General features: G+C 38.9%; 3 protein-coding genes across 3 annotated transcripts in view; 2 read left to right on the top strand and 1 right to left on the bottom strand.

Moving 5' to 3' along the window:
- Positions 1–52,999: 52,999 nt before the first annotated feature.
- On the top strand, positions 53,000–119,044 carry asic4b (acid-sensing (proton-gated) ion channel family member 4b). The gene is made up of 10 exons (XM_073851542.1): positions 53,000–54,149; positions 102,372–102,516; positions 105,477–105,604; positions 105,864–106,017; positions 106,304–106,357; positions 108,686–108,839; positions 109,355–109,446; positions 116,140–116,219; positions 116,332–116,511; positions 116,595–119,044. The coding sequence occupies exons 1-10, from the start codon at positions 53,562–53,564 to the stop codon at positions 116,694–116,696; spliced, it is 1,677 nt and encodes a 558-aa protein (XP_073707643.1). The 5' UTR covers positions 53,000–53,561; the 3' UTR covers positions 116,697–119,044.
- Positions 119,045–122,950: 3,906 nt separating this feature from the next.
- On the bottom strand, positions 122,951–135,729 carry chpfb (chondroitin polymerizing factor b). The gene is made up of 4 exons (XM_073851963.1): positions 135,262–135,729; positions 132,156–132,723; positions 126,643–126,825; positions 122,951–124,335 (listed from the first exon to the last, which is right to left on the bottom strand). The coding sequence occupies exons 1-4, from the start codon at positions 135,561–135,563 to the stop codon at positions 123,073–123,075; spliced, it is 2,316 nt and encodes a 771-aa protein (XP_073708064.1). The 5' UTR covers positions 135,564–135,729; the 3' UTR covers positions 122,951–123,072.
- A 6,087-nt stretch (positions 135,730–141,816) lies between these two features.
- The window catches only part of wnt6a (wingless-type MMTV integration site family, member 6a), a 4,752-nt gene continuing 2,389 nt past the window's right edge, over positions 141,817–144,179 (top strand). The window contains exons 1-3 of the mRNA XM_073851846.1: positions 141,817–142,162; positions 142,569–142,789; positions 144,094–144,179. The exon at positions 144,094–144,179 is cut by the window's right edge and continues 254 nt beyond it. Of these exons, the coding sequence (XP_073707947.1) occupies positions 142,086–142,162; positions 142,569–142,789; positions 144,094–144,179 (384 nt within the window). The 5' untranslated portion in view covers positions 141,817–142,085. The remainder of the gene's footprint in view (positions 142,163–142,568; positions 142,790–144,093) is intronic.

Here is a 144,179-nt window from a genome sequence, read left to right on the forward strand (position 1 = left end):
TACTCTCACTCTCCACAGACGCAGCACATAATTCCAGTTTGGAAATAGAGTTCTGTGTTCTTTTTCAAAGCCTTTTCATGTCAGATTATAAAAACAAATAATAGCCTAGTGGTGGTGGCATGTTTTTTGAGAGAAAAACATGGACAAAAGAGAGAGTGGCTTTAAGTGCATAATCACTTAAACCTTTGAGTATGTTACACAGCCAAATCGAACCAGGGTGAATCATGCTTGTGCGGAGGGTATTGAAAACCACAAACTAATCGATAACAAACAGATGTATAATTTGAACAAGCAAGCACAATTCCGATATTTGAAAATACATTTTAGTTAGTAAAAGGAAATTATAGATAACACTAAATTGTGTATGTGTGAAATCAAAATGTATTTCCACAAACACTTTTGACTTCACAGAACTGTAACTAAGCATCTAAAATATAATTTGATTAATGTTGAAATAGCTTATAGTGCGCATACACAAACACACACAGTTGTTCTACAGGCAACACACAATCAACAATTTCTTCTCTTCTGTGTCAGTCTTCAATTCGCATTCATAAGAGTACAGTGTCTTGCAAAAGTATTCATACCTCTTCCTTTTTTCACGTTTTATGATGCTGCCTTATGTTAAACTGCTTTAAACTACTTTTTTCCCCACATCAATCTACACTCCATACACCATATTGACAAAGAAAAGAACAGAATTGTCACAACTTCATAAATGTATTAAAAATAAAGAAACTTAAATGAGTACATTGCATTTGTACATTTTATTCTTTTCCTTACCCCTTCACCTCTCAAGCTCAGGTTGGATGGGGCAGATGCACATTTTTAGGTTTCTCCAGAAATTTTTGATTGGGTTCAAGCCCAAACTCTGGCTGGGCCACTCAAGGACATTCACAGAGTTGTCTGTAAGCCACTTTTGCTGTTATGTGTCATTATCCTGTTGAATGAAGAACCTTCTGTCCAGTCTGAGGTTCTGAGTGCTCTGGACTGGGTTTTCATTAAAGCTCGCTCAATATTTTGGTGCACTGAGGTTTTCTTTTACTCTGACAAGTCCTTCAGTCCCTGGAACTGAAAAACAGCCCCACAGCATGAGGCTGCTGCCAGCACACTTTACTTTTGGGATGGTACTCTGCAGGTAATGAGCAGTGCCTGGTGTCCTTTAAACATGATGCTTGGAATCAAGGTTCATCAGACCAGAGAATCTTGCAAATTCCAAGTGTTGTGTTTTCATGTGTCTTTACTGCGGATAAAGTGTTGCAGTGATGTTTGTCCTTCTGTAAGTTTCTCCTATCTGCATATATGATAATGAGGCTCAACTAGAGTGACTATCTGCTTCTTAGTCACCACTCTAACGAAAAAGCCCTTCTCCATCAATTGCTCAGTTTGGCCTGGAGGCCAGGAGGCCTGGTTGTTTCAAACTTCTTCCATTAAGAGTAACAGAGACTACGTCTTCTGTGAACCTTCAATGCAGCAATTTTTTTTTAATTCTTTCCCAGATGTGTGGCTTGATGCAATCCTGTTTCTGAGCTCTACAGGCAGTTTTTTGACACCAGGGCTTGTTTTTTTTCTCTAATTTCTTTTATTAAAGGGGTCATCGGATGCAAAACTAACTTTTACATGTTGTTTGAACATTAATGATAAAAATCCACCCAGTGATATTTGTTTAATCTTCAAAAGTAATATCCACTTTTTAAAATCAGGTCATTCTCAGCTTCTTGTCGGTGTGACGAAACACAGTTGATCGTCATGAGCGTCTTACCTTAGACCTGCCCTCACCAAGCTGAAACTGTCCGAATACGATCGCTATTGTGTCGACTCAGGTACAGGGCCTCTAATTGTGCTCTGTTGTTGGATGTAATAATGAACATGCAGTCATCATTTACTCCCGACATCAGCCTCTTAAGAGGCAGAGGAAAACATTACTTTCATTTTTAAAAGGAAAGCGCCAATCCCGATCTACATATGCATCTATGTTCATGTATAAGGTTTTTTATGCATCTTTGCAAATGGCCTTTCTTAATAATGTGCTTGTTGGCAAGTTTCGCAGTTTACTATTGAGAATTTTTTAACCAAAGTATATTATAGACTTTTCATTAAGACCCTAAAGAATCATATGAACTTGTGGAAAATGGGCATCCGATGACCCCTTTAAGACCTGTGTGCCTTTCCAAATCATACCCTTTCAAGTAAATTTACCACAGGTTAACTTCTCTCAAAGTGTAGTAACATCTACAAGCAATATAAATGCTCCTGAGCTAAATTTAAACTGTACCAGATAAGCGTATGAATACTTATGCAATGGAATCATTTAAGTTTTTATTTTAATCAATTTGCAAAGATGTTAAAACTTTTTTTTTTTGCTTTGTCATTAGGTTTAAAAGAGTAATTTAAAGCAGTTCAACATAATGCAGCAACATAACAAAATGTGAAAAAAGGGGTATGAATATTTTCGCAAGGCATTTTGCAAGGAATTTCATCAAAAATAGTTTAATTTGAGTTTTCAAAAATGAATGAAGGTCTTAGGGGTTTAGAATGACATGAGGGTGAGTAATAATTAATGACAGAATTTTTATTTCTGAGCAGAGCAAACTACTCCTTTAAAAGTTAGTCAAGCAAACTCGTGTAGAATGCTGAATACTGAAATGAAATGTAGATTTTATCACTAAAAAAATTGCAAATTAGGTTTTATTATCTGACCAATAAAAGGTTGGGAAAGAAAAAAATGGAACAGGAACCATGGATTTTCAAAGGTGTGAAGCATGAATGTGAGACTGAAAAAGTGCCTGAAGCTGAAGACAATTTTAGATAAGAAATGTTTCTTAACTCTTAGAGGAGGTCTTGTTTTCTACTGTAATTTATATTATAGACGATTTCATTATAAGTCAAACAAAAATGCATTAAACAGACATATTTGGAACATATTGGAAGATACATGCTTTTGAAACAAGAATCTTTGAAACTCTGTGATGACATGTAATGTGATGTCCTAATTACTACATCATATAATACCAGGGAGATGCTAATAAAAGGGATAAATAATTATCGTCTTTATGCATTATACAAAAGATCTTGATCTTAAACATTGTTGAGCTTGGAATGCACAATAGGTATCTGTAAGCTTGGATACTGTATGTAACATTAACATTCTTCCCTAGGAACCAAAAATGATCTGCAACCCAGTTAAGTTTTGGTGTATCAGCATTCTTCATCTTCATCTTTTTTTTTTCATATAAACTAAGTTCACACAAGCGAACGTCCGAAGCTTGTGAATTTATTAGCATTTAGCTTAGTACAGTCCTATTTTGATGAGATAGCTTTTTCTCTCCTTCTTTAAGCACATTTCTCCACATACTCACTTAATCTGACAGCTTCAGGGTGTGAAGTTGGGAGGAGAAGCTCTCCTTATCAGGATATTTACAATCTCCTTCTCTTTGATTAGAGATCTGAAGATGTCAGGCGTGATTATCTTCTGTTCAGTGTAAATAACTTGCTTAAACGCACCCCTCTAGTTCCATCAGTGGTCCCTGTCAAAGTTCTGAGTTGTAAGGATTTTAGTTTCCATGGCTCAGTCTGAATTTTAATTAGAGTCTCCCAGCTTTGTACTTCTTAGGGTGAGTTCAATTCATCTACTTATGTTCTGATAATAGAAAGTAAATCCGCCATGAGAGGAAATAAGTGAAATGAATAAGGTCTGAAAAAAAATGTGGGTGGCCATGCCATGTAACAGTATGTATACTAAAGTATACAGTATTATATATATTAAAAATATATTAAAATATTCCTGTACTTTTGATACAATAAACACGGCCGTGCTGAGCATAAGAGAGCACATCTTTCAAAAACATTATCTATATTCAATTTTACCAACCCCAAACATTTTGAACTTCCTAATTATTGTATACACTGTAACCGATTTTTGTAATTTGAACAGTAATTTACTGTAATATCTAGGGATGGGAATCGAAAACCGGTTCTTGTTGAGAACCGGTTCCCAGTGTTTCAATTCCATCGAATCGTTTGCAAAATTTGCAAACGATTCCCTTAACGATTCCAGTGGGCACGAATGACGTCATCACGCGCATTGCGTAACTTACGCACGTTGCGTAGCTTACGCTCAGTCAATAAGCATTGGCGCCTAAGCGGAACAAACGCTCAAAAGTCTGGTTGTATTTCACCAAAAAAGACGAAAATAGGGCAACTTGCAATACTTGCAGCGTAGATATTTCCTCAAAGGGAGGAAATACCACTAACATGCTAAAACATTTGCGCACACAGCATGCAATAACAATAAAAGAATGTTGCGTTTTCGATCCGCTCCGGACTAACAGTTCTCAACCCAGCAGCGGCAGCAGCAGCAACAACGTTAGCATGTCCTCGGCTAATAAAGCTGCAGGACTCATTCATTCCCATTATATATTTTCTAGGGAGATGACAAAGATTCTCAGCCCTAAGTACAAAGCCCCAAACAGAGACAGTTTAACTATGCTAATCAACAATTTGTTGTCCGTTTTCTTCCATATGAGAATCGATAAGGGAATCGATAAAGAATCGAATCGTTAAGCAGAATCGAAAATGGAATTGGAATCGTAAAAATCTTATCAATTCCCATCCCTAGTAATATCTACAGTAAGATACTGTAAAATGTATATACAGTATTTTACTGTAAACTGCAAAGGGTTATGGGAAAATATATGATCACTATTGTAATTCTCCACTACTGTAAATCCGTTTACAGTAAACTACTGTAAATTTACAGTAGTGAACTTGCCCGTGAAAAATTGACCAATGGCAAGGGAGATTTTTTTCCCTCCTGTTATGAGGAAGTGGCGGTAAAAAGGACAAAAGAGAAACGTTGCATCAATAACGTGACAAAAAGGTTAGTATATTATTTCTGTTTTATGATAAACTTAACAATTTTAAGATGTTTTCACTTGTTAACAGAAAACTTAACAATATTCATCGTGTTTTGCATGCCGGTAGACTTTTTTTTTTTGACTGACGGCCGGGGCGCCGCCATAACGGAGAAAACATGGACTGGTGAGTAACTTAAGGTGACCTATATTAGTCGAAATAAACTTTATTTAACATTAAACTGAGAAACACGTTTGTATATTCTGCTGCCCTTTAATGCAAGTTAGCTCGTCTGTCGAGCCCTTAGTCAAGCTTTACAGCGAACTGAGGTCAAATACTGAGGTAAAGTGAGTTAGGCAACACCACTGTTTCTGTGGACATTTTAAACAGTATTTTCAAGCCCTTCTGTTGTTTGTTATTTTCAAGTTTCTGGTCTGGATGTAGTCTGTAACGTCGGAGGTGTATTTTGGATCCTTTTCTTGTGAATGACTGCCAAAGTATCGATGATAACATGAACTGGTAAGCTAATAATGTCAGTAAGCCGAAGTTAACAAACTTAACGTTAGTCACAGAGCAGCATAATATCTTTTCAACGCTGTCTCTTTATAGCTAACTTCAGCAATGTAACTCTCTTCAAACGATGTTTAAGTAAGAAATGTGTGTATCAATGTCGAATGTAACTTTATGGACAGTCCCTCTAAATTCAGTGAGAGACGTGACATAAACAGCGCGTTAACATGAAACACTGAGGTAAAACTGAACACCGCTGTTAAGTGCATCTTTTGTGTTTTATTTTCAAGTTTGTGGTCTCGTGGTCATGTCTGCATCGGAGGTGTATTGGAGTTTTTTTCTGGCGATTGCCGTCGTCGCGGTGCAAACAACAGGTGAGCTTTGCTTTCATCAACTTAGCCGTGGCCTAATGGTTAGAGAGACGGATATGTAACCCAAAGGTTACAGGTTCGAGTCTCAGGTCCGGCAGGGATTGAATGTACAGCGCTCTCTCCACCCTCAATACCACGACTGAGGTGAGTCCCTTGAGCAAGGCAGCGATCCCCCAACTGCTCCCCGGGCGCCGCAACAATGGCCGCCCACTGCTCCGGGTGTGTGTTCACGGTGTGTGTGTGTTCACTACTGTGTTTGTGCACTTGGATGGGTTAAATGCAGAGCACAAATTCCTTGTATGGGTCACCATACATGGCCTCACGTCACCTCCTTTCCTAATGTTAACGTTACTAAATTAGCCCCAGGCTGCTGTTCTCCACTGACTCGCAGAACGGGTTATTTTTTTTGAAAGAAAGTAACGTGCTAGAAATGTATTAATATAGCAAGTTTTGCTAATAAATATTATAAATATTTGTTTTGTAAAAAATGTAAATTGTATCACTGTACAGTAGTTGTCTTTTCTGATTATAAACTATAGTAACACTAAAAGAGTGTTGTGACACTGTCTGTTACAGGAGATTTCTCCAAGCACAAACTGGATGCTGACCAACAGGGGCAGAATCATCATACAGCCAGCTGTCCATTTTACAGACATGCAGAATCAGGTAACCCAAAACATATTTTGTTTTACATTGCATTTACATTCATGCATTTTTCAGATGCTTTTATCCTAAGCTGGTTTTATTGTATTTGAAGTACACATTAGTACGGTATTTATTTCCTGGGAATGTTTTTTTATTACCATGTCTTGTCACATCAAGTTTCCATGCACATTAAAATTATTTGTATTAAACCAGTATTTAAACAGCAAAATGCAGCTGCTTCAGGTATCTTTAACTTACTGTTACCTTTAAATTCATAATAGCAATTAGGGCTGGGCGATATGACGATATTATCGTATATAGATGATATCTTGGAAGTATTGCGATGTCGATGTCAACATCAGGGTTCAGACTACTATCGAAATTATCGAGGGAAAAAAAGATAAATGATAAACCTATTAAGTAGTTGCCAAAACATTTTACATAGCCCCATAGTTACTATACAGGTCTTTTTACATGCAAGAATAAAATATTTTTTTTATAGTAGGATGGTTGGGTATCAAAAAGCTATTTTTGGAAAGCTGTTTTGGAAATCATATGGCTAAGGTCAGGAATCAAATTACTTGTTATAAAATAAAATTTTGATTGTGTTTCTTTATTTCTGTATGCTCATTTAAAGGGGTAGTTCACCCAAAAATGAAAATGTTTATCTGCTTACCCCCAGGGCATCCAAGATGTAGGTGACTTTGTTTCCTCAGCAGAACACAAACAAAGATTTTTAACAAAAACCGGTGCAGTCTGTAAGTGATTTAATGGAAGTGAATGGGCACCAAACCTTTGAAAGTAACAAAAAACACACACAGACAAATCCAAATTACACCCTGCGGCTCGTGACGATACATTGATGTCCTAAGACATGAAACGATAGTTTTTTTTTTGAGAAACTGAACAGTATTTATATCATTTTTTACCTTTGATGCACAGCCACATCCATCTGTCCTGAGCACAAACTCTTCATCCGGCTTGTTACACGTGCGAGATTTTGGGTATAGCGGGTATTCAAAACAGTAATTACTTGCTATATGCTGATTGTTCAAACCGATTTAAAGGTAAAAGATTACGTTTGCTTGCGCAAACTGATCCAGAATTGTTTTTTATCACTGATTTCCCCTTCTGGCATTTGTGTAAACTACACCAGAGCACGTACACGTTTAACGAGCCGGATGAAGAGATCGTGATCATGACAGATCGACGTGGCTGTGCATCAAAGGTAAAAAATGATAGAAATGCTGTTCAGTTTCTCACAAAAAACGATCGTTTCGTGTCTTAGGACATCAATGATTCGTCACGAGTCGCAGGATGTAATTTGGATTTGTCTGTGCATGTTTTATGTTACTTTCAAAGGTTTGGTGCCAATCCACTTCCATTAAATCACTAACAGACCGGTTTTCGTTAAAAATCTTTGTTTGTGTTCTACTGAGGAAACAAAGTCACCTACATCTTGGATGCCCTGGGGGTAAGTAGATAAACATCAAATTTTTATTTTTGGGTGAACTATCCCTTTAATGTTATTTGAAAAGATTCAGCTGCAAGAAGACGAAAATAGAACACACTTCTGCGCTTGCACGCTGTTTTCTGTGCTGTGCATGTCAAACTAAAAACCGCCTTTCATATTCACGAACACTGGACTGAGCTCTCTTTCTCGCATTCTTACACATTCGAATGGACAAATACACACAGAATTATATCAAAATATCCCATAATTAAAATCGGTTATGTCTTAAGTGAACATAAAAAGTTGAGAAAGAAAACAAGGGTGTATTATTGGATTTGTGTATTGACATCAGCTGCTCCCGCCTGTCATTAATGTTATTCAAAAAACAAAAAAGAAAATTCCTCACTTATCTTGACTAAATTACTTTTGTAACCTCAGTCTATATTTTATTTGCCTGTTGTTATTATAGTAGCACTGACTACTATAATAGCAACGTGCCTCTGTTTATGCGATTATTTCGGAGATGCGTTTACATCATTTATCCGAATAGGTCTTTTATTTTAATCTTCAGTTCAATAAAACTTAAACAGAAAAAAAGAAATAGTAGCACTGCACATGTTTCTGAATATTTATTTAAATAGACTGTATAATGATGAAAAACATGATAGTTATACCAAATTCCTTCACAGCATACAGCGCACATAGTGCCCTATTTTAAAATATTTTAAAACAGTGTATACTGTATAATTATATATAATTACGCTGAGATAGAGCACTATACATTTTTAATTAATTTGCAACAAAACTATTTGTCTGTTCTTGCAAACAGATACAGACAAATAGGCCTATAGTGCTTTCAGCTCACCCCTCAACATGCGTGTCTCTGCACACAGCAGTGTTTCATCACTAAATGAATGTCATTCACTGGCCCATTTATAAAAGTTTCAATAAAAAGTTTCTTCAGTTTTTTTATTTCTACAGCATTCATATGTAGTATATACTGTTATTGTTGTTTTTAAATGCATACAGCATCAAGTTTGACAAAAACATTTTTACTGTATGATTTTATTTTATTTACACTACCAGACAAAGCTTTTGAACTGTAAGATTTTAAATGCTTTTAAACTAGGTCTCTTCTGCTCACTAAGCCTACATTTATTTGATCCAAAGTCCAGCAAAAACAGTACACTTTTGAACCATTTTTATTATTTAAAATAACTTTTCTTTTTGAATGTATTTAAAAATGTAATTTATTCCTGTCATCAAAGCTAAATTTTTAGCATCATTACTGCAGTCACATGATCCTTCAGAAATTATTATAATTATCTGATTTTCTGCCCAAAAACTATTATCATGATGTTGCTGAAAGTACAATGATGCTAAAAACTGCTGAGTAGATTTTTTTCAGGTTTCTTTGATGAATAGCATTTATCCAGCTGCCAGTAAGTTACTGTAAAATTTACAGCAAACTTTTTACAGTGCAGCTGTTTCCACCAGACCTCTTGCCACAGTATAAAATCAAGCAACTAGCCATACAGTATGAATTTAGAAACATTTGTGAAAAAAAAAAGACTTCTGAAGAGCTTAGTGCCCACACGGAAAGAACCTATATAAACATATATGTTTTAATATAGGTTTTGATATAGGTTTTTAATATATGTGACATATATAAAATTGGCCGTTTTCCTATATTATATGTACATATATGCACATATATGTGCATATATGTACATATAATATAGGAAAACGGCCAATTTTATATATGCGTACCTATATGCATGCATATATGCTTACCTATATATTAGTAAAATTATTAAGGAAAGGAGGTGAAGTATGGTGATCCATAATAGCCATTGCTGCGGCGCCCGGGGATCCGTTGGGGTTATGGTGCCTTGCTCAAGGGTCTCACCTCAGTCGTGGTATTGAGGGTGAAGAGAGTGTTGGTTATTCACTCCCCCCACCTACAATCCCTGCCGGACCTGAGACCCGAACCTGCAACCTTTGGGTTACAAGTCCGACTCTCTAACCATTAGGCCACGCCTGCCCCCACATTAAAACCCATAACTGCTAGACAACAAAAAAAAAAGCACAGTGAAATGCTCAGATAAATGTGGGATGATGATGATGATGATGATGATTACTTGAATGTATGTTCTGTGGATTTTTTTTTTCTTGCTACATTTAGACTTTAATGACCTTTCAGTCATATTCATCTAGAAACTGCTTTAAGACAATACAGAAAACATTGCATTTTGCATTGCATTTGGTGGATGTAACAGTGAATGTGTGGATGTGTATGAGCTGTAATGTGATTCTGGAAGTGACTTGAAATTGGAAAAAAGACTTGATTGACAAAATAAAAAAAAACAACAAACCATTTTGTTATACATTTCCTTCTTTTCCACTATTTTCATACAAGAAAGAATTGACCTTGTAAATGTTTCAGGAAAACGTGTAGACATCATAGCTTTCCATCTCCCCTCACTTATTTGCCATAGTTGAATTCCGTAACATGCAAATTACATGTGATACCAATTTCACGTGTTCGCACATAAGTTTTCTGCATTTTTTTTAGGTAGTTCTTAGTTATTGCCTTGATAATAGAATATATGAGCTAGCCATCATGTATGACAGTTGCCAAAGTGAGATATGAGCTAAAATCACCAAATCCTGCCATGAGCTATATAGGAGACATATCTTGTATGTTCATATAGGGCTTATATGTGGATATAAAGAAGCAATACAGGAGACCTATATGGCCAGTATATGCACATATATGCACATCAATTTTGCCTATATGTGGCATATATACGCATATATGCAGCATATATATTATCATATATGTGCATATATACTGCATATAGGTTTCATATATGCGCATATATCATCATATAGGTTCTTTCCATGTGGGTGAATTCAGCTATGCTACGATGATAGGATGCCACCTTTGCAATAAGTCAGTTTCTGAATTTTCATCCCTCCTAGACTATCCACAGTCAACGGTAAGTGGTATTATTGGAAAGTGTAAGTGTTTATAAACAGGAGCAACTCAGCCGTGAAGCTGAAAACCACATAAAGTCACAGAGAGGGGTCAACAAGTGCTGAGGAGCATGGTGCATAAAAGTTGACAACGCTCTGCCGATTCCATAGCTGAAGAGTTTTAAACTGGCATTGATATCAGCACAAAATATGTGTGGCAGGAGCTTATGGCTGCATGCAAGCCTCACATCTCCAAATACAATGGCAAGCATTGGATGGAGTGGAGTAAAGCACTGGACTCTGGAGCTCTATTCTGTGGAGCAACAAATCACGCTTCTCTGTTTGGCAGTCTGATGGGTGAGGGTGGGTTTGGCAGATACCAATAGAACTTTACCTGCCTGACTGCATTGTGTTGACTGTAAAGTTTGGTGGAGGTGGGAATTGAATTGTATGGGGCTGTTTTTCAGGGATTGGGCTTAGGCATTAAAGTTTAATGCTACAGCATACCAAGACATATTGGACAATGCGATGCTTCCAACTTTGTGACAACAGTTTGGGAACTGTCCTTTTCTATTCTAGCATGACTGTGCCCCAGGGCACAAAGCAAAATCCATAAGGACATGGCTGGATGAGTTTGGAAGAACTTGACTGGCCACAAAGAGCCCTGACCTCAACCCCATCGAACACCTTTGGGATGAACTGGAACAGGCCTTCTTGTCCAACATCAGTGTCTGACCTCAGAAATGCTCTTGTGGAAAGCCTTCCCAGAGGAGTGGAAGCGTTATAGCTTCAAAGTCCCTGTTGGTGTAATGGTCACGTGTCCCAATAATTTTGTCCATATAAAGTTGAAGGAATAGTTCAAATCATTCTAAACCTGTATGACTTTTTCTTTCTTTTGTAAACAAAAGAAGATGTTTTCTATTTTGTTTTAAGAATCTGGTATTGAAGAACTTGAATAGCCGGTACAAAGCCTAAACCTGAACTCAATTGAACACCTTTGGGATGAATTAGAACACCAGCCCTGTGCCAGGTGTTTTTGTCCAACACAAGTGTCTGACCTCACTGATGCGCTTGTGTCTGAAAGGATATAAGAAAAGCAAAAATGTATTTGAAAGCCTTCCCAGAAGAGTGAAAGCGATACCAAATAGAGAACCAACTCACTATTAATGGATCAGTTCCATTCCAGAATAAATTTTTTCTGTTAATTTTACATCTTTCTTTCTTCAGTTAAGTTTTTTGAAGAAAACATTCCTGAATTTTTCTCCATATCACTTCAATGGTGGCCAATGGTTTGAACTTTCAAATTGCAGTTTCACAGGACTGTAGGCGAAAGTATCAACAGTTTACAAAGCAAACGTGCAAAGATAGTCAAACTTCCTTTACAAAAAAAGGTTAAAATAATGATGTTGGACGATTTTGAAGTTGGAGGAGAAAACAAGATGAAAAGGAGTTTTTCGCCCTACCCTACCTTTTTGAACAGTGAGGTACTGTGAAGTACACAGACAAAGAAATAACCACACGTGACTTTTCTGATGTTTGTGGGTAAAAAGTATATAAAATTCTATATTTTTTAAGAAAATTACAGATTGTTTCTCTAGATAAGACCCTTATTCCTCGGTTGGAATTGTGAAGAGCCCTTTGAAGCTGCATTGAAACTGCAGTTTGGAAGTTTAAACCGTTGGGAACCATAAAAGTCATGTAGAAAAATCCTGGAATGTTATCCTTAAAAAACGTAATTTTTTTTTCGCAATTAAGAAAGAAAGACATGCACATCTTGGATGATATGGGGGTGATTAAACTATCAGAAAATCTTTAGTCTGTAAGTGAACTAATACTTTAATGCCTGTGGTTTTGAAATGAAAATGGGTGTGGTGTTTGAGTATCCATATTTTGGCCATGTAGTGTATTAGAATAATTTAAAAAAAATCACTGGACCACAAAACCAGTCCTAAGTAGCTTGGGTATATTTGAAAAATTATAGATATTTCTTTTATGCCAAAAATCATCATGATAAATATATCAAAACTTAATTTTTGATTAGTATATGCATTGCAAGAACTTCATTCAGACAACTTTAAAGGCAATTTTCTCAATATTTAGATTTTTTTGCACCCTCAGAGTCCAGATTTTCAAATAGTTGTATCTCCCAAATATTGTCCTATTCTAACAAACCATACATCAATGGAAAGCTTATTTATTCAGCTTTCAGATGATGCATAAATCTCAGTTTCAAAAAATTGACCCTGGTTTTGTGGTCCAGGGCCACAAATAATTTAAGCTCTTGCTGAAACATTGTATACAGTACTAAAATAAATTTGAGCAGTAATATAAACATTCATAATGAACTTGATAACCCTTGTGCTGCCAAAACAGCTTTGGTGCATCGAAGCATGGACCCCATAAGACCTCTGAACTTGGCCTGTGGTATCTGTGGTATCTAGCATGAAGACATTAGCCTTTTAGTCCTGGAAGTACAGTAATGAGGTGGGACCTACACTGATTGGATTTATTGGTCCAGCAAAATCTGGGGAATTAGAAAGCAGCACCTTGAACTCTTTATCATGTTCCTCAAACCATTCCTGAACCATTTTTTTGTGGTGTGGCAGGGTGCATTATCTTATTGAAAGAGACCACTGCCATCAAGGGGTGTAACATATTCTGCAACAATCTTCAGGTAGGTGGTACATGTCAAAGTAACATCCAAATGAATGCCATGACCCAAGGTTTCCCAGCAGAACATTGTCCAGAGCATAACACCGCCTCGTTGACCTGCCGTCTTAGTACATCCTGCTTCCATCTCTTCCCCAGGTAAACGATGCACACTCATCAAGCAAAATTCATCAGACCCAGCAAACGTCTTCCATTGCTCCATGGTCCCGCTCATTGTATGCATCATCATCGCCCTCTAAATGTAGCTGTGCAGCAACATACTCAGCAAACCATGATGCATTCAGGCAGCTTTTTATCATGACCAGTATAACATTTTACAGCAATTTAAGCTACAACAGCTATTTTGTGTGATCAGACCAGATGGACTAGTGTTCACTTACCTTGCGCATTAGTGAGCCTTGGGCACCCATTAACTGATGTCGGTTCACCGGTTGTCCTTTCTTGCACCACTTTTGGTAAGTATTAACTTCCGCATTTCAAAAACACTTGTCGCAAGACTTGACGTTTTGAAGATGCTATGACTAATAGTTATCACTATTAATCCAAGATCTTTTTGCTTGCCCATTTTTCCTGCTTCCAACACATTAAATTCAAGAGCTGACTGTTCACTTACTGCCTAATATATCCCACCATTTGACAGGTGCCATTGTAATGATATCAGTGTTATGCTGCCAGAGGTTTTAATGTCGTAGCTGATCAGTGTTACACAGAAACACACAAAACTCCTGTCACATCAACCCGTATACATTATCTTTGCTATGATTTGTACTTGAAAGAAAAACGTTAGTTTTTCAAATATGTGATATGCAACTGCTTTGGACATTTTCTCTCATTAATTGGAGTTTTATGTTAATAAGACAATGTGTTATCTGAGGACATTTCTGCAACAGTGAACACATTAGTGAGGCTTTTATATTGTCCCACTGGCAGTTTGTTTATCCATCAGCTCTAATCCTATATTCAGTGGTTCATTCTATGATTAGCAGAAACATCATACCCATGCCTCTGTCTGGAGTAGCATTTTGATTTAGGTCACTGGCATCATTTGCTTTGTATGTCTAACCTACATCAATTTTTAATGCCATTGTGATGAGCCAGTGGGCTTTAATTGGTTAAAATACCGCTGTAATTGAATCTAATGAGCCATGTTATAACACTTTTGGCACTTCTTTGCCAGTTTTCCCTAAGCATGGCACTTACATGTATGCATTTAAATATGCATGTATGCCTGCATCTTAACTGTTGTGGGTCCATGAATTTAACAGGATAAATGAATACTGTATGCACACTCCCTAGAGACAAATCTTAAGGCATCACTTTTGTGTTTAACTCTTCATTAGAGAAATTAAAGCATCTAATAAAGTACTTCAGCAGCAACCCTTAGGAAACTAGCGGGAGGTAAGAACAAAGGGCTTGTCTTGACTGTTTCATAACACAAGCTTTAAAAGATTTAAAATGGAGCATTAACTGTAATTCCTGCCTCACCCACTCACTGGCCTTCCTAATGGCTCAGTTGGAGGTAGATGGCGAAATATAAATTGTGTCCGTCTGTCTGCTGACGAGAAAATAATGTGTTTTTAAAGTGGTGACAGCACTTAAAGAGAGAGATGGAGAGAGTGAGTGAGCAGTGCTGCGTAAGGGCCTAACTTACACAGCATTGTCTGCTTTTCTACAGCAGGCAGGACCGCCGTAGGTTAAACTGGCTCATCTAATAGCTTGCATAACAAAGATTCGCAAATTAGTGACATTCCTTCTACTGTTTTAAACCTATGCCTATGGTTTATGAAATATTAAATAATCTCCCAATTTAAAAAGCTAACCTATCAATAATACACTCATTAGTACTAAATATACCCAACATGAGCATTGTGTTATTTCCATTTGAATGAGCAATGGATGTAAATTGGTATAATGTGAAAGATTGGTGCGATGCTTCGTATTCATGCACACATATCAACCAATTAGCCTCTAGACTTATCTTGCGTTATAGACTTATCTGACTGTTGCAGTCAGACTCAACAGCAATCCGTGTTAGCAAAAAACCCAGAGAATCTGTACTCTGAATGCATTTTAACAACGCACTCCACAGACTTGGCATCTTCAGCATAATCTTCTACCCTAAAGTTCTGTTCCACCACACTAAAATCCTCTTAATGTACACTTAAAGCATTATTGAGGAGCAGAGGAATAATTTTTAAAATTCTGAAACATCTACTCTTATTTAAAGACGGTCTCTCTGCTAATCATGTGATCTTGCCCATCAGAAAACCTTTTAAGCAAAAGGTTTTTTTTTTTTTTTGAAAATCCTGTTAAATTAAATTTTGAGTGCAGCCAGCATTCGGAAAGGTTTGCAGTCCTCCTCATATGTTCCTTTATTGGTGAGAGAGATGAAGATGGGATAGATGCAAGAAGGATATTATGCAAAATAAACAAATTTACATCCCTAATCAAATTTTTCATAAATGAGCATGCATGATGTGGAAAGCTGGTGGAATGAGAACAAATGTCTTCTCGTACGATCTGGGAGAACAGGTCGGGATGTTTAATTAATCCTCTTAGATTGAGATTCATACAATCTGTTTTTTCATGCCTCACCTGTCTTTGTACGCTCTAAGCTTTTAAACAAACCAAATGCTTTTAACAGACACAAGTCTGCTGACAGATTTGTGGAGGAAGTGCCTGCTTTTAGCTTAGATTAAAACATATGGATGTGAAAATAAAACTTTACATCAGTTTTGTTAGTTTTAACTTTTAGCCATCTGCCGCCTGTGACGTCAGTTCACAAAAAGTAAAAAGCAATGCAACTTTACAAAATGAGTTCTGTGTCTTTTAGAAGTGGTCCATTGAACACCAACAGTTTTTTTTTAAACAGTTTTAACAGTTAAAAAAACTTATGAACTTTTCAGATGAAATACATATCACAAATGCTGATGTTCAGATAAAAACCTCAAAATTATTAAGAGCAGAACTAATAAATAACTCTTTTATCATATGCATATGCACTCCATACATACAATTCACTGTATCTGATGTGAAAACTACAATTATGATTACAGGGACAGATTATTGATTAATAAAGACTTATTTATGCATGGTAATTGTTATTTTATGGGGTCAAAAAATAATTAATAAACTAGTACTTTATGTCACATAACCAGCTCCGTATGTATGGCTTTTCTAAAATTGTAAACTTGCTTCCTAGCCCACCTGGTACAGCTTTATACCAGAGAGCTCAAGTACAGGTATCACAAGTCACGATACTCGATAAAAGAGGTCAAAGACTTGTAGAAACATGGTTGGTTCAATAAATGTGTTTTAATCCCACCTTTACACCATATTTACATTTGTTTAAGAGGTCATTGGATGGAAAATTCACTTTTACATGTTGTTTAAACATAAATATGTTGACAGTGTGTGTACAAATCCACACTATAATGATAAAAATCCACCCAGTGCTTTTTTTAAAATCCAGTATCTCACAAAAGTGAGTACACCCCTCACATTTCAGCAACCATTTTAGTATATCTTCTCAAGGGACAATACTATAGAAATTAAAAATATAACCATGCAAAGCTACATGTCCTATTCATCATGTTTATGTTTTTGTCTGCTTGACAAGACCATACAAACCTGTGTATCTTGTATTAGAGCAGTTAAAATTTGGTGCTTCAAGTACAAATATCTCATACTGACCACTGGATGTTCAACATGCCACCACATGGCAAAGAACTCTCTGAGGATTTGAGAATTAGAATTGTTGCTCTCCACAAAATGGCCAAGGCTATTAGAGGTTCAGTAACACCTTGAAACCGAGTTACACTACAGTGGTCAGGGTCATACAGAGGTTTTCCAAGATGGGTTCCATTTGGAACAGGGCTTGCAAGGGTCGATCAACGACACTGAGTACTCGTTCTGTGCGTCAGGTGCAGAACCTGGCTTCAAAAAACAGATGCATTAGTGCTGCCAGCATTGTCAGTGCCCTTCTGAAGCTGGCTCACAAAAAAACCTGCAAACAGTTTGCTGAAGACAACCTGTCTAAGAGCATGAATTACTGGAACCATGTCCTGTGGTCTAATAAGACTAAGAAAAATTAGTTTGGCTCAAATGGTGTCCAGCATGTGTGGTGATGCCTTGGTGAGAAGTACCAAGAAAATTGTGTCTTGCCTACAGCATGGTGGTGGTAGCATCATGGTCTGGGGCTGCATGAGTGCTGCATTCCATTATGTGGAAGCTTAAGGTGAAGGGGTGGCCAAGTATGTCACCAGACCTGAACCCTATTAAGCACCTGTGGGGCATCCTCAAGAGGAAGGTGAAGAAGCACCATGAGTGAGTTGTAAACGGTCTGCCATTGTTTCGATGCTGGAGCAGGAGTAGTCAAGAATGTCTCCTAAGTGACTGAGGGTTTTTGTTGTTTGAGGCAATAATGAACATAACAGTCGTTATTTAATCCCGACATCTGAGCTGCTGAAGAGTGAAGATTACTTTCATTTTTGAAGATCATGCACCCCACATTCTACCTAATTGTGTCTATATTTGCGCAAATCATTTCTGATCCAGCTTCACCTACAAGAAGTGAGTATAAGTTTTTTTTTTAATGAATCTTTCCAAATCGCCTTTCCTAATAATGTGCTAGCTAGCAAGCTCTGCAGCTACAGTTTCAGAGAGAACTGATTGTCACCCTACGGCAAAGAGGGCTGGGGTGAGCATCCTAAAGAATCATATCAACCAATTACTCCTTTAACTGTCACACCCCCAGACTTTTATGTTGGTTTCTCCCATTTTCCCCCGCAGTTCTGAGTGTTTTGGTTTCTCCCTCATTGTTGTCACCTGGATGTTGTAATCAGTCTGTCTATTTAAGGTGTGTGTTTTCCCCTGTATTCTTGTCGGCCTTTAATGTTACCACTCCGTGTTCCTGTGTCTGCCTGTTTCCCTTTGGATTTATTAAATGTGCGTCTTTTATTTACGTCGTTGTTCGTGTGTTCCTGTGTTCCTGCCTGATCTGTGACAGAAAGACCGACCAGTACAGTTTATTTTCTTGGCGTGTTCACCTCCGTTTTGTTTCCCGTTCGTTTTTCCCAGTCTTTTTGTTTCCGTAGTGTTTTCCCCATGGAGTCCTTCCTCCGTCCAGAATTCATCCTCCTCCGGCTGAAGCAGGGGGATTTACCGCTCGAGGGTTACACTTTGATGTTCCAGCTCGTAGCTCATACCACCAGCTACCCGGACGACACGCTCTGTATGTTCTATGATGCAAGCCTCAACGCATCATGCAGAGCGCCGTCGTCCGAGGACGGCCCTTGAGCGGACTTCGCCGCATTTGTGGAGTGGACACTGGCGAGAAACAAACCCTCGTTTCCCACCCGTTTCCAGGAGAACCTTGTCAGTGCCACTCCAGACCCAGAGCCCAGCCAGCCACCCCGACCTGCGGATTATGAGCCCATCGTAGACGGGAAGCCCGAGCCCGGAGCGACAGAGTTATGGAGCGCCGATGGGGTCAAAACTTCCGACCAGGTGCGAGAGCCGGCTACTACATCAGCGACGGTGGAGTGCTTCATGGAGCAAGAGAGGGCTGTAGAGAGCCCCGTCCACTGCACCGCCACTGGGGGTGAGCAAGAGCACAACTCTGGGGACTTAATTGACTGTTTCACGGAAATACCCATCTGCCTGGATTTCCCACCCACCCTCCCTCTTCTGCCTAAGCCTGAATCTCCGCTGGTTCCGCCCAGCCATCCAGAGTCACCGCTGGTTCAGCCCAGCCTTCATGAATCCCCGCTGTCATCTGTCAGTCCCCTTGCTCACCCTCAGCCCACCATCTGTGCGGTGGGTTCGCCGCGGGTCTGCCAGTCTCCATCGGTGTCATGGCTGGAGGATCCCTCACCATCGCTTCCAGCCTCAGAGTCTTGGACTCCGCCTCGGCCCTCCGACCCTGCGGCTCCACCCCGGCTCTCTGCTCCCTCGTCTTCGCCGTCGCCCGTCGGTCCACCAGCTCCACCGGGCTCCATCGTCCCTCCGGCTCCGCCCTGGTCAGTCGTCGCCCCACCTTCGCCTCTGGGCTATACTCCTCCGGCTGTGCCTCGTCGCTCCATCCCACCGGCTCGGTGGACCTCCTCCCTCCCGCGGGCACAGCCTCGGCCCTCTGTCGCTCCGGCTCCGCCGCGGACCTCCGGATCTCCATCTCCGCCTTGGTCGCCAGAGCCTTGGGTTCCGCCTTGGCCCTCCGGATCCGCGGTGTCACCCAAGATCTTCGGCTTTCCGTCTCCGCCTTGGGCTCTCCCACCACCTGCTCCGCCTCCGTCGGTCGGACCCATGGAGTCATCAGCCTCTCCTCCACCATGGCTCCTCCCTCCATCGGCTCCACCGTGGGATTACATCTTGGCTGCGGCCTGGGTCTCACCTGGCTCCTCCTGCTCCAGCCCCTTCCTGTCACCTCCTTGGCTCCTCCCTCCGTCATCACCTCCATGGACTATTCAGTCACCACCCTGGACTCCATCTTTTGCCCTCCTCCCGGGAGTCCGTCCTCTGCCGAAACCCCCTCCTGAGACTGTTTGCTGTTTCCCATTTGTCGGCGCGAGGACACGCCTTCGGGGAGGGGGAGGTAATGTCACACCCCCGGACTTTTATGTTGGTTTCTCCCATTTTCCCCCGCAGTTCTGAGTGTTTTGGTTTCTCCCTCATTGTTGTCACCTGGATGTTGTAATCAGTCTGTCTATTTAAGGTGTGTGTTTTCCCCTGTATTCTTGTCGGTCTTTAATGTTACCACTCCGTGTTCCTGTGTCTGCCTGTTTCCCTTTGGATTTATTAAATGTACGTCTTTTATTTACGTCGTTGTTCGTGTGTTCCTGCCTGATCTGTGACATTAACAACATTGGTTAGCTTTAGGATGAGGTTTTAGGATTTGTTATTTTGTAAGATGTGAACTATCATGCTTCATTGCTGAACTGCTTTGATACGTACAACAGACAGCATAATAAAATGTTGCCACATTTATGTTCATCTGTTTCGGATCAACTTGAATGTGCTTTTAGCGCCACTTACTGAATTTCATTTGGCAAAAATATTGGCGCAGGCATTTCCGATGAGTCTTAGATGTACATGTTAAAATCAGTGCTATACCAGCACATAGGGAACAGAGAGCTATGAACAGATTTCTCCCACTGTAGTGTCTCACTGGCTGTCTTAAATCTCAGATTAATTTAAAATTTCTCCTCTGTATGTTTAAAACCATTGCTTTCTACTGTCCTTTGCCAACCCCTAACTGTGAAAATAAATGCTCTCATACTTACAAGGATCAAATCCTCAAATACTAAATCACTTTAGAATAGTGCTGCCTTCTTGTGGAGCAATTTACTACCTAATGTTTGACATTCACACTGAGCCAAGAGCTTAGAATTGATCATTTTGGCCATGGTAGAACTTTAAAACTTTTTTATTTCGGAATGGGGCCAGTATCAAAATGATAGTGGTTTGTCCTGTCATCTTCTCATTGATTGGCTGTGTTTTGCTTACAAGTCATGCATCTTGCCTACACTACTGATGGTGTTTCCCTTTGCAATTTATCCCTTGATTATGCTGCCATGTTGGTTTGGGAGAATGCAGAATTTCCTTCATCATTACCTAACTGTGTGTCAGTATCTTATACTAATTGTCCTCCCTTTCAAAGCTCCAGAGAATATCAGAGTATCTCATTTACTAGACCTACCCTGGCTAGCTTTGCCCTGACTGGACACAATCTACCTTGGGATCTTTCTGACCTTTGGTATAATTTGAGCAGCGTCTATTCCAGGCCACATGCAGATGCTCCCAATCTACCTTCAGCCTGTCTTCTAGTTCCTCAGGAGACCTGACCTTTAACCTCACTATCATTCGATGTGTGATCATGCTTACCCTGTGCATTAAATATGATTACTTATATTTTTTAATGACATTAACGACTTGCATTTTGGCTTAGCCAAAGCATAGTTGGGTTCATCCTTTCTTCTTTCTTCTATGAAAAAGAGGTTGCATTTTGCATGGTACCCCATTATTGCTTGTATCATCAGTTTTTTGGCAATCCTGCAGTAGCAATAATATTATATATTTGTGGGTTTGTGTCAAAGTATGTGGACAGTTTTCATATAACTTAGCAGTCTGTTCTTTCTCGCTACTGTTTCAGACTAAAAATAATTAGGGAGATGTTGGCAAAACCCTGCCAGACCTCACAGAGCGGAAAAGGTAGAAATCAATACTCTCATACCAAAAAAAAAAAAGCCCCTCTCTGTGAACTGAAATCAATTGCAGCTTTTAAGTCTTCTCAGTTTCCTGTGGAGTTTATTTATTTATTTTTATTTATTATTATTTTTTTGTTGCAGTTTAAGAAATGTTTGGCAAGTACAATTGTATTTTGGAGGAGTGAAGTGAGATAGATACTGACAACAGGACAAGAATGTTCAACCCCATCTTACTAAAGAAAAGTCACTATTTATTGTGCACAATTATGCATGAATACTTTATATGTTATTCATACGAAAATGTAAGATTTTTTTTTTATGAAAGCATTAAGTATGAATCTTCATCTCTAAAGCCATGGTAGAAAATAAATGATGTCATATAATTGAATACAGTGGTTGGGTCACACTGAAGATCTGCCACTTAAATGCTTCATAGAGATTGCTGTTACATTCAGTGTTCATTTTTATTTTTTAATGAAAAAACAGTGAAAATCACTCATACAGTGTCTCCCTCATTCACTTGCTGTCTTTTTACAGCTGGTCTTTCCAGACACTTTGTCCTTTTTGTACCACCTAGCTTTTCTTCGTTTAAACTGCCATAGATGGTTATCACTAAATAATGGAGTGTTCTGATAAAATCGACTGAAATCATTTGTCCTAACAATAAGGAACCTGCCCAAAAGATGTTCCCTCACCTCAAACATTGGGTCAAAAGAGTTGTTTTTCCAATTTTTAGCTCATTTACATTATCAGCTTTTTAGTGATTATTGCAATTAACAATTTTTGAACAGATTGAAAAATGGCTTGCCTGTAATGTGACAAGAAACATTTATCACAGTTGTATTGCAAATACATTTATTAAAATAAATACTGTCTGGAAGCTGACATGACTGGATAAACAAAGAAAACACATACATATGGCGATGATGTGATCTTAGTGATGAACTTTTACCTGTCGTGTTACAGTAGGTGACCGTTCAAAAGTAGACTTGAAGAACCACTCTTGAGAGCGTTCTGTTATGCATGCAAAGCATATTTTTAATGATGCATAATGAACCACCATTCAATCAGGGAGAAAAGCTTTCTATTTTGAATGCTGTGTTGGCTGAAAATAATGCTGACGACGAGCAAACTGACCCTAAGTATTCAATAACATCCCCAAATATACAAGAACTCACGTGTAGGCTAGAAATCTAACTGAATTGTTTCTTCATTCTAAAAGAGAGAAACACTCCACTGGTTTACACAATGGTCAGTTCTGTATAACCAAAAAAAAAAAAAAAACCTTACAAATCGCTGGATTTCGTTCCTGTACTAATCAACACATTATTAATCAAAACCTTATCACTTTTAATTAACATAATTTCCTTCTGATCTGCATATTGTGTTTTTTTGTTGTTGTTGTTATCTCTGTGTTTTTTGTGAAACTCTCCCATTGAGCAGTGCTGCAGGGCTTCTTGTGTTTCTTTGTAATTAGCTGCTGGTGTTTGGCCTTCATCCCCCCTGCAATCATAATCACTAATTAAACGCCCGTGTTCATTGCGCAATTTGCTGCTTATTGTGACATGATTAGGTTCTTTTTTTAAATTGAATTCTCAAATTTATTAGGGTTGCAATGCACCAAGGTCATTTTAAGGTAGTTTCCCTACCAAACTTCCTAAAGAAAGTGAAAAAGACCTTCAATGATGTTGCTTGACGTGAATCAGTATATCATGAGTCGTATATAATGTCATTAATTACTCACCCTCATGTCATTCCAAACCTGTAAGACCTTCGGTCATCTTTGGAATACAAATTAAGATGTTTTTGATGAAATCTGAGAGCTTTCTGATCCTGCATAGACAGCAGCGCAAAAAGTTCAAGGCCCAGAAAGGTAGTAAGACATTGTTAAAATAGTCCATGTGACATTAGTGGACTGTTTTAACAAGGTCTTTACCTCAGATTTCATCAAAAATATCTTAATTTGTGCTGGGAAGATGAACACAGGTCTTATGGGTTTGGAACAGCATTAGGGTGAGTATTTAATGACAGAATTTAAATTTTTGGGTGAACTAGCCCTTAATCACACAAATTATCAAATGTCTAAAACAAATAAATAGAATTTCTAAAATCTCTAAATAGTTAGAAGTTACATTATTTCCCTTTTGTGCATAATGATGAAAGATGATTTCAAACAAAAACTCTTTTAAAGACTAAAAAGCAATGTATTTTCATACATTTACACTTGTACTCTGGCAACTTAAGAGACTATGAAGTTTCTAAGAACAAAGTGAATAGTCAATGCTCACTGGCTTTTATACTCCACTCTGGGAATTTCTAGAGGGTGTGCATTTCAGTGAAATGGAATAATTTTGACAATAAGAAAGCACTGGCTCCCTATAGCCAGCGCACTGACTACTGAACTAGGAAACCCTCAACCTCTGTAGTACTCAGTTTCAGAGCAGGAATCAAATCCCCAAAAGACCTTGTAGCAGATGTTGTTAAAGAAAACACCTGATAGTGAGCTCACTAAGTATTTGCCTTGGGTCTAGTGTACAACTTGTGATTGGATTAGGAGCATTTCCCACCAGTATCTTCACTGGCTTTTTGAATGTTTGTGAAGGCGTGGAGGAACGGCAGCCAAGCAAGGAAAGCAAAATGATGATAAGGGATTTTCGGGTGAGCAAAAGCACTGAGGTGAACAAACTTAACTCTTGAGAAGTGTCCTCAAAAACCTGGCATTTACCCCTTTCAAAATAGGCCTTCTGATGCTAAGAAATCTGAAGTCTGCAAACAAAATTAGTACAAAATCTTTGTGTTTTAACAATAAAAGCCTAAAGCTTTCTGTTTGGCCTTGTGAAAAGGAACACATATTCATATGCACACAAATTCCCCTTTTATGTCTTGGCATGTTGCCTTTGCCCATAGGCATAATTTATGAAGGTAATTGCAAGTTATTAAGTGTTTTAACAACCTCTAATTTGCTTGAAGCTCGAAGCTATGTCTTGTCATCTTGGGTTAAGATCAGTTTTATTCATGAGAAAATTAATTGAATCTACAGTTGCATTGATATGGATGGTCTGGCTGTGCCCATATTTGTGTAACATTTCATGGCAAATGTCAATATAGATCAGTTTGCATCGCAGGCACAAAATGTCAAATTATCATATGTTTGGTGTTTCAGAGGCTTTCAGTAGACAAAAGATTCCTCCTCTAGACACAGTTTGCAGTAACAGGAGAAAATGGTAAATCAGATATCATAATAGTGGGGGCAGCAAATGATCGAGAGCTATTACACATCCATTTCTGTGTACCCTTGCGTATGTGTACGTACAGGTGTATATGATTCTGCACGCCAGCCTTCAGGCACCCAAGAGTGTCCATCAGTCATCAGGGCGTTGAGATGATGCTGTTTGTGTGTTTCTGTGACAGAAAATCGATGGCTTTCTCCCCACAGTGACTGTTTAACAGTCAGTGCAGCATGCTGTGAAAACTGGGTGTCTGTTTTAGTCAATGACCCAACACTGAAGCCCAGCAACTGAGTAAGGAAACGCAGATAGAGAGAAGAGGTCAAACACGTTAGATCAAGAGTATGCGAATCTATCTTCCTTCCTTGCTGTCTTTTCTCAGACATTTTATTCCATTATTGGCTAAAGCAAAACCACTTCACCCGCGTCTTCTCCCAAAACACCTTACTTAAAGGAGACGTTCACTTCCAGAACAAAAATTTACAGATAATTTACTCATCCCCTTGTCATCCAAGATGTTCATTTCTTTCTTTCTTCAGTCATAAAGAAATTATGTTTTATAGTGGACTTCTATGGTGCCCGAGTTTAAACTTTCAAAATGCAGTTTAAATGCAGCTTCAAAGGGCTCTAAATGATCCCAGCCAAGGAAGAACAGTTTTATCTAGAGAAACAATTGGTTATTTTCTAAAAAAAAAAAAGAACAATTTATTAACTTTTTAACCTCAAATGCTCATCTTGTCTTGGTCTGTGTCTATTCCGGTTCATGACAGTTAGAATAGGTTGAAAAAATCCTATCTCATTTTCTTCTCCAACTTCAAAATCATCCTACATTGCAGTTTTACCTATTTTTTTTTTTTTTTGTAAAGGCCATTTGATCTTCTTTGCATGTTCACTTTGTAAACACTGCTTCTGCAGTGATGTAGGATGATTTTTGGAAGTTGGAGAAGAAAATGAGATGGGAGCTTTTCGAAATACCCTAACTGTCTTGAACCAGTATACAGAGTTGATGCAGAGCTAGACAAGATGAACATTTGAGGTTAAAAACTATATAAATTGTCAGTTTTTTATTTTATTTTAAATAACCGATCGTTTCGCTTGATAAGACTCTTCTTCCTTGGCTGGAATCGTTTAGAGCCCAGAGAAATCCTGAAATGTTTTCCTCAAAAAAACATAAATTCTTTACAACTAAAGAAAGAAAGACAACATCTTGGATGACAAGGGGGTGAGTAAATTATCTTAATTTTTAAGACATCATTTTATGATGTGGAACCGGTCCAAAACATTTTTAGCAATGTATTATCCATTAAAACATCAATAATGATTGAGACACAACTGAAGTACACTATATGTTTAGTTTGCTAATGGCTACATGTCTGAATTTTTCAAGTTTCACTTTTCAAACTGACAGCCTGATATAAAATGTAGCACAAAGTGTTTTAAGTACAAAACAGCCATGAACGTGTTTAGCTTTTTCTGGTCAACAAAATGCAACACTGCGTTTTCTTTACACTGTGCTCTCTTCCTTTTTTCGATCTGTCCCTCAAACACTTTTTGATCTTAATAATAGGTCAAGACTAGAGCTGTGTTTTTCTGCAAAATGATTTTAGGGTACAACCGAGACATGTTTGAGAAGACGTTTAGCAGTGACAGATATATTGTTGTTTTGAGCCGTTGAAAACACAGCACTCTGTGTGCTTGATTTAGCATTTGTTTGATTTTCTTGCTTCTGTAACCATTGTAGAACTAGTGGACCAGCACTATAACTGTTTATTGTCTGTGCGTTTCACAACTGCTATGATTGGTTTGGCTTCATAGGTGTTTGACGGAGATGAAGTGCTTAAGCTCGTGTTATGTAATGTCCGCATTGTGTCTCTGAACCCAGTGTCAAAGCCATTACCAGAGAGGACGCTGGGAGTGTCTGAAGGCTTGCAACCAGAATCTCTCCACTTAGAGGTCACAAATCTGGAAACAGTCTTTTTGTGCATATGCTTCCCTCACCATGACCATAGACTGACTTCATGTCAGTGAAATCAGAGCAGGCAGATGACTCACTTAATAGCTTAGAATTTACAGCACGAGGTGCCTGCAGAAGTGCAGACGGACTGCTAGTGTGGAAGGATTGCCAGAAGATGTAAGAAGTTGCACCTGGGTGCTTGTTAGTGTGCAGGTGTGTGTCAGTATGTTCTCCATTGCCCTCTATTGCATGAGTCCTGGTAATGCTCAGAACAGATTTATTTGAAAAACAGATTTATCAGGAAGCTGTTTAGTATTAATGCAAGAGCTACATATTTAGACAAGCTTATTTGCATGATTTGCTATGTAGTTAGGCCTATACTGTATGATCAGAACATTACCTGAGTAAGGTTACATCAGCTGTTTTGGAGAGTGAAGTCCACACTAGAGGCTTACCAGCTACCGTAGCTTTACTTCATTGGACTATTAGTTCAATAATGAAAATTTCTTCATTAATTACTCACCCTCATCTTGTTTTAAACCCATAAAACCTTTTTTCATCTTTGGAACACAAACTAAGACATTTTTGATGAAATCCAACAGCTTAGGACAGCGTTAAAATAGTCCATGTGACAAGTTCAAGCTATGAGAATACTTTCATTTTTGGGTAAACTAACCCTTTATGTCAGAATATAGCTTGTAGATCATACGCTCTCCATAAAGTAATTAGTAGTCACAAAATGTGTTGCTTTCACTTGATGATTAAATAGCAACCTTTGCATACATGAGTAGAAGTTGTGTTAAAATAATGTGAATTTAATTTTATCGTTGATTCTAATTTTTTTATTGAGCGATTGAGGTGTTCTGTTGTTGGATGTAATAATGAACATAGCAGTCGTCATTTACTCCATCTAGCATCTGAGCCGCTGAAGAGGCAGAGCACAACGTTACTTTTGTTTTTAAAAGGAAAGCGTTGATCCTGATCTACATATGTGTCTATGTTCATGTAAATCATTCATGATGTAGCTTCACCCGCATCTTTGCAAATGGCCTTTCTTAATAATGCATTTAAAGGGCCCATGCAATAAAATGAGCTGATATTTTGCAGAGCTGATTTTGACAAGGTAAAAGGGTGTTTTTTTTACACTACAACTGAGAATTTTTAACCAAAGTATATTAGAAACTTTTCATTAAGACCCTAAAGAATCATATAAACTTGTGGAAAATGGGCATCCGATGACCCCTTTAAAATGTAAATGTATGTCTAAATGATTAATGTCTAGTTGTCATTAAAACCAACATATTTCCTTCATTTTATTTTTGTATAATAAAATAAGATTTATATTTAATGTGAACTTTTCTTTTTATAATGTTCACCTTAAAACTGTTTGGGATTTTTTTTTTTACCATGCCATTTAATTTTGCTACTTTTTAAAGGCCTTATATACTTTATATTTTTACCCTTGACTTTTAATTTTAAAATATGAAATCATAAAAATGTTAATTATTGCATTTTAAAACTGTCCTAAACAAAGACTAAGATAGGCATGGCCTATTTAAATATTTAATGTGTCAAAAATATTTTTACACAAATTACCACTGTCCTTCAGGCCTCATTTCCATCATGTCCAACAATTATGCCACTACTAGTTTTATCAAAAGTTAGTGCACTTGGCTATCAAGGACAAAAAAGTGTCAGCAAAGAGCATGCTTAAGATGCAATGTGCTGTCAAACACAATAAATAATTTAAACTCTGTTGGAAATGTTCGTGACAGAATTCTCCTTTATATAGCTATGCAGTTTGACATTGTTAGTGGACAAATTAATGTAACGTGAGACTGTGAAAGTATTTTCTTTCTAAAAGTCTACAAAAGTGGCCATAGTTGAAACACCCAAATAAATGCAAACACAATGAGGTAAAACTGCAGAGATGTTTGCAGTGTACACTGTAGTTCTGAAGGAATTACCTCCATTTTCAATGTGAAATGTCCAGTGTGTGTTGCTAATTGTGTGTTCAGAGTTATCCAAAACAGACTGTAAATCTAAAAAATTTTTTTCATTATTTGATGTCACAAACGAGTGTGGATGGAGAAGTGGTGGAATCCAGGGAAATGCAGGGAAACCTGGGGAGTGAGCAGTAGTGATGGGTCGTTCTTAAACGATTCGTTCATTTTGAACGAACCTTTATTGTGACTCGGGAAGAACGAGTCGTCTCGGGGAGTGATTCGTTCAGTCGCGCATGCGCAATTGCGAACGAAAGACTCAAACCCGAAGACTCGAGAGATGAACTAATCAATTCTGTTTCCGGCTCAGGCAGCATAGGTAAAGCGTATGGGGCTGTCACGTGATGAATGAAACCCGAGGACTCGAGAGATGAACTAATCAATTCTGTTTCTGGCTCAGGCAGCATAAGTTAAGCTTATGGGGCTGTCACGTGATGAACGAATGACTCAAACCCGGACAGATAGAGGTGAGGGAGCTAATCATAGACTGAAGACCCAGGTAAACAATGAATTAATCTTTTCTGTTTCTAATAGCATTATAGTTTTGTCTTGTTTGTAGTGTGATCAACGTTTGTAAAAGCAGTAATGTTATGGAAGTAACACGTAGCTTTTTAATTATATTTTGGTAAAATGAATGAAATGACTCTAAAAAAGATTTGTTCATTTTGCTGAACGAGACTCTGAGTCGGTAAAATGATCCAAACTTCCCATCACTAATGAGCAGACACAGACTTAAAAAGGCTGAAACAGGGGTGTGGTTGCAAACGAGGGGGAAATACAAATATGGGCAAGACTGAACCAAATGAACATGAACCAAAAGGGGGAACAAACGGAATAAACCAAGAAAACTAGAAACACAGGGGGAAAAACAGGAGAACAGAACAGACAAGACTAAATCCTGACAGATGTATGCATTGTGGCAGTTTGGAAATGAATTGTCAGGTAAGTGGAACTTCTCTATGCTCCGTTGCTTTAAACCCCACTCTAAACCTAATCGATAGTGTTAGCAAACGTGAGGTGAAACGCATTTGCTAAAGCAACCATGCCATTTTAGCTTGTTTCTTCAACTCTTTCAGCCTTTTCATCATGTTTCATGTGACTCCCGGGTGCTCAGTATGGCAATTGCAGCACTGTACCAGGTGAGCTACTGAGCAAGTTTACCTCAGCAGAAAAGTTAAACATAAGGAGCAGGTTCCCTATCAGTCGGTCTCTTCGATGTCTCGTCGAGACCGACGAATTGGGATATCGCCTGGATAGACCAATCTACTTCGTGTGTATACAAACGAGCCAATGAATATTGGCATGCATGATTGCAGCCAGCTGCGGCTGATCACAGCGTGAGCATATAATACGCAGCAGGTGCATGCATCATCAAGCTTTCGCTTCGGAGCTGGACCATTCTCTGTGGGACGAGTCAGAAGCAACACTCACCTCCTTTTCTTCTCTTTTGTGTTGGCGGCACGGCGCTTCAGCGGCGTGGTCTTCCGTGTCGAGTGGAAGCACACAGCTGGTTTTCACCATCCACCTTCTGTGTTGCTGCGGCCATTTCCCCTGTGCGCCTCAGCACTAAAAGAGCAAATTCCTATAAGAGCAATTTCCTTAAAAGAGTGAATTTCTAAAGGAGCTCCGCGGGTTGAGCGTCTTTTTAAAGACGAGGTGTCATGCCTTTCTCCCCGTGCGTTTCTGGGTGCGGCCGTTTCCTGGCACCGGGTGATGGCCACGCACACTGCCTCACGTGTCTGGGCTTACAACACGCTGAGGTAGCGTTCGTGGATGAGTCATGTCCCCATTGTGGGAATATGACCATCGCGGAGTTGCGGACCAGACTCCGTTTCCTGCAAAGGGGCGGGGTTCCAGTCCCTGCCCGGTCTGACGGTGACGGTGAGGAACTCCCCGCCCATTCCATCGGCGGGGGCTCCTCCTTCCACCGACGCTCCGTCGTCACCGGGGCTCTCAGAGGAGCAGGTTGGACCTCCCTTAGGGGTACCGCCCGCTACTTTTGGGGCCCCCCTCGACGGACAGATGTCGGTCGCAGCATCGGGGGGAGAGCCAGACCTCTCTGAGGAGGAGGACGGCACACTGTCGTCCAGGGTATGTGAGCGGAGCGGAGTGCGAGCGGAGCGCGGAGTGGAGCGGTGTGATTTTGAATGGAGGGAGGAGCGGATTTTTGAAAAGTCGGAGCGTCGTGGTTTTCACTCGCTCCAAGTGCGCTCCACCATCGCTCCATCATAAGTACAATTCATGCCAACGGTCCGTAATATAACTGCATAATAAGCAGGCATTCACATGTTAAACATTTAGCTTGATAGAGATGGATCACTCAAATCAGAAATAATGTGAATGGACATGAGCGGTAAATTATAGTTCACAAGGATTTAGTTTGTTCCTTCTAGATACTGAATATATTCAGGTGAAAGCCTCATTTAAACATGTGCAGCACTTATTCACACGCAATCGCTGTGACAATAATGCATTAAAACAAATGTAATGGTATCCGATTTCGAATTATCAGAAATCTGTAAGAAATGCAGCGATCCATATGTAAAATAACTGACGAAAATGTAGTTATTTTCATTACAAACCTTGCACTGCATAAAGCAGTAGTTATACTCTTTTAATGCTGACAATGTTATTAGCTTGGTATGTGGTAGGTACAAAGTTTGCACACTATTCCAAACTCTCCTGTTGTTTTAATATGTGTTATGAACAGGACCGTTATATTTAAAACATAAGGCTATTTCTGAAGGTTTTGACGCGGAGCGAAGGCGGAGCGGTGTTTCTGACATCAGTGAGCGAGGAGTGGAGCGGGAGCGGAAAATTGTGAACCCGGAGTGGAGCTGGAGAGGAGCGATTATTAAATGCACTGAGCGCGGAGGGGAAATTGTTGCCGCTCCACTCCGCTCACATACTCTGCTGTCGTCCACTGGGCGATCAGCGGTGCCCGATACTGACCCGGAGATGATGGCTATGCTTGCCCGGGCCGCCGAGAGGGTAGGGCTTGAATGGAATCCTCCATCACGTCCCGACCCCTCCCGGCTGGACGACTGGTATCTCGGGGTGGCCCGCGCTGTTCTCAGCGCCCCACCCCAGTGCCATTCTTCCCGGAGGTGCATGAAGAACTCACCTGAACGTGGACGGCACCTTTCACTGCCCGAAACCGCTCGAGTGGGACTTCCTCCCTAACCACCCTCGATGGCGGACCAGCGCGGGGATACACGGCAGTCCCGCCGGTGGAGCGTGCGGTTGCGATGCAACTGTGTCCGGGCGCCGCTTCCACTTGGCGGGGCAACAATCCGTCGCTCCCGTCCCGGGCCTGTAGGCACTCGTCGGCTCTGATCGGCAGTGCCTATGCGGCCTGCGGCTCCGCTGGTTCCGCCCTTCACGCTATGGCGTTGCTACAGGTGCATCAGGCCCAGGCACTGAAAGACCTGTACGAGGGTGGTCACGACCCAGAAGTTCTTCGTGAACTTCGTATCGCCACGGACCTCGCGCTACGTGCGACGAAGGTGACCGCGCGGTCTCTGGGTCGTGCCATGTCCACCATGGTGGTCCAGGAACGCCATCTCTGGCTGTGTCTGGCGGATATGAGGGACTGCGATAAAACCAGGTTCCTCGACGCTCCGGTGTCCCAGACCGGCCTCTTCGGCGACGCTGTGGAGAACTTTGCCCAGCAGTTTTCCGCAGCCAAGAAGCAGACTGAGGCCATCAGTCACATCCTGCCCCGGCGTACAGCTGCTGCCTCCACCCGTCCGCCGGCGGCACCCCAGTCTGCTCGTCGCCGAGGGCGGCCCCCGGCTTCCGCCTCCGCTCCACAGCAGCCACCGCAGCAGCCTTCACAACGGCGCCGTGGAGCCGGTCGCCGGGCAGCCGTCCAGCCCGTCCAGGCCCCCACAAAGACCAGTGGGAAGCGTAAAAGCAAGAGACCCTGAGACGGGCGACCCAGAGATGGAGGATGCTGCTCTTCGGGAGATGGTGACCGCACCACTCCCTCCCCCGGAGGAGGGCCGGGCGGAGAATCTTTTGTTTGTTTTTTCCCCGCCACCGACCGTCAGGTCTCTATCTCTGGGTCCCCAAGCGGGACTGCAGGGAGTGCGCAGGCCACCCCTGCGCCTCACCCGTCCTCCCCCCTCGCCAGCGAGCGACGATGGGCGGTTCGAGAGCACGGCAAGACGGACTACTCACGCACCATCGGCTCATGCGCAGGTAAGCGTCTCACACACACAACATACAGACGCTCTGACCCCGCCCCGGTCCGGCAACGAGACTGTGAGGCAGGGTCCCTGCCCCCCTCTTCGCTGCACCCCTGCGGGTACGACGGTGGTCCCCCTTGTGCCGCTTGTTCATTTTCTGGGAGCCTGGAAAGAGCTTCCCAGCCCATCTTGCTGGCTCCTTCGGACCATCACTTTCGGCTATGCGATTCAGTTCGCCCGGCGCCCTCCCAAGTTCAGAGGTATCCACTTCACCTCTGTCAGGGCCGCAGATGCTCCCATCTTGCGTGCAGAGATCGCTTCCTTGCTAGCGAAGGAAGCGATACAGCCGGTCCCTCCAACCGATATGAGGACAGGGTTTTACAGCCCGTACTTCATAGTACCCAAGAAAAGCGGCGGGCTTCGACCGATCTTGGATCTGCGCGTCTTGAACCGGGCCCTTCACAGGCTACCGTTCAAAATGCTCACTCAGAAACACATTTTCAGATGTGTCCGTCCCCAAGATTGGTTTGCAGCGATCGACCTTTAAGGACGCGTACTTTCATGTCTCAATCCTTCCGCGCCACAGACCGTTTCTGCGGTTCGCGTTCGAAGGCAGGGCATATCAGTACACGGTCCTGCCCTTCGGGCTGTCCCTCTCCCCCCGTGTCTTCACGAAGGTCGCGGAGGCGGCCCTTGTTCCCCTCAGAGAACAGGGCATTCGCATTCTCAACTACCTCGACGACTGGCTCATCCTAGCACAGTCTCGAGTTCAGTTATGCGAACACAAGGACCTGGTGCTCGCACACCTCAGCCAGTTGGGTCTTCGGGTCAACTGGGAAAAGAGCAAACTCTCTCCAACACAGAGAATCTCTTTTCTCGGTATGGAACTGGACTCGGTCAGCCAGACAGCACGCCTCACGCAGGAACGTGCTCAGTCAGTGTTGAACTGCCTAGACACGTTCAAGAGCAGGACAGCGGTCCCACTGAAACAATTTCAGAGGCTCCTGGGGCATATGGCAGCAGCAGCGGCGGTTACACCGCTGGGGCTGCTCCATATGAGACCGCTTCAACACTGGCTTCATGGCCGAGTCCCGAGGAGTGCGTGGCTTCGCGGCTCTCACCGGGTTCAAATAACACCGGCTTGCCGCCAGACCTTCACCCCGTGGTCAGACCTCTCATTTCTACGGGCAGGAGTACCCATGGAACAGGTCTCCAGGCATGCTGTGCTACACACATATGCCTCCGCCACCGGGTGGGGAGCCACGTACGACGGACAGGCAGTTTCAGGGGTTTGGACGGGCCCCCAGCTGACTTGGCACATCAACTGCCTCGAGTTGCTTGCAGTACGTCTCGCCCTGCTCCGCCTCAAGGGGCACCTACGTGGCAAACACGTGCTGGTCCGTACGGACAATAATGCGACCGTTGCGTACATCAACCGGCAAGCGGTCTACGCTCCCGTCGCATGTCGCAACTCGCCCGTCATCTCCTCTTGTGGAGTCAGAAGCATCTGAGGTCGCTTCGTGCCATTCACATTCCCGGGTTGCTCAACCGTGCGGCCGACGAGCTCTCACGAGCTGCGCTTCCCGGAGAGTGGAGACTCCACCCCCAGTCGGTTCAGCTGATTTGGAGACGCTTCGGCGAGGCTCAAGTAGATCTGTTCGCCTCCCCGGAGACAGCCCACTGCCAGCTCTTTTTCTCCCTGACCGAGGGCACACTCGGCACGGACGCACTGGCATGCAGCTGGCCGCGGGGCCTCCGCAAATATGCGTTTCCCCCAGTGAGCCTTCTCGCACAGACATTGTGCAAGATCAGGGAGGACGAGGAGCAGGTCCTTCTGGTAGCCCCTTACTGGCCCACTCGGACCTGGTTCCCCGAACTCATGCTCCTCGCGACAGCCCCTCCCTGGCAAATCCCTCTGAGGAAGGATCTTCTGACTCAGAGACGGGGCACCTTATGGCACCCGCGTCCAGACCTCTGGAAATTACATGTCTGGTCCCTGGACGGGACGCGGAGGTTCTAAGTGACCTACCCCAAGGGGTAGTTGACACTATTACTTCGGCGCGAGCGCAGTCTACTAGACATGCCTACGCCCTTAAATGGAACCTGTTCGTTGATTGGTGTTCCTCCCGGGGAGAGGACCCCTGAAGATGCCCGATCAGAGCCGTGCTCTCCTTTTTGCAGCAAGGGTTGGAGCGTAGGCTGTCCCCCTCAACCCTTAAAGTCTATGTGGCTGCTATAGCTGCCAACCACGACCTCATAGAAGGAAGGTCGGTAGGGAAGCACGACCTGGTCACCAGGTTTCTTAGGGGAGCCAGGAGGTTGAATCCCACTAGGCCCCCTTCCGTGCCCTCTTGGGACCTGTCGCTAGTGCTCACAGCACTGCAGCAGGCTCCCTTTGAGCCTTTGCAGTCAGTTGAGCTGAAGTTTCTCTCAATGAAAACTCTGCTCCTGCTTGCATTGGCTTCCATCAAGAGGGTAGGAGACCTGCACGCATTTTCGGTCGATGATTCGTGCCTAGAGTTTGGCCCGGCGGATTCCCAGGTAACACTGAGGCCCCGGCCTGGTTATGTGCCCAAGGTTCCCACGACTCCCTTCCGGGACCAAGTGGTGAGCCTGCAAGCGCTGCCCTCGGAGGAGGCAGACCCAGCCCTGGCTTTGCTTTGTCCCGTCCGAGCACTAAGATGCTACGTTGACCGGACACAAAGCTTCAGGACCTCAGACCAGCTCTTTGTGTGTCATGGAGGCAGGCAGAAGGGGAATGCCGTCTCCAAGCAGAGGATGGCCCACTGGTTAGTGGATGCCATTACCCTGGCCTATCAGGTTCAGGGTGTGCCCTGCCCCCTCAGGCTGAGAGCACACTCGACTAGGAGTGTTGCATCCTCCTGGGCACTGGCTCGCGGCGCCTCACTAAATGACATTTGTAGAGCGGCGGGCTGGGCGACCCCTAACACGTTCACGAGGTTCTATAGCCTTCGTGTAGACACAGTCTCCTCCTGTGTTCTCACCTCAAACGGGTAGGCACAGAGAGGCCTTGGGTCGGCTTGCTATACTGCTCCAGAGTAACCTAAGAGTAGCTCTGTCGAGCTCCTCCGCTGAGCTTGACAGCTGACGTAGCGGAACGTCAGGCGTCAGGCCCTCACTCGATGAATCCTTCAGAACCGGTAGAGGGCTAGGCTCTACGTAGAGACTTAATTGCATCTCTTACAAAGTCCACATTGCGCCCCAGAGGCTATGTGTTTCCCCGGTAGTACTTCTACCAGTATATGAGGGTTTAATCACCTCCAATTTTCCATATAAACCTAATTGAGTATATATGTGTATGGCTCCGAACCTCCTGTCGGAACGACGTGAGCTCCGCATATTCCCAGTGCTCCAGTTTCACTGAAATGGATGGTGCTGAGTTATACAGTGACTGGCTCTCCTTGATGCGAGCCCCTGGCCAAAGCCAGTAACGGGACCCAGGGGGGCCCGCTCAGGACACTGGAAGGGACAGCAGCCACGGCGCTTTATTAGGGATCCCAATTCGTCGGTCTCGACGAGACGTCGAAGAGACCGACTGATAGGGAACGTCTCGGTTACGTATTGTAACCCTCGTTCCCTGAAGGAGGGAACGGAGACATCTCGTCCCGTCGCCGCGGCTCCTGTACCACCGCTGTACGGCCGGGCCTGTCCCAGCTCCTCAGCGAAACCTTGATGATGCATGCACCTGCTGCGTATTATATGCTCACGCTGTGATCAGCCGCAGCTGGCTGCAATCATGCATGCCAATATTCATTGGCTCGTTTGTATACACACGAAGTAGATTGGTCTATCCAGGCGATATCCCAATTCGTCGGTCTCGACGAGACGTCTCCGTTCCCTCCTTCAGGGAACGAGGGTTACAATACGTAACCGAGACGTTATGTAATGCAAATGTCAAAATGTATTCGATTATAAATAAAGCACTGTGGCAAAACCGTTTTTAGATCATACTCAAAGGAACAGTATAGAAATGGTCTTTTACTTCCAGAACAAAAAATTACAGATAATGTACTCACCCCCTTGTCATCCAAGATGTTCATGTCTTTCTTTCTTCAGTCGTAAAGAAATTATGTTTTTTGAGGCAAACATTTCAGGATTTGTCTCCGTATAGTGGACTTCTATGGTGCCCCGAGTTTAAACTTCCAAAATGCAGATTAAATGCAGCCTAAAACAATCCCAAAATGCAGCTGTAAATGATCCCAGCCAAGGAAAAAGGGTCAGAGAAGGTCAAACACCTTTAACAAAAAAGGTAAAACAGCGATGTAGGATGATTTTGAAATTGAGGGAGAAAATGAGATGGGAATTTTTCGACATACCCTAACTGTCCTGAAATGGAGGAAAAAAAAAAAAAACAGTACAAGCAGAGCAAGACAAGATAAGCATTTAAGGTTAAAAAATATATATTTTTCATGGCCTGGGATCATTTACAACCGCATTTGAGATCGTTTTAAGCTGCATTTAAACTGCATTTTGGAAGTACAATCTTGGGGCACCATAGAAGTTTACTATAATTTCTTTATGACTAAAGAAAGAAAGACATGAACCTCTTGGATGACAATTGGGTAAGTACATTATCTGTACATTTTTGTTCTGGAAGTGAACTTCTCCATTAATTTATAATCTGCCCTGTAATCATAACTTGAATTAAAATGAATAAAAAATTGTTAGTGTTTTACAGCCTCTAGTGTTCACTTCAACTGGTAACTGAAGTGAATTTTAGGTACATGTGTGTTTCAACAGTATTATTATTCATAGGTCTACTGAAACTCAAACAACTTCATTTGAATTTTAGTTTATTCATCTAAGAATGCCCTTGATGACAATAAATATTGGCATTTATTTTAATTATACCTTAAAAGTGCAGGTTAGTATTATCAGATTTCTTCTTGTAATTTTAAGGTAGAATTAAAGAAAATAACTAAGAGTGCACAGAGCAGTGGACTGTGTGTGGTCATTGTTATCTCTCTCAAAGGTCATTGGTCAGGTTAATTAAATTGTATTCACTTCTTTTGCATCAACATGATATACACCCTGCCATTTTATTAAAATGACTACAAACAAAATATGGATAGATATGGAAAACAAACATATAGATTTTCACATACCCCAATTTTTTTAAATGATTTTAAAATTCTTGCATTAGAGTACAGCATGCCCAAGGCCAGAAACTATTTCAGTTCCACAGGCCACTGCAAAATAGTATTTCATCATCAACCTTGTCCAAAGTCAAGTATCCTCTCTATGCCTGTTGTGTCCACACAAATTAAGTTTGGAGTGACTATGCGCAGGCTGAAAGAGACGATAGATGGAAAGATAGATGGAGAGGGGAATACATTTTAACTGACAGTGCACCCCAGGGAAAAGCTTCAGGCCGGCCCTGCACAGGCTTGTATAAATCAAAATGATTTTGTGTGGCCAAAACATCTTACTCATCTTCTTCTGTAACCTAAAAGATGATGTGATGGTCCCCCCAAGGTGCAGAAAGATGTAGGCTACAGATGCGGCTGCAAAAAAACAGACCTATTTTGATGAGTGTGAGCAAACATTGCACAATATTGGCATGTTCAGTCAACTGCCCTCCTGGGTTCCCTCTCATAATATTACTATTGTCAAATTAAAGCAGGCTGGAACATAAATTCTGGTTTCTAATAATCTAAATTACGGAGTGAGTAAAGATGAACACTAATAACAGCCGCTATTGTTAGAGAATCACAAAGTTCAACTTAAAAAATATGATTTTTAGAAAATAAAACATCTCATCACATTCCAGAGTGCTTTCTCCCTTTGACAGGAAAAGGCTAGAAGTGTGTTTAGAGCTAAATTGTCCACAAAGATTTTCCCAGTTAATATATTCATGTGTTTTCAGCACCTCTTTATTTTTTCCTGCATTGCGAGCATCAATAATGGCATTCATCTTCTCATTTAGACATGGTGCCTGAGGCAGTCCGATAAACAGAAATCATTTGCATAAATATGAAACACCTCAGTTTTGGAGTGGCATGGGGTGATCTAATGAACCCTCTTTCTCCTGTGTGAGGGAAGAAGGAGATTGATTCCTAAATTAGACAGACAGGTTGTTTTCCATCGCTCAGACTGAGGCGGTCATCTAGAATGTTTCTTAAGTGTGTGTAATATATGGATTTCGCCTGAGTAGAGTTGCGTCTTATCATTTATTTAATCTGGAAGCGTTCCAACTTGTGTTCAGACTATAAAATGGCATTGAAATTAAACCTATTTTAGATGCAATGTTAGTCTTGTTAACAAACAAATAGAGGCTGTAAGATATTAAAACACCCACACTTTCACTTACCTCAAGATTAATTAACTCCTCTTGGTGATAAACATATTTATTAAATGCTCAAGCCGCACACCCTTGACTGCGGTTCCCTGATCTAGTATTCAGGGACACCAGTGTGCACTAGACATCCTTCAACTCACCGCATCTGATGTCTTCGATCTTACACCTACACACCTGGAAATGAGCAGGGAGCAGTTACAGATAACAGGTACAGAGTTTCAGAAGTAGCTTTCCTTATGGCTGCTTTGTTGTATGTCTCAGGTGTGATTGATAGTAACTGATTTTCTCTCCCAAGAGACATGAGAATCATCTTACACTGGAATTGCACATTCCCTGATCAAAGAATAGGCCAAAGCCTGATGCATTTACTATGTGAGCTATCTCGGTTGATCAAAGTGATTACAACGCCCTCAAAAATACCCAGATGATGCAAAAAAGGAAATCAGGTTCTTTTTTACAGCAAAGACATCTGTGTAACTGCACTAAAGCCTATTTATGTGTTTTGTAAATTATGGTTAAGATATAGGGCCACAGTTCACTCAAACACTGTGTACACAGCAGGACACATCATTCTGCTTTTCCCCACACTCATTCATTCCTTTCATAATCCACTCCTTTAGTTCCTCTGCTACTCATTTCATTCTTGTTGCTACTTCCCTCTGAGTCATCTCGCTGCTCATGACGGAAGAAGCAAGGAATCAAAAAGAGAGCCACGATTGAGATCACATGTCATTCAGATTATCGATAATGATAGGTTGTAGTATGATGGTTTCAAATATGCACCTTTAAAAAAAAAAAAACAGCACTGGAAAAAGTGTTCTGAATTCCTTTTTCCATTTGAACTGTAATTTTGGTTCAACACAAATCCTTTAGGTTAGTATTAGTAATTCTGTTAGAATGTCAAATGTTATTTGTTAACATTTTATATGTATCCCCGACATGATTAATTTCTTTGTTTTTCTGTGAACTTGTGTCAAATCAAATAACACGTTTCTACTAGATTGCTAAATACTAGTTGCATCATTTTAACATTAGCATGTGTGATATTGCTCATATATGAGCAATATTACATCACTGCGTGCTAAATGCAGCCATATCTTAAACTAAATGTGTGATATTGTGTTTATGAAACAGTTCGACAGCACGAGTATGCAAATAGAACTAGTTAAATTGCTTTATTAAAAGCGTATTGTATTACTGTAATAAAAGGTCACTGTATTATGTGTAGTAGAGTGTTATGAACGAAAGATGGTCTAAGCGAGTGTGATTACCTGCATCTGATACAGCATTCATTTTTAATTCATTCATTATTATCTCATATTCACAATAAAACATTCCACTGAGGAAAGCGATAGGCTTTTTGTTGTAACGTAAATATACTTCTATCTGTCAAGGGCGATTTCTGATGACAGCTCTGCTCAGTGCATTTGTTGGCTGCGATACAAGCTGTTGTTAAAAGTAAAAATAGCTTCCATTTCAGCCTTTTTCAGTATAAAAGTCTTTACTGCTGACTCTTAAAAAGTCTCTTGTAACTAAATCACACACATATACATTTTCCAATACTAAATACTAATATTATTTACATAAAATATTATTTATTGAATAATAATATTTAATTAAAGCTGCAAGCAGCGATGAACGGGCCCTCGCACCCGGGCTCACCGCCGACCGGTGGCTTTAGGAAAACAGCAAACGGTGGGCAGTATGCTTTTAATACAGTAAATATAGGAGAAATATGTCATAAGTCATTTAAATGTGCCAAACTGGCCACTGCCAGCTGGTGGTGCTATGCCTATAACTGATTACTGGCATGTAGATGTGTTCAGGCCAGCACTTTTATCAAACATATGAAGTTTGGTGCAGATTGACCTTGGTATGTTTGAGTTAGTGAAAGATATGATATATCCTGCTGCCAACAGGTGGCGCTATGATAATATCTGAATATTGGCCTTTAGGTGTCTTCAGGCCAGGATTCTTACCAAACCTGTGCATTTTGAGGCAGATCGGACATTTTATGGCTGAGTTATAACAACTTCTATGTCCATGGCGAAACAACAAACTTTGTCATGCCACCACGGACATGCCCTTTAACGAAAACTCAAGATCTTCGCAATTTAACATCTCTAAGGCCTCTAGATCAGACTGACCAAATATAATGTTGATTTAATTAAATCTCCAGGAGGAGTTTGCTATAAACCTAACCCCCTGCAAAGACTTCAGATAATGCCAACTGTGAACCAATATGCTACATTTTCCCTATATTCTGATGTTGATGATGATAAGAACATGTAATTCATGATGATAACAAAATGTTATTATTGCTTGCATTACGTCCACCAATTCTGCTTAAATGTCATCGTTACCTATCTGTACAATTTGTGTGTGGATATTGCTTTGCTGGTGACTCCTGTTATAAGACATCACTCTTAAGTGCTACATAACTAAGAATCAATTAGGAAAACGGTGCCCAGTTGGCACATGCATTCACAGTAACCCTCTGCCAGTTTGGATTTAAAGTTTACAGAATTGAAAGGGTTACACTTTAAAATCAACACACAGACACATACACACAATATATAAAATTTTACCATCCAGTTTCATTTGTTAATATTAACTATATTAGTTAACATGAACAATAATTAAATAGCATTTATTAATGTTAATTAATATTAACCTAAAAAAAGTATTCATATATTGTTTAAAGGTAAATTAGTATCTTTTAACATTAGTTTATGTACTGTGAATTAACATGAACATGAACGTGTGTGCAAATTTTCAAGAGTTTTTGAGTATGTTAAGGCCCCCAAAAGTGCCCGGAAGGTTGAAAAAAAAAGAAAAAAAAAAAAAGAAAAGAGGAAAATAAGAATGCTTAGAAGAACAATAGAAAGGAAATAATTTTTTTTCAATTTTTTTTTCAACCTTCCTAATAAACAACAACAACAGCCGTCATAAAAGTTACCATGCAATTCAGTCAGAAGTATAAAGACTCTGATATACAGCATTGAAGTTACATAAAATATAACGTGATGAGATTTTCCCCTCAGCCAGAACTATTTGCTTTGGAACAAGTAATAGATTAAAGAGACCAAAGACTGCTGTTAGATTTACCCAAAACAAATTATATCTCATGTTTAACCACTATAGAGACATAAGAGCCAGTGGCATATTCCAGAATCCAGAAGATCTGGCCGATTTGGGTGTCTGCCATGACACTAGCTTTGAGAAATACCGCAAGCACTGTGATACAAGCGGTGAAAGGGCTGTTGGAGTTCTGTTGGACTCTAATATCACAGTTTTATTAGCTAATCAGATTCGAGGACCAAAAATAACTGTTGTATAAATATGTAAAACTCTTTTATTAATTGTAATTTATGCAATAGGTGGAAAGTACAAGCAGGAGGTGACCAATCACAGCACTGGTTTTGGACAGTATTGCTCATTTTTTGGAGACTGAAGAGGATTTCTGTCTTTCCTTCAGTATCAATAGTGAATTCTATGTGAATTCTGAACATAAATGTAGTGGGGTCTTATGTGTTTGTGTTTTCGCAATGTTGATTTGTGTGAATGACTGAAATACATGAAGCCAATGGGAATGTGTCTCTGTTGGTGTGCATCTTCACAGATCAATAGATGAAGAAGTTACTTCAAAATTGTGGGACTTTTCATTTCAGTGCATTGCTACTGAGATTACTTTTAAAGTCATTTATTTAGCTGTATTTATTTTCACTATTACAGTGAGGGAAAAATTATTTGATCACCTGCTGATTTTGTATGTTTGCCCACTGACAAAGAAATGATCAGTCTATAATTTCAATGGTAGGTTTATTTTAAAAGTGAGGAAAAAAAAAAAACGCATTTCAAAATGTTTGCATTTGAATTTTAATGAGTGAAATAAGTAATGAATTGAGATGAAGAACACTCTCTTAAAGGGACTGTAGTCCTACACAAGGCTGGAATGGGCTACAAGACCATCGCCAAGCAGCTTGGTGAGATGACAACAGTTGGTGCAATTATTCGCAAATGGAAGAAACACAATATAACCGTCAATCCCCCTCGGCTCCATGCAAGATCTCACCTTGTGGAGTTTAAATAATCGTGAGGTGGTGAGGAATGGTGAGGAATCAGCCCAGAACAACACAGGATGATCTTGTCAATGATATCAAGGCAGCTGGGACCATAGTCACCAAGAAAACAACTGGTACCACACTACGCCATGAAGGACTGAAATCCTGCAGCGCCCGCAAGAGTCCCCTACTCAAGAAAGCACATGTACAGGACATCTGAAGTTTGCCAATGAACATCTGAATGATTCAGAGGAGAACTGGGTGAAAGTGTTGTGGTCAGATGAGACCAAAATCGAGGTCTTTGGCATCAACTCGACTCGCCGTGTTTGGAGGAGGAGGAATGCTGCCTGACCCCAAGATCACAATCAAACATGAACTTGGAAACATTATGCTTTGGGGGTGTTTTTCTGCTAAGGGGACAGGACAACTGCACTGCTTGGGTGATGGACAGGGCCATGTACAGTCAAATCTTGGGTGAGAACCTCCTTCCCTCAGCCAGGGCACTGAAAATGGGTCGTGGATAGGTATTCCAGCATGACAGCATGAGTGGTTCAAGAAGAAGTACATCAAGGTCCTGGAGTGGCCTAGCCAGTCTCCAGACCTTAATCCCATAGAAAATCTGTTGAGGGGGCTAAAGGTTTGAGTTTCCAAACGTCAGCCTCAAAACCTTAATGACTTGGAGAGCATCTGCAAAGAGGAGTGTGACAAAATCCCTCCTGAGATGTGTGCAAACCTGGTGGCCAACTACAAGAAACGGCTGACCTCTGATTGCCAACAAGGGTTTTGCCACCAAGTACTTAGTCATGTTTTGCCAAAAAATACAAATTTGTCAAATACTTATTTCACTCATTAAAATGCAAATCAATTTATAACTTTTTAAAATGCGTTTTTCTGGATTTTGTTGTTGTTATTCTGTCTCTCACTGTTCAAATAAACCTACCATTAAAATATAGACTGATTATTTCTTTGTCAGTGTACAAAATCAGCAGGGGATCAAATAATAATTCCCCTCACTGTATAAGCATAGGCTCTATCATTTATATTTGACATGAAATGTAAATAAATGTAATGTGGCTATATATTAAAGTATGTGGATGTACTGTAGCTAAGTGCATGAATTTTTTCTCTCCCCATCAATTTTCATGGAGAGCATGCTGTGAACTATAAAACCCCCACCCAGTTTCAATAATGCCAGCAAAAATGATTCACATAGTCCCAAAACAATTGGATTAAATACACTTCTTAATATTATTATTTTAGACATGTAAGTGGATTACTTAACATGTAATGAAATCAAGCTGTGACAAAATTTTAAAAATGTATTACTTTAAAGTAAACTAAACATACTTTATTTGAGTACACACAACCACATGTTACAGCTGGCATATGCCTGCATTAATCATAATTTTATTTCACGTAAGCACCTCATTTAGAATATACACCATTACTGAACATTTATTCATATCTGTGCATGTCCAAAGAAAGGTAACTCTGGGTGATAGCAGTTACAGTCAGTGTGAGAAGTCAAGCTGTTCAATGAACAAGAGTCTCATGACCTACATTTTGCAATTCATCACACTCTTGTCTGTTATTGTTAAAGACATGAATGAGAATTAATGAGCTGGTTAAATTACTGCCCACAATTACTAAACTGCAGCATAATAAATGACAAGAGCATCTCCATTATTTCTAGAAGAAATTACCAGGAAAAGAAGTGAAGAGCAGGAAAGGAATATTGGCTTTTAAAGGGGGTCATAAATCAACAAATCAAATTTTCCCTGATCATTTAACATATAAAAGGTCACAACATACTGTGAGTTTTAGAACTCAAAACTTTCCCATTATTCCAAAAAAAACTTCCAGGGTTTTATTACATAACAGAAATGGAAGCAATCAAAAAAATCTCCCTTTATAATCGCAAGAGCTGTCAATCACAAAGGCCGAGCTCACTGACTGCACTCTCCCATTATAATCAATGATACAGTCTACACTGCTCAATTAATCTCTTATTTACATTGTGTTTGCGCTGTGTTAGTTATGATGAATGCAGTCATGAGAGTGCAATCGAGTTGCAATAGATGTTAGTCAGGGTAGAGCCAAATGTAATATTTGACAGGAATGAAGAGGCTGTAAGGCATAAAAGTACAGTGCATTCAATAAATTTTACTGTTGTTTAACAATATATGAAATATACATTTCTGAAAAAAGTTATCTGTAGATTATGCTATAATCAACACTTTTCATATAGTTAGTAGTAAGTTTTCAAAACAGTTTCACATGCAAAGATGTTACCCAAGAGAATACTTTTTGTGTGCAAAGAAAACAAAAATAACAACTTTATTCAATTTTCTTCTCTTCTGCATATCTAATATACTTTAGGAAGTAAGAGAGATGGATCTCTGCACAGATGTCAGCAGCACAGCTCTAACATGTCTTGGTACTCTTGTGAACGCATTTTGAATACGCAAAAGAGAGAAAATTGTTGAATAAAAAATATTTTTGTTTTCTTTGCACACAGAAAGTATTCTCGTAGCTTCTGTTGTGAACCTTTTCTTCGAGACCAGGAGACGTTGAAGCAGAAGTTTCTCTTTATTGAGATCCTAGCTGCGCGTCGCTGCAGTCGTCAAAAATCGTCTGACTAAGTCAGATACATTATAGTTTATATACATTTCCAGAGGGAGGGGTACATAGGTGGAGACAATTTAAACAAAGCATGCAAATGTGATATCCTAGTAGGATTTTCCTGTCCTTGATCTATTTAGAATACAAGTGTCATTCAAATGCAAAGGTGCTAAACAAAAGGCAGTTTTACCTTGAGCTTAGAATTCACACTTAACTTGGGAAACCTGCCAGGTGTTCAGGAGCTGCAGGAGAACAGGAACTGGCAGGAACCACTTGATACTAACTTTGCTTGAGAGAATAATTTGAGAATAATCTGATGTCCTCATTTTTACCATAAATGCTAAATACAATGTGGGAACAAAAAATCATTAACAGAATCTAAAATTTGTAATCCTTCACTTCATACAATTATGGTTGAACCACTGATGTCACATGGACTTTTTTAACCATGTCTTTAATATCTTTCTGAGCCTTGAACATGGTAGCTGTGTTGCTGTCTATGCAGGGTCAGAAAGCTTTCGGATTTCATCAAAAATATCTTAAAGGGGTCCTCTTTTACAAAGTCTTTATTTTGTTTTGGGGGTGCACTAAAACATGCTCTTATGCTTGGTGGTTCGAAAAATGCATAATTTTTCATATAATTGACATTATTACAATAGCTTTCTACCCAGGCTGGCACAAGTGGCTCAATTAGTTCTGGATTTGATGAAGGTCTGCCTTCTGAAAAACGAAATGTGTTGTGATTGGTTAGCAGTCCCACTGTGTTGCAATTGGCGAACAGCTTAGACAGCGTTTCAGTCCTGCCATGTCCTTTCCCAAAGCAGCAATTTCTGTGTACCACTGCACAATCTAGATTAAAGTAATTCTTACGTTTTAGATATGGATATTTTTCTAACAAAAACACATCGGATTGCTAAAGGAGGCTTATACTGACCTCCCCCAGAGCATGTGAGGCACTTTTATTATGGATAGACTTGTTTTGGACTGATGGAGAGAAACACTTGTGTATGCCGTTCAGTCTATGCTGTTCTAAACCTTGGGAGTGCCAGGATTTTTTTGAGTATAACTCTGATTGCATTTGTCTGAAAGAAGGAAGTCATATACACCTAGGATGCATGGACGGTGAGTAAATAATACGCTACGGTAGCGTTGGTCCTATCGTCAGCCTGTGAGATCACGATATGTGATATTATCAATATTGTGCTACGGTGCGGCTTCGACGTGACCACTGATGAGCGTCACTCTAGTCAATGCTTGTGTTCATATCAGTCACGCATGTGTTTTGACCCTCTATACCGCACACATCAACAGCGCGGCTCCAGCACGGCTACCGGAGCAGTTCGCGGACACTTTAGTCAATGCTCGTGTTTACACGAGCCGCCCTGCGGCTCACTGGAGCATCCCAGAAGCAGCTGTCCATGCTACATTGCTAAAGATAGATGAATCCCCCACCTTGTCCGTCCCTCCGTAGGCGGGATTTGCGTTGTGAGATCATAGCATCCGGAAAACAAACGTTATAGTCCAAAGGAGCCATTCATTGAAGTTATATCTCCCTTTGGAATGGACTTTGAGATTTGTAACTTTGTAGATGTTTTTTTTATGCCCAAACATACGCACCACACACTGAATAAAATTTAAAAAGTGAAAAAGCATAATAGGACACCTTTAATTTGTGTTCCAAAGATGAACAAAGGTCTTATGGGTTTGCAAGGACATTTGGGTGAATAATTAATGACAGAATTGTAATTTTTGGGTAAACTATGCCTTTAAAAAGATCAGAGAGCTAAAATCAGGATAGAAAATTGCCTTGTTGTTGGGACAGAATGTACAGATGGAAGGACAAAAATCATAGCACACTCAATCTAATGTTCTCACTCTGTATTTACCAAATATATTTGAGGACAGGCGTTCAGGGAGAGTCATCGCAGAGTAAATCATGTGTGAGAGGCATTTAAAACTTCTTCTCTGTCAGTCGGAGTGGTTTAGAGTGGTTGATGCGTGGAAAGAAGTCAGAAGTGGGGCGCTATCAGAGCAGCGCGAAGGAGAAGTGAAGCAGCACTTACTTTCGCCTTAAATCTTTCTCAAGCTGAGTGTGTGTATGATTACGTGTTTGTTGGGGGAGGGAGGCGTGGATCACTGTCAGTGTTTCTTCCTGGGGGGAGATTAATAATTCATGAGATGGTTGGTGAGACTCAAAGACTCGCCTGGTGTGTCAAGACTGCGTTACATGTCTTTGCGTGTTTGTATGCCGCAGTGCAACACGTAACATTCCCCTCACAGCGAGGATAAATGATGGGACCACTTCTCTTTTGCTCTCAGATCTCTTCATAAATATAAGATGGACTTTCTGTCTTCAGGTCTGTCACCACTGAAGCTTTGGAACGTCTCGCGTGTTTCAGACAGACTACTATTCAACTTTTTTTTCCAAAGAAAAACTTGACAAAAGTAGTTCTAATGTTCAGACTACACAGAATTTGGACGAGGTCAAAATGTCCTCAAAAATTCACCTGCAAGACCCACCTCAGTGTTTTTCTTTGAATGAAATATTGTCAGACTAAATTACTTTATGATTCACAAAACCAATTCTGTTCAAAGCTCACAGCTGCTTTTGAAAGGCTGGTCATCAGAAAGCAGACCCCTGTGGCCTCAGATTTTCTAATGCTTTCTCTGTTGAGATGGATGCATTTGTTCAATGGAAACGTCAGGTAGGCAGTTTTGTTGCAGTACAGAACTGTATACAATACATATTACACAAAGCATTTTCCTTTAGATGACGGATGAAGAGTCAACATTGTTTGAAAGCACTTTTCTAAGCACAGTCTTATATTTCACTACTTACAACGCATCCTCATAGTACTCTTTCTCTCACATACTTGTCATTTCTGTTTTTGTTTGCATCTTTGAGTTTAAAAGACTTGCATGCATTCATTTTTGTGTTATGCATATGTAATATACTTTAGAGACTGCTCATGAAGACCTATTCCAAAGGAACTAAGTGTGTGCAGCTGAGTGGTACTCTTTGTTTGTTTGTGTGTGATCACACTACTCCTTAATTGTTCTCGCATCTATCTAATCAATGGTCTGTCACTCTCTTTTTTTTCCGGCAGGGAGGGAGATTGATCTTCAGGAGTCGCCTCACACTCGTTACAATGTTCTCAGTCTTCATTAACACCACCATTAGTCTCACATTGTTACTCTCTAACACAACAACACAAACAATGCTTTGGCTACAACACGCATGGGGAGATTGGAATAGACTATTGTTTGCAACTTGAGAATGACGTGTGCATGCATAAACAAAAAGACAGACATAGATAAAACACAGTCAGCATATCATTTCACTTGATACATACGTTCCCATTTATTCATCTAGCAGATGCTTTTATCCAAAGCAACTTACAAATGAGAAACATCACAAGCAATCTGTCATAAGAAGCAAAAATATTTATAGTACACAATAAAGTGCTGCAACCGTGACATCAAAACCCTGAAGACTTATTCACCGCTGGTTCCCTTGTGATTTTCCTATGGGTTTTTATAATGGGTTTTTTCAATTATGAGTAAAACATGGTCTGCGCTAAGCATAACTTGACAATACTTGGACGTTTTTCTCTACATTGTAAATTAATGCTCATCATGAAAATGCAAATTTTGAAGCAGTTATGTTTAAAATAATATGTAATACGTATCTACATACAAGCATTTGGGGGTGTGAGTTTGTGCAGTTTACGTTGTACAAATTGTCCAATTATTGTAGAGTTATGGTTACTAATGAAGTCAAAAAACCCATTATAAAAACCCATGTGAAAATCTAGGTGCTTGGTTTTGATGTTATGACTGCAGCACTGATGCCAAGTATAAACTATTCGAAATTAATTTGTACACAAGCTAGCTGAATTTAACTAAATTGACAGAATGTTTTAAACCTCAAAAAATGCTATGTTTATGAAATGTTATGGCCTCAAATAAAGAATTTTTAACATTCTGCACTATTTCAGTGTAATCTCATTTGTAATTAGTAATAGGCATTCATGTGTAAAGTGTGCATTCTAGCTCACATACATTATCAGACACTAAGAAATACCAAATTTATATATCAACTTCTAAAACATAACCACTTTACAGATGAACAACTTTAGACATGAAAATATTTGCAAATCATGGTCATAGAATATTAAATTCATTGAATTAATAGGTCAAAACCATATAAATATTATATAGTTACTTTAAATGATTTTACATTAATCTTCCTTTTTGTTTAGATTGGGGTCAAGATGTATCTGTACAAATTTGTATAATTGTACTTTTTTTAACTTTATATGCTTTCAATACATCTATACTAAGTATACAAACATATAGAAACATATGTGGTACATACAAACAGTTTTTTTCAGAATTTTTTATGCTGCTAACCATACACTGTAAAAAAAACAAAAAAAAAAAACAGTAAAATGTACGGTAAAATACTGCAGCTGTGGTTTCCAGAATTTACAAAAAAAAAAAAAAAAAAAAAAAAAAAAAAACACGGTAGTGACTTTTTACGGTTTTTAACTTAAATTTACATTTAAATACCGTAATTTAATTAACTGATATAATGTTAATATACCAACCTATTGCAGTTGGTCACATGATGAACCAAAGCCCATCACAAGAAGCTTTTAAATACTAACATATATAGAAGCTGCACAGTGTCATTCACACAAACACTATACACCAACATGTAACGAAACTCAAATAATGCAATAAACATTCATTTAACAACATTAGATGTAACATGCAACCCTAATGTACAAAACTGATAAGAAAAACTAAGAATCATAGTTATTTAAAAAAAAAAAAAAAAAAATTTGACATTCTTTTTTTTTACTTCTGAAAATGGTATATTAATGTAAAATTACATGCAATGTCCAATACAGTTTTTTACCGTATAGAGTAGGGGAACTTACCATTAACCATTTACCAGTTTTTACTGTAGCATTTAGCACTGTAGTCTTTTACCATTAAATTCACTGTAATTTTTAACAGTGTACCATATCATGAAACAAATTTTTGATGAAGTTCCAAATGTAGGTTCGGGAGTAGCCTAATCATTCAGTCCTGTCAATTAATTTCAGCATCTCTCCACCTCCCCGTCTCCTCTCTATTTCTGTTATTCTCCTTCTATGTAGCACCCCAATGCAGGGGTTGAATTCAGAGCTCAAGCCGAGCCTCGGGTTCGAGCCTCCATTGAGGACAGCAAGCCAAGTTCGTTTACCATTAACCAGGGCCTAAAACTAACTTTTTGCCACACCTGCCAATGGCCGGTGACGTAATAAAATTTACCAGCCCATTTTTTTTTTTTTTTTTTTTTTTTTTTTACCGGCCATGAAACTCTTTTTGAAGTTACTTTAATTATATGCATTTATGGTGTAATTACTACATTTTTGTGTCAGTCCATGTTCATATTTAGCGCAAACAATGAGCTGTCACTTTAAATCAGAGGGTCCAGCACAGCAAAAGTGGCCTGCATGCCAATGTGCCTATTATCCATCCATACTATCTATGATAGTAGTCATTTTCATTCTTTTTTTTAAAGATTTATTTTAGGCTTTTATTGTGATAGGACAGATCAGAAATGACAGGAAGCGAAGTGGGAGAGAGATGGGGGCGGGATCGGGAAAGGTCCTCGAGTCAGGATTCAAACACGGGACGCCCGGAGCGCAACAGCGCTGTATGTCGCTACTATTAGTACTATTTAGGGCAGATAGGGTGGATAGTATGCACATTGGCACGCAGGGATAAACTCGGTGTGGTATGTGTCGCCACATTCTCAGGTTATGGAGAATAAAGAAGGGAAAGTTAATCTGCCGAAATAAAGCAATAAGGCAGCGCCAGCAATATCTTCTCAGGTAAAAGTTATAGAGCCGTGTCTAGGGACAAGCTGGCCATCACACTGTTCTGACCTTATTAGCTTGTTTGTATCCTATTATTTGATTCGCTCTTGTCGCTTATGACAAAACAGCTAACCAGTCAAGATGATCTAATTTTCGGAAAAGATTATTTTATTCGCTTACATCAGAAACAGCAAATCTCTGGCTGTTGTTCTCATTACATTGCATTTTATAAAAGTGTTACTCACCAACTGGTGACTAGCATGGTTACATATACTGGCCAACGCCAATTTTTACTCGCATTTGGAGCTTTGCAAGTGTTGATTTTAGGCCCTGCCATTAACCATCAGGACTGGATGGGCAGGCGAACTTGTGAAACACTCACCATGTGGACTTCTTTGTATAAAAGGTCAGATGTTCTTGCTTCAGTTGAAGCACAAGTTGCTCTTTTGAACATTCTCAAATCATGCTGGAAAGCACGGATCAAGTCAACTTTTATTTATGTAGTGCTTCTCACAATCAGTGTTTTTCAAAGGAGCCTTATTTGTTCAACAAACTTGTAGAGTGCCTTAAAAATATGAAGGACATACCAAATGTGATGCATTTTCTTTGGCGGATTCTTGCACCCCACTATACCTACAGTATAGTCACATTCACACCTGCTGAGTTAAAGAAAGATGAAGAAAGAGCAAAGAGAGTGAAAGAAAGAGAGTGTTGTGGTGAAGACAGTGAGTGACCGCTGTAAGTGGATGTAACAACCTGCTGCTGAGAGAGAAATAAAAGCCCTAGTGTGGGTTGGGACGGCTCTTCTCCACTGAAGGGGAAATAACCCCTGCCTTCTCTGCTCATGTAATATTAAATATCTCTCCTTCCACTTCTCTCTCTTCCCCTCCTCTTTCTTGTAGGGCATGTAGAGAGGGCAGCATTTGTACTCCCTGTCTTTCATTTCAGCTCTCTCTCCGGTTCCCTTACTATCTCCATCGCTCTCTCGCTCTGAGTGCGCGAGAGGAGTTCGGGCAGCAGCTACGTCAGCCGTCAGTGAGCAGCTGAGGAGAGCTGTGGAACTCACATGTGTGTGTCTCTCTCTCTCTCTCTCTCTCATCCTTCTCTCGTAGTCTCCAGCTCATGCCTCTACTATCTCTGGAGTCTACGGCTGTGGCACATCCTGGGGCACTGACACGGCGAACGAAGCACCTCCTCTCACCATCTGCACTCTGCTCCTCAAACAGCAGCAGACCACAAGGAGAAAAGAAGGAGAGAGTGGAAGCCAAGGTTGGAAGAGAAGAGGAGAGAGACGAGAATCTGAGGGAAAAGTGCGGAGGTAGGACAGACTGATGGACGGAGTAGAAAAAGTGAGTAAAGAATTAATATTGGAAGAATGAAAGTGGAAGTGAGGAACGCACTTCAAACTGATATGAGCAATATTTGTTATAAATAGGACATAGTTGGGTCCGGGAGAGAATAACAACCTTAGAGAAAGAAGATTTCGGAACAAAAATGTTCTAACAGCCACAGCGTGGTAGAATAGCTGCTGAAACGGAAAAGAGCAAAGGCTCAGGGAGAGATCAGCAGGAGGAATCAGAGTCATTTGCAAAGGACTCTTCACACACAGCCCTGGCCAACCACATGCCCATCGAATTTGTTTGTAAAATCAAGTTTGCTGAGGGCGACGAAGCCAAGGGGGCCTCGACAGAAGGAGGCGGAACCGTTATGCTAGATGAAGGCCTTCGGCGGCGAAACGGAGGCATGGCTGACCTGGCGTCCTTTGCAAGCTCCTCTTCGCTACATGGTCTGGCTCGGGTGTTGGGGACCTCGGGGCGCTTGGGCTTCAGACAGACCCTCTGGGGACTGGCACTGTTGGTCTCGCTTGGTCTCTTCCTGTACCAGGCGACACGGAGCACGGCGACTTATCTAGAGCGACCCCACCTCGCAGCTATGAGGGAAGAAACCCGCCGTGAGCTCACCTTCCCGGCCATCACGCTCTGTAATGTCAACCGATTCCGCTTCTCAGCCCTCACCGACGCGGACATCTACCACTTGGCTAACCTCACCGGCCTCCCGCCCAAGAGCCGTAAAGGACACCGGCCAAGTGAGCTCCAGTACCCACCCCCTAACATGCTAGACATTTTCCAGAGGACTGGCCACCAGCTGGAAGACATGCTGAAGAGTTGCAACTTCAGCGGGCAGAACTGCTCGAGCGAAGACTTCACTGTGGTGAGTAGCTCAGGCTATGATTGGCTACCAAAAGAAAAAAAAAGATATGATTGTGGTTTGAAAATCCCTCTTTGAGCAAAATCTTAAAATGTCTTCTTCAGTCTTTCTTTATGAGAGGCAGCTAACAGCTAAACGATTTGTTTGGAAAGAGGAAATTAAGCCCTATCCATCTGTGTCGAACCTCCATGCTGGGGCAACAGACAATAGAACGATGCAGTTATTTGCCATCTCAATTTCTCTCTCCCCGCTTTTTACGTCCCTTTTCTTTTCCTGTTACATCATAGTCTGTCCCATCTGATGCTGAGTCTTATTTTGGCCAGAGAAAGGATGAAAAATTCAGGAGAGGGACAAGCGACATGATTCCTGCATTAGCCCAATCAGCCTTGAGGAGACATGCGTTCAACTCTCCAAAGAAAGTTCCTTTCCTTGCGTTGACATTTTCTGCTTGTCACGCTGGTGTAATTATCTTTAGTTTTGCTGTTGTTGTTGTTGTAATTTCAGTCAGTAATTTCCTTTTAGGGCTCTTTCTATCAGTCTGAACAGGATTAGATAAGAGAGATGTCTGTGATATAGACCATGATACTTCTTGCAAGGATATCAGCTCTCTCTAGAGTTCGAGTCCTTCTCATATAACTAATTTACTCCTTTTCTCTTCCCTGCTACCTCCTTCACTCTTTTTAGTCTTTTCTAATTTCTAATGCAGAGTTTTGAAATATAATCATTTATGTGATTGAATGGGATTCAGGAGTGAGGCTTAGGTGGGTGATTGACTGTATTATCCTGTTCACAAATTTGTTTGCAGTATGTATAAATTTTCATTGTGCCCCATGACCCGGGAATTACCAGAATTTCTATTGGTTTTCACATGGTTTTGCACATCCAAATGCTGCCGTTTTGTGCATATTGCTGATAGTCTGTTTGTCAGTGATTGACATTGTAACCTGTGCTTATGAAAATATTTTCCCATGTGGACTCAGGAGAGACTAACATCCTATTCTACAGACCTACAGTACAATATTTTAAATCAGCTTGCATTTAGTAAAACCTTTGGAAATGTTATTCTTAAAGTGTATTTTATTTGTTATATTATTTAAGAAATTGTTTATTTTGCATTATTATTCATTTTAATATTGTCACAAGGATAATAGGAAAAAAATTTCAGCTTCTTAATTACATTTTGTCATGAAAGCCAGAATATAAGACAGTTGCTCTCTATTTGTATTTCTTTCGCTTGATTTACTCATTTAGACGCATCAGAACAAAAGCATTGCTTACATTTGCACATTAGGACTTAACCCCTTTATTATGTTGCAATTGCTAAAATTGCTGCCAGTTGCTATGTTATTCAATTACAAAGCCAATTTTTACTCACATTTGGCGCTTGTTAGTTAGTTTTCAGTGTTGTGGTATTATGCTTGTTCTGCTGACACTCTATTTAGTTTAACGTTTCATGCTCTTTGATCTAAGAAGTCACTAGCAGCTGTGATTTCTCTCATGTCTTCAGATCTTAAACCTCCCTTATTAGGCTCCTTTGTTGCTCAGTTATGATTTCCTGTTTTGTCAACAGGTCATGTAGTAGTGCGAAACACATTTAACACAGTACCTGTGAGGTTAACACATCATAGTTTTGACATAAAGCCCTTGTTATGTTCTGACATTGCAGCAGGATGTTACAGTCTTAAAGCCTGTGGAATTTGAGGTTGCTTGACACAACAATGCATCTGCAGACATTTCATTGCACAGAGATGAAATAGTGCTACTATTCTTTTTGTTATTTAAAAATGAGGTCAAACTGATTTTAGTGTCTGTAAATTAGTGTTTTAAAATAGAAGGAAGTTCCATTTTGTCAATACAATCATTTGCCTAGATTGTTGTGGCATTATTGGAATGAGCTATGACAGTCTATCTATTTTAAAATATACCTGCCTGCCATGTTAAAAAGGAAACAGTGATTGATGTATTTAATACAGTATTGGATAAGCCTTTTCCTGTCAAATTGGACAGTTCTTGTTGAAAATAATGCTTTTGTCAAACGTCTGTGTTATAGCAAACCACAGTGCCAAATGTAAGCCAGTTTTGGCACAAGCTATTGTTATCTGGGTAGTTTTTGTATCTATTAATTAACTGGATGATCTAGCACTGAATAAATGTGCCTTCATTCTGTTTCAACCATCTAAAGCTTTTTTAGCTTTAGATCAATATTCAGAGGAGATGTAAGACAGACCTCTCTCTACAAGCCAAATGTTCTGTAAGTTACAAGCTGATCTATCTGTTCTCCTGTCTCAGATCGTAATGGCCCTTTTTATGGCTCTTACACAAAAATTGCGCTTGTCTAGTTGTCCATCTCTTGGGATGAACCGATTAAAGAGCCTTTAAAATCTTTTTTTTTTTTTTCAGGACCAAAAATAGACTGCTGTAAAGGATTAAGGGCGACAAACTGTGCATGAACTCATTGTTGACAGCCTCATAGACCAATAAAAGAGTGTGCGTAATCAAACCTTATGCAATCCACCTGGTGCTTCAAAAGAATGACTATCATCTATTTAATCATGGAACACCTAATAACTATGTCAGCTTCTTAAATATTCCAAATGTCCAACCAGAAATCATGTCACTGATGCTCCTGCCCTTACAAAACATATTCTGGAAATATAAAGCAATATATATTAAATAATACATTTACATATGGGAAACTAGTGCTTATATTTTTCAATGTACTCCAATATTTGTATGGACCATGTATGTAAATAAATTGCAATGACAAGACAAACTTGCACTACATTTTTCCTCGCTTTAATGAAGCACTCGATTAATTCATTACTCTTTCATGAGTTAACATATGTTTAGATTAAGCTGAACACATATTTATAAAAGTCACTTTATTTTACTTTATTGATTGCCTAGTTACACATTTCATATATGAAAATATGCATGATGTAGCCTATTAAAAAGTGTCACTACTTGTGTGATATTAATATATATAAAATTTATATAAAATTTTGATGGCATGAATGTGTAAGTACATAAAAAACAACAACGGAGTCTTTAAAACCATTTTTTTTAGAACTAGTAACAAAGAAATGTTGAGTTGCTTCATTGAAAGCTCATGGTAATACTGTATTAAAAGCTCACTGCGTTATGTAGAGTATTATGAGAGAGAGATGGACTGAGTGAGTTTGATTGCCTGCATCTGATACAGCATTCATTCTTCAGCTCAATCTCATATTCACAATAAAACATTAGTTTGAATGTCCGCTGAGGAAATCTTTTTCATACTATCCTTTCATCTGACAGCACTGCTCAGTGCATTTGTTGGCTGCATCTTACAAGGTGTTGTAAAAAAAGTAAAAATAACTTCCTTGTTTAGAACCCTGTTTCAGTCTCTTTAGAATATAAAGATGGATGTCTCGTTGTCATCTGATGGCAGAATAATGTAACTAAAATCACCATCACAAACACATACACACCGTTTCCTAATACTAAATACTATTAATAAATACTACTTTCATTTATATACAAAATATGTTATTATTTATTGAACCATAATATTTAATAAACAACAACAGCCGTCATAGAAGTTGTTAGGCAGTTCAGTCAAAAATACAAAGGCAGCTCTCTGATATACAGCATTAAATTTACATACAAATATAATCTGATAAGATTTTGCCCTCAGCCAAAACTATTTGATCTGAAACACATAACAGATTCATGAGACCAAAGACTGCCCGTTATATTTACCCAAACAAATTATATCTCATGTTTAACCACTATAGAGACATCAGAGCCAGCAGCAAATTCCAGAAGATCTGGCGAGGTATGCTCTAAACAGCCGCTGATGCCCTGGAGCTTGTATCTCTGAAAACATGGAAGCAAGTTTTCAAATAAACATTATCTTTATTAACAAACAAAGGCTAAACAAGTATATTCTCACCTTAAAGACTTTTAAAACTACATTATGTGATACAGTTTATCCGCCATGACACTCCCTGTGAGCATACTGGAGTTTGTCTTCTGGGAAACTAACTGTAACTAAACTAAATGTAACTGTCTTCTGTAGCCTCTGAAGGGCAGTACTAAATGAAAATATATGATATTTAGGCAAAATAAGACAAATGTACATATCTCCATTCAGTTTAAAAGTTTTCACCCCTTGGCTCTTAATGCATGTTTTTTTTTTTTTTTGGAGCATCAGTGAGCATTTTAACCTTCTGTAATTTACATATTATTACATTATGAGACCCTGAGTTATTCTCAGTGTGAAAAGATGGATCTCAAAATCATACAGTCATTGTTGGAAAAGGTTCAAACTTCAAATACACAAAAATGCTGAAATCCAAAGAATTTGTGGGACCTGAAGGATTTTTTTGAGGAACTCTCTCTTTCTTGTAGACTATATGTAACATCTTTTATGTGAAATATCATATTCAGGTCAGTACTAAATAAACAATAACATGCATTTTGTATGTTCCCTCTTATTTTGGTAAAATTATTAACATTTTGCAGATTCTGAAAGGGAGATGTAAACTTTTGACCTCAACTGTAGATAGTATATATATTTTCATACATATTTATATGCAAACACTACCATATTTTATTACTGAATATTAAATTATACACAGTGTAATACTTTTCATAAGTATATGAAAAGGGGCAGTTCCTTTTGTATTACTTAATATATTATTCTAATATATTATTCTAATATTTTAAACATGCATTAAACAGTTTAGTTCATGGATATCAGTATATAAAGAAATATAATTTATTTGCATACCGGTGAAATATTCTTATATCATAAAAATGTCACCACTGTTTTTTTCATGTCTATCAGTAGCTCCGTAAATCTGTAGCTCCCGCTTTTACTAGAAGAAAGATGAAAACTTGTTACATATTTTCCCCATACAAATACAGATCTAATTTCCATGCACTCAACAATAATTAGATGCCTTCTAATGATATGATATTATTCATCCAATAGTCAAAATGCATTATATGTAAACCAACTTGCTTATACAGTGCCACTCAGAAAACACTTCCAATTTGCATTTCCATTCTATTTCCATTCAAATCAGACTGGTTGGAAGTTTTTTTAAGCAGCCCGTGGTTCAGGTGCGAAGGTTGCAACATCCCGGTTGTCAGAGATAAATGTAATTACTATTTTTGGCATACAAGAAAGTCAGCAGTAATCATTTCTGTAAATAATGACCACACGACGACCTTGGGGGAACAAGAATAAACAAGCCCAGTGGAGGTCAATGGATCAGTTCTCCGTTTTCCCTCCATCCTTTAGCTCCATAATGATTTTGCATGCTTGATTTTCCACAATAGAGTGGCATAGATTAGTGAAACTCACATGAAACATTCATCAGAGCTCCCTGCCGCTGAGATGGCAATGGATGGGTCCTTCCTGCCACTCACTGGATTTAGCTAATCACTCACACATTCCCGCCACTGAAATACTTACGCTGGCCATAAATTAAAAGCAACAAAAACCTGAACACAAACATGTTTTTTTTTTTCGCACACAAAAATAAATGACTCATAGATCACAGATGTGATATACCACGAACAGTTACTTCACATCTCACTTCCTCTCTTCTTTGTCTTTCTCCATTCGTCTATGTTTCCTCTTAAATATATGACTTTATCTCTAATGTAGTTTAACGAAAAAAAGAAGAAAAGAAAACAACAAAATCTCCCAGCAGCAGATATGTCAGCTGTAGTCTCAGACTGCGGATGACTAATGTGTACGCAGTGGGTGATGTTAACAAACTCTTTGGCTTTCACAGAGCTTTTACAGTTCAGTTAGTTCAAACATGGAACATCAAACTGAGATAATGTTTTATTTCCTTCCTTTTCCCACCCAAGAAACAGATTTCACTTAAATTAATTCTGTTCTATTTCTCATCTCAGAAACAGGTTTTCACATGGAGGAGGGCTTTTAATTGAGGGCTTCTGGTCTAAGTCCAGGGAATGTGAATCATTCCTTCCGATTAACGTCACGAAAGCGAACTGTGTTGGACTGCTATTTGTCTCTGACTTTAATGCTTTGTTGATTTTTTGGGGGGGATTTGGCAGAGGAGGTTTATCAGAATGTTCTGTGATGTTTTAATTTTGGAATATTTATGAGTTTCACATTGCAATGTTAAAAAACATTTTTTCATTTTAGGAAAGTTAGAAATAATCTTGTTTTTATTTATCTATTTATATATATTATTTTAATGCCACAAATGCCATTTAATATGTTGAAAAGAGGGCATTATAAACAAAATGCATGCACTGTGTAAAAAATAACTGACTGGATTAAGTGAAACAAAATTTTATGAAATGATTTTGAATGATTGACTTGTGACTTTATTGCAGTAGTTTAATGTTAGTAAATTAATTTTGTTGTTCTCTTAAAGTGTCCTAATTAATTGTAAATTTGAATGAATTACTGTTCTTGCTTATTTTAGGACAAACAGATTCACTGTTCAACCTCAAAGCGCTTTGTATTTTAGAAATTTTAATTATAGCAATCTTGTGAAAAATGAGTGTTAAGAGAATGCTCAAGAAACTAAAAAAAACACTGATTGTCTCATCTCACCGTAGATATAGCAATTATTTAGGTCCTCTAACCTAATTGGTCCAACAGATCTGGGTAACTGCTTATAACAAAAGTAATCAGGTTATGTCATTACACCAGTAGGTGGCGAAAAGGGACTGAGTCACTGAGTCACGCATTAAACCAATTCATTCAAAACATGGATTCATTACGGAACAAAACAAAAGATTGCCTTTATAGGTGTTTCTAAATTGGAAATTTGCATCCTTCATTTGGCGTGTCCTCCAATCACCCACAATCCTTTGCACACATTCCAATTCATGAGAAAGCAAGCTTGTCGAATTTCATTATCAAATGCATTTTCATTATTTTCATGCTGTGACTGTGGGGCGGAAACATTTATGGTTTGGCATTCAGACTTACTTATACCGTCTCATTCTAGTGTTTAATGGGGAGGAGTATAGCCTAGAAACTTCAGCTATGGACTGGTCTGGAAAGCACACAGCCTTCTGATTAAGAAACACCAACTGCATTGCATTCTAAAGAGCTCATCCCTATGTCTTAATCTCTTTGAAGGGGTTACCCTCCAGTGTGAGAGTTTGAAAGGATAAAGGATGTAAGATGTAAGAATTTTTGGAATTTACTTAAGTGTCATGTTCTCAAGCCAATTAAGGAGTATGGGATCATTGCACAATTAAACATAAGAATCATGGGAGTTAGGTGTCTACCACTTGTACCCTTTAAAATCCTTAAAGGGATAGTTCACCCAAAAATGAAAATTCTGTGAATAATTACTCAACCTCATGTCGTTCCAAACCCGTCAGACCTTAGTTTCTCTTCGGAACACAAATTAAGATATTTTTATGAAATCCAAGAGCTTTCTGACCCTGCATAGACAGCAACGCAACTGATACGTTTAAGGCCCAGAAAGGTAATAAGGATATTGTTAAAATAGTCCATGTGACATCAGTGGTTCGACCGTAATGTTATGAAGCTATGAGAAGTATTTTTTTGCACTAAGGAAAACAAAAATAATGACTTTATTTAACAATTTCTTCTCTTCCGTGTCAGTCTTCAACGCATTTTCACAAGAGTAGAGTACGACGGGGCTAAAGGCACCCTGGGGTAAAAGGCACCTTTGATATTTTTTTCCTCTAGATGGCAGAAAAAATGTGCCGTAGCACTTTCTAAAACATCCACTTTTCAAGATACAAGTGCAATTTTGCCTGATCCTTGACGCAAACGCAGGCAGCATCGCAAAGTCGATTCTTACTTGATCTAATATTTGATGTTTTTACAAATGTTGTAGATTTTAGTAGAAAATGAGAATATATCTTGAGACAAAGGTCTTCTTGATGATTTTCAGTTTCGTTTAAGATAATTAAAGCAACAGTTTTTAAATAACGAAAGAATATGTAAAAGTATGGAATTTGGGGTAAAAAGCCACCCCTGCTGTTGGGGCTAAAAGGCACAATAATTAACATGGTAATTAATAGAAGGCTGACTTTTCTATTTGTTGATGTGACATGATTCAGATGGCAAATATCATATATTATGTTGGGTGTCCATCTTAAAGATAATCACCATGTTTAGAATGAAACTGTCATATTTAAAAGCATGCTATTAATCATATCATATAATAAAATGTAATTTGTTGTTACTACTGCAAATTTATATTTAATTATTATAGCATCTCCTTCAATGCTTTCAGAATCTTTACATTTTAAAATGATTTTGTTTCTGTATTTCTGTATTCGGTATATTTATTGAACAAAAATGTATTCTTTTTTTTATTAAAATAAGCAGAAAATTGTACAAACTTTGCTAAAGTGGTTGTTTTGAACAAGTATTAACTCAGACATTATAAAAAAAACATTGTTTTAGCTAAAGTACTTGTATCAATACTTTTACCCCATGCTGGTGAACATTTTACCCCGTGTGTGGGGTAAAAGGCCCTACTTGCCACCTCTTAAATGTATAAGATTTTTAAACAAAATAAACAACTTGTATGATTTATTTTTACATAAAATCTGTTGCTCCATAAATGTTCAATAGAAACGTAAATATTTTTCTGCAATCATACACATTTTTTGTTTAAGGTGTGCCTTTAGCCCCGTTGTACCCTACCACAACGCATGTGGTTCTGCTGGCGCAGAAGTCGGCATTCTGACGAAGAACGTCCATCTCTCTTAAATCAATAGCTGCTTTGCGACTGTCAGGCCAGTACAAGCCAGGCCTAACAACAAGCCAGGCCAGGCCAATGGCCTCACACCTTAAGCCGCGAGGCCAAAATCATGCTGGGTTTCCACTGTCAGACTAGCGCTACTCTAAAAACCCACCCTTAATTCGCCTCTCTGAAGCAAACCATTTCACCAGCAAGGGGCAAATTAATGAAAACTATTGCAAAACGAACTTGACAGAAGATTTAAAGATTTAAAAATACTCCAACATCAATATTTTACCAGTGATTTATGATTTAAAAAAATATGTTACAGTGTCAGAAGTGCACATCAGTGATATTAAATCCAACTAATGAGTGTTTATGTCTCATAAAATGAGAAAAAAACATATTTGTTTATTTGTAATCACTGAAATACACAAAACAACTTCCATTTAAGTCTAAATGCATACACAGATAACACAGAAGAAAACACTAAACCCATGTGTTTGCTTCAACTTCTTTAGAAAGAAGAATTTATATTAATTCCACGACAATATGTGAGGAGGTTTGAGCGTCTACCGTCTCACTATATTGTTATTCTTTCAGCCAAAAACTTGTTAATGAAGACTGTTTTAAGTACAGCATGTGTCTTTCTCTGCTTGTAAAAAAGGCACAGTGCATCAGGGTTCTATGATAGAATGCCGGCTTCTGCGTCAGCAGCACCACACACATTTGTGGTGGTACTCTTGTGAACGCACACCAAAAACTGACATGGAAGAGAGACATTTTTGAATAAAGTCATTATTTTTTTTCTTTGTGCACAAAGGTATTCTTGTAGCTTCATAACATTACGGTTGATCCACTGATGTCAAATGGACTATTTTAACAATGTCTTTACTACCTTTCTGGCCCTTGAACGTTTCAGTTGCATTGCTGTCTATGCAGGGTCAGAAAGCTTTCAGATTAAAAAAAATATATATTATTTTGTGTCCAGAAGATGAATAAAGGTCTTACAGGTTTGGAACGACATGAGGGTGAGTAATTAATGACAGAATTAAAAGGTGCCATAGAATGGAAAACTGTATTTACCTTGGCATAGTTGTATTATAACAGTTCTGTACATGGACATGACATACCGTGAGTCTCAAACACAACCGTTTCCTCCTTCTTATATAAATCTGGTGTTTGCAAAAGACCACTGAAAAATAGACTAATCCTAACATAACAGCGACTATTACGCAATAGTCGCGATAATTAATAGTTACGCCCCCAACATTTGCATAGCCCAATCATCATAAGTTCTGCAGCTAGGCTACTGTGAAAAAAAAAACAAAAACAAAGCGAGGACAATAGCGAAAATGGCAGATCACGGGAATAAATGCTATGTTCCAGGTTGTACAGGGATGGTTGGTGTCTGTAACTTACTCAGAAAGGCAAGGAAAACAAATAAGGCGATCTAATAAAATAAGGCGAGCCACTGAAGGGACATGGTTAGCTTACTGCTAGCGGTAGCCTGTTATATTGCAGTACATAAGATTTCACTTACCACATAAGACAGATCCTGAGCATCACTAACAAGCATCTAAACTTATGTGGTAAGTACTGCTGCTGCAGTATAGCGTTACACAGAGCACATGCGATCACAAAAGTGAAAGTAAAATGATCGTGCATTCAAAACGGCAGTTTCGTTAAACCGCGTATTAATAGCGGCTCAAGCTCCGTTTTTAAATATATATTTTCCTTCATGTGCGAAATACTGAAATGAGCCGTTCTGTGAAACAGCCAATCAGAGCAGAGCTCATCATTAATATTCATGAACCTTCCAAATAAGGTAATAACAGACCATTTCATTCTAGGGACAAATCCTGGGGTTGTAAATGGACCTGTAAAACCGTTTCTGGAGAATTTTTGCCCTTTCCTATGCCATATATGTGACCCTGGACCACAAAACCAGTCTTAAGTCGCTGGGGTATATTTGTAGCAATAGCCAAAAATATATTGTATGGGTCAAAATTATTGATTTTTCTTTTATGCCAAAAATCATTAGGAAATTCAGTAAAGATCATGTTTCATGAAGATTTTTTGTAAAATTCCTAATGTAAACATATCAAAATGTAATTTTTGATTAGTAATATGCATTGTTAAGAACTTAATTTGGACAACTTTAAAGGTGATTTTCTCAGTATTTTGATTTTTTTGCAACCTCAGATTTCAGATATTCAAATAGATGTATCTCGGCCAAATATTGTCCTATCCTAACAAATCATACATCAATAGAAAGCTTATTTATTGAGCTTTCATATGATGTATACATCTCAGTTTTGTCAAATTTAACCTTATGACTGGTTTTGTGGTCCAGGGTCACATATATGTGTAGATATCAGAGAACAATTAAAAATATTGTATCAATGCATTCTATGGCACCTTTAATTCTAGGGGGCTCCTTTGAAGTGGGCAGTTTCATGTTCTTTCTCCAAAGTGTCCTTTGGAGGCGGATTTATGCCATTTGGAACACAGCGCAGGTGTGATGTTCATGCTTTGATTCATTCAGGACTGAAACAAGTGTCTTTATAAATGAGTCACTGAATCATTCACTCATTTGATTTTTTTCAAAAACACTAAAACCTTTAGTCAAAAACACCACTACTGTGTTACAATGCAACAGCTCTGTTGTGGCATTGTTAAAACAATTTTCAATGGTTATGCAACAACAGAATATGTTATGCTGCAAAGTATATAATGTGATGTTTTCAAATTAGTAGCAATGTTTTTGACATACCTTTTGATCAGATCTTGAAGAAAGTAGTTCCACACACAGTCTGTGTATCATCCGATCATTCAATTATTCCATTTAATCTTGTAAACGAAATTTGTAAAAATGGTCAATATTTTGTTTTTCTTTTTTTCTGCATGAACCAAAAATTTTAAATTGCCGTTCCGTGGAGGAATACACTCGAGAATTTTGCTCAACCTCTCTAATTTTGTTTTATTGATTTACAAATCTGTTCATGGCTTTAATATTTCAAAAGAAACACCATTTTCATTTGATTGATCAAACAGCCCTGTCTTCTGTACTACAGTAATTTTGTTTTAATTACAGTAATGGTGAGTAAGATTGTTCCTTACATATTTAGATACTTGTCTGTTGAACTGACGGTTGTTTGAAAGTAATACCACTTGCACAAGAGTGTATTATGGCCATCAGCAAAACTGTATTTACACTTGCCTCATATACTATAAAGTACTCATGCGAGTGTAAAATATTATGGTGTAAACCATTCATTCTATTGAAGTAAACTAAGCATCCAAAAAGTCAACAGATAAAAGTTAGTAACAGCCACCTCCTCTGATCTTCTTTGATCCTCCCCAGTATCAAGTGTATCTCTATGTTCAGGCTCTGACAGAACTCAGACAAACAGCGTTTGTGTTTCACATCCATTTTACACTATTAGCATGCACTTCACAAGTGTAAACAGCTTGAGGACTATGTCTCTCATTCAGCTAGTTTGTGCAGCTTATTTTTATTTTTCAAAACTTGCAATAATTGTTAGCTTTTGCAGCTACTGTGTGAATGTGTTTGGACACATGCATTTCTTGTTGTTGACTGCTAATAGGAGTTTTGTTTATTGTTTGATGGAGGGAGTGAAGTACAAATGCTTTAACACATTTCTGAGACTAAATATGTTCTCTACATGTCTTAGTACACTCTTAAACATAAACTTGCTTCAAAAGTGATGCCATAGAAGAACCATTTTTGGTTCCACAAAGAACCATTTAGTTAAAGGTTCTTTAAAGAGCCATTTCTTGCTTACCTTTTTATAATCTGAAGAACCTTATTTGACAAAAAGAACCTTTTGTGAAACAGAAAGGTTCTTCAGATGTTAAAGGTTCTTTATGGAACCATTTAGACAAAAAGGTTCTTCTATGGCATCGTATGGCACCTTTATTTTTAAGAGTGTATGTAGGGCACTTTAGGCTTTTTAAAAATAAAATAGTGTTTAGTGTTTGTTGTACAGTTGTGTTTTAATTTGCAACAGACTTTGTATATAAAAGGAGCACAGAGTAACCCATGAAATTTTTATTCATCGTATTTTATAGAAAAACACAAATGTGTTTAGAGTACAATGTATGTGTACATAATTTAAGACAGAAATAATTTATGTATGTGTGCATAATTTAAGACACATTGTTTATGCACACGGAGCACTCTATACTTCTTTTGATTCTCATAGCCAATATCAGCAGGATCTGTGATAGCATTAGTGACTAGGTAAGTCCCTGAGACAAGCTTATTGCATTACTCATTTATTTTTGTTTTACACCTGTGAGGGAGACACTGATCTCACCTGGTGTTCACTAGAGCAATGTGTGTCCTAAAACCTTGTAGACACACGTTTTGTGCATCCTAAAACCTTAATTATAAAAATATAATGCATTATTGAACACATAATACATTTTATAATAAACTAATGATAATATTTGATTTATTTTAAACACTGGTGGGGAAAAGTTTGGAATAATTAAGATTTTTAAATGTGTTCAAGTCAAAACTGTTATAATTGTGTGAAATACTATTAGAAATTAAAACAAGTTTTTTTTTTCTATTTTAATACATTTTAAAATAATTGCAAAGCTGACATTTTGGCTGCCATTTCGCTAGTCTTTAATGTCCCATAATCATTCGGAAATCTAATATGCTGCTTGGTGCTTAATGACTATTGGTGCTCAAATGACCCTTAGTTACTGCTACTACGCCCGACAAACAATTCCACTGTCACACTACACATTATTTACTTATAGCACAAAATAAACATGAATGAACATCAGAGCATATTTAAACCATGGAAAGACGTCATATACACAATTTTTCAAGTTTAAGTCAACCAAAGTTAATTTGTATTCTTATTATTTATATGTGATGCGATCTAGGAAAACCCAACACATGGTGAAAGTTTCAAGCCCTTTCCAGAACAATTTTTAGTTTGTCCATAGCTTGAACGTAACCAAAGTTATGGCTATCTGAAGTTGGCTGATAGCTATGATTTTCAAGAATGGAATTCTGAGAAAAACAGGTTTAAAGTGAGATGGGTTTTACTGAGAAAAAATGCGCCCTCTAAAGGAGCAATTCCACTCCACTGAAGGGAGGAGCGGTGTGACCTCTTACCTATTTTCACTTTAGCCTTCGGCACGTACATTGTGTCATGACTCTGGGCTGCAGCTTTTCCCTTCTCCACACGATGTCGCTGTTTCACTTCCTCCCGCACTTTCACTCCCCTGATTGTGTACACCTGTCTTGATTATGTCACATGTTTCTCCCACAGCTGTTCACTATTACTACAGTCTTTATAATCTTCATTCTCCCACCACTCTTATGAGTCTGCATTGTTTCTTGTCTACATGTTTCCTGTATGCTGTCTTCTGAAGTCTGTCCCTCACGTGTATGTATCCTGCTCTTGATCCAGTCGTGTTGTGCCGTCTTGGCCTTTTGGTTTTGTCTGTTTGTTTGTTTGTTTGTTTGTTTATTGTTTAATTAAAACACCTTACCTGCATTTGGACCCTGACCTCATCTCTCAGCACACTAAACGTGACAGAATGCAGACTCCACAAATGGGTCCAGCAGGGAGGAATATTTTTTTTGAGGAGGCGGCGTTCCCCCGCGTGGGGCCAGCGACCACCCGCTCTGTTCCCGACACGGCGGGGATGTCGTTCGAGGCGGCGTCGGCCAAGAGGTTCGAGTTCCTCTACACCTGTTTGGCGCAGATGGAAGCCCTTAGCGCCGAGGCTGCACTGAAGCGCCCCTACTTTGCGGCGAGGGTGGAGATGCTCTTCCACGGGAAGGCGGCGGCGACCGCCATCTCCGTTCCTGACGCGGCGGCGACCGCCATCGCTGTTCCTGATGCGGCGGTGGCCGCGCCCTCTGTTCCGGACGCGGTGGTGACCACGCCCTCTGTTCCGGACGCGGCGGTGGCCGCTCTCTCTGTTACGGACGCGGTGGTGACCGCGCCCTCTGTTCCGGACGCGGCGGTGGCCGCTCTCTCTGTTCCGGACGCGGCGGTGGCCGCTCTCTCTGTTCCGGACGCAGCGGTGGCCGCTCTCTCTGTTCCGGACGCGCCGGTGACCGCGTTATCTGTTCTGGACGCGGCGGTGACCGCGCTCTCTGTTACGGACGCGGCGGTGACCGCGCTTTCTGTTCCTGACGCGGCGGTGACCGCTTTCTCTGTTCCGGACGCGGCGATGACCGCGTTATCTGTTCCGGACGCGGCGGTGGCCGCGCTCTCTGTACCGGACGCGGCGGTGACCGCACTCTCTGTTCCGGACGCGGCGGTGACCGCTCTCTCTGTTCCGGACGCGGCGGTGACCGCGTTATCTGTTCCGGACGCGGCGGTGACCACGTTATCTGTTCCGGACGCGGCGGTGACCGCGTTATCTGTTCCGGACGCGGCGGTGACCGCGTTATCTGTTCCGGACGCGGCGGTGACCGCGCTCTCTGTTCCTGACGCGGCGGTGACCGTGCTCTCTGTTCCTGACGCGGCGGTGACCGCTCTCTCTGTTCCGGACGCGGCGGTGACCGCGCTCTCTGTTCCGGACGCGGCGGTGACCGCGCTCTCTGTTCCGGACGCGGCGGTGACCGCGCTCTCTGTTCCTGACGCGGCGGTGGCCGCGCTCTCTGTACCGGATGCGGCGGTGGCCGCGCTCTCTGTACCGGACGCGGCGGCGCTGCACGGGCCTGGCCCGCCATCCCTCCCCCTGATGCACCTTCCACCGTTCCTCCTCCCTCCAAATTTTTTTTTTTGGAAACGTCTGGAAGCCGTTCCCTAGAGGGGGGGTAATGTCATGACTCTGGGCTGCAGCTTTTCCCTTCTCCACACGATGTCGCTGTTTCACTTCCTCCCGCACTTTCACTCCCCTGATTGTGTACACCTGTCTTGATTATGTCACATGTTTCTCCCACAGCTGTTCACTATTACCACAGTCTTTATAATCTTCATTCTCCCACCACTCTTATGAGTCTGCATTGTTTCTTGTCTACATGTTTCCTGTATGCTGTCTTCTGAAGTCTGTCCCTCACGTGTATGTATCCTGCTCTTGACCCAGTCGTGTTGTGCCGTCTTGGCCTTTTGGTTTTGTCTGTTTGTTTGTTTGTTTGTTTGTTTGTTTATTGTTTAATTAAAACACCTTACCTGCATTTGGACCCTGACTCTGAATCTCTCAGCACACTAAACGTGACACATTGTGTGTGTGCCCACAAAACTAATTTAAAAAAAAGTTATGGCTATCTGAAGTTGGCTGATAGCTATGATTTTCAAGAATGGAATTCTGAGAAAAACAGGTTTAAAGTGAGATGGGTTTTACTTTGACTTTACGGGTTTACTGAGAGCTGTCTGTCAAGTCAGGAACGCTATACTGCATTATTACACAAACAGACTAACATCTGTTTTCTTGTTTCATTGTTTATCTTGGGCATAGTCTCTGAACTTTTGATCCACCCCTTGTATGTTTAGATAGCATGAATAGTGTACATTGTAGTTTACATTTAGAAAAGCGAGCACAGTGCAACTGTTTGCGCATCTTTTCATAGAACAGACTGTCATCGGACTCCTCCTCTTTAGTAACTTCATTTGATTTCACTTCATTTCTCTGGATGTGAAATCCTCTATTATAACATCATTTAGGGCATTGACATGTACGACTGACGTGTAAGATCTTTTAGGTGAGCAGTTACAGTACTTCAGACTGCGTTGTTCTCTTGTGTGCCGCCATCTCAAGATATTAATAAATAAATAAATAAATTACTTAAACTTTGCATGCCATAGTTTACACTGGATTGGTGGGGAATGTGCTTTGATACACCTTTATTAAATACATTACATGGTTTATTTTGATAGGTTAACTGCTTTTGTGATGTTCAGAGAAAGCACCTTCGCAGCACATTCTTAACATAAGAAAAATACACAGCTTGGGCTTGCTGCAATAAATCATCATTTTTCTTTACTAAACAAAGGAATTTTGCCAAGATATTTTCAGAGATGTTAGACAAGATGTTATAGAATAATAATTTAATGAAAACCTAATTTTGACAAAAAAATTGACATTCAACCTATTTTTCCAATTTCCTGAAAATGTCCCAGCGTGACATCCGATGGGTTCTCCCAGAGCGCATCACATATGTTAATCCTATTATTATGTTGGCTTGGAAAGGAGCAATTCCACTCCACTGAAGGGAGGAGCGGTGTGACCTCTTACCTATTTTCACTTTAGCCTTCGGCACGTACATTGTGTGTGTGCCCACGAAACTAATTTGCACACATTATACCGCCCTTAAAATTATAATATTCCAGCGATTGCATTCCATCCACCCATAAGAATACATCAAGAGCTAAATTCGGCTGTTTGCAGCTGTTTTATTTCAAACCGAAAGCTTTCCTTCACCGCGTACATTCTGTGTATGTGCCCACAAAACTACATAATTTGCACGAAATTGACCGACTTTAAAATTTAAATATTCCAGCGATTTAAGTCAATCCGCCCATTAGAACACTTCAAGACGTAAATTCAGGCGCTTGTGAGCCGTTTTATTTCAATCCGAAAGCGCTGTCTTCAGAGTGAGTTATACAGACGAGCTTCACGGCTCGAGCTCTCAGTCTGCGAACTATACATCATTGAATGTCTTTTAAAAGCATTTATATAAAAACACTCCACGAGTCTGCACGAATTTGTATTTTCTCATTTACTAAATTATGCATGACATTAATAAATAGTGACCAGGATTTAGTTCGATCAAATCAACAAACAAATTATTATATCGTGCAATCAATTTGCATAATACAAGGGAACGAGTAAGTAGGCCTAAGTTGTGCATATGATTTAGTAAAATGAGGGAGCGAAATATACTATTGTGCGCACGCTTAAAATTTTTCCCCTGGGGCTCCATAAGCCAGTTTAAGCGAAGTCTAAACTTATCCTCTTTGAGTACGGCACGTTTGTCTTAGAAGTAGGCTATAGTGTTAATGACAAGTAAATTGTGAGAAAAATGTTTTTTCCCCGGTTGTTATTATAGAACATTAAACTCACTCTACTGCACTACTTTTGCGCTCAGGTCTCGCGTCTTTTGCAGCGTCTCGAAGCACTGCCTTTTAGAATGTCCTGCGACGGGGCCCCCCAAAGGGTCGGGGCCTCTACAGGATAACTAATCCTTCTAGATCTCAATTCAAAGACTATTTACATCGTTTCATTAAGGTGAGAGAACTTTGAAAATAGCAAACAGGGAAAACAATTACAAGCATATAAAAACAATACAAATAATTTGTTCACATCCAGCTAGCCAACTCTGTTGAACCTGTTCTCATAGCCTAGTCTGCTTTTTTATTAGAATATGAAATATCAACGGCGCATTTTCAAAGTGGGGCAGCTCGAGAACGCCGGACACACAAGTGCTCTACCTCTTTTGCCCCAAGGCTGCCCGGGTTGGCTCTCCAAGCCAACAGTTTTTTTTATTGAACTTTAGCTTCTAATTATTTTGTATGTTCCTTCCTTCTGCAATTACAAAAAACATAGCCAAAGTTAAAGGAGTAGTTCACTTCCAGAACAAAAATGTAAAGATAATTTACTCACCCTCTTGTCATCCAAGATGTTCAAGTCTTTCTTCAGTCGATAAGAAATGATGTTTCTATGATTTCTCACCATATAATGGACTTCAATGGTGCCCCCAAGTTTGAACTTTCAAAATGTAGTTTAAATGCAGCTTCAAAGGGCTCTAAATGATCCCAGCCGAGGAAGAAGGGTCTTATCTAGCAAAACGATCTGTCATTTTCTAAACAAACTGACAATTTATATACTTTTGTCTATGTCTGCATGAACTCCATCTCATTTTTAATTTTGTGAGTTCGAAGAAGAAAACGAGATGGAAGTTTTTCTACAAACCCTAACTGTATTGACCTGGATTACACAGATTACGCATGCACATCACAGAGACGAGATAAGACGAACATTCAAGGTTAAAAGGTATAAAAATTGTCAATTTGTTATTAAAATAACAGATAGTTTCACTACACAAGACCCTTCCTCCTCGGCTGGGATAGTTTAAAGACATTTTAAAACCGCATTTAAACTGCATTTTGGAAGTTCAAACTTGGGGGACACCATTGAAGTCCACTATATGAAAATAATTCCTGGAATGTTTTCTTAAACACAATTTTTTTTGAGGATTAATATTTGAATGGAAACCCTTAATATTTGTATGAAAGCTGATCTTTTTCAGGATTCTTTGATGAATAGAACGTTTATTAAATACCATTTATTTGATATATATATTGAACATTATTGTCCTTAATATTACAGTCACTTTTGATCCATTTAATGCATCATTGATAAATAATAGTATTTTTTTTCCACACTTACCCCACACTTTTGAATGCAAGTAAAGCACATTTTCCATAAAAATATTACACAGCAAAAACTGTTTTCAACATTGATATAAAATAAGAAACATTTCTTAATTAACAAATCAGCATGTTCTAATAATTTCTGAAGACTTAAGTAGTGGCTGCTTAAAAATTCAGCTTTGCCATTACAGGAATAAATTAAAATTAAAATAATCAAATAGAAAGCACTTATTTTACATTGTAATAATATTTCACCAGATTACTGTTATGACTATTTTTAATCAAATAAATGCAGCACAAGTACATTAAAAAATCATAAAAAGCAACATTCTCTCAGAATGATTTTATAGCTCTTCTCTAACCATATAGTTCTGTGTGCAGTTGACTTTACAGTGATTTGTGTCAGAGACAGAGATGATAAACATGAACAAATTGTGAAGAAATGGAGAAATAAAGCGCAATAAAGCACAAATCCTCAGAAGGTTAAATGCAGGTCAGTTTTGCAAAATGCACACCGTATGACTTTAATAACATAATTGAGATCACATAGTGGTCATTGTCATTTCATCTCATTGCAAGCATATTGGTGGAAATATATCATAGCAAAAACACACAACAGTATGATTATAGCTCTTGGGATGAATCACAAAATGTTGTCTCGGTTGCAGTAAAAGTAACAAGGCAGCAGTGAATCCTGGATCACGTCCCTCGGTTTTGGACTTAGGAATTATGATGATTCCTCCTAGATGGTTCTCTTCGTTTGTGACAACTTCAAAGGCAAACTCAGTATAGCAACAGGATTTAGAGATTACATTCTGGGCTTGCTCTAAAATCAATTGCGTGTTTGAAGTTGCTTTAGTATGAATGTAACGTTTCCCATTACTCAGCAACATGCAAATTGCAGGGCATCAAGAGGATGAGAGAGAGATGAGATAGATGGATAGATAGATAGACACTAAGCAAGTGTGTGAGAGAGATCTGATGAACCCTACCACTACCTTTAGATGATTTAAAACACTAATCACATCTACATCAAAGACTGCTTGAGATAAAAGGAAATCACTTTGCTTCTATTAATACAATCACTTTCAAATGGCATCTCGTTAACGTCTAATCATTTTTCATTATCTGAGGTGAGATTTTATTCTTTAGTACAATGTTCAAGACTTTTTTGGCACAGTGACATTTTTATTGAATACTTATGAAAATTAACACATAACATTTTATATTTTTTTAAAGAGGCATCAGTAGATTGAAAGTTGTTTTTGTGTGGCATCTAAAGTGGTTTATTGACATTCTCTGTGTAAACATTCTGAATGCGCAAACTAACTGTCTGAACAAATTTTCTGCTCTGATCTAATTCTGATTGCTTGTTTGATGAAGCATGTGCGAACATTTAACCACACACTCAAAAATAAACTGTAATGATGGCACAATATATCAGACTCGTTAGATAAATATCACACAATCGTGCTCATCTGTTTACTCACCAAAGCTGTCAACGTCCAATATATCAGAGAAGATATGTAACCACCAAGATATGAACAAAGCAGTAAATAGAATTGGATTAAATATTAATTTGCTTATTGTAGAACGCCATTATCGCTTGTTAATAAATCAACATGCTATCACTTCGTCAAAAATCACAATGGGTGACATTTCTTTCAATTCCAAGCAATCTGTTGAGATCATAAACATTTTAAGCATCTTTTCTCTATCCATATTTAAGCCTGACAGCACCAGTATGTTTGTGACTGAAAATAATTCATCAACTAAGAGCTATATGGCAGGTATTTCTTTTCCATTCTTTAATGATTCTTAGAACTAGTAAATAATGTTTGTAAAATAACTAAAGATTTAAGTGAATATTTAAAGTTTTGTTGGTAATACATATTAATGTAGCCTTTTTAAAATTGTTATTTAAACCATAAAGCATTGTATACTCTGAGTTGGTTGAAGTCTCTTCTGTACTTTCAATTACCGTTCAAAAGTTTAGGGTCACTAAGATTTACTGTATAATGTATAAACCAGATACAAATATTTATGGAAACCAAACAAAGCAAAACAAAAAAACAAAAACAGCAAATATATTTTCAACACCAATAATGAGAAGAAATATAAGCAGCAATTAACAATGTTATCAAATTGATGTGGTGTGTTCTGTGTGAGGTGACAATGGCACACACAAAGTTTGGTGTCAATATGTCAAAGCTTTGCAGAGGTACAGCCTCAGACATAGTCTGGCATCATGCCTTAACTTTGTTGCATTGCTATAAAAAATGGTTTTGTCTATCAACATGAAATCCAAAACTTTTTGTCAGCACAGTCTGAAGATGATCTGACTCGACTTTGGTGAAAATCAGACCAACAGTCGAGTAGAAGTTAAGAAAAGTAGGTTTTCAACATAAACCAAAATGGAGGACAGGAAGTTTGGTCAATTTTGGCATAATTGATATCTATGCTGTCGGCATGACCAAAGGAAAATGTTGAGACCAATTACAAAAGGCTAATGCAATCAAAATTTGATCAATAGGTGGCGCGGTTACCAAATTGATGTGGTGTGGTCAGTGTAAAGTGACAATGGCACATACAAAGTTTTGTCACAGCAATTCAATGCAATGCAATGCAACACTTGCATTCAGCATATTCAAGTGATCAGCCATTAGGCAACTGAACACCAGTGGGCGGGGCCTATGGTGAGAAGATGACTATTCGTTGAATACTGAATAGTTTAGCAACTTGATCAATTGGTGGCGCTGTAACCAAATTGATGTGGCGTGGTCAGTGTGAGGCCACAATGGCACATATAAAGTTTTGCGTCAGAGATACAGCCTAAGATGAAGTTTGTCATCATTCCAGCAAATTTGTTGATGTGTTAAATGGTAACCATTTTATATATCAACACAAAATCCAGACATTTTTGCCAGCATGGTTTGAAGATAATCTGAGTCAAATTTTGTAAAGATTGAACAAACGGTCTAGGAGGAGTTTCAGTAGATTTTCAGCATAAATCAAAATGGCGAACAGGAAGTTCAGCTGACTATGGTATCTACGTTCTCAGCATGACCCAATATATTGAGATCACTTTCATTACAATATGCTAATTTATTTAAATGTTATTAGCATTTTTTTTTATTTCCTTATAACTTTTGGCCACAAGGTGGCACTTCCCTCAAACCTTTTGAGTCCTGGCAAAGCATGGCGCTGATGACACATACTAGGTTTCCTAAAGATACACCAATGCATTCATAAAATATAAAATTAATGGCAAAACTCAAAATGGCCAACACCCAAAATGGCTGACATGGTTTGATTCGGCATGCTCCACCGAATCTAAAGAGACCAATTTTGTGATTTTTGGCCAAACCACTTAGAATAGCAATTTTTTTTTATCAAAACTGTGCAGGTATAACACACTCCAAGGTCTCGATGCGGCAAACCATAGGGGAGATGTAGCCTAACATTCATTTTTGTGTGTTTTTTGTCGAATTTGTTCACATATTATTCAAGAATGGTTTGACTAATCAATCATCAGCATCGCCTAACATAGATCTGAGCCAGTTTTGTTGAAAATCAGACAAACCGCCTAGGACGAGTTTGAAAAAGTAGGTTTCTCAAACTATTAAAAATAGCACAAAAACTTGACCTTAAATAATTTAAATTTGACTCGGCATGAACCATAGACTCAGAAGAAAATAATTTTTCTTCTACATCTTATGGTTCAAATGTTATTCACATAAATATGAGTCAAATTTGGACAAGTAGTGGTGCTAAAGAGTTTGAGTTACAGACTCCAAACTTTCTATGTTTAATGTTGAGACTGTCCTCTATTTGTGTGCCAAATTACGAATACTTTCCCGCAAACGGTTCTATGGGCTGCCATAGACTTCCAGAGCAGAGGAAGAAGCAGAATAATAAGAATGCCAATGGATACAATGGTGCCTAAGCACCTTCAGTGCTTGGCCCCCTACATTTTTTGCACAAAAACAAAAAAAAATATATATATAAAATAAATAAATAAATAAATAAATATGCAGAATTTTTTTTCAACCCTCATTCTGACCCTCTGTCTGAAACTACCTTTTTCGAAAGAGCAGGTCCTTTAAAACCCTCCTATTATACTTGGGGTCAATTTGACCCCATGTAATGTTTAACGTCTGTAAAAACATGATTCAGAAAACAACAGTCAGTAATTGGCCACTGTTATGAACGCCATTGCATAGGAAACAGTATCAATACCCCGCCCCCTCGCTATTGAATGTGAGTGTTTTCACAACATGATCAAAATAAAACGGTCATTTCCAGACAGAGCATTATAAAATTATTTACATATAGTTTGTGATGCAGTTGCAGTCAGATCTAGTATTACTTCATCTTTTAACAAATGTTTCTATCAGAACTCTCCTTGACACTGTGACTCGTTTACAAAACAAAATGCTCCGATCAATCCTCAGACACAATCTGGAATGCCAATAAAAATAAACTATCCACTTGTTCCGTACACTGGGATCCTTCTGATATCTGTACAAAGATGCAAAAAAGCAGTTTAAACCAAACACGTTAAATCAAACATTCTTTCTCTCCATTTGTCCTAATGACGACAGGCTCACGCGCGTGAATTGTGTCAGAAAGCGAATGTGCATCTGTATCCAGTGTAGACAAGATGACAGTAATTGTACTTTCTATTTGCTTTTGATGCAATGTGATGCAACACTCGCATTCAGCATATTTAAGTGATCAGCCCTTAAGCAACTGAACACCAGTGGGCGGGGCCTATGGTGAGCAGATGACTATTCGTTGATGCCTTGCTCTGGAGGCAGTGTTTATGCAAATGTTTGTCTGGGTGACGTTACCTTGCACCTCAGATCCAAACAAGCTGTTTTTGGTGCTTGATTACATAAATGCTTTGTTTATAATGAGGAGGACATTTTGAGCTATGAAACTTGAAGCAGGATGTTTTGATGGTACAAAGACCTCTTATATGCCAAAAGATCAAGGCAATGTATTAATGCTGAAAATTCAGCTTTGCCATCACAGGAATAAATTACTTTTTAAAATTTATTTAAAAAAGCAATCACCAAACAGCAGCTTAATAAATAATGAATGCATTTGAAATAAATTCACAATATTACTGTTTTTACTGTATTTTTCATCAAACAACTGCACCTTTAGTCAGCATAAGAGACTTCTTTCCAAAATAAATAAATAACCGATTATAAATAATTAATTTAAAAAAGAAATTAAAGGTTTTTATTCAGCAACAGCAACGATATCTATAATGTAACTAAAAAAAGTTCTGTTTCAAGGAAGTGCAATTTTTTTTAGCAACTTTCTATTTATCACAGAATTGATCTTTTACAGAGAGTTTGATTTGCAGGCCATCTGACCAATCATAACGTTGAATCTGCTATTTTGTCTGACAAACAAAGCAGACAGGTGAGTAGATCTTGAAACTTGAAAAATGTATTGACGTCTTTCCACAGTTAATAAATAAATAACTGCATCCTTAGTGAGCCTAAAAGACTTAAAAAAAAAAAAAAGATAAATACATAAAATAACCGCATGCATAGTGAGCAAAGAGACTTCTTTTAAAAAATAAAAGCAAAACAGAATAAAATAATAAAATAAATCAAATAAAAATACCTTTGAAGGTAGTGCATAAAGGGAACCTTTTTAAAAGTAGTAAATCATTGATGAAGATGAGAAAAGAAAACTAAAAACAAGTTGTAGTAAATTAACTTTCACATCACGGTGTTTTTTTTTTTGTTTTGTTTTTTACAGTGTGTTGTCTCTTGCTCTCTTTTTTTCTATTTACTTTGTTTTATCTGTTTTCTTTGTGCTGTTTCTCATTGTCTTTTTTATAATCTTTCCCCCCTTTAGATATCAGTGTAAATAACCTATTATATCACAGATATGGCAGTTCGGGTGCTGCGGTATGCTGACACCCTCTGTCACCCAAATGGCCATAACCAACCACAGCTGTCATAATTACACAGAAATGACCTGTCACCAAGCAGACGCATTATGCACGACACAAGCACAAAAGATTCCACACTGTCATTGGGTGCTTTGATCTGTTTCCTGATATGCGGAGGAAAACGCTCTTGTTCAGACAGGTTTTAAATTGCTGAAGGAAATCATTTTCAGATCACAACAAATTCAGACAGTTTTAATGTTCATTGCTCTGCAGACATGAGTATACGATTCTCTAGAAGGAATTGAAGCAACACAGAGCTCTTTTTGGTTATCTTCCACGCATACAGCAGTAAATGTGGAGATTTTATAGTCTTATATGTTAAAGTCTCAGATGTGATTCATGTGCTCAGTCCATATCTCATTCTCCCTCCTTTCAGCGACAGGACAGAAGTGCTGACATTTCTTTTGACTCCAGGCTGATTCTCTGTGATGTCAGTGCAGCGTCCCGAATGGTTGGTTCCAACAGACAGGACAATACATGCGCAGAATTTTATTGCTGCTGTTTCTGGTCTGCAGTATGTGTGTAGTAAACATTGAGATGTAACTGACACTTTGTTAGATCTAACCTTTACGTCAATCGATGGGACATTATCTCTTTAATGAAAGGTTGTAGGGTTGAGACTGACAGATGAGATGATTGCTGATCTTTGTGCTCAGGAAAACATGGCCACAAAAATACACAACAAACACAGACAGATATGTGAGTAATGGCAAGCTGTCCCACTGAGAGGTCATTATAAGGACAGGAAGAGAGAGCGACAGACAGAGGCAGTAAAAGAGAGAGAGAGAGAGAGATCCAGGTGGTTTCAAAGTGGGACACTGAGGTGTTTTTGTACATCTCGCCATGTCTCTATTTCCAGATTGACAAATCTCTTGTTTCAGACTGCAAGTAAACACATCTAAACAGAGCTCACTGTAAATAAAATCAAACAGGTCAAACAATATCTCCAAATCTGATTTAATCTAAAAGACTAGTAGCATTTCTGTCAACACCTGCATGTTTCTGAGCAGTAAAAATGAGCCAAAAACAAGCCCTCCAGCCTGATGCAACATCTGCTTCTGAGTTCCAGGATGTCTTAAACTGCCCAAGGCAAAATGAGAGCACATTTTCAAAACATTCAGCTCTAGGACATTAAGACGCAGAGAGATTCAATCCCACCATGACAGGAATAAACTACACACACACACACACACTCACGCTTGACACACTCAAGACAGGTATAATCGCATTTTGATTATGAGTTGTTTAGACTCAGTTTGAGGCATTTATTGTTATTAAGTTATGAGAATTCATCAGTGTTTTGCACAGTCTCATTATGATTTTTCGATGGGAGATCATGATTTTGAGTAAACAAAAGCACATGCTGTTTGTGTGTACTCTATTGTCCACATGACACGTTGAAATGAAAATGATCTTTCATTTACCTTAGTATTAAAGCAATGTTTTGAATCAGAAATGCCCCTTTCGCCAATACATTTCTTTTTTTTTTGTATTTATAATTGAATATATGTATATGTTTGTACTTACAATTTAATTTATGTACTATAAACGTATAGTTTAATATGTATTCACCTTTTTCTTCAACGCAGAAGTAAGCTTATGGGTGAGATTTTCGGTTCATTAGCCGCTCTAGGGAAATAACGAGAAGAATAACTATGTGCAGTAAACAGTTAAGACAGTTTGCACTATAAACCAGTGTGTTCATAATTAAGATAATGCATTAAAATAATATGGTAAGACATGCCAATCTGCAATATCAAGTAGCAAAACAAGCTGTTTTGTACAGCTAAAAATAGCTGCACACAAATGAGACCAGCATACAATTTACAAATGCCCACTTTTACATAATAAAAAAGGTGGATACCGTTCAAAAGTCATTTTTTAAAAAGAAATTAATGCTTTTATTCAGCAATGATGGATTAAATTTGAATTTATTTGAATTTATTTATTGAGGGAAAGCCCCTTGAGATGCTCCATCTCATTTTCGAGGGGGACCCTATAACGCATACATAAAACAATACGAAATACAACAAAAGTAATAAACAAAAAAAAAACATACAAAAAATTCACAGCTCACTTCCCTATTCACCCACCCATAATCTACAACTATGTAAAAAAAAAAAAAGCATGTACATACAAAATAATATACATTTTAGTACAGTAATGAAAACCCAAATATAAATAAGTAGTTTATCAGAAATATTAATAAAAAACATTTTTGAAAAAAAAAAATAAAAAAATAACATATACATAAATATATATATTGCCTATAGACAATTCTCAACCTAAAGTTAAAAACATAAACAGGTTGTTTTCAAGTGAGATATTAAATTAATCCTAAAAAGATGAAAAGATGTAATTGATTTAAGGGAAGAAGGAAGATTGTTCCAATCATATGGAGCTTTATATTGAAAAGACCTTCGACCAACTTCAGTAAGGATTGTAGGAATAAAAAAATGTGGATACTGCATATGACGAAGTGAATAAATAGATGTAGATGAAACTAAAAACTGTTTTAAATAAGAAGGAAAATTAAAATAAATACACTTGAAAAGAAACTGAAGCCAATGATATTGCCTTCGGGATTTAGGTTGAAGCCAACCAAGAGCTTCATACAACATACAATGATGAGTTCTATAAGGACATCTCAAAACAAACCTACATAAAGAATTATGAATAATGTTTAAAGGTTTTAAATTGGTATCAGAAGTATTTTGATAAATAATGTCTGCATAGTCAATAATAGGAAGAATTAATTGGGAGATTAATCTTTTCCTGACTTGAAATGAAAAGCAATTAATTGAGAGATAAAGAGAACCGAGACACCCATATGATTTTTTAGTAATAAAGTCAATGTGATGCTTAAAAGACAATTCAGGATCGAGCCAAAGACCAAGATATTTGAATCGATCGACTTTACATAAGAGTGACCCATCTTTAAAAATAATATCTAAGTCAAAAGAGTGAGAACGATGACATCTTCTAGAAAACACCATACTACAGGACTTCTTTTTGTTAAGAATGAGTTTATTTTTATAAAACCAATTCTGTAATGAGTTAAAGTCTAACTGCAAAGAGGACTGAATATATGAAGTATCAGAATGAGAAAAATAAATAACGTTATCATCTGCATAAAGCTGAATAGACGAATGTAAGCAGATTTTGGGAAGGTCGTTAATAAATAAACAAAAAAGCAAAGGACCTAGGGTTGATCCTTGGGGAACACCCTTATCAACAACCAAGTAATCCGAGTTTGAACCTTGGAATGAAACATATTGTCGTCTATTATGAAGATACGAATTAAACCAAAGAAGAGAGTTTTGATCAAAACCTATAGAATGTAACTTATCAAGCAGAAGATAATGATCCACCATATTAAATGCTTAGATCGATAAAGATAGCACCGGTAGTTTGACATTTATCAGAAGAAGTAAACAAATCACTGGTGAATTTCATTAGAGCTGTAGTGGTAGAGAAATTAGGTCTAAAACCTGACTGAAATGGGGACAAAATATTAAACTGATTAATATAATTAGATATTTGATTGAAAATTAATTTCTCAAAAACCTTTGCTACAGTACAAATAATAGAAATTGGACGGTAATTATTCAAATCAGATGGGTCACCACTTTTGAAAAGAGGAATAGTCTTAGCACATTTCCATATGGAAGGCATTGAACAAGAAGATAAAGATAGATTAAATAAATCAGTCAAAGGATACATTAAGATGTGAGAAGCTAGTTTAACAAATTTAGCTTCCAAACCATCTGGACCAGGTGAACTATATTCTTTTAACCCACGTATTGCTTTTAAAGTATCAGAGGGAGAAATTTTACTGAAAGAAAATAGCTGATTTAAACAGCCACTAGAAGAGAAGGTATCAGAATATTTAATAGTAGAATGAGTACCTATGGAAGTAAAATAATTATCAAACGCATAAGATATCTGAATAGGATCAGAAATATGTTCATTATTGATTATTATCTCTTTTAAAGAGGTTTTGTTTCTCTTATTTAAAACGTTATTTAAATGGTTCCAGAAATGTCTGGGGTTACGAAAATCTTGAGAAAAACAATCATTATAGTAATTAGATTTTGCATTTCTTGTCTTGGTTTTACACATATTCCTAAGCTGTCTATAAGATTCCCAGTCCTCTGGCAATTTAGTTTTGCGATATATAGTCCAAGCCTTATCCCTTTGCTTGAAAAGATTAATCAAATTTGAGTTAATCCAAGGAAGATGCCTGCCTTTAACTCTTATTGTTTTCAAAGGAGCATGCTTATTGATCAAAAGCGACAGTAAAGACATTTATAGGCCTAATGTTACTAAAAAAGATCTGTTTTAGGGAATGCAATTCTTTTAAACCTTCTATTTATCACAGAATTTACCTTTTGCAGGGAGTTTGATTGACAAGTGATCTGACCAATCGCAACGTTAAATCTGCCATTTTGTCTGACAAACAAAACAGGAGAGGAGATCTTGAAACTTGAAAAATGTATTGACGTCTTCTCTTGGTTGAAACAAGATATCTTCTGATGTTCATTCATGTTTATTTTGTGCTATAACTAGTAAAGAGGATGAGATGATCAGTTCACGTGCCGCTTGAACTGAGGTGCTATAGTTATCTGTCATGGCACATTAACCCTTTAATGCAGAGGTCTTCAATCCTGCTCCAGGGGACCCACTCTCCTGGAAAGTTCATTTCCAACCTTTTTCATTAGTAATGTATTTTAATCATTATTTTACTGTTTGTTTTTATTATCATTATTTTGTTTTGATGTATTGGTTTATTTACTTTAAATTATTAGATTTCTATTAGGCCTATATTAGTGTTGAAACAGGTTTTTTTTAAATATAAAATCGTGGGTATTGTTAACTGTCTATTCTACTTCAGTTTCACAAATAAAAAACTCATATTTTTTAACTCTGGTTGAATGGGTCTTCTGCAAAAATAAATAAATAAATAAAATAAAATAAAAACCCTGAAAAGTTGCTTAGTGTGGTCTTAGGAACACAATTTTAACAATAAATATATATATATATATACATTTTTTGCAAATGTATTTCTTAGTGTGACTGTTAAAGACCCACAAAATGATATGTATTGTTTGAATTGCTTAAAAAATTACAATATTTAGTAGCAGAGACTTTGTTTTATACCAAAAGTGTCCTGCTCTGTCTTGTCTGTTGGGGGCTTTGTAAGTTTTTCTCTTTGCGCCACAATGTAGTTTTCACTATGTGACAACATGATATGTGGTGTGAGCAGGGTTGCCAGGTTTTGATAACAAATCCCGCCCAATTGCTACTCAAAACTAGCTTAATCACATTTCAGAGAAGTCCCTTGGTCAAAAAATGCATTCCTGGGGTAAAATTTATGTTTTTTAGCAGAGTTCCCCTAGTAAAATTTGGATTTTATCACATTACTGGGGTCACTCCAACCTTCAGACATATAAAAACAACCTGTGGCAAAAGTGTTAAAGTAGCCCAATTCTGCAGGGATACCGCGGACCTGGCAACCTGCGTGTAAGAGTGCTGTGACTTTTCGTACAAAGCAACAGTAACTAAGGAGTGCGGGTCTTTGCAAAAGGAAAGTTGCCGTTTTCACAAAATATTAAGCAGAACATCTGTTTTCAAGATTGATAAGTTTCTTGAGCACCAAATCAGCATATCAAAATGATTTTTGAAGGATCATCCAAATTATACATAAAAACCAGTTATATTTTTAAAAAAGTAATAACAGAAAGCAGTTATTTCAAATTTAAAAATTTTTTTTTACTGTATTTCTATGGTATCAAATAAATTCAGCATTGGTAAGCATGAAAGACTTTGCTCAAAAACATTGAAAAATCTTACCAACCCCAAACTTTTAAACAGTAGTGCAGATAAATATAATAATACCAAATAAATACCAATGCACATTTATCATTAAAGAAACACATTGGGAGCATTTTCTGTATGTATAAAGCACACGCTGTATATAAGACAAGCAGATGCAGTGCTAAACACAGCGTGATGTGTGAGTCAGGATGGCAGAGAGACAGAGAGGTTCTAACCTCAGCAGGGGATCAATCAAGCGATCATTAAATGTGATGTTGTGCATTGATTAACCCCAGCATGAGGTCGAGAGAGTGATGGAACAGATTCCATATAACCTTCAGCTTTAAACATACACACACTGGTGGAAAATGAAACAGGTCAATATAACTAACCTGAAGCTGAGCAAACACACATATTCCAGCAGATTCTCAGGAACTTACATGCTTTGCAGATGGTGTGTATGATGGACAGACATGATTGACAGTTAGCCCACTCAAGCAGAATGGGGCCAGAAGGCTTGTGCTGCAGTTGCGCTGCAATTGATTACTGGTTTGCTTTGTAGAATTAGCTACAAATAAAAAAAAGGGATTTTTTTTAATGAATCATACAAAGAAAGGCAGTGCGTGTATACACTTCCCTGCCTCTTTGTGACAAAAATCTCAAGGTTGTTCACTTCCAGTGTACTGTGTGTTGTTCTCCTCAGACGTTCCAGCTTTTAGCCTAATGGTGTTCATTAATTAAAACAGTCTTTAATTAATCAGATATGCCTACTTAGACATGTCTGACTCGCACATTTCTGCCGTGACTCTCACTGGGGACCCAAATCATGTGAATGTAAACCCGACTTACACTACAAAACTACTTGCATGGCCATGAACGTTCACAAATCTAAACTTTAATTGCACATCCACATTCATTTTCATCATGGTAAATTGGGTCTGTACCTCAGTGTGCATCCAATTGAAGCAGTGAATGGTGATGAATGCTTTCGTTTGGGTGCTTTCTGGCATCCTCGTGACTTGTGTACGTTATAGGCAGGGGAAAGAGTGAAAGACAGATTCTTTTTAGAATCACAGGGCTCAATAACGTCTCCACAAATCTGTGGGCAGTCGAGCAGCTGGTGAACATATCTGTGTCTGTGGAGGGTTTCAGAGAACATGGAATGGAACTACCGTTTCATTACAGTTGTTCAGATCACTGGAGCAGAAAACCTGAGGCAGGACTGCATGGCTGTGGATATGTGTACATGCTTGTGTGTGTTTGTTTATCTGTTTTAGGAGGATGTGCGATAAAATAAAAAGTGAAGTGACTTTCAGTATTTTTAAAAATTTTATTAAATTTAATTTTAGGTTGTAAAAATCTGTAATTAATTACTTACCCCCATGTTATTCCTAACCATTAGACATTTGTTTATCTTCAAAAATTTTCTGTCCCTCCAAGTCAATTCCACCAGCATTTTAATGGTTCAAAAAGTTCATAAAAACACCGTAAAAGTAATTCATATGAATCATGCAGTTTAATTCAAGTCTTCTGAAGAGATATGATTACTTTATATGATGAAAAGGTTTAGTGTAGGCTTTTATTCACATATGAACTATGATCAATGCACATACATAGAGAATATCAAATATAGTAAACATGCTCAAATGTGCTTGCCATTTTAATGGAGGGACATATCCAGCTAACAAAAATGTATTCCAAGAACGTTTTGCTAACATTCCCACTTATGGTGGGGGTAAGTTATGAAAATATTATTTCTGAATGTTTTGTAAATGTTCAAACGGTCCAGTTTTTTAATGTTTGAGGAACATTCAAATCTGCCATTGTCATTATGTTATGAGAACCCTATAGGAAACATCCTTTAAACATTATAAGAGCGTTCCGAGACTGTTGTTTTAAGACATTTTCTCCTAACATTACAAGAATCTCAATTGTGTACAAATAATATCAAAAAAAGTTCAGAGAATTTCGTTATAAGAATGTTTTCTTTTAACATTACGAGAACCTCGATCGTGTACAAATAACATCAAAAGAACGTTCCGAGAATGTTTTTCTAAGACCGTTTTCTCTTACTATTACAAGAACCTCAATCGTGTACAAATAACATAAAAGAAAACCTTCAGAGACTGTTGTTCTAATACTGTTTTCTTTTACCATTACGAGAACCTCAATCGTGTACAAATAACATCAAAACAACGTTCTGAGACTCTTGTTATAAAAACTTTTTCTTTTAACATTACAAGAACCTCAATCGTGTACAAATAACATCAAAAGAACGTTCCAAGGCTCTTGTTATAAGAACTTTGTCTTTTAACATTACAAGAACCTTAGTTGTGTACAAATAACATCAAAAGAACGTTCTGAGAATGTTGTTATAAGAATGTTTTCTCTTACCACTACAAGAACCTCAATCGTGTACAAATAACATCAAAAAAGGTTCAGAGACTGTTGTTCTACGACCGTTTTCTCTTACTATTATGACAACCTCAGTCGTGTACAAATAACATCAAAAGAACGTTCCGAAACTGTTTTTATAAGAATTTTTTCTCTTACCACTACAAGAACCTCAACTGTGTACAAATTAACACCAAAAGAACATTCCCAGAATGTTGTTATAAGAATGTTTTCTCTTAACGTTACAAGAATGTAAATCCACCATTAATAACGTTTTTAGAACATCCTATTTTACAACAAAACATTATTTTAAGACTGTTCTGTCCTAACCTTTAAATACCTTTCATTAAAAAAATTGTTAATGAAAGTTGTGGGAGCATTCCCTGTTAGCTGGGTAGCTTATATATATATATATATATATATATATATATATATATATATATATATATATATATATATATATATGTCAGCTTATATATATATTGTGTAAACAATTATTTTATTGAGTAGTCAGTTCAGTATAAGGTTTCATTAATACAATTTTAAATAATAGTGACAGACTTTTATTTTTTGGGTGAACCATTCCTTTAAGTCCAGCCTGCATTGTGTCCCAATGGACAAAATTAATTAATGTTTAAAAAAAAAATAAGTGTCTGAAATGGTTTGGATATGAATATAATATAACCCTGACTTTGCTAGTAACCTTTTAAAAGTTTTTTGAAAGGAGTGTAAACAAACAAATTATGCTCCAAAATAGTTGTGCTAAATTGCACTGAATTGAATGAAAAAAAAAAAAAAACAGCTTTTAATAAAGAGCTTAGGAATGCGATGCTGTGTTAACAATTGTGAGGAGTTAATTAGAAACGGGAAATTGCAAATGAAAGACAATGCCTGAGGCAGACCTACTGGCAACAATGATACCCTGTTAGTAACACACACACAGAATCCATATATCTCCTGTGTTCACTTCTGCCTGCTTTTAGAAACTACATTTAACCAATTAACTTGTCATAACCATAAAAACAGTGTTTAAAAATTTATAAAAATGATCTACATTGTATTACAGTAATATGTTTAAATATAGTAAACAGTACCAAAGGGAAAGCCGTTCTTTAAGACTTTCTGAGGAAACAGCACAGAATGAACTCTATAAAATAAAGGTTCTTTATTGCCATATGGTTCATGAAGAGACTTTAACATCTATGGAACCTTTTTATTCCACAAACTGCTTTTTATCCACCTTATTATTCTTGTAAGGTCTGGCTTCCGGTCTCATCTGGGTCCAGCTATTTTAAGCTGTACAAAACAGCTCATTTTGCTGCTTGATATTGCAAATTGGTGTGTCTTGCCATATTATTTTAATGTATTATCTTAATTATGAACACACTGGTTTGCAGTGCAAACAGTTTTACAGTTTATATTTTTTCAAAATGTTTAAAAATTATTCTTGTAAGAGCAATTCAGTGATGGATTTAGGGAACCCAAAATGTCTCTTCCATGCCATTGCCTTAATTTTTGACAGTGTAAGTAAAAAATCATTATTAGGACTCAAAAAACAATGCAGTCTGGGCTTCGTTGTGCAGTTTGAGGTGTGTAGTGACACATTTGTGTTGTGATATGTATTTATCGTCAGCAGTACCTTCACATACACCCAGAATGAAAATCGCTCAGTAACAATAACAAGCATTGCCGCAGGCACAATTAAAGACTACACATAAGTCTGCTGTCAGAAAGAATTAATGTAAGAACACACACGCGCTCTGTCACACTCTCTTTCTTAATCTTACTCTTAGACTTTCTCTCTGTTGTTTTATTTCTCTCTTTTCTTTGAACCTGAACTACTTCTCACCGGAATACATTCACACGGTACTTCTATCTAGTTAGCAGATTACTCATGAAATATGCATCTCACATCCATCTCTTTGTATCTTACATGAGAGTTAGTCATGTTGTTTTTCATACCCACACTTCTGCAGCTATGCATAACCTGATTCAGTCTTTATACCTCATGCGTCTTAAAGGTATAGTTCATGCAAAAATGAACGTTTGTAGCCACGCCCTGTCTTTTATGTATTTAAGTCTGTGTCTGCTCACTCCCCATTGTCCGTCGATAGTGTTGCTTCTGTCTGTTTTGCTCTTAGTTCTACGTTTATTTTCATATTAAATATCAGTGTTTATTTTACTCCGGTTTCTGCCTCATCATCTACACTCCTCATCGTGCAATATTGTGACAGATCGACAGACCCAACAAGAATATGAGTCGGGCTGAGGCAGCTCTGAGGAGACTCTGAGGCAAGGTGGCCGTGAGTTGGAGCGATATGTGGAAGACTTCATCGAGCTCTCCCATCAGGTAGGCTGGCACGAGGCTGCTCTTGGTGCTGTGTTTGTTTTGGGGCTGGATGATGAGACCATTCGCTGCGATCTTCCCTCTTGTAACTTCCCCTTGATCGAGCTAATCAACCTGATTCTATATTCTATATTGAAGAATTTTCGAATCCTGGTCGGTCTCATCTTCCGGTCCCCTCGCAAACACAGCACATCGCGCCAGCCTGCCATAAGCCGAGAACCTCCACATACCGTTCCAACAGATCGAACCACCAGCCCAGTCTCCTTTCCCCAGTCGTCCTCCAGAGTTCCGCCGCCGTCCTCAGCCCGATGCGGCCGGCCTCCTCCCCGCGCTCTAGTCTGCCGGCCGCCGCCCAGCACTCAAGCCCGCCGGCTTCCTCTCCGCGTTCAAGCCCATCAGCCGCCAAGCCAGTGTCAGCTCACAAAATGGCCGCCGCATCTTCATGCAAGATGGCTGCCACGCCAGAGTCTGCAAGCAAGATGGCTGCCACGCCAGAGTCTGTAAGCAAGATGGCTGCCATGCCAGAGTCTGTAAGCAAGATGGCTGCCATGCCAGAGTCTGCAAGCAAGATGGCTGCCACGCCAGAGTCTGTAAGCAAGATGGCTGCCACGCCAGAGTCTGCAAGCAAGATGGCTGCCATGCCAGAGTCTGTATGCAAGATGGCTGCCATGCCAGAGTCTGTACGCAAGATGGCTGCCACGTCAGAGTCTGCAAGCAAGATGGCTGCCACATCAGAGTCTGCACGCAAGATGGCCGCCGTTCCTGAGTCCCCGGCCAAGATGGCCGCCGTTCCTGAGTTCCCGGCCAAGATGGCCGCAGTTCCTGAGTTCCCGGCCAAGATGGCCGCAGTTCCTGAGTCCCCGGCCAAGATGGCCGCCAAGCCTGAATCCCCGGCCAAGATGGCCGCCAAGCCTGAGTCACTGGCCAAGATGGCCGCCAAGCCTGAATCCCCGGCCAAGATAGATGCCAAGTCAGAGTCTGCACCCAAGATGGCTACCGCCAAGTCGGAATCTGCACCTAAGATGGCTACCGCCAAGTCAGAGTCAGCACCCAAGATGGCTACCACCAAGTCGGAATCTGCACCTAAGATGGCTACCGCCAAGTCAGAGTCTGCACCCAAGATGGCTGCCACCGAGTCTGCTACCATCACGGCCGCCCTACCAGCTGCAGTTCCGGCTCAGTCAAGTCAAGTCACAGCTGCAGTTCCTGCACAGTCAAGTCAGGCAGCACTTCCTGAGTCAGGTCAAGCAGCAACACCTGAAGCAAGTCAAGCAGCACCTCCTGAATCTCCGCTGGTTCCGCCCAGCCTCCCAGAGTCTCCGCTGGTTCCGCCCAGCCGTCCTGTGAACGCGCCACCAGATCGCCCTCCAGAGCCGGAGCTCTCTCCTGCGCGCCCTCCAGAGCCGGAGCTCTCTCCTGCGCTCCCTCCAGAGTCAAAGCGCCCTCCAGAGCCGGAGTCGCCTCCAGCGTGCCCTCCACAGCCAGCGTCACCTCCAGCGCATCCTCCAGAGCCGGCGCTTTCTCCAGCACGCCCTTCCGTACTCTCCTGGGCGGACTATGCCCTAGGTTCCCCCAAGAAAATTGGCCTCATCGACTGTATGCCTGGCCATGGCTTCTCGAACCCCCTGACCCACCATGGCCTCCTGGACTGTTTACCCGGCCATGGCCTCATGAACCTCCTGATCCACCATGGCCTCCTTGGCTTTATGCTCGCCATGGTCCCCTGAACTCCCTGATCCGCCCTGGAGAACACCCTTTTATCCTGTGTCTCCTGTGTCTTGTGTTCCAGTTTAGCGGTCTCCAGGGCGCCCACCCTCCCTCATCTTTGGATGTTATTAGGCGCGAGATGCGCCTTCGGGGAGGGGGGAGGGGGAGGGGGTAATGTCAGGATTTTAGTCTGTTCTGTCTTCCCAGTGTTTCCCCCCCTCTGTTTCTAGTCATTATGTTTTAGTCCTTGTCTCCCCCTTTTGGTTTGGCATTAGTTGGTTTAGTCTTGCTCATATTTGTATTTCCCCCTCGTCATCTTGTTATCTCGTTTGTAGCCACGCCCTGTCTTCTATGTATTTAAGTCTGTGTCTGCTGAAATGTCCACTGGTGCCCAAGGCCAAGTTTCTCTGCAGACTGCCAGATGTTGTTGCTGAGAATTTTGATGTATTGCTCCTTTTTCATGGTGCCATTTACTGTGATTAGGTTCCTTGGTCCACCGGCTGAAAAACACCCCCTAAAACATTAGGTTCCCACCATCATGTTTGACAGTGGGGATGGTGTTCTTAGGGTTGAAGGCTTCTCCTTTTTTTACGCCAAATGAAGGCTACATCATTGTGGCCAAACAATTAAATTTTTGTTTCATCTGATCATAAAACAGAAGACCAGAAGTCTTCTTCTTTGTCCAGATGAGCATTTGCAAAGGCCAAGCGGGCTTTTGTGTGCCTTATCTGGAGAAGTGGTGTCCTCCTTGGTCTGCGTCCATGGAACCCAGTGGTGTGCAGTGTCCGTTGGACTGTCTGCCTTAAGATGTTGCCACCAACAGAGCCCAGATTCATCAGGATGGCCTTGGTGGTGATCCTTGGATTCTTTTTTACCTCTCTCACTATCCTCCTGGCCAGTACAGGTGTCACTTTGGTGTCGCCTCCGACCACATCCTCTGAGATTTTTCACAGTGTGGAACGTCTTGTATTTTTTAATAATACTGTGCACTGTAGCCACTGGAACTTCAAAACATTTAGATGTGGTCTTATAGCTCTTTCCTGACTTGTGAGCAGCCACAATGTGCAGCCGCAGGTCCTCAGTGAGCTCCTTTGTCTTAGCCATAACTGTCCACAAACCAACAGCAGAGAGCTTCTGTTTTTTTACCTGTTGAGTTGGTTAAAACAGCTGTTCCCAATGAATCAGGGTAATTAGGATGCTTTAGAACAGCTTGGACTATTTTGAATGGTATAGAACAATAATTTTGGACATGACACTTTTTGTTCAAATGTAAATAAAAGCTGAGAAATATTTTTTCCACAATGATGCCTCTTGTAAATCGTCTTATTATCTTTCGGGAGAAGCCTGTGTCATTTCCGGTCAAAAAAAAACTTGCTGGTTGAATAAAAGTAACTTTAAGTCAAAATTTGCCAGGGGTATGAATAATTTCGGCCTTGACTGTGGCTATTTGAATAAGACCACCTCCAAGCCATATATGAAGTCCAAGGCAGCAGTTCACACGCCTTGTGTTGATACATGGGAGAAAGGGGTGGGGTGAGCAGTAGCTCATTATTATTTAAAGAGACATGCACCAAAATGGGTCGCTGTGAACAGAGCTGTCTTTGACAAGGTGAACAGGGTGTTTTACACGACCACTGAGAAATTTTAACCTAAGTATGTTACAGACATTTCATGAAGACCCTAAAGAATCATACCAACTTAAGGAAAATGGGCATCCGATATCTCCTTTGTCAGTGTGTGAAAAATGTTATTAAAATGTCATATTTGTTTGTTTACATGAGGTTAGTATTTTATTTAATAGGCTACTGGAGTTAACTTATCATTTTGTTAAATACCAGAGTGAGGATAGCATTTGTATGAAGGTTGTTTTTTTGGTCTTTTCCTGACCTTTAAATTAAATCTTAGGTTAAGCTTCTCTTTCCTGTCCTTTCACTATCCCTGAAGAAGAACTGTGTGCAATGAAAATCAGCTGCAGTTTGACAAGGAAATGGAAGATGACAGATACATATGAAAACTGGTACAGAGATAAAAGTGATACAAACTATAAATTTGGCACATACATACTACTGCAGACTGCATGGACTATATTTTTGTCTGTCAAAAAGGGTGATCCAATGGTAAAAGATTAATGTAGCTAGGTTGATATTCTGTCTTTCTGCAGGAAGTGTTTAATCCCCACTGTTTTACTCTGGATTACCACAGATGCACATAATTGTCTGGCCAGACATATGCAGGTCACACATAAACATATGTTACACGCAAACATGGTCATACACAAGAGACTAGTCGTAGAGAGCTGAAGTTTAACTAATTACACAATATTTTTGTACATATTTCATACACTGTCCAAGGAAGTCTAAATAATGCCTGAAGAAAGCTTTCTATTAACATTCCCATTCATCTTAATGGCAGTTGGCCAGCAATTGCAGGGCCCTCAGAGGTATGTGACCTGGATGCTGCCATCTTGGCTTCTGGGCACTTAGTTCCTGGTAACATTTGTCATGTAGCTGATTACTCGTCAAAGGCAGTGGTTAGAGGAAAAAAAACATTGATTTTTCAAAATACCCAAAGGTCCCCGTGGGTCCTTAAAAAGTCTCCTGTCACCTGTCAAATGTCAAAAATATGATTGTAAAAAAAATCTTAAATTTACAACAAACTTTTTGTTTATCATTATAAGATGGGTTAAATTTGCTGAAGGAAAACAAGAATCATGATACAGGTTAATGTTTTAAATGGAATAAATGTGAGCAGTTCTATCCATCACTAAGTTTCCGACAACTCCTTCAGTCTTTATTTAAAGGGGACATTGGATGCCCATTTTCCACAGTTTTTTTTTTTTTTTTGATTATTTAAGGTCTTTATGTAATGTCTTTAAAATACTTTGATAAAAAAGGTTAAATAAAAAAAGGTTATTGCAACTTTTTATCTCACAATTCTTTTTTCTTATAATTGTAAGATATAAACTTGAAGTCAGAATTGCGAGATATAAACTCACAATTCTGACTTATTTCTCAGAATTGCATGATATAAACTCACAATTGTGAGAAAAAAGTCAGAATTGCAAGATTACATTTTTTTCTCACAAATGCACGTATGTATCTCACAATTCTGACTTTTTTCTTGCGATTTTAAGTTTATATTTCATAATTTGCTATTTTCTTGCAGTTCTGACTTTTTTCTCAGAATTTTATTATATGAACTCAATTGCGAGTTATAAAATCAGAATTGCGAGATATAAATCACAATTCTGACTTTTTTTTATCAGAATAGCGTGATAAACTTACAATTGTGCCTTTTTTTCCAAGAATTGCATGATATAAACTCACAGTTGTGAGAAAAAGTCAGAATTATGACATTTTAATAGTCAGAATTGCATGATATAAACAATTGTGAGAAAAGTCAGAATTGCGACATTTGATAGTCAGAATTACGAAAAAAAAAATTTCTCGCAAATGCAAATTTGTATCTTACAATTCTGACTTTTTTTATTGTGATTTTAAGTTTATATTTCATAATTTGCTTTTTTCTTGCAGTTCTGACTTTTTTCTCAGAATTTTATGATATGAACTCAATTGCGCGTTATAAAGTCAGAATTGCGAGATATAAATCACAATTCTGACTTTTTTTTTATCAGAATAGTGAGATATAAATTCACAATTCTGACTTTTTAATCAGAATTGCGTGATATAAACTTACAATTGTGCCTTTTTTTCCCAGAATTGCATGATATAAACTCACAGTTGTGAGAAAAAAGTCAAAATTACGACATTTTAATTGTCAGAATTGCATGATATAAACAATTGTGAAAAAAGTTAGAATTGCGACATTTTAATAGTCAGAATTACGAGAAAAAAAAATTCTCGCAAATGCAAGTTTGTATCTTACAATTCTGACTTTTTTATTGTGATTTTAAGTTTATATTTCATAATTTGCTTTTTTCTTGCAGTTCTGACTTTTTCTCAGAAGTTTGTGATATAAACTCAATTGCAAGTTATAAAATCAGAATTGCGAGATATAGATTCTGGCTTTTTTAATCAGAATTGCGTGATATAAACGTACAACTGTGAGTCATAAAGTCAGAATTGCGAGATATAAACTCACAATTCTGACTTTTTTTCTCAAAATTTCATAATATAAACTTACAATTGTGAGAAAAAAAGCCAGAATCGCAAGATTTTTTTTTTTCGCAAATAAAACAATTCTCTGAATAAAAAGTAACTGCAAATTATAAAGTCAGAATTGCGAGATATAAACTAGCAATTGTGAGTTATAAAAGTCAGAACTGCAAAATATAAACTCATAATTCTGAGTTTTGTGTGATATGTGTGATATAAACTCACAATTGCGAGAAATAGGTCAGAATTGCGAGATAATTTTCTTTTTATTTTTTGTATCTCACAATTCTGACTTTTTTCTTGAAATTTCAAGTTTTTATTTAGTTAATTCTGACTTTTTTTCTCAGAATTGTGAGATATAATAGATCTGTCTATCTATCTATCTATCTATCTATCTATCTATCTATCTATCTATCTATCTATCTATCTATCTATCTATCTATCTATCTATCTATCTATCTATCTATCGACATTTTACTTGACAAAAAGGTTGTACTGTATGTGATGTGTATCTGGTCTTACACAGTTGGTCTGTTAGTCATGTACACAGTGTTTGTGTACATTTACATAATGGTGTCACCTCTATCGGCTACATCTGTTTTATGAACAATCTCTGGTCATATTAGACTTTTACACCCCCATGTCTGATATCAGAATGATTTGTGGGAAGGCTTCTGCTCAATATGAGTATTTGATTTTCTTTGGGGGAAAGGTTTCATGCACTGAAACAAATAAAGAAATAAATAAAACCCTAACCAGCATGACATTGGCAAAATTGCCGCTATACTGGGTAGATATAAAATAATTGATGTCTTGTGTGTTTGTGTTTATCTGAAAATCTGTGTTTGAGTGACAGATGTGCACAGTATTTTGTACAATGTGAAAGCTATTTCAACAAACTAAATTGGTCTTTTGAAGAAGGAAGTGTGTTCTCTTATATTTACATTCTAGGCATTTAGCAGATGCTGCTATCCAGGGCAGCTTACAAAATTGCTTTAGCATCACGTGCAGGACCATTGTTATCAACAGATGGCATGCATGCAGTTTGAAAAGCTATCTACTAGACAACAAGTGCTTTCTTATACCAGTATGAAAAAAAAAGTCAAGATAAAAGTCAAGTCGTCGGTCTACATGGATTGGATAAATGATGGAGCTTGACCCTTGACTACCTTTATGCTAGGTTGTGCACTACAACTAAGTGATCTGAACTGTAAGTGTAGCAGCAGTGTGATGTGGGAGTACTTGGAAGTTCACAATATTATTTTTGCCATCAGGAGAAAGAGAGAGAGAGAGGAAGGCGTAGGTGGAGGGTTGAGTAGGGAGTAGAAGGTGCAGAAGAGTTTCCTCAGGGCAGCAGCATCAAGCTTTGCTTGATAGCTTTTCGGCAAGATTGCAATATGAGGTAAAGTCATCTGGAGTTCCTTTGTGTGCTGTCTGAAAACCTCTGTAAGCTACTGTCTCTGCTACGGGGTTAAATAATAATAAATAATACAAATAAATCAATAAAAAATAAGATTGTGACTTTTTATCTCAGTTCTGACTTTTTTTTTCTTGCAATTCTAAATTTATATCTCACAGCTCTTAGTTTGGTAGAGAACAAAGTCAGAACTGTGAGATGTTAACTCTAATTGCGAGTTTATAAATTGTAAGATAGAAACTTGCAATTGTGAGAAAAAAGTCAGAAGGATAAAAGGTTGCAGTTACAGTTACATTTATTTATTTTTATGTATTATTTTATTCCATGGCAGAAACAAAAAACATAAATCATGAGACATAAACCAGTGTTTCCATTAATTCCAAGCAGTGACTGTTGCCACAGGTTGTTTATAATTTGTGGGATTTCACAGACCTGGCAACCCTACACTTCGAATTCATGCTGCGAGTTATTATTTAGTCCGCAGGAATTCACAGACCTGGCAACCCTACAATTCTGACTTTCTGATCATCATCATCATCATCATCATTTGGGAGAAATAAAGTCAGCAAATGCATAATCAAATTTAGGTGTATTCTATGGAAGCCCGTTTTCACCACTAAATAACAAATAAAAAAAAGGTTATTGTGACTTATCATCTCACAATTCTGAATTCTGAATTGAGGATTTTTTTTTCTAAGAATTGTGAGATTGTGAGAAATAAAGTCAGAATTGCAAGAATAAAATCTGAATTTTCTTCTTTCAAATGTGAATTTATATCTCATAATTCTGTTTTTTTTTTTTTTTTTTTGCAATTTCAAGTTTATATTTCGTAATTCAGACTTTTTTTGCAATTCTGACTTTTTTTCTCAGAATTATAAGAAATACACTTTTAATTAAATAAAATTAAAAATTGCAATTTTTAGTGGGGAAAAAGACGAATATGTTCTTAGAATACACTCAGAATTTAGGTTGCGAGATATATTTTAGTCCACAGGATTTTGCACACCTGGCAACCCTACATTTAGAATTGGGAGAGGAAAAAGATCTGGGCCTGTATTTATCAAGCCTCTTAAACTTAAGTTATCATTTCAGTTGTAATTTAAGTGAAGTGTAGTAAATCTTAAGTGTCAGTCTTAGAGATGATTCATGACACTTTGCTGTGCCACAAACAGGATTTTGGAGCAAAACTGCAAATACAGAGAGTTCACCACAAGGTGCAAACAAAGCCAAATTAGACTTCTAAAAAAGCCAATGCACTTCTGGAAAAGCATTCTTTGGATGGCTGAAATTAAGATCAACCTGTATCAGAATGACGGGAAGAAAAAAGTATAGAGAAGGCTTGGAACAGCTCATGATTCAAAGCATACAACATCATCTGTGAAACATGGTGGAGCAGTGTAATGGCATGAGCATGCATGGCTTCCAGTGGCACTGGGTTACCGGTGTATAGTGGTGATTTGACAGAGGACAGAAGCAGCCTGAAGAATTCTGAAGTGTATAGGGATATACTTTCTGCCCAGATTTAGTCAAATGGAGCAAAGTTGATTGAGCGGCGCTTAATAGTATAAATGGACAATGACCTAAAACATACAGCAAAAGCATCCCAGGAGTTTTTGAAGGTAAAAAAAGTGGAATATTCTGCAACGGCCAAGTCAATCTCCTGATTTCAATCTGACTGAGCAAGCATTTCACTTCAAAAGACAAAACTAAAGGCAGAAAGACCCTCAAACAAACAACAACTGAAGTCAGCTGCAGTAAAGGCATGGCAAAGCATCACAAAGGAGGAAACCCAGTCTCTGGTGATGTCCATGAGTTCCAGACTAGGGATTTTGGATGACGACATAGACCAATCACTGTATAGATTTCCTTATTTAAGATCATTCTCGTAAATTCAGATTGAATGGTGAAATTCTTAAGAGTTTACATTCAACAAACATTTGTCAATAAAGAATGTTCAAGAGAATACATTATGATATACACATTAGAAATGAAAGATAAACACGTTTTCCACCATTAATTACAAATTGCTGCATAAAGTTAGTGGTAATATGACGTCCCTCACCAAGTCTCTGACAAAGATCATGACTGCTCTGTCCAAACGAGACCGTATGATTAACTGCTCGTTGTCAAACATTTCAAAAACATTCTTCTTCTACTGAAAGATTTGCGATTTTATCTCTGTCTCCTCAGTGCCATCACAAGCCGCTACTGGCAACTTCTAACCACTTGAGAGACCTCTCAATCTGTCTTAAATAACTGGGAGAGTAAGAGTGATTCTTACAGTAGCTTTAAGAAAGTTGGTAACTTGCTTTTATACTTTTATACTAAAATGGCACTTTGAGAAGCTTGATAAATACGGGCCCCAATTTGCAAGATGCTAACTCGCAATTGCAAGGTATAAAATCATAATTTGGAGAAGAGACGTATGAATTGTGACATATAAACTAGCAATTATGAGGAAAAAAATTGTGAGACATAAACTCAGATTTCTGAGAAAAAAAGCCAGAATTGCAAGATGTAAACTTGTAATTTTGAGAAAAAAGGTTATATAAATGTGAGACCAAAAGTTACAATTATCTTATTTTTTGTTTCTTGGGAAAAACAAGCTTCTCACCAGGCTTACTTAGAGGAGGCAGAAAAGAGAGTCAAAATAAGAGAAAGATGCTGCTGCTTCGATAATGGATACATCATAAGGTGCTGGTTGTCACAATCCATGTTCCGTGTTTTCCCCCAGCCTTAGTTCCTGTCTTTCCTTTTATGGTCTGTTTCCTGTTCTTGTTAAGTTAATTGGTTATTCTGTTCACCTGTGTCTAGTAATTATCCTCATTAGTTTCTCGTTTGGTTAGTATTTATAGTGCTTCCCTTTCTGAGTTTCTTTGTCTTGTCTTAAAGTCATTAATGTAGTGTAAAGAGGTTGTGTTCTCCCTTTTGATTCATTAAAAGTTGTTTGTTTGAAATTCCGGATTCCATTTGTTCTCCCTGAGGCTCCTCACCCTCCTGCAATCCGTGACAGAAGACAAGACCATACAGATAATAGCATCATGAGCTCCAGTTTTGATCCGACCGAGCAAATCCTCTCTCTAACCCAAGATGGTCGTCCTATCGAGGTTTATGTTGATGAGTTCCTCTCGCTTGCCCACCAGGTACCTTGGAATGATGGGACATTAAAGTCTGTGTTCTGGAGTGGTCTGGATGATCCACTTTTCCTCCAAGCACCAGCAGCTACAATCACCGGTACCCTGGCACAATACATCGATCATGCCCTATTGTTAGATGGTTCATCCTTCACGGTGGGTGAGGTCGATGAGAATGCCGGCGCAACTCATTTGCTGACGCCCCAAGTTCCTCCAGTGCTCCTAGTACCATCAGTTTATTTTTCCGAGCTCACTCTAATCCCAAAGTCTATCCCAGTGAATGAGATCGCTAGGCCCAAACCTGCACGCAAGATGGCTGCTAAACCAGTGTCAGCAACCGAGGTGGCCACATTTTCTGATTTTCCGGCCGAGATGGCCGAAGTTCCTGGTTTCCCGTCCGAGGTGGACACAGTTCCCGATTTCCCGGCCAGGTTGGCCGATGTTCCTGATTTCCCGGCCCAGAAGGCCACATTACCTCATTTCCCGGCCAAGAGGGCCAAAGTTCCTGAGTTTCTATTTAAAGAGGCCACAGTTCCTGATTTCCTGGCCGAGATGGCCACAGCCCCTGATTTCCCGACCAAGATGGTCGATGCTTCGGAGTGCCCGGCCAAAGAGGACTCGATGGACATTTTGGATATGGCTCTCCCTGTGGAATTCACGGCCCCAATCCTCTCTCCTGGATCTCCGCTGGTTCCGCCCAGCCTTCCTGATCCTCTGCTGGTCCTGTCCAGCTTTCCTGAACCTCCACTGGTCCCGTCCAGCCTTCCTGAAACCCCGCTGGTCCCGTCCAGCCTTCCAGAACACCCTCCAGTGACTGCGCCGCCAGAGCGCCCTCCAGTGACAGCGCCGCCAGAGCGCCCTCCAGTGACAGCGCCGCCAGAGCGCCCTCCAGTGACCGCGCCGCCAGAGCGCCCTCCAGTGACCGCGCCGCCAGAGCGCCCTCCAGTGACCGCGCCGCCAGAGCGCCCTCCAGTGACCGCGCCGCCAGAGCGCCCTCCAGTGACCGCGCCGCCAGAGCGCCCTCCAGTGACGGCTCGCCCAGAGCTAGCTCCTTCAGTGTCTCCTCTGGAGACGCCCAGCCCTCCTGAATCTCCGCTGGGGTCGTCCAGCCGTCCAGAGCCCGCTCCTCCAGAGCGCCGTCCAGAGCCCGCTCCTCCAGAGCGCCGTCCTGAGCCCGCTCCTCCAGAGCGCCTTCCAGATCCTCAGCTGGTCCCATGCGGCCGTCCAGAACCTCAACTGGTCCCGTCCTGCCGTCCAGAGCCTCAGCTGATCCCGGCCAGCCTTCCAGAGCCTCCCCCCTATGAACTGTTAAATTTCCCAAAGAAAATTTTGGGGGGGGGCTATATAACCCGAGTCCACGTGGCCTGGCCGAGGACCGAGGCCTGGGCCACGGGGACTACCCAGCCATGGCCACCTAAACTGCCAGTCCGGCCATGGCCTCCTGATCCGCCATGGCCACCCGACCTACCTGTCCGGCCGTGGCCTCCTGACCCACCATGGCCACCCGAACTACCTGTCCGGCCGTGGCCGCCTGACCCGCCATGGCCACCTGAACTACCTGTCCGGCCGTGGCCTCCTGACCCACCATGGCCACCCGAACTACCTGTCCGGCCGTGGCCGCCTGACCCGCCATGGCTTCCTGTTCCGCCCTGGAGGCCTTCCCAACCCAGCAAGGTCCTGCTCCGTAACGGCCTCCAGGGCGCCCGCCCCCCCTCCCCGGTGTTTCCATCACGGCGCGAGACGCGCCTACCGGGAGGGGGAGGTACTGTCACAATCCATGTTCCGTGTTTTCCCCCAGCCTTAGTTCCTGTCTTTCCTTTTATGGTCTGTTTCCTGTTCTTGTTAAGTTAATTGGTTATTCTGTTCACCTGTGTCTAGTAATTATCCTCATTAGTTTCTCGTTTGGTTAGTATTTATAGTGCTTCCCTTTCTGAGTTTCTTTGTCTTGTCTTAAAGTCATTAATGTAGTGTAAAGAGGTTGTGTTCTCCCTTTTGATTCATTAAAAGTTGTTTGTTTGAAATTCCGGATTCCATTTGTTCTCCCTGAGGCTCCTCACCCTCCTGCAATCCGTGACACTGGTGTGGTAAGGAGATCTAAGAGAACTGAAGTGCCATTTGCTAACACCTTTGTATGATTTTGGTGTGTGTGACTAGGCAGAGGAGCACAGGTGTTGAGGTGTTTTCAGTAGTGCAAATATGTCTGATACATTTTTGTGTCTGTGGTCTGCAGGTGTATACACGGTATGGGAAATGTTACACGTTTAATGGAAACAAGACATCACCCAAGCGGGTAAGGCAAGGTGGCACAGGAAACGGCCTGGAGCTAATGCTGGATATTCAGCAGGATGAGTATCTGCCCATCTGGAGAGAAACCAGTGAGTGACAAATGCAACTGCAAATACAGTGCATCTGGAAAGTATTTACAGCGCTTCACCTTATTCCAAATGAATTATTTATTATTTTCCTGCAAATTCTACAAACAATACCACATGTAAAAGAAGTTTTTTTTTAATCTTTGCAAATCTATTAAAAAAAAGTTTTCATAGCCTTTGCTCAATACCTTGTTAAAGCACCTTTGGCACCAATTACAGCCTCAAGTCTTTTTGAGTATGATGCTACTAGCTTTGTACTCCTATTTTTCGGCAGTTTCTCCCATTCAGGTTAGATGGGGAGCGGCAGTGCACAGCCATTTTCAGATCTCTCCAGAGGTGTTCGATCAGGTTCAAGTCTGTGTGCTTAGGGTTGTTGTCCCATTGAAAGATGAACCGTCAGTAATTTACACCAGTCCGAGATCCAGAGTGTTCTGGAACAGGTTTTCATCAAGGACGTCTCTGTACATTGCTGCATTCATCTTTCCCTCGATCTCGACTAGTCTGCCAATTCCTGCAACTGAAAAACATCAAACACTATGCTTCACTGTAGTCCTGATTTGTGGAGTGCTGCAGAGATGGTTGTTCTTCTGGAAGGTTGTCCTCTCTATAAAGAGAAACGCTGTAGCTCTTTCAGAGTGACCATCGGGTTCTTAGTTACCTCCCTGACTAAGGCCCTTCTCCCCTGACCACTCATTTTGGGTGGGCGGCCCGCTCTAAGAAGAGTCCTGGTTAGGGGTGGGAAAAAAAAATCGATATTGCAATATATTGTTGTGCTCTCTGTCGCAATAAATAATCGATACACTAACGGCCAATATCGATATTTTATTACAACACAAAATTATTAATTTACCCGTCGTCAGCGTCACTGTCACTACCCAATATCTACCATTCTGTTTGCGGGGGGCGCTGTTCGAGTAAATAGGGGTAAAGTGGCAGAAGCAGCGGCCAGTGAAGAACACAAGCTATCTAACAACAACAACAGAGAAGAAGCGCAGAAAAAGAGAAGTGAGAAAAATGGCGGAAAATAACGAAAACCAAACAAAGACGCACCCGTTAGTTGAGCATGCTGATCAGTTACGCCTGTTTCACACATACTCCGTCTGCAGTGCGTATGCGTTGAGTATTTTTTTCCGCACCCATGTTAACGGATTAGAGCGTTCACACTGCACGCGGTTGCTGTCCGGCAGTACGTCCCAGAAGCGGTGTGCAAGTGCATTCAAGTGCATTGAATAATATGCTTCTGCATCGCACACGGACTGCATACGCACTGCAGACGGAGTATGTGTGAAACAGGCGTTAGTGTTCCTCAAGAAGAATATGCCTTGATGTGACCACTGTCCAGGTTAACATAAAGCACTTTACAGTAACTTACTACTGACGTTTCAGTATCACGGTTTACACATGTTAGTTAATGTTCATGTTGTTTTTTTAATGTTCAGGCACTTTTATCTGTCTAGCTGTACAGCGTTTACATTTAAGACCAGGAGGCAGTGAGTTATTATGCAAATGCATATTTCTTTGCACAGTGTTGAAAATGTTGGCATTAATAAATGCTTAAGATTTCCTTATTATGGGTATTTTTTTCTTTTTCAGTCACATATATCGTGATATATCGTTGATGAAATTTCTTCCAATATATTGAATATCGTAGATATCGCGAATCGTGATATTATCGATATCGTGGGCCACATATCGTCACAGAATTGAATCGTGAGTTACCTGTATCGTCCCACCCCTAGTCCTGGTGGTTCCAAACTTTTTCCATTTAAGGATGTTGGAGGCTTATTGGGACCTTTAATGCTGCAGAAATTTTCCTGTACCCTTCCTCAAATCTGTGCCTCGATACAATCCTGTCTCGGAAGTCTATGCAGACAATTCCTTGGACTTCACGGCTTGGTTTGTGCTCTGACATGCTCTGTTATTTGCATGTATTTACCACAGGTGGACTCCAATCAAACTGTAAAAACATCTTGAGGATGATCAATGGAAACAGGATGCACCTGAGCTCAATTTTGAGTGTCATGGCAAAGGCTGTGAATTCCTATGTAGATGTAATTGACATTGTTTTTTATTTTTAATAAATGTGCGAAGATTTCAAAAAAGTTCTTTTACATTGTCATTATGGGGTATTGTTTGTAGAACCTAGAGGAAAATAATGAATTTAATCCATTTTGGAATAAGGCTGTAACATAACAAAATGTGGAAAAAGTGAAGTGCTGTGAATACTTTCCAGTGCACTGTAAAAAAAAAATTGCATCTCACTGAATGATTGTATAGAAATGACTTTCAGTATTCTTTTTACTGCTGCAAAAGTTTTGCAAATTTTTTCATATACTACGATTTAAAAGTTTGGGGTTGGTAAGATTTTGAAATGTTTGTTATTCTCAAACAGGCACAATTTACATATTTGACCAAAACTACAGAACAAACAGTAATATTGTGAAATATTATTACAATTTAAAATGTTTTAATACAGTTAAAGGGTTAGTTCACTCCAAAATGAAAATTCTGTCATTAATTACGATTCTCGTGTCGTTCCAAACACGTAAGACATTTGTTTATCTTTAGAATACAAATTACGATTTTTTTGATGAAATACGAGAGATTTCATCAAAAATATCTTAATATTTTACCCTGACCCTGCATAGACAGCAATAACTACCTTGAACTACCACATTCAAGGCCCAAAAAGGTAGTAAGAACATTGTTAAAAATTGATGTGACATCAGTGGTTCAACCTTAATTTTATGAAGCGCAAGAATACTTTTTGTGAGTGCTGTATATGCCCACTTATATATTTATTTATTTAGCACATAATCATGCAATAATGTACAGTTATACAGTAATTTTTGCAAAATAAACCCCATCAGGACTCCAACATAGAGTGGATTCATAATTCACCTTCAAACAAACAGAACGTCTGTCAGATTTTTTTTTTACCTATACAATCTGTCCATTTTCAGATGAGACTACGCTGGAGGCAGGTATTCGGGTTCAGATTCATAGTCAGAACGAACCCCCGTACATCCACCAGCTGGGCTTTGGGGTCTCTCCAGGTTTCCAGACATTTGTTTCCTGTCAGGAACAGAGGGTAGGTTTAACTGTGGTAAGAACACAAAAACTAAAGGTCTGAATTCAACAGCAAAAGCTGTTCTAAACTCTAGAAATCCAGACAGTTTAAATTAGGAGCCACAGTAATTTACAAAAAAGTCAAAAAGATTTCAAGGCTGACTGGGATATTTTCTAATTGAGACTGCATGTGCTAAGTATTTCACAGCCATAGGGTGCATTCAGGCAGAGAAAGAAGCAGAGACACAGACTTTTTCTCTAAATGTCTGCTGTTTTTCTAGCTAACATACCTGCCACAGCCGTGGGGAAACTGTCGGGCTTCATCTGAGCCTGTGATCCCAGGATACGACACCTACAGCGTCAGCGCTTGCAGACTGCACTGTGAGAGCACACAGGTGCAGAGAGAGTGCAACTGCAGGATGGTGCATATGCCAGGTGCGTGCTGTAGTATGTGAGTGGGAGAGTTGTCATAAAAACTGTCTGTATCAGTAAGAACAAATATGCCGTGTTGGTACTTGTCACGCCACCACACAGCTCATCTGTAAAATTGTTCTTAAAGCGGCTGACAGATTGGCAGCTGCATCCCAACAATCCTTGTTTCACTGTCGAGACACTGGCTTTCTTGGAAACCCTTTATGGAGCAGACTTCTGTAAACAGTCTACAAGCTCTCTTACTGATGCGCTGCTTCAATTTTTTTACACATCAAATATCTCTCTACAGGCAATGCTGATATCTGCCCACCCAGTAAAATCAAGTGTGTTGACAAGGCGTTAGGTAAGATCATCACATACATATATTGAACACAAAAATACTAATGCTGATTGACTGATCAGCTCAACAATTAACAGATTAGCTCACTTCCAGAAGAAAAAAAAATCCTCATAAAATCACACGTCATCCAAGATGTTCATGTCTTTCTTTCTTCAGTTGCAAAGAAAGTTTTTTGAGGAAAACATTCCAGGATTTTTCTCCATATAATGTCCAATGGGTTAAAAATCAAAGGGAGACACAGAGCTAAAGACAAGCATTTGTAAATAAAAATATAATTTATGAATGAATGGTCGTTTAGCTAGATAAGACCCTTATTCCTCAGCTGGGATCATGTTGAGCCCTTTGAAGCTGAACTTAAATTGCAGTTTGGTTCTTCAACCCGTTGGCTCCCATTGAAGTCCACTCTATGGAGAAAAATCCTGGAATGTTTTCCTCCAAAAAGGTAATTTCTTTGCGACTGAAGAAAGAAACACATGAACATCTTGGATGACATGGGGGTGAGTAAATAATCAGGAAACTTTTATTCTGGAAGTGAACTAAGCCTTGAAGTTTAAAGAGATAGTTATCCCAAATATGTAAATTCTGTCATTATTTACTCATCTTCATGTTGTTGTAAACCTGTATGTCTGTCCTTCTTCTATGGAAGATATTCTGAAGAACATTTTTTTTTCCAAACTATGAAAGTCAGTGGGGTCCAAATCAACATTAGACCCTTTCATTGTTAAATTCTAAATACTTGGACTTTTACTCAGTTACATTTACAAGGTTAAAAATAATACTTAAAGGGATAGTTCACCCAGGAATGAAAATCCAATGTTTATCTGCTTACCCCCAGGGCTTCCAAGATGTAGGTGACTTGTTTCTTTAGTAGAACACAAACAAATATTTTTAACTCAACCCGTTGCAATCTGTTAGTCATATAATGGCAGTCAATGGAACCACGGCTTTGAGAGTCAAAAAAAACATACACAGACAAAACCAAATTAAACCCTGCGGATTGTGACGATACATTGAGGTCTTAACACACAAAACAATCAGTCTTTGCAAGAAAATTTACAGTATTTATATATATATATATTTTTACCTATGATCCATCGCAATGTCCAACTGTCCTGAGTGCATTTACAACATCCAATGCGTGACACGTCAACATGCTCTGGCATAAAAGACGTATGTGGGAAGTGATCTGTCACACATATACGCACTCATTGTTTACACAGAAAGATTGTTGTGGGTACGACGGCTGTTTAAAATGGTAATTACTTCTGCTTATCCTGATTGTTGCAACCAATTAAAAACTAAAAGATTACTTTGCTTGCGCAAACTTATCTGGGAGTGTTGACTTTTCACCGTCTCCCAACTTTTGAGCCTGATCGACTTATGGTTGCTTGCTCTTCGTCATGCGCCGGCTGTTGTGAACACGCTCAGGACAGTTGGACATTTAATTTGGTTGGACTTTTAAAGCCGTGGGTCCCATTGACTGCCATTATATGACTGACAGACTGCAAAGGTTAAAAATCTTTGTTTGTGTTCTACTGAAGAAACAAAGTCACCTACATCTTGGATGCCCTGGGGGTAAGCAGCTAAACATAAATTTTTCACTTTTGGGTGAACTATCCTTTTAATTACAAATTAATGTACAGGTAGACTTAAAAGTACATGAGTCATCATGAGTTTTCTTTATCCAAATGTGATTTTAAAAGACAAGGATGAGTAATGAGTAATGGCACATTTTTTTTCAGTGAACTAGTCCTTTCAGATACGAGCTTTGAACTATATTAATGTGTTTTTACAACTGCCATTGATGTAGATGAAAGAGTCAAGTGTGAATATGATTTAAGGTTAGTACTGATTATTCATCTAAAAATCATTATATGTCAAACCACTGTAAACTTGAAACTGAAAATATATAGGTGACAGGTTTCAGGATATTGGTTTTAGTTTAACATCTGCTGTGAGTTTTACACAGTCCGAACTATATGAAAGTAATAATTTTGACAGATTTTTGTAACAGTTTTTCCAAGGTCAAGTTAAAGCTAAGAAAAGTGTTTAAATGTTTTTAACTTTTAAATAATTAAATGTGGACACAGTATCTGTACTTGTTACACGTCTGGCAAATAATGAATAATCAACAAATAATAGTGATTTTTAAACAGCGATTATTCACAACTCCACTGATTTGAAGTACAGTTTAAAAACTCCCAATTGTATTCAAAACTATTGAACAACACAGAGAGCTTGATTATTGATAATAACTACAACACCATTTATTGCACTTCTTGTCCTCAGCAAATATAATTCATCAATATTTCCTGTACACTTCTTCTACAGCTTTACTCCAGAAGAGCACTGGTGACTCATGCCCCTGCGAGACACCATGTAATTTGACTCGGTATGGAAAAGAGCTCTCTATGGTTAAAATCCCCAGCAGGGGCTCCGCTCGCTACCTTTCTCGCAAATACCAGAAATCGGAGGAATACATCAGGTAAGTCTAATGCATAAACGGCCACACAGTCTCATGGGGTAGTTTTCATTTTGCTGCTGAACATATTTGAACATTATACTCTCAGATAGACCAGAGAGGAAACAAGCCCAGCATTTTTTTCCATTGGAAACTAAATATGTTTCAGCAAGGATACCTGCACAGCATTTTTATTTATTATTATTTTTTGCAAAACATGCTTCTCTCACAAATTCTATCAGCCTTTTCTAATAACTATAGCAGCATTTCTATTGTCCTAACGGCAGGCTCGTTTCTGTCAGTTATATAATGGGATGAAAAATGTAATTGTGGTCCTCCATTCATTGGCAATAATAGAAAAAAAAACAATTTTAATAGACTGCTCTATAATGACATTCTGTGGTTTCCACTAATTATTATTTTTTAACCATTTCTGGTGCTAATCCTTTTCTTTCCATAATACAAAAAATAATGGGCTCATTTCCATACTGTTTCCCTGCAGGGAATTAAACATTTTTATTAAACTTTTCATTGTGCAGAGACAACTTTCTCATCTTGGATATTTTCTTTGAGGCCCTTAACTATGAGACAATAGAACAGAAGAAAGCGTACGACATCGCTGGTCTGTTGGGTAGGTTTGCAATTTCCGCGCACTACAAACATCTGTACTGTAACTGTTATGGTCATGCATTCTCAAAAAGTATTGAAGGGATATTTTACCCAGAAATTAAAACTGGGTCATTTATTTTACTCACTTTCTTCTGAAAAACAATAGAGACTTATGTCTCTGTTTTTTGTTCATTTCATGTATTTAACATTTTAACAAGTCATGTATGTATAGATTGCACTTGGAGACAAGAGGCCACTTTCTCAAGCCATTATCACTCCCTATGGGTATCATAAATGCTACTTCCAAAACTTTTGAGAATCAGACGCTAAAGCACTCTTTTTTGCAATGAGCCATAATGGTTTCAGTGAAAAACATTTGCTTTCAATATATTGACATGCACATAACTTTAATCATTTTCATCATCAGATGCATTGGGAATGAGAACGATTTGGCTTTTTTAATGGATGTCAATGGAGATCAGGCTTCAATGTGGCAAATTCAGTAGACTGACTTTTGTGAGAAAATGTCTCGGGTTACTTATGTAACCTTAGTTCCCTGAGGGAACGAGACGCCGCGTCAGAAACGCTATGGGGAACGCCATTGGCGGGCAGCATTCTGAGTCATTGTCTAACAACCAATCGTACGACGGGAGTGACGTCACGGGCGCGGTGACGTCAGCGACCAGGAAGTATAAAGCACGTGCGTTTGAAGCCAACGGCAGCTCTAAGGCGTGAAGCGAGCGCCGCAGAGTGCGGGAATTATGGTCCGTGACGTGACGCGGCGTCTCGTTCCCTCAGGGAACTAAGGTTACATACGTAACCCGAGACGTTCCCTTCCGGGAACTCGAGCCGCGTCAGAAACGCTATGGGGAACGAGATGTCAACGCCCCCATAATTTCTACGCCCTGCGCAGTGCCTGCTAAAACAGGGCGGAAGAAAGTTGTGTCTGGTGGTCCTTGCCAGAGCACGGGAAGAAGCCTTTGTCTAGTATTCCACGGACAAGAGGGCTGTATGATCCTCGGCCCTCGGGCACACGAGGAAGGTAGTAGACCCCTGTCTGGTCGCCAGCCAGAGCAAGAGGCACTCCTTGGCCCTCAGGCGCACGAGGAGTCTTAGTCCTTTGTCTGGGATTCGCCAGAACAAGAGGAACCACAATAACCATTGTCTAGTATTCCACGGACAAGAGGGTGTATGTGGTCCTCGGCCCTCAGGCACATGAGGACAGTGCACTCGACCTCCAAGAGTGCTCCTCGGCCCTCAGGCTCACGAGGAAAGTGGTAGACCTCCGCGTGGTAACCAGCCAGCGCAGGAGGTACTCCTCGGCCCTCGGGCACACGAGGAGTCTTAGTCCTTTGTCTGGGGTTCCGCCAGAACAAGAGGGACTGAATAAACTCGGCCTGGTACTCCCGCCAGGACGCGAGGGAAATAAGCCATTGTCTAGTATTCCACGGACAAGAGGGCTGTGTGATCCTCGGCCCTTGGGCACACGAGGAAAGTACTAGACCTCCGCGTGGTCGCCAGCCAGCGCAGGAGGTACTCCTCGGCCCTCGGGCCCACGAGGAGTCTTAGTCCTTTGTCTGGGGTTCCACCAGAGCAAGAGGGACTGAATAAACTCGGCCTGGTACTCCCGCCAGGACTGTTTGACAGTGAGTGACAGGCCTAGCTTGACCGCATTTACTGCAGTAAGGATCGACTCGATCCGAGCAGGTGACATCCGTGCCTACATCGTGGTCGAATCCCAAATTACACCTAGATAATTGGTCTTCTGTAATGGAGAGAGCACACTTTTCTTGGCGTTGAGTCTCAACCCCAACTCTTTCATGTGAGCGAGAACAACACCTCGATGTTGAACCGCTAGCTGTTCCGAACTGGCTAGGATCAGCCAGTCGTCTATGTAGTTGAGTATGCAGATGCCCTGGAGTCGCAGAGGAGCCAGAGCAGCATCCACACACTTTGTGAAAGTTCGGGGTGAGAGAGCTAGGCCGAAAGGAAGCACTCTGTATTTGTAAGCTTTGCCCCTGAAAGCAAACCTGAGAAACTTCCTGTGTTGTGGAAGGATGGAGACGTGAAAGTATGCGTCCTTTAGATCTATCGTGACAAACCAGTCCTCGGACTTGATCTGAAACACGACCTGTTTGACAGTCAGCATCTTGAACTTCAGCTTTTTGACTGAGCGGTTCAGTTGCCTGAGATCTAAAATGGGCCGAAGCCCTCCATCCTTCTTGGGAACAATGAAGTACCGGCTGTAGAACCTGGACTCTCTGTACTGTGGAGGGACCACCTCGATGGCCTCCTTCCTCAGGAGAGTTTCTACTTCTTGCTCCATTACCAGACCCTGCTCGGGGTTCACCAGAGTTGGGAACACTCCGCTGAAAGGTGGCGGCTTGGCGCCGAATTGAATGCAATACCCTTTCTCTACAGTGCGCAGGACCCACGTAGAAATATTCGGCAGTAGTTTCCACGCTGCCAGAAATTCTACTAAGGGAACCAGCCTCTCGAGGCTGGCTTCTGGATTTATTTGAGGAACTAATTCGGTGACCTGTAACAGCGTACTGGCAGGATGCACCTGAACTAGTTTCTCTGAGGACCCCGGTAGGGGTTGCGAACTCTCCAGGTCCGCTACGTTTCCGGGCGGAAGGGCTAGAGAACACTGTTCGCGGGAGACTGCCACGCCCTGTAACACTGGCAGGGTTAGCTGACAAATCTCCTGAGGGCCCCGAGGGGGTTTGGTGACCATAAACTGTGGTGCAACGCAAACCCCCTCGAGAGGGGCTACCCTCATCGGCCCTGAGACACAATCGTCAGGGCCGTTTAGCCGAGGACTTCTTTGATTGGAGGACGACCCTCAGGTCAGGCCTCTTCTTAGAAGCCCCCGACTTAGAGCGTCGCCTGCCGCGCCCTCTAGGCTTGGCCGGAGGAGTGCGGGTGGCAACGCTCTGTTTTTGTGCCTCACGGTATGAGGAGCTCGTACACGGGTGAGGCTGCTCCCGTCCAGCAGCCTCAGAAGAGTAAACGCGGCGAGAAAGGTATGTCTTGAACACCGCCGCCAGCTTGCGGGCCTCCTGGTGCCTGGCGACAACTGTGTCGACCGAGGCACCGAAGAGGCCGGTGGGATGCAGGGGAGCGTCCAAGAGCGTGACCCTGTCTTTCTCCTTTAGGTCGGACAGGGTCAGCCACAGATGCCTCTCCGCGGCCACCAGGGCTGCCATAGACCGCCCAACAGCGCAGGCGGTCTCCTTGGCCGTACGGCGCATATCCGTGACATTAACTTCCTCGCCCTCGCTTAGCTCTTTCAGCAGGTCGGCTTGGTATGCTTGAAGGACCGCCATGGTGTGAAGGCAGGACCCAGCCTGACCTGCTGCCGTGTACGCCTTGCCCATCAAGCTAGATGTCACTTTGAGTGGCTTGGTGGGCAAGGACGGAGCCTTCAAAGACGATGCCGAACCGGGAGACAGATAGCCAGCCAGCGTCTGTTTTACCCGTGGCATCACCTTATATCCATACTCATCTGCAGCCCCCACATTCCCGTAGTTTTCAGCGGGACTGAAGAGGCGGAAAGAGTATGGCTTCTCCCACGATCTGGAAAGCTCTTTGTGCAGATCGGGGAAGAAGGGAAGGCTCCGTTTAGGAGGTGCTGACTTTGTCCGCAGGAAGCGTTCATCTAAACGGCTTCGCTGCGGCTCATGAATGTTATGTTCTGCGGGCCAAGCGATGTTCAGTTTGGCCACTGCACTAGTCAGCACCTCAACTAGCTCCTCATAGTGAGGCGAGCGGGGAAGCGGTTGTGGTGGTTCAGGGCTCTCCACATCAACCTCCTCGGAGGAAGAAAGAAGAAGCCCTGAAATCTCCTCTTGGGGGGAAGAAACCGCAGCGCGGGCTTCCACGTCCAAGAGGAGATTGCTCGTTCCGCTGAGAGAGGGCGGAGATTGGGGTTCACCCGTCTCCATACCCTCCAGCAGATCGAGCTGCGAACCCCACGAGTGCAGCCACCGCTCTGCCTCGGCGGAAGCGGGGCCAGACCCACGGGGCACGCTAGTGAAAGCCCCCTCCTTGAAGAGGGCTTTCCGGGAACGGAGCACCCTCAGTGGAAGACGCTCACACTGCAGACAGTCAGCCTTTTCGAGGGCTGACTGTGCGTGCCCCGCTCCCAAGCAAACTACACATAGATTGTGTGTGTCCCCACCAGCAATAAAACACTGGCAGGGAGGAACACACTTTCTATGTGGCTGCTGAACCGCTAAAACTCTCCTTAGTTTTTCCCCTTTGGTTTTTGACATATTGCTCAAAATAAATTGGTACAAACTGGCACCGAAAAACAGCAATATGGACAGACACAGAGCGCTCTCGCTGAATGACAAAAGCTGCCGTTGGCTTCAAACGCACGTGCTTTATACTTCCTGGTCGCTGACGTCACCGCGCCCGTGACGTCACTCCCGTCGTACGATTGGTTGTTAGACAATGACTCAGAATGCTGCCCGCCAATGGTGTTCCCCATAGCGTTTCTGACGCGGCTCGAGTTCCCGGAAGGGAACAGCTGATCACTATTTTCAATTAAAGCTGCATTAATTAACTTTTTTTTGGCTAAAAATGATCCAAAATCAATTATTGAGTAAGTACATAACCAATCGGTGTTCAAAACTATCTCCTTACTTTGCCCAGATTTACTATGGTTAGCTTATAATAATGTTTTATAATTTGAGTGGTTCAGGTTGTTGTCTTTGCATTATTACGTCATGTACTTGAAGTCCCCATTAAATCAAAATTTTAGTTTTTTGGATTTTAGTATGAATGTATTAGCCTTAAGATTATCTATAACCTAGTGTGTTTCAAAACAATGATAAAACTCACATTTACAAGATATAAGCATTCAAAACTTACAGTTTTGATGACATCATCCTGCACTACAGCTTCTCGTTAAACTTTCTGTCCAATCAAATGCTCTCTAGAATCCAAAGTGTCCCTGCCCCCTACAATATAAATAGAAGCTGAAGCTGTGGCTGAAATCAGTCACTTATTCACAGAATTAGTATTTTCTGTATGGTGAATGGCACACAGTGCACTATATAGGGAATATGAACGATTCAGACAGTGTTCATGCACTTTCAATTGGGGCAAAATTAGCTAGGCTATATCACGTATGTTGATGCTGCAGGTGGCAGGGCATTTGTAGCCTTTTCTTTACAGCTGGAATAACTAAACTTGTAATTTCTGAAAGAACATTAAATTTTTTTTCAATGACATTCAAATGGTATGACAATAACAGATTAAATTGAATTCTATAAATACACACTAAATACGCATAGTCACGTAATGTTGTCGTTAAAGGTCCACTGAAGTCAGGGCCATGCACAGACATTTTGAAAGGCAGTGGCCCAAACCAAAAAAGGGGCACTAAGGGTGTGGGTGCTTGTTGATTCAAATTATCCAGTTGTTACAAATATACAATTAAAAGAGAAGACAGCACACTCTGTAATAATTTTAGAGTTTATTGTAGATGTTTTAATAAGAGTGGGCTCTCCCTCACTCTCTGAGCCTTCTTCTACCTCATCTTCAATGGAAGTAGAGGGGAGTGGGGTAAGTTGAGCCAGTGGGTAAGCTGACCCACCCCCTGCATTTTGGCAACTGTACACTGTCATGTGACCATTAAAAACTGTTTAAATATATGTATTACATTAGCTTAACAGATGTAATGGTTGTTACATCAAAGCAAATTTATCCAGGTCTAAACATATTTATGCCTTAAAATTTGCTGAGAAGCTGAAGTGCAGGGTGATGTCATCAAAATCCCTGATCCATATAGGCAGAAGTTAGAGAGTTTTTGAATGTTTATATCTAATAAATGCGAATTTTGTCATTGTTTTGGAGCATACTAGTTTATAGATAACCTTAAGGCTAACCTATTCATACTAAAAGCCAAAAATAGATTTGATTTAATGGGGACTTTAACATTAACAAGTTGAGAACAAAGTACAACAGTAATAATAATTACCATGGTTTGATGTGGTCTGAGCTAACTTTGCGATCATTATCACGATTCTAAAATCTTTTATTCAGTTGCTAAGAACAAAACAACGGCAGACATGTAACTTACTTGTTCAGATGACATTTTCGAGTTAAACTTCTTGTTTTGGACATACTTTTAAGACAAAGCCTACAGTGAATATCCACACTGGTGCGTTGACTGACAGCCCACATATACACCTCAAAACATTAGATTCATCCGCGCTGAGGAGCTTTGCCGATGCACGTAAAAAAGATAATTCCGCAATTAACTGCAATTGCAAGTTTCGAACATAGATGGCGACAAAGAGGCAAAACTTACGGCTTTAATAATACAAATAATAATACATTTCAAACCCTGTTTACAAATGTGGCCCATACAACTATTTGAAAATCAGGAATCTGAGGGTGCAAAAAAATCTTAGCAATGCAAATTACTAATCAAAAATTAAGTTTTGATTTTATTTAGGTAGGAAATGTACAAAATATCTTCATGGAACATTATTTAGTATCCTAATGATTTTTGGCATAAAAGATAAATTGAAAAAAATACTTTTGACCTATACAATGTATTTTTCGCTATTGCTACAAATATACCCATGCTACCCATGCATGGGGTCACAAATGAACAGAACATACTATTAACAGTTAATACAGATTAATATATGATTAATACAGAAATAAAAATGTCATCATTGTTTGGTTCCATTTCCAGGAGATATTGGTGGACAGATGGGACTCTTCATTGGAGCCAGTATTCTTACTATACTGGAAATACTTGACTATATCTATGAGGTATTTTCACTTCATTGTGAAAGGACAGTCCTATGACATTCATATAAACACACAATCGCAATACACACATCTCTTTGTCCTTTCATTCTTCTTTTCATCTTTATCTCTGTAGGTGGCCAAATACAAAATCAAGCAACTCCTGAAACCAAAAAAGAGTCAGAAACAACAGAACCAACGGAACTTGATCCAAGAGCAGATCCAGCGAACAAAGAACCTGCGAGAACAGAACCTGCGAGCTCAGCTGGCAGCCGGAACTATAGCTACAGTAAGATTTGAAGAAGTCAAAGTCAAGGTGAGTCCGAAAAACATACTTTTTGATGGCTTATACACATTGCAAACTAATAACTGATGATTATGCGATTTGTTTGTCAACAGGCAGCTAATGAAGTGGCTCAACCGCACAGTGCACATCCAACTTCAATATTACCAAATCATCACAACGCACAAGCGCTTGTACAGCAGGACTTTGCTTGTTAAAGGACGCCTCTTCTTCTCTTTATTTATTTATTTTTTCATATCACTGAACTTGAATTGGGATCCTGGATGGACCCTGCACAATGAAATACAAATTTCATTTTTTTTCCACTTATAAAAGCTACAGCCAAAGCCTAATCCAGGACCTCGTGTGAAACCGGCTTAAACCAGTCACAGCGTCACTGTTCTCATTGTTCAAGTCAATACCAGATGACGAAACCACACAATGTGTTTTACATGTGCTTTTGTTGATTTTCTTTCCATCTGGATGGACCTATCATGAACTTCAAAGAAGAAAGGACCAGGATTCTGTCAGAACGTTGCATTTCACATAAATTACCTGTTTAATAGGGCAAATAGGAACTAAATGAAATGTATAAGAAAAACAGATATGAAGCAAGCACAGCTGTTGCTTAGTGCAGAAAAAGTTGGTTTCTGCGTGGCTCTTCCTTTGGTAATGTACAGTGCTTGCACCATTTCACCTTTTCACATTTCTTAATAACATAATGAGACTTCTCAGTAGGAGAAAAGCTAAAATATAACACTCGTTTCTCTGTGAGTAGGTGTTATGTTCTTTTTCAGTCTTACGTAACTTTGCCATTGTGCTGTAGTCCTTATAATGAAACAGTCTGTCTCTAGGTTTGAAACATGGTAAAAACATCACTCTAGAGCACACTGTTTGCTGAAATCATCTCTAATAAAAATATATAAATTAAAAAAATAAAACACTGTTAACTAATATTCTTTATACGAATATAAAAATGTAGAGGTGATATTTATTTTGTATTCAAATACAAGCACATTTAAATACAAATAGATATTTAAAAGTGTAGGAACATTTTGCTAAATATACATCCATTCCATCTGGTCATAAATCTAAAATAATAATAATAAAAATTCTGAAAAGGACTAGAACAAAGTAATACTGACTACAGATTTAACAAAACTTTCAGAGTATAACCTTAAATCCACCATCTCTCTCTTTTTTCTTTTTTTAATGATTTTATGTCTTGAATAATGTATTGGAGACTGGCCAGAGCCTTCTGATTGAATATGCAGAATTTCCACAATTAACCTTGTACATAAAAAAAAATATCTGCTTTTACTGCCATCTAGTGGGTTTAATACTAAAACACAAACACCTATCATGTTTCATCAACACCACTTTGTATGAACTTTGCAACACTAAGTCAAAGTCTGGTGGTTTCATAATGGTGGACATTCAAGGGTAGAAATGTTTTATGGAATCATGCGTTTCTGCAAATTACTGTGAAAGTATTTGGTGAATAAAAGTTGTTTTTTAACAGAATGTCACATTGGTGACTTTAATGCAAGTTGCGAGCAAATGGGTTGTAATCACATAATAATAATAATAATATACCGTCACCTACATTGACACACGTTCAACAAATAGAATTAAGCGCTTCATCTGTAACCACTTCTGTTAGCAGCAGCATGGCACACACAGTAAACATCTGCAGTGTGATGCACTAACTCTATAATCTCATTACAGCATGTCAGTTCAGAGTCCAACACCTGGTTCTCTGCTCACAAATGTCTTTTTGTAAAAGAAATATGGGGAAAAGTAAACAAAGAAACAAACCCACTAAACATCATTTTGACATAAATAGTCTTAAATATTTGGTTTACGTGCAAAAAAAATAAAAAAATAATAGTGTTCATTTGTTTGTTGGTTGCATAGCTGAGATGCATTTCACCGTGAAGGAGCAGATTTGAAGGCACAGAGTTTTACATGGACGATATAGTTATGTTGTCCCAGACAGCCACAGCTCACGGGAAAAGGAAGTGTGGGTGGAATACTGGAATGTATTTCGAACATGGGTGGATTCAGAAAATTGGAATAATGCAAAATACATTGTGGAAATAGCTTTTTACATTCGCCCTTTCTAAACTGTCCAGTGTTGTTGTAAACATACTTTATCCTCTCTTCTCTCAGTTGCAGCCACAATAAAATGCAAAGCAAATCCTTTCACTACAATTACTGAAAACAAAAAAAGAATATACTTACATTCTCTTTCCCAGCACCATCACTAGCCCCAAGTATACTTTGTTTTTACGCATATGCTAGTGTATTTATAGGCATTAATTTTTAGTTAAAGAGATTCACCCAAAAATGAAAACTCTGTCATTAATTACTCACCCTCATGTTGTTTCAAACCTGTAAGACCTTTGCTTATCTTCTGAACACAAATGAAGATATTTTTGATGAAATCCGAGAGCTTTTTGACCCTACATAGTTAGAAAGGAACTAAAGACATGGGTAAAATAGTCAGTGGTTCAATCGTAATGTTATGAAGCAATGAGAATGCTTTTTGTGCGCAAAGAAAAGCTTTATTAAACAATTTCTTTTCTTCCATGTCAGTCTTCACTGCACGTTTGTGAGAGTACCATGACACATGTATGCCGGCGTATGTAGAACTCGATTTAGAACTCATTATTTTATTTTTTTTGTGCACTAAATGTATTCTCGTAGCTTCATAACATTATGGTTAAACCACTGATGTCACATGGACTATTTTAACAATGTCCTTAGAACCTTTCTAGGCCTTGAACATGTCAGTTGTGTTGCGTCTATGCAGAGTCAGAAAGCCCTCGCATTTCATCAGAAATATCTTAATTTGTGTTCTGAAGAAGAACAAAGGTCCTATGGGTTTGAAACATGATGGTGAGTAATTAATTACAGAATTATAATTTTTTGGTGAACTATTTCTTTAAGCACAAAACAAATTGGTCAACTCATGCAGTCAAGAAGTTGAGACTTGATGGATTCAGTTCAGAGTTTAGAAATATAACGGATTAATTCAAATGGACAAATTTTTAGAACTGGCTGTGGACAGGGTTTGTGCTGTACTGGTTTAGAGAGAAAAACATGCAAAAACAGTGTGCGTGATATGAAACTCTTCATAGAGTGCATTAGTGCCTGCCTACTTTTTCAGCACCATTGGTTCTGGAAGTATTTTTCTATACATTTTCCTCATTAGATCAGCTACAGGGTGAGTTACAACATTACAAACTTGCATTGGAAGCAAAAAGTATTTGAAAATCAGAAAGATAAAGGTACAACACATATACAGTGGTGGGCAAAATTATTAGAACACTAGTATTTTCACCAGCTAAAAATGTTTAAGTCAGTTATTTCCACCATTTGCTGTAGTGTGTCAGTAATAAATAACCGTTTCCATGTCCAAACATGAATTTAGCCATTAACTGTAATAATCCAGTGAGATTTTTGTTAGACAACAGTTAGAGATCTGATCTCATCATCATCTAGTCTGTCTGGAATGACATGATAAAACAGAACAAACTGAGACAGACTAAATCCAGAAAAACTGTGACAATGTCTCTAGTATTGCGCAAGCGCACATAGGGCAAAAACTGCTTTAAAGTATAAGGATGGTCACACGAAATGTTGATTTGATTTAGTTAAAAGTTAATTGATAAAGAAAATCTATTTATGACATTATTTTTGACAGCCTCCTCATTTTACAGCATTTTTATGCAAGTGCCTAACTTTTTAACATTACTGTAGCTTTGTAGATAGGTTTCTTGAAGCATCTTGGAGGTGTTGCCACAGTTCCTCTGGATTTAGTTTGTCTCAGTTTGTTCTGTTTCTTCATGTCATTCCAAACAGACTGGATAATGATGAGATCAGATCTCTGTGTGGAGCACTAGCTGTTGTCAGACTCCTTGTGCAAACAAAAATCTCACTGGATTATTACAATGAATGTTTGCAAAATGAAGTGACTTTTAACATTTGAGATGGTGAAAATACTAATGTTCTAATCATTTTAGCCACCCCTCTATAATAGCTTTAGTGAGGGAATGAACTATAATCACATGAAGCATTATGAATGACGTGAATTAAAAATACAATATTTATTAAAAGTTGACAATGTATTTTACATTTATTGTAAAATATGCATATATACACAAATATTTAAGTATTACTAGAGCATAGAGAGATCGACCTAATTATGTCAGATTCTCTGATTGGTGGACTTTTCTTCAGCATCATGTGTAATGTAGTTTTTCACCACAAATTCCACTGTTAAACATGATTATTTGAAAAATAAGTTAAAATTCGAACAGATGTTTTTAAAGGTTTAAAAGTTATTGTTAAAAATGACATTTCCCATGGAGAAAATTAACAGAGTTTTTCAGAGTTAAAAAAATTAACAGTACTTACAGAACTGAGCTATCGCACTCTATTAGTATGTGCATACTGTATGTACACTGGCATATATTTCTAACCAGATTAACTCTGTACACTTACGTTGCATGTGCGCCTTGCATTTTTTTTGCACAAATAAGTTTGTCCACAAGGTGGCAACACTGGCCCCGGCCATTTGTTTCACAGTCAGAAAAAAGTAGGCGACAGAACAACAACAACAACAACATCAAACCACTGGAGAAGGCAACAACAGTAGATGCCCCTGTTGATGAGCACTTGTGTGAGGAGGTTAAGAGATACCTGCAACTCTAGCTTAAAGGAACACTCCACTTTTTTTGGAAATAGGCTCATTCTCCAACTTCCCCCGAGTTAATAAGTTGAGTTGTACCGTTTTGAAATCCATTCAGCCGTTCTCCTGTTCTGGCGATATCACTTTTAGCATAGCTTAGCATAGATCATTGAATCCTATTAGACCAATAGCATCACGTTCAAAAATGACCAACGAGTTTCGATATTTGTCCTATTTAAAACTTGACTCTTCTGTAGTTATATCGTGTACTAAGACTGGCGGAAATGCAAAGCTACGAGTTTCTAGGCTGATAAGATTAGGAACTGCACTTCCATTCCGGCGTAATAGTCAAGGAAGTTTGCTGCCGTAATATGGCCGAAGCAGGTGGAGTATTATCAGAAATGAGTTCCCAGCTAGTTTAGCATTTGCACATGTGCTGCGTGGTATTACTGCTCCTGCTTCGGCCATATTACGGCAGCAAACTTCCTTGACTATTACTTCCTTGGCTATTTACGGTCATTTTTGAACGTGATGCTATTGGTCTAATAGGATTCAATGATCTATGCTAAGCTATGCTAAAAGTGATATCGCCAGAACAGGAGAACGGCTGAATGGATTTCAAAACGTAAAACTCAACTAATTAACTCGGGGGAAGTTGGAGAATGAGCCTATTTCCAAAAAAAGTGGAGTGTTCCTTTAAAGGGTTAGTTCACCCAAAAATGAAAATTAGCCCATAATTTACACACCCTCAAGCCATAGGTGTATATGACTTCCTTTTTTCAGACGAATCCAATCAGAGTTACATTAAAAAATGTCCTGGCTCTTTCAAGCTTTATCATGGAAAGAGGCGGGTGTTTCTCTTCAACAGGTGAAAAGAAGTCCAATAAAGTGCATCCATCCATAATAAACAGTGCCTCACACAGTTCTGACGGATGATTTAAGGCTTCCTGTAGTGAATCTACGCATTTTTGTGAGAAAAATATCCATATTCAAAACTTAATAATCACTTTAATCTAGCTTGCGCTCACTGTTGTACACGGAAGCCATTCCGGGCAGATGATGTAGGACGTCGGCTATGCGCATGAGCTTGTAAGTCTCGTGAAAATCAACGTTTGTTTACAGAGGCAAAGGAAGCAAAGTTTCCTTACTTTAGCAAAGAAACCAGTCTCCTCCAACAATCTTTTTTACAAATCCTCGTTTTGTATTTCTAATTCGAGACCGTTGTTTTTTGATCTTTGATCTTGCACATCCGTGTTCGTCACTTCTGAACGTCATCCACCCAGAGCTGCTTCTGTGTACAACAGTGAGCGCAAAATAGATTAAAGTGATTATTACATTTTAAATATGGACATTTTTCTTACAAAAACACATCGATTCGCTACAGGAGTCCTTTATTCACCCCCGGAAGCCGCATGAGGCACTTTTTATAATGGATGGATGCACTTTATTGGACTTCTTTTAACCTGGTGAAGAGAAAAAGAAGGAAGTCATACCTAGGATGGCTTGAGGGTGAGTAAATCATGGGCTAAATTTTAATTTTTGGGTGAACTAACCCTTTAATCTGTCAGTTCCTGGGGAGAAATAGCACAGACACTCTTTAAACTTAAAACTTTCTAGCATGCATGTGACAAGTGGCCATGTTCACAAATGCTATCAAATTAAGTATACTTTTTAAAGGTTATGGAGTTCAGCTGTAAGCATGTGCTAGAATCTGTAAAAACTGAAATATACTTTGGGCATAACTCCACCTTTAAGGTGGTCTTTAAGGTCAACATTTCTCTTTGGTTTCAGTAAGATAATCAAACAGCTTTTACTAGAGAACTAGTTGACAGATGCTAAACTGGACAAGGACTGCTGCTAGCGGTTAGCCAGTCTACAGTTGCTTCTTCAGAAGCTCCTCAGGTGCTGTTGCCTGGCTCTTGTTCAAATATTAGCATGGCGAGTTGGGAACGTGACCCCTGGCTCTCCAGATTGCTCTGGAAACACCGGTGGAACACGTCCTCACTTAGCCGAGGATCGCAAGTCCGGTTGCGGTACACCTGGTGCAAAGCAGGCTCGACAGCACGGAACACATGCAGACCCGAATACTGCACAAACATGTCATAAAGATCCAGGCTCTCCAGCAGCTCCTCGTTCTCCTGCAAGTCACCTGACATCCGTGTCCGTGAGGACATGTAGTCAGAGTTGTAGAAACACGATTCCTCAAAAGTGTATCGGTCAAAGTGACCCGCTTCCCTGACCAGGTCTGGTGAGGCAGGAGGAACCTGGTCTGGATAAGCCACACTAGGGTCAAATTCTTGGAAATGGATGGGAAAGAAAGCCTGCCACCCACTGATAGCATTCATGCGACAGCGATTCAAAAACTCTGAGTTGAGTACAGTGTCAGCTGTGACCAGGAGGAAGAGTGTTTCCACCGGATGCTTCCTAGATACAATATCCAGGATCCGCAGGATGCCTGGGCTTTCTGTTTTTATGCTGATCCAAGACACCTTCACGCTGGGATAATTGTGCTCGACGGAAGTGATCTTAGCCTTGACCTCTGCAAAGACGTCACTTGTACTAACTTTTTGGGCCTCGGTGGGTTCGTAGATGAAGAGGAAGTTAAGAACTGCATTCTCACCGGTCTCAAACAAGTTGGAGGAGCAGTGATCTAAGAAGCGCAGGGCTGCATGGGAGTCGTAACTGGTGAGGGGCAGGAGGACATGGACTCGTGTAGCCTCCGTGACATAAGGCATGGGGATAATCTCCACCTGGCTAAGGGGTCGCACAAGGTGCACACGGCGTGCGATCGATTTCTGGTGACCAGACTCAGTCGTGGCTTGGAACTTCAAGTCCAAGGTGTATTCCATCCCTCGTGTATGGTCCAAGCGCCTGTAACCGTTCACCAGCCGTGGAGTGCTTAGTTGTACAAAAGGGTTGTATTTTTTGTTGAGCTCTTCAACAGCAACCCTTATGACATCAGTCACGTCATCACGATCCGCACCATTGAGCTGGCATTTAGGTGCTCCGTCTACGCAGGAGAAAAGGTTGTCTTCGGTGAAGTAGTCCCAACGCAGTACCTCGAAACGGCTCTTGGGTTCAAAGGGAGGTGTGATGCCGATGGGCCACAGAGCACTCTTGTTTCCATCCACTGCTAATTCGCTGACATTCTTTATCTCAGACTAAGGGGGAAAAGTAAGATTCATGAAAAGCTGACAAAAGTTATAAAAACAAACACATACACTATCTTTAGGGGGAAAAGCTTGTCACTGGGGCAGTACACCTTCATACATTTAAATAATCTTTAAAAAAGTACATATTAGTTCTTTAACAGAACATGTCAGTATGTTAAGGTGTAGTATAGTACCCTTTAGATCAGTGGTTTTTAACCAGGGGGCTGGAGGATTCAAGATGACAAAAAAAAAAATTCTTCTTCTTTTTTTTAAATTGTATTTACTTTCAAAGAACCTGAATATACTGAGGGCTAATTTTAAAAGTGTGATTTCTAGAAATTGAAAAGTCATGCAAATGAAAACTGTTAAAAATTAAATTGACATTAATTCAATTTAATTCAGTTTATAAACAAATTCTAAGAAATAGTCACAATTCTAAGAAATAAAGTCAGAATTGTGAGATATAAACAAGTTTTTTACCTTGCAATTCTGACTTTATAACTCGCAATTGCGAGTTGTGAGTTATTAAGCCAGAATCGTGAGATATAACCTCGCAATTTTGAGAACATATCAGTCTTTTTTTACCCCAAAAATTGAGTTTATAACGCGCAATTGCGAGTTTTTGTCTTGCAGTTCTAAGAAAAAAGTCAGAATTGCAAGTGAAAAGTCAGAATTGCGAGACATAAACTTACAATTGTGAGAAAGAAGTCAGAATTGCGAAACTCACATTTGTCAGATGTCAGAAAAAAGTTAGTTTTTCTCGAAATTCTAATTTAATTTTTCACAATTGTGAGTTTAAATCATGCAATTCTGAGAAAAAAAGTCAGAATTGTAACTTTATATCTCACAATTCTGATTTTATAGCACACAACTGTGAGTTAAATAAGCAATTCTCAGAACATATCAGTCTTTTTTCCACAAAAAACATACTTTCTAACTCCCAATTGCGAGTTTTTATCTCGCAATTCTAAGAAAAAAAGTCAGAACTGCAAGATACAAACTCAGATTTGTCAGATGTCAGGAAAAAAGCTTGCTTTTCTCGCAATTCTGACTTTATTAGACTTTATTAGACTGACTTTATTTACTTATCGCAATTACAAGTTTATATCATGCAATTCTGAGAAAAAAGTCAGAATTGTGACTTTATATCTTGCAATTCTAATTTTATAACATGCAATTGTGAGTTATTAAACCAGAATCGTGAGATATAAACTCACTGTTCGCAATTTTGAGAACATATCAGTATTTTTTTTACCCAAATGGACTCGCAATTGCAAGTTTTTATCTTGCAGTTCTAAGAAAAAAAAGTCAGAATTGCAAGAGAAAAGTCGGAATTGTGAGATATAAACTCACAATTGTGAGAAAGAAGTCAGAATTGCAAAATGCAAACTGACATTTGTCAGAAGTCAGAAAAAAGTTTGTTTTTCCTTGTAATTCTGACTTCATTTTTCACAATTGTGAGTTTATATCTTGCAATTCTGAGAAAAAAAGTCAGAATTGTTACTTCATATCTCGCAATTCTGATTTTATAACTCGCAATTGCAAGTTTATATCATGCAATTCTATCAAGGCAGAACTGCCAGCTGAAAAGTCGCAGTAACATTTTAAAATATTTATTCAGTGTCGGAAACGGTCTTCCATAAGTTCCGACACTTTTCATTATGTAACCATACATTTTGCGCTCTGCTGTGCTGTCATTTTTTCTAAAATTTGATTGCAAGTTGAAAACTTTTGCTTGTGAGAGAACCTGCATCTTAGTAGGCTGTAACTGTGCACCAGAATGAAAGACCTTGTTTCTACTGATCATTCCCGCTTTGTGCAGTATTTTGGCTACACCCACTGCACAGTCCCAGACAAAGAGCGAGGTTGTGGCGTGAAGAACACAATGTGGTCTAATGTCATGATCATGTTCTTCTTTAGAACACTCTTGGGGAGATAAAGTAGAAAGTTTTACCTTTGAGGTGCCTTGAGTGCCCCAGTGACAAGCTGTAGGTAATGTAGCATGCATTCAAAAACTATGAATTTAAAAAAAAGTACAGATGCTGGTTTTAATGTTTTTTGTAATCATTATTAAAGAAATGTCATGCATGCAGAAAGTATACAAAATAAAGAGCTAAATAAAGCATGGCAAACTAAATATATATGAAGAGTTCAGATGCAAACGCCTCTAAGTGCCATCTGAAAATTTAATCTCAAATGAGGATTTTTTTCAGGCTCCTATATTTATGTTCAGGTATTTAATTTTAATTGCACTTAGAGGCTTTTGCATCTGAACTCTTTATATATTGCTGTTGTAAAGAAGTTGTAAAATCTAACCTGTAGTTTTTCGATCTCTTCATAAGTCTTCTGCAGTTCTAGTTCTGTGAAATGTTTGTGCAGACGATACATAAGTTCTGCACTGGTCACAGGATGAACGGTGAGAGCGTTCTGGAATCCATCATTCCCCATTCTGGAAAGGTCCAAATTGTTTTCCATTGTAAAATAATTATAATTCAGGCCCTGAGATAAAGCAAGACAATATGTTATTGTACATGAATATATTTATATGTATTGTGTTTTTAACATGCCTCAACATTCGGCACTGTAACAAGAATGTGGTCACAGTTTCAAAGACAGCACCTCTAGGTTAATTCTGGTCAGCTTTAGTCAGCAGACCCTTGCAATTTGCAGTAATGCTGTTTAATGTCTTGTTGTAACCATGCTAATTAACTGCACAAATCACAGCAGGTCTGCAGCTGGCCTGCCGAGAACAGGAAGTCATTTACTTTGTGGCTCAGCAGCAGAAGAAGTACATCATTCCATTAAAGTAATCCTGGTTTCTGGACGCTCACTTGTTTTATGCTGTATCTAAAAAGCACTTTCAGGTCTGTGTGAATTACTGATGCTTTATGTTCAGGTCACTGCTTTTCACGTCAAAGTCCAGAAGGTCCAAATTTGAACAACTAGACTGTCCTATACCCAGTCTAATGATATGCTGCCTCTGTATGAGACTGATAGCTCACCTAATGAGAGCCAGTGATTTTAATTTCTCTGTGATCTTCATCTGTTTTCAATGCATAATTTTTCTCTTAAACCAGTTAAGTGCATGCTGTGCTGATTGCCTACATAACACTAAAACAAATACTAACTCCTAACCTTGGTAGCACATCCTAGATAGATACTATAACTGTTAGTCACAATTGGATCCATCCATGAATTTTTTTCTAAACTCTAAACTTAAATCTGAACCTCTTGACAGGTGACTGTGTAATTGATTCTTTACTTATTGATTTCAACTTTACAGCAACTTTTAATTAATCTGAATCTACAATGATTATGCATTAACCTACAACTGAACTTACAAAGGTTTTGTTTTGTGACAAAAAAAATAGCTATTCAAAATTTGTATTTTTTTAACCTTTGTATCATTTATGACTGTATTTACAGTACAACTAAATCACGGTCGTATTTTTGTGTCCCTGTAACATGAATCCTCTGTCAATGGGTTACAGATGTATTTTGTAGGAAACGTGGTTCAGAGTATCTACACTACTGTTCTGTTCGAAAGTGAGGGGTCTGCCTTTATTTGATCGAAAATACAATAAAACAGTAATATTGTTAAATATTATTTCAATTTAAAATAACAGTTTTAAATAAATAAATGAATTAATTAAATAATTATGTGTAATAACGTGCAACATTTTCCACAGCCAATTTTCAGTTTCTAATGATCCTTCAGAAGTCGTTCTAATATTCTGATTTAGTGCTGATTTATGGTGATTTAGTACATTTATTTAAAATATAGCATTTATTCTGTATAAATATAGTCATTTCTAACATAATCACTGTCATTTTTTATAAATTCTGAAATGCATTCTTGCTGAATAAATGCATTAAAAAAAAAAACTTACTGACCCCAAACTTTTCAGTGGTCATGCAGATTTGCAGTGTAAGTCATGCAGAAGACCTGAATCCAATCAGATCAGGCTATAAAGAGCGCAAAGGTGTTCCTTCATCTCTATGCCAAAGCTTTTAAATAAGCCAGCAGTCATTACCCATGTACAATCCAATTTAACACATTAACTCACAAACTACAGCTTATCACACTTATGCCATTACCAAGCACATATGTGACCCTGGACCACAAAACCAGTCTTAAGCCGCACGGGTATATTTGTAGCAATAGCCAATAATACACTGTATGGGTCTAAATGATTGATTTTTATTTTATGCCAAAAATAATTAGGACATTAAGTAAAGATCATGTTCCATGAAGATATTTTGTAAATTTCCTATCATTAATATATAATACAGTGGTGTGACAAAGTGTTGGCCTCTTCCTGATTTTTTTTTTTTGCATGTTTGTCACACTTTAATGTTTCAGATCAAACTAATTTAAATATTAATAAAAAAAACACAAGTAAACACAATATGCAGTTTTTAAATTAAGGGAAAACAAAATCCAAACCCACATGGCCCTGTGTGAAAAAGTGAAATTCAGGAACAAATGAGAAAGAAAGTAATTAAGATCTATCAGTCTGGAAAAGGTTATAAAGCCATTTCTAAAGCTTTGGGACTCCAGCGAATCACAGTGAGAGCCATTATCCACAAATGGCAAAAACATCGAACAGTGGTGATCCTTCCCAGGAGTGGCCGGCCAACCAAAATTACCCCAAGAGCGCAGCGATGACTCATCCAAGAGGTCACAAAAGACCCCACAACAACATGTAAAGAACTGCAGGCCTCTCTTGCCTCAGTTAAGGTCAGTGTTCATGACTCCACCATAAGAAAGAGACTGGGCAAAAATGGCCTGCATGGCAGAGTTCCAAGACGAAAACCACTGCTGAACAAAAAGAACATAAAAGGCTTGTCTCAGTTTTGCCAGAAACATCTTGATGATCCCCAAGACACAAGAAAATACTCTGTGGACTGACGAGACAACAGTTGAACTTTTTGGAAGGTGTGTGTCCCATTACATCTGGTGTAAAAGTAACACAGCATTTCAGAAAAAGAACATCATACCAAAGATAAAATATGGTGGTGGTAGTGTGATGGTCTGGGGCTGTTTTGCTGCTTCTGGGCCTGGAAGACTTGCTGTGATAAATGAAACCATGAATTATGCTGTCCATCAAAAAATCCTGAAGGACAATGTCCGGCCATCTGTTTGTGACCTCAAGCTGAAGCGAACTTCATTCAAAAACTGCATGCTGTGTTTACTTGTGTTATCTTTGATTAATATTTACATTTGTTTGATGATCTGAAACATTAAAGTGTGACAAACATGCAAAAAAAAAATTCACACCACTGTGTATAAAAAAAATATTTATTTAATTATTTGATTATATGTTTGATTAGTAATATGCATTGGTAAAAACTTCAGTTGGACAACTTTAAAGGCAATTTTCTAAATATCTTGATTTTTTTGCACCCTCAGATTCCAGATTTTCAAATAGTTATAATATCTATCTATACATCAATGGAAACTCAGATTATGCATAAACCTCAAAACAACTGACCCTTAGGCCTGGTTTTGTGGTCCAGGGTCACATATACTGTTTTATACTGTCTCTGGCGTGGATTACGTGCAATACATGTTTTGAACATACACCGAACATTTTCACATGACTGTGAGCTTGTTTGTGTATCAATGTACCTGCCTCAGAATTTAAAAAATACTGTGAACTATTGATTATTTGGACTCCCTGTTGCATCGAGCCCTGCAATTTATAACAGCACACCCTCTCAATAAAGCATGGACCCTTGGGTAATGTGGTTTCCTGTCGAAACTAGAGACCCTAGGTGAAAAATGTAGTCATTTGTGACCAGCATAAACATTGCCAACTAAGGGAAACCAGCTACATGAAAAGTCTACTTTATCAGCACAGGCCTGTTTTTAGAGTTTGCCAGGATGATCTGTACATAGTTCAGGCTCTGAGCACCCCCAATCCCCCCTCTTTCCTTCAGCTTATTTCGGTACACAGCTCTTTCAGCCACATTTTCCCTGGGATGGATACTAATTTTACCCTGTGCCTAATTGGAATCTCATGATATGAGAAATGTAACTGCCTTCAAGTTTAGAAGAAGCAGATGCAGAACTGATCCTGATTGAGATTTAGTGCATTTCATTAAAAAAGAATGACCAACAAGAATGAACAAAACAGAAACAAAGTTAAATTTAATTTAATTTCAATTTAGTTACAGGAATAGTTTACCCAAAAAAGCAGTTTGCTGAGAACTCACTCACCCTCAGGTCATTCAGAATGTAGATGAGTTTGTTTTTCATCAGAACAGATTTGAAGAAATCTAGCATTACATTGCTTGCTCACCAATGAATCCTCTGCAGTGATTGGGTGCCGTCAGAATGAGAGTCTAAACAGCTAATAAAAAACATCACAATAATCCACAAGTAGTCAACACGACTCCAGTTCATCAGTTAAAGTCTTGTGAAGTGAAAAGCTGTGTTGTAATAAACAAATCTATAGTCATTGTTAAAAATTAGATGCTTTTAGTCCTCTATCCATATTGCTTTCTCCAGTGAAAGTCATCTCATCTAAATTCAGAGAGAAATATGCACAGATCAAGCACTGTTTACAAGTGAAAACAGTCCAAAATAGTTCTGAACATGTATGTTAATTGATAATGATGTGAGAGGATGACTCACTTCCAGAATGAAAAATCCTGATAATTTACTCACTCCCATGTCATGCCAGATGTTAATGTCTTTCTTTCTTCATTTGTAAAGAAATTAGTTTTTTTTTTAAGAAAACATTCCCAGAATTTTCTCCATAAAGTGGACTTCAATGGTGGCCAATGGGTTGAAGGTCCAAATTGCAATTTCAATACATGATTGTTTTAGCTTTTTTGTAAAACGCGTTTGACTTTCTTTGCACATATGCTTTGTAAACACTGGGTCAGTACTTTGCCTACTTCACACCTGCGTGATAATGTAATGCGTGAGGTCAAGCAAGTGCAAGATGTGCATTTGTGGTTAAAGTATGTCAATTTATATTTTTCCTAAAAAATGACCAATCGTTTCGCTAGATAAGACTCTTATTCCTCAGCTGAGATTTTTGAAGCTGCATTGAAACTGCAATTTGGACCTTCAACCCGTTGGCCACCATTAAAGTCCACTATATGCAGAACAATCCTGGTATGTTTTCCTCAAAAACCTTAATTTTTTTTCGACTGAAGAATACATGAACATCTTGGATGACAAGGGGGTGAGTAAATTATCAGAAAGTTTTCATTCTGGAACTGAACTTCTCCTTTAATGATGAATATGTCTTACAAACACTCAGCATTTCACTTTACAAGACATTAGTTGGTGGATTAGAATTGTTTGAATTACTTGTGGATTATTATGATGCTTTTATCAGCTGTTTGAACTCTCATTCTGACGGCACCCATTCACTGCAGAGGATCCTGTACTGTGATGTAATGCTAAGTTTCACCAAATCTGCTCCAAATTCATCTACATCTTGGATGGTCTGAGGGTGTGTAATTTGTCTACAAATTTTCATTTTTGGCTGAACTATTATGTTGATCATATTTAAAGCTTAACAACTGAAAAAGAATGACATTTTGATTGATTTTTGTTTTCATACCTGGATTTAAAGGTGTCGTTCAACCCAAAATGAAAATTCTTTTATCATTTACTAACTCTTATGTTGTTACAAACTTTAAATTAATTTCTTCTGTACCCCGCTGACATAATATGAAGAATGACAGCTGAAATATTTTTTTAGAATATCTATTTTTCCAAAATAAGTTTGAGTAAATGATGACAGAATTTTCAATTCTAAATGCTCATAAAAATATTGCATATAAGTCATAAACCAAATTCCACTTACCTCATATTCCTCCACACAGCTCATGCCAGCATAATCAATGATACAGCGACCGAGCCACTCATCAGGTCTGATGCTTACAATGTCAGTCCTGCATTGTTCCAAGAAAGGCTGGAGCTTGAGAAGTAGAGCACGGGATATCAGAAACCCTGGTCCACTGTGACAATACCTCCCCTGGGTTTCACCTCCAATGAACTCTCCAGGCTGGCCCATGTAAAGCTGAAAGTCCATGCTCAGGTGGCTTACTAAGGTCTTCAGCCTTTCGGGCTGGGTGTAGGTATCGTCCTGGATGAAGTAGAACCAATCATAATCAGCAATGTGATGTTCTAGAAGATATCGGACAGACTGGAACATGTTTGGAACTGGACGCTCGTCACCATGGGCCACCACAAACATTCCATTAGGGAGTTTACGATTGCGAGTGCCTGTAAAGAAGATGAGCCGACCATCCAGATGGTGGTTGAGGGTCCGGTTGATAGCCACAGCTAAAGTGTTCATGGTGGTTTTGGAAGTAAATACTGAGACAAAGAGACGTTCACGAATTCCAAGCTCTGTGCTGGCATACTTGGCTCTAAAGAGAGAATGATTGAGAATAAAATAGTAATATGATGAGTAAAGAATAATAAATCACAGCCCAGTTACATTAGGAGGTCACAAGCCCAGCTGGGTTTGATGTGTCAGTTGGTCAAATAAACCAAGCCAACCATTTATAACCTACCACACACAGACACAGACGTGTCCTAAATAGGCAGCAGTTGTGTCATTATTTACTCATGTCACAACTGTAATTTTTCCCATAAACACAAACTGATTTTCATTCAGCTTTTTCCATATGACAGTTCATACTAGTAATAGGACAAACCAAAGTATAAAATCTCATAATAAAGTAGTAGGTTTGTGTGAAGAACATTTTGGCTAAAGTTTAGGCCTAAAGTTATTCAACAAAAATGATTTTCCACTCTAAAATCTCTTTTCTAAACATTTAAATTGTCATTTTGTGTTCAGTTAGACACACATGAGGAAATAAAGATGTTTTGGCAAACAAGATTCCCGACCTTGAAGAGGATTATTAGTTAATGATTTCTGTTCTTCATTTTAAGTGAAAACCATGAAGGTTGAACTTCTTTACTCACTATGCACCGCTCTTGAAAAAGTACAGCATAAAAATTCTTTGAAATTCACAGTAACAACAACAATAGGGTTTATGTTGAAATATTACATTTAAAAATATGCTTAAATGATTTGTTACAAAGTATAGTAATTGATAATGTGTATTTAAATTTTTCCCTTATTCTTTTAGGATAAATCTTTGACAAACTGAAAAGAATTGACAGGCAGTTGTGTGTTCATTCCAGACAGATTTTTTTTTCTTCTGACTTCAAACTGCAGAAGTTATTCTATGTCATATTTCATACATTCTAATCAACTTTAGATTCCTTGTCCCTGTGAAGGACTAGCCATTCATCCAGGGTTTTGCCCTGTTTATGGCCTGAGGTGCTGGAAGGATAAACCCACTTTGATACATTAACAACCAAATGTTTTTGAACAGTAACATTTTTATTGTTTTTTTAAATAAGACTCTTCTGCTCACCAAGCCTGCATTTATTTGATCCAAAGTACAGCAAAAACAGTACAATTATTTGATATCAAATATCAGAAATATTTGTACTATTTAACTGCACTATTAAACTGTTTTGCTGCAGTCACATGATCCTTCAGAAATCATTCTTGTATTCTGATTTGCTGCTCAAAAAACATTTATTATTATTTTTCTGTTAAAAACAGCTAAGTAGATCTTTTTTTCAGGTTCCTTTGATAAATGGAAAGTTCAGAAGAACAGCATTTATCTGTAATAGACATCTTTTGTAACATTATAAATGTCTTTGTCATCACGTTTGATGATATTACATTTGAAGCATCCTCGCTAAATAAAAGTATTAATTTCTATATTTAATAGAACTATAGAAAAAATAATTAATTAATTTTAAAAAGCTTTTGAATTGTACAGTGCATAATGTTACTAAAGCTTTTTATTTCAGATAAATGCTGATCTTTGGATCTTTACATTCATCAAAAAGTCCTAAAAAAATGTACTCAACTGTTTTAAATATTGATAATAATAATAATGATAAAAGTTAGCAAATCAGCATATTCGAATGATTTCTGAAGGATCATGACTCTGAAGACTGGAGTAGTGATGCTGAAAATGTAGCTTTGATCACAGATATAAATTACATTTTAAAATATATTCAAATAGAAAACAGTTATTTTAAAAACTAAAAACATTTCATTTTTTTACTGTACTTTGGATCAAATAAACAGACTTGAGCAGAAGAGAGAGAAAATCATTTCTATATCTATTGTTGTCTGACATTTTCTTTTAAACTATATGCTTAGTCAAGTCAAGTTACCATTATTTATATAGCGCTTTTTACATTGCAGATTGTGTCAAAGCAGCTTTACATTATTAACAGAGAAATAGTGTGTCAAACTAAGTGCAATGCTTAATAATGGCTGGAAAATCCATTAAACTAAATATTACTGGTTAGTAATTACTATACGACTCTAGTAACTTTATTACCCACCACTTGAAATACAATAAATCAATCAATAGCTGGAATTATTATTAGATTCTTACATTATTTACCCCATTACCCTATGATGGATGTTTGTTTATGTGCATCTAAGGACTTGCTGAGGCTTTCATTGTAGTTCAGATTACTAAACCGCTGATCCGTGACCGACAGCATGCTTTAGGTGACCTGATGACATCATCAGGCTGCATCAGCTTCCAGAGGCCAAGGGGCAAGATCAGAGCCTTTGCTCTTTAAATAGCAAGTGTCCTACTAAAGTTCTATCTTTTGTACATAAAAGACAAACCAGGTAACTTTACTTTAGCAGAAGACCTCCAGACAAATAAATCTGCTTGTGATACTGTTATTTATTATTATTATCATCATTATTATTAAACAATTTTGACTCATTAGTTTCTTTTCTTTTCTTTCCAAAGTAATCCCAGCTATTCATGTATGCTTTAAACACACCCAAGAGACTTCAGTCAGGATGTGCTCTGTATAGAATCACTGGTGGAGCTCCGTGCTACACCTACCTAAAAACTTTCTTTGGAGGACCTTCCTGGGCAGGCTGGTTATAAGGCACTATTCTGGGCTCAAAATCCTCGTCGAGATTTCCGTTGTCAGTTGTGCCAGAGGATATCGAACTAGGTTTACGGGCCCCTTTCGAGCTCCCAGGCTGTCCTATAAGCATCTCGTCGGCGGCTCCCATCCACTCAGAGTCGCAGGACTCATCCACCCAGGTAACGCTGAGAAGACTCAGAGTGAATCCCAGAGAGATGCCCACAATAATCGGCCCGGTCGGCCTGATGAGAGACACTAACATTGCAATTCTCATGCTTTCAGTCGGCGGCAGTAAACGGTGAACTGTCCGCTCCTCAGCACAACGAGGAGATGCTTTTAGCAGAACGAGGATGAGGAATAGCGTCGCTCTCTCTCTTCTCACCTATAAAGAGAGACGTGACTGTCTCTGTTGCCTTCTGACGTGTCATCGCTCCGGACTCCGCCCTTGACTAACCAGACGTCAGTCAATGCAAATTCTAAGCGCTGATTACTGCCATTCGACAGAGGCATGGATGGACGGAGGAGGCGCCATCTGCTAGACCGCTACAAACCTATCATTAACTCCAGCTATAATTTAGGGGTAAAAGCGAATTTGGTCGTTTGCCCTAGGATATTGCGAGGAAACCGCGTTTGACCTGGAAAGTTTATGCTCTTTCTATGTCTCACTAGAGGGCGACCATTCTGTTTGAGACCACGAATGTAATCCTACATGTGGACGCTTAAAGCAAGGGCACACACAACTAGTTGAACAAATTATTGAACAAATGAAAAACACATAGGCTATGATACATAGCATATATTATTATGTAAATAAGCCTATGTAAATAAATTTTTTTAATCGAATGTAGGCTAACTTGTCCCATGCCCCAGTCACATTTTCTTGGTTAAATAAACATTACACTGCAAAAAAATAATAATAATAATAATAATAATAATAATAATAAATTCTTTGTTAGATTTTTTTGTCTTTTTTCCAGCCCAAATATCTGAAAATTCTTAAATCAAGATTGATTTTCTAGACGAGTAAAAATTATTTTCTTGTTTTCAGAAAAAAAACAAGCCAAAATTAAGTGATTTTTTGCTTAGAACAAGCAAAAACACACTTGATTTAGACTTTTTTTTTTTTTTTTTTCTGAAAACAAGATTATTTTACTCGTCTAGAAATTCCTTCTTGATTTAAGAATTTTCAGATATTTTGGCTGGAAACAAGACAAACAACCTAAGTAAGAAAAACATTTTTTTTTGCAGTGTACTTGCACAATCAGGAAAACAACAACAACTCTATTTTATATTTTTACATTAACAATTTAATCAATATTATATAAAGCCACATATGAATCTAATCAAATGAAGTTTGTGTTTTTAAGAATTTTACACTTATTAAAATAATAAATCAAGGCAGTAACAATTTAAACAATGTATTTTATTTGTGAACTTGTTCAACTATTCTTATTAATAGCTAACTTTTAACCATCTTTTGACTTTTTCATCAAAGCTAGGTAAATATTGGTCACAGAAACAGATTTGCTTTCAATTTTACTAAGAAGATTACTCACTAAAAACTCCCACAGATCATGTTTTCATGCCATTTTAATTCTAATTTTGACATAAGTGGATACTTATATCAAAGTGTCAGAATATCAAAAAGTTTATTAATGCTAGAATATGTACATAACTATAACAATCTCAAAAACAATAGAGAACAAAATATAAAATATAATACAAGATAGAAAGTAAAATAAATTAAAAAAAACTAAAAAAGAAACAAACAAACAAACAAATAACATAAACCAGAAGGAGGAAATTATATGAGGTTGAATACTGAAAACAATTTTTGACTTTTGAATGATTTTTATGCCCATCAAAGACCAAATTATAATTAACCAAAATAATTGACATTGGATTCTTATGCAAAAATGTATATTTGTGAATAAAACAATAGGCAAGTATAATAAAAGATTACCAATATACAGAAACTGAATACAGGAGTTAGAGTTATAATACATATTGTTAATACATATTCTAACTTAAGTTTTTTTTTCTTCTGAGAGATAGGTCAATAACTCATTACAAAAAAAAAATTAACACAAACACACAAAAAATAGGTACAATGATCTCTTCTATCAGACTGATTCGCCAATGCAAAACACAGAAAAAGAAGGCGGGATTTATCCCATAAACCAATTACAGCCAAACATAACCAGTCATATCCAATCATATCGCAATGGAGGCATTGCCTCCTCCCACATGACTTTCCCAGAGGTCTGTTAAAACTCAATGGGCTCAGGGGAGGCGAGAGGGACGCGGACTCCCACTGTAACTGTACCTGCTTGTGTCTCTGTTGGACAATGTTCCTTTAGAAAAACGAAAGATTTGCACTTCTTAATGTTCTATTGTGTAATATTAGTGTTGTTTTATTTTTGTACTACGTTTGTATCATGTTCTAATATTTTGAGGAGACACTGCCTTCCTTGCCTCTTCGGAGGAAATGCCCGGATACTTACATACAACAGATGATGTGTGTAAATAGTCACTTAAAAAAAATTCTCAAATGTTGGCTCATACTCTTTTATTGACTGATTGATTGTGATCTTTGTAGATCAAAATGTTTTCGTTTAACATATAACTGAGTTTTCTGTAAATGCAACAAATGAAATTTTGTTGATTCAGAAAATCCTTTTCTGCCATCCAACATGCATTAACTTGATTGTGTGAGTCATACTTTACCCCAAAAGTTAAATGTTTATTTGTCTGCCTTAAAATAGCTAAATAAATAGCTTTTGGTACCTATAACAGGAGCTGTCAGTCACATTATCTCCAAATACACAATCATTGTATCCTTTGCACACACACTAACTTTTCCCATAAATCCACTGTCCACAGGCAAATAACTATACAACTCTCAGACTTCATATATGCACAAACATAGTGCAATACACAGAAAAACACAACCCAGACCTTGCTTTCTCTTTCATTCTGTCCTCCCCTGGAGCATCACATCTGTTCCTTCTACTGCATGCCTGCAGCTACAACTGAAGAACACAGTGGACTCCCCAGAGCTGTGCTGCCCTGTCTTTCTGTCCCACGGTTGATACAGAGAAAACATTTTTCTCCTTGTATGTGGTTGTTAAAACAGTAAATGTTCTGACAGTGGGTTGGGGTTGTTACGCTTTTACTTTCTGCAGATGAAGTGGAGCATGAAGTGTTCTCCCAAGGGTAATCATTACTTTGAGAGTATAATGGTAAATGTTTTAAAGCGCCTTTTATAAGAAACAACATAATGCTTTTGGAAATAGTATATATTTGATGTGATTGTGTGTATTTACCAGCTTTGTAATTTTCAACAGTGCCTTAAATTTAATAGTGCAAAGCTCTCAAACTGTTAGCTGAAGCTAACTTCATCAGACAATGTTAAAAAGGGACAAACACAACAGAACTATTCACTGCAGTATGTAGTCTTTTTATTTTTCCACTAGGTGGCAGTAATTCATTAAATTGAGTGCCCTCAAATGGCCCCATCACTTTTAGAAATAGGGTGTACTATTTGAGTGCCGTTTATAGAGATACATTTATGCTTCGCAACATTGTTTTAAAGAATAATGTGAACACAGACACATGCTGAGAGAAAAACTACAAATGATTTAGAACTTGCATTCATTTTTTTATATAATACAAGATTATATATGAAAAATATAAGATCTAGATTCCTCTGTGAGGTGCAGCGACCAACTGAAAAACTAAATAACACCAAGGATGCTTTATGAAACTGTTTTATTTGTTTCCCCCCAAATGTCCACTTGTTCAACCAAAAAAAGTACAATGAATAAAACCATAGGGCTAAATCTGAAGGTCAAAGACCTTTCCGAGTGGATGGAGATGATTGTCCAGACCCACAGTTGCGGTATTCACAGTAAGCCATCATAGTGTATGGGGCCCTGAGCCAGGCATTGTTCATTCACAGCTCACAGTTTTCATCTGAACACTGAGGCTGTTTACTGTCTCTGGGATAAACGCAAGGAATGCATGGCAGAGTTTACTAAATAATGTCACTATGCCACCACCTCCCTCGGAAAGCCCAGATCACATGATCACAGAGGCTTCCGCCTCTTCAAGGCACCCAGTGTTATTCGCAGGACTCTGAAAAGAGTCCATATTGACATAGATGCTTTTATTGTGCGTTTCCGTCCTGATACTTACCAGGAGTAAACTGTATCCAATTACCTTTGTATGTAGTACAGAAAATTATAGGCTGTATTTAATTAAAAGTGAAAGTAATTTTGTGTTAATGCTTATGAAAATCATTTCAAATCAACAAATGCCACCTTTTACTTTTACTGATAAAAGTGTTATTTTATGTTCAAAATGAGAAAATAAATCATTGTAAACCTATTGTTTATAATATTTCATGTGCTTTGTTTTGTTGAAAAAATATTTTTTTAAAGAAACAGTTCAACCAAAAATGTAAAGAAAACTGCTCACCCCCAGGCCATCCAAGATGTAGACGAGTTTGTTTCTTCATTGGAACTGATCTGGAGAAATGTAGCAATATGTCACTAGTTTACCAATGGATTCTCTGCAGTGAATGGGTGCCATCAGAATAAGAGTTCAAACAGCTGATAAAAACATCACAATAATCAACAAGTGATTAGAGTTAATAAGAGAAAGAGTTAATAAGATACAATAGACATGCTGTTCAGAAGTAAGTTGCAGGGTTTTTACTCAGTGGAAACTCTCAGAAAGCATTCTTATTTGATGGCAGTTGTTTGGTCTCACTACAGAACTGGAATATTTTTTGGATTGAGTTAAAAGCATCAATGATTCTTTGTCCTCGTGCCGGTGAATTTTTTTGTGTATCTTGAGGTCTTCATGAATTTGTTTCTTTAATGGAACTGATCTAGAAAAACGTAGCAATACGTCACTTGCTCACCAATGGATTCTCTGCAGTGAATGGGTGCCATCAGAATAAGAGTTCAAACAGCTGATAAAAACATTACAATAATCCACAAGTAAGCAATAGATGTTAATAAGATACGATAGACAAGCTGTTCAGAAGTGAGTCACAGAGGTTTTACTCAGTGAAAACTCTTGGAAAACATTCTTATTTGATGCGAGTTGTTTGGTCTCACTACAGAAGTGGAATATTTTTTGGATTGATTTAAAACATCAGTGATTCTCTATCCTCATGCCCATACTTTTTTGTGCATCTTGGGGTCTTCACAACTTCGCTACTTCATTGAAACTGATCTGGAGAAATGTAGCAATGCGTCACTTGCACACCAATGGATACTCTGCAGTGAATAGGTGCCGTCAGAATGAGAGTTCAAAAAGCTGATAAAAACATCACAGTAATACATAAGTACTCCAAATGACTCAAGTCCATCAATTAACATCTTGTTAAACAAAAAGCTGCATGTTTGTATGAAACAAATTCCTCAAGACGTTTTTAACTTTAAACCGTTGCTTTCAGCTAAAATCAGAGTCTTATTCACAATAGTCCTATATGTTACGTTTTTAACAATTCTTATTTTGACTGCACCCATTGACTGCAGAAGATCCATCGCTGAACAAGTGATGTAATGCTAAATTTATCCAGATCTGTTCAGACGAGAATCTTGGATTGCCAGAGGGTGAGTATATTTGATAAATATTGTATATTTTTACTAATTAAATAAAATATGAATATATTTAGAAGGTTTAGTATTCTTTGAATACTTTTGTTTTAGTATAACTACTATAAATTTCTAAAATGAAGTGTCTCTTTACATGTTGTGTGTGTGGTCTATCATCAAACTAAACGTCTGCCAACTGATGAACTCAAGTACTACAAACAATAACAATGTTGTCATCTTGAGGCAGATACAATAAAATATCAATTGCCATAAAAGGCTTTTCAATCCATCCCAAGATTGCCCTGAGAGAAAGACTAAAGCTCTTGTTTTATCAAAGTTTGATATTCTAAACAAGAAGATGATAAAGTCAATTTAAGTTTTTCTCTAGTCCTGAAATTTGATGGGAAGGTTTGGCATGGACGTTTAAAAATTAATTCTGTTTGGCTCGAAAATGTTCTAACAGACCAATTCTGGCTGATAACACAGGATACTGATATAGCTGTAGGGCCAAGAGGACTGCCAAGGTCAACACAAGCAAGAGAACACTTTATGAAAAACATATCAAAAACGACAGCTGGACATCATAACACTAATTTAAATTTAAGGCCTGTTGAAAACGAGAAATAAAACGAAAACAAAACGAGACGAGTTTTCTGGTTGACATAAATCCATGGGAATCATTTCTGTTTCCAAAACAAATAAGGGCTGTGCGGGTTTACATCAACTAAACGAGTGTCATGTAGGGTTTCTGCACCGTTTGTTTACAAACTCCTGAACTTTTTGACTTGACAGGGATTTTTCTGACGCTACGTCAACAGAGGTGGAATGCGCGCGTGCCAATAGATGTTAATAAGATACGATAGACGCGCTGTTCAGAAGTGAGTCGCAGGGGTTTTACTCAGTGAACGCTGTCGGAAAACATGCTTATTTGATGCCAGTTGTTTGCTCTGACTAAAGAAGTGGATTTTTTTGGATTGAGTTAAAAACAGCAATGATTCCTTTGTCCTAGCGCCCGTACTTTTTTGCGCATCACATACTTTTAATCAGCAGTGCATTTAAAACGTTTTATCCTGTTCGTGATTATTGCTGGATATGATGCCTATAAAAAAAATTCGCCGACAAAACACGGGCACATCGGTGGGACAGTTTCAGGTAGATTTGACCCGTTTGTGGATGTAAATCCCTTGATGATGCTCTCAATGCAAAACAACGTCCTTTTGTTCTTTATTATCCTCAATACGACCCTCACACCTCTGCAACGAAGGTAAGCTGCTTTATCCTCCTTGATAATATTCTTGTTATTGAGCTGCACAAATAAATTTCTCTGAAAACTAATGCAGCATTGCTTCTAAAACTCTTTTGAGATAATTAGATAAAGGTGGTTACTCGAACAAACGGGAATTTATGACTTTCCATTCAGGTTCAACAGGCCTTTTTAAATAACAAGAGAAAATGAAAGATGTGAAAAAACTGGTTTGTTCATGGCAAGTAACTTTAAGAGGGAGGGTCAAGACTTTAAGGATGAAAGAAGGGGGGGGGGGGGGGGGAGAGAAAAGAGAAAAAGAGCTATTTTCTTATTTGGAGAAAGCACTCAGGTACTTTCAGATAGAAGACACTGATGACTTTGTGTGGATGTGTAAGAGTGTGTCTTTGTGTGTAAATGTATTCAGGGTGGATGGCAACCCTTTAGTGATGGATCCCAATAGTATCTGCCGTAGAACTAGAACTTTGGTAGGCAGACATGCCGACATGTGCCAGTCTCAGCCTGAGATAATTCAAGAAGTGGCAAAAGGTTCCCGGTTGGGTATGCGAGAATGCCAACATCAGTTCCACAGCCGGCGATGGAACTGCACCAGCCAGAGCAGAAACCTGGCCAAGATCCTGCAACAAGGTGAGGAACAATACAAAAGCTTCTCATATTATTTTAAACACTTGAAACTTTTGAGTTCATGAAGATGAAATGGGTATACTCTAGCCTTAACAGTCAGAATAACAATAACCATGTTAAGCACAACATGATGCAGAATTCTTTATTTGGCCCCTCTTTTTATGTCTCATCTGCGTAATAGGGATTCCTATATTTTCGTAATACCACTATGAGTCATCATTTCCTAGAATATCATTGCAAAATCCTCATTGGGTTTAAAACGTAGTTTAGACCAAAATACAGACAATTTCCAAATAGACAGTTTTTGTTTTTGTTGTTTCATACTTTTTGGCATGTCAGATGTTTTCTTGTAGATAAATTGTTGCTCAGTTTGTATATTTGAAAGGTATTTTACGTTACTTTTAAGTATGCAAACCTGTAAGCAACCCTCAAGTTGTTTTAAATCTGTATGAATTTCTTTATCTGTTTAGCACAAGAAAAAAATAGTATAAGGGAATATAACTGGAAGCCAATGGCTACCGTCAAGTGTTTGGTTACCAACTGTCTTCAAAATATTTTCTTTTGTGTTTAACAGTAGAAATAAACTTTTACAGGTTTGGAAAAACTTGAGGGTGAATAAATAATGACAGAATTTAAATTTTCGAATGAACCATCTCTTTAATGAAGGCCTTCATTAACACTATGTAGTTAGCTGTATGACCATTAGAGGGCATAATTGTACTATGTCAGTTTGACCATGTAAATGGTTACTTGACATAACACGTTAGGAAAAAAACAGTAGACTTTGTGTGCTTTTGATAGTAGTTTATACCTTATAGTGCATGTGTCTAAATGAAGCTGAGATTAGGTTTCTTGCCAATAAAAGACATTTCATTTGTTATGATTGCATTGTTTAATCCAAACATGACATGCCAATTGCCAAAGTACAGCTATTTATAAGTTGTGTACATGTTAATTTGATACCAAGATTGAGTGTGTCTTGGAGGAATCCTTTACTCTAAGGGGAAAAATGCTTTTTTGGCAGGTCAAGGTGTATTGAGGCAGGTCTAGACAACGAAGATGTGTGAGGAATGTGAATGTGCTAAATGAGTTATTGTTAATGTGGCAATTCTTTAGATATTTAAGTGATCGTAGATGTGGGATGAGGGTGTTGTCCTGAAACAAGAGTTTAGATAAACATCATAATCAAATACATACCATGAAATGATTCACATGACATAATGCACTTTTTCAGATGGTCATGAGACAAAATATAAGGTTTTGTATTTTCCCCCCTGTTGAGTTAAGTTTCTTGAACTGTTCTCTAGATATCCGGGAAACTGCATTTGTGTATGCTATCACAGCTGCTGGTGTGCTGCATGCAGTGACACAAGCCTGCAGCCAGGGAGCGCTG

Source organism: Garra rufa, chromosome 12, assembly GCF_049309525.1.
Source record: "Garra rufa chromosome 12, GarRuf1.0, whole genome shotgun sequence".
NCBI classification, from domain to species: Eukaryota; Metazoa; Chordata; class Actinopteri; order Cypriniformes; family Cyprinidae; genus Garra; species Garra rufa.

Excerpts from the sequence above, each read along its gene's own strand:
- chpfb (XM_073851963.1), bottom strand. The coding sequence starts at position 135,563 with ATGAGAATTGCAATGTTAGTGTCTCTCATCAGGCCGACCGGGCCGATT. Across the intron at positions 126,826-132,155 it reads GCTGTGTGGAGGAATATGAG|GGCCTGAATTATAATTATTT; the intron begins GTAAGTGGAATT and ends GCTTTATCTCAG. Across the intron at positions 124,336-126,642 it reads AAGAGATCGAAAAACTACAG|TCTGAGATAAAGAATGTCAG; the intron begins GTTAGATTTTAC and ends TTTCCCCCTTAG.
- asic4b (XM_073851542.1), top strand. The coding sequence starts at position 53,562 with ATGCCCATCGAATTTGTTTGTAAAATCAAGTTTGCTGAGGGCGACGAA. Across the intron at positions 54,150-102,371 it reads CGAGCGAAGACTTCACTGTG|GTGTATACACGGTATGGGAA; the intron begins GTGAGTAGCTCA and ends TGTGGTCTGCAG. Across the intron at positions 108,840-109,354 it reads AAATCGGAGGAATACATCAG|AGACAACTTTCTCATCTTGG; the intron begins GTAAGTCTAATG and ends TTCATTGTGCAG.